Here is a 144,179-nt window from a genome sequence, read left to right as displayed (position 1 = left end):
TTATGTACTCTAAATTCACCTGGGAGACATCTTTAGATTTTTGAAACGAAGATGACCCTAATTCTACCCTCTACCTTTACATGGCAAGCAAAATGGGGTCAAGCTGTCCACCTAAGTACTGATGACGGGAGCACAGGCAAAACTCGTTTTAGCATCCAATTCCTCCTTGTTTTGTCCGCCTAAGACTGCCTCCTCAGTTGGAGGAAAAGTGGTTATCTCCACCAGGAAATAATACATTAAGAGTCGAGCTTTCCTAGTATAGTATCCTCTCTGTAGAGTGCTGGCTCTTAAGAATGCTGTAAAGAAATAAATAGGAAAGTGTTATTTTTCAGCTATAGAAGACTGGGATTCAGCCTGATAACGACAGAAGGCCTAGGTGTTATGCACAAAATAATACAGGAATCATTACTGAATTTTTGTTATCATTTAAGCTACGGTATACTCTAGACAACAGCACATAGAGCAGAAATGCAGATATCCTAAAGGGTCAGTGTAAAGGTCTCAGGCAAGGGGTTCTTTATTATTGTTTAATTTTCTTGAGTGTGATTTGTAGGTTTTCCCCCTATTTTTACGGGGCCTTCCCTAATTTATTCATAATGCATACAGTCATGAGGTAGCATCCCTTCGACACTCTGCAGAAAAGCATTTTACTTAAGTCTGAACCCATTAGCTAACAGTCCTGTAGCTTCTGGGCTTTGTAGTCTGTTCTCTGATTCACAAAATCCCTTGCTAGAATTGTACAACACTCAGAGCAAGGATCATGAATGAAAACAGATGCAGATTGTTAAAATGTTTGAATTTGTGTTTCAACACATCTGATACTGAAATTCTGATTTTTCACTTGCACAACTCATTTCAACTACATCCACCCTTGTTTAGGTCCAAAATCACTGTGGACCATGATTGCAGCCATGAAATTAAAAGACACTTGTTCCTTGGAAGAAAAACTATGACAAATCTAGACAGAGTTTTAATAAGCAGAGACAGCACTTTGCTGACAAAGGTCCATATAGCAAAGCTATGGTCTTGCCAGTAGTCATGTACAGATGTGAGAGTTAGACCATAAAGAAGGCTGAACACCAAAGAATCTATGCTTTCTAACTGTGATGCTGGAGAAGACTCTTGAGAGTCCCTTGGACTGCAAGGAGATCAAACCAGTCAATCCTAAAGGAAATCAGTCCTGAACATTCATTGGAAGGACTGATGCTGAAGTTGAGGCTCCAATACTTTGGCCACCTGATGTAAAGAGATGACTGTTTGGAAAAGACCCTGAGAAAGATTGAGGGCAGGAGGAAACGGGGGCAACGGAGAATAAGATGATTGGATGGCATCACCAACTCAATGGACATGAATTTGAGCAAACTCTAGGAGATAGTAAAGGACAGGGAAACCTGATGTGCTGCAGTCATAAAGAGTCAGACACGACTTGGCAACCAAACAACAACAACTTGCTTAGGTCATAGGTTGGAGGTGCAAAGTCAGGCTGGACTGGCACTACAGGTATCCTGAGTCTGAACTGCGTAGACTGACTTGAACAAAAAGAGTTTGGTTCAAACCCACATATATGGTAACTCCAATACAGGGTTTTCAAATGAATTGGACTCAAGAAATATAATAGTTTATTTTTGTCTTTCTTTTTTCAAGGTTAGTTTTCCAGGGATAGTAATTAAAGAATAACTATGTTGAAATTCTTTTGAATGAGCTAAAAGAAAGACAAGGGGTAGTATTCCTTCAGGCTCATAAATAATAATTCCTTGAAAAAATATATTGAGCCAATAAACCATATTCCCTTCCCTTGACATAGTCCCTAGTTTTTAAGTCACCTAACTTTTTTCTATTCAAACTAAGAAAATGTAGTGTATCTTTTTTGGTATAATTTGCTCATGAGAAATCCTGTTACATATAACCTTTCACAAACTCAGTGTTAAATGCCTCTTTTCTCTTCATTTCAATATCTCACAGTTGATTGTGTGTTAACTACAGTGCAGACACAGGCTGCTGTTACAAAGAGGTGACAAATATACAAAACAGGGTATTATTCAGCAGAGGCTATTTGGTAATATGTAACTTACAAGGTAATTTATTTGTTGCCCCCAACAAAGTTACATGATTATTGCAAACATCATAAACTACGTTCAATTCCAGTCATACAAGGAGGATTTATAGGATGTTTCCTGTTTCAGCTGAGATCTTATTATAGCTCCCACAGGTAGTCAAAATGCCAGAGAATTATAACTTCCTTCAGTAATTGCTCAAACTTGAATGTAGCCAATACGGAAGGAAATAGGAATGGGCCATAAGTCTATTGTATCCTCTGGGTGTTTGACAATCTCTGGTTTGTATTTCTAAATTGATATATAATCATTTTGGTTTTTTTTAAGATTAATTTTAAGTTTTTTCCCTAAGGAAATAAATCAACTAGCTTGTTAAATTTTACACAGTATACTGAACTATATCATCAAAGCTAGATTTAGGCCCTGTCCTCAGCAATCTACATTTGTTTCTTAAATAAATAATAATAAGAATCATTTTCCCAAGCACTTCAGTCTAATGTTACAGCTGTATCTGGTTACTCTTTGGATGGGAAATAGGCTGGTTGCTTTTCTTCTTGGCCTTCAAGCCTTGCTCCTGAATCTTTTCCACACACTCGACTCTTATTTCAAAGAGAAACCCCACTGGGAGGCTGGAAGACCTGACTGAGAGAAAAGGAAGTTATGCTAATCTCCTACCCCAAAGACACCAGAGAGCATTTCAAATACTTGCAGCTTAGGAGGAAAAAAAGTTTTCATTCTAGATCAATTCAGTGAGGTTATCACAATTGGAAGCTTTCAGCCTATGCCACCTCCTGTCCCCCCCTCCTCTAGCCTTCCTTCCTCACCAGTTCCTTCCTTAGACCAAGAAACAGAGCTGCTGGCTGAGGAGCAGAGCCAGACAGAATGAAGCTGAGGAGCTCAGAGTGGGCATGGGAAGATGCAGAAAAGAGGAACCAGCTGCTGCAGAGAGAAATGGAGGAGTTTTTTGTTTTGTTTTTTTTTTTTTTCAACCATGGGACGCTTGACTGTTGGGGCAAAAGGTGCCAGAGCACCGAAGTACAGGAGTGGGCAGAGTTTGCTTTTGCTGCGCGCTTGCCCTCCTCAACCTCCCACAGCCTCAGGAGGAGCCAGAGGCTCTGCAGCTGGACCTGGGCCTCAGTGGGGCTGGAGATCCAGCACAGGCTGGAGAGAGCAGTCCTGACACCCTATCAGAAGCCTGAGCTCCACAGGAGCTGGAGCTGCTCAGGATCTGGAGGCTGCCCCCACCATGCAGGGTGTGGTAGGCATCAGAGTGGACAGCCCCATGACCACCAAAACAGATGGCACCTGGGATCTGAGTAGCCCACCAGGAATTTTCTGTATCCTTTATTAAATTTGCTCTCAAAGCACTAAAAAATGAGAGAGAGTGCCCCACGAGAGTTGGGCCTGTGTGGACTGAAGACCCAGACGGCTGTGTCCCTGACTACAGCACAGCCAGGACTGCATATCTGGAGGGACAATGACCCTGAAGTGTTGGGGCCACAGCTTGTCTGTGTAGCCCCTGTGACATTCAGAAGTACTTTGCTTCTCAGATGTGAAAGATTCCAGAAAAGGGGAGCAGGGAGCTCTGGGTGTTGTAGCCACACGTTCCGGGAAACAAACTCACTCAGAAGGACAATGCAGATAGTGGAGTGCAGTTTATTACACCGGCGGGCCCAAGGCAGAGTCTCCTCTTAGCCAAGGACCCTGACCAGCATTTGTGAAAATCTTTTATACCCCATGTGTACGTGCTGAACCCACCACCCCAAATTCCTTGAGACTTACATAAACCAAGGAAAATACAACCCCAATAACCCCATCATTCACGTGCTATGTGCTCATGTGCTCAAACAGTCAAACAATTAGCCAATAATCAATAAATCCGAGGTTACACTCCGACAGATACAGAAAAATTTATGGCCTGTCTGGAGGAAGGGGTGATTAGCGTATGTTTTCTCTTAGGCAATGAGTCACCTAGATACGATCTTCAAGGTTCCCCTGTCTGGAGGGGGTCTTATCCTTCTGTTGTTGTTTTCATAGGCACTAAACACAGAGTTCAGAGTCCATTGGAAAGGTGGCCGAGCATGATCAGCATGAACAGGCCTAAGATGGAGTCCAGGCCCTATGAATTCCTTCTTCATGGGAAATAAAACTTTTTTTTTTTTTTTATGTTTAGTCATTTGCTGAGAGTGAAATAACAGACTTTCACCTTTGTTAGCTGAGGAGTTTCTAAAGGAGACATCTTTCTAGAAGAAATGGTGCATATTAAATCTTTCAAGAAGAAATAGAGTCCAATGCAAGTATTCATTTAAGAAATACTTTATATGTCATATGGTGTAATCATTCTTAACCTCTTCCCCAGCCTTTTTGAAAATCTGATGAACAATACGAATTAATTCTCTAGGAAAAAGCATACACACGTGTAAGTACAGGGCCTTTGTCACAAACTCTCTGAAGTGACGGCCAGAAAGATTTTACCAAAACAGTGATGCAGAAAGCCCCACCCTCCATTCCCCAATAAAGATCAGCAGTTGGCCAGCTCTCTGGGAACAGAAACAGCTCTGGAGAGCACTGGAGTCCATTCAGCAAGGTAGGAGAGCAAAAATTCGAGAATAACCTCACAAGGGAAGGAAGGAAGCTTCATTTTGCCTGCATTATCCCATTCCTCAAGATAACATTACTCAGAGCCAGAAGATAACTTCTAGAAAGAAAAGAGGACAACCAGAAACAGTTCCCCTCACCAGGAAAGGAAGAGTGGAGAGAGTGAGCCGCCACCTCCCCCAGCCTTCGGGGTACCTTATGAAGGTCCCATTTCAGTTTCACCCCCACCCAGAGACTGACAAAGCTGAGACACATACAGACAGTTAGGAACAAGGAAGAAAAGCAGTCATGGTTTAAAGTGACTGTACTGGTGGCCGGCCCAGGCCTCTGTGGCTACATGAGTGCAAGATGCCAGCCTAGACCCCACAGCTTACATCCTCTTCCTAGAGTGTACTTCATAAAGCCACTCCAGCTTTGTATTTGAACACCACTAGCCTGACACCTGTCACCAGTGTCCACCGGTATCCACGTCCAATGGGGGACAATACAGCCACTGATGGGCATGCTGACACCCAAGGTCCCCATAACAGCTTGTGGTCTTAGGTCAGGCCCTGTCTTCTAACCCTGGCCTGCACAACCGCACCACACTACCTGTACTTAATCCCTCTAGCTGTGCACCTGCATACTCCTGGCCTGACCTCCAGTACTGTCCTCCCTGCAGTGGGGAGACTGTGTAGTCACAGGAGAGCATACCAGCAGCCAGGGTCTCCTCCAGCCCTTGCTGCCCACCCTGGCCCCCACCACTAGGTGTGTGTCTGCAGCTGAACCAAGCTTTTCCACAGGCACCTGCAGCAGGCAGCTGTATGCACACTACTGGCTCTAGCCACCATCACTGTCTGGCCTGGTCACTAGCTTCTGGACCTAGAGGGATAACTGAGGAGCCCAACAGCTCGGGCAGCCACTGCAGACTCCCACAGTGTTCCCAAGGACCACAGAGCTGTTCATGTGGTGGACCTCAGCAGCATGAGCCAAAGAGACATCATGCAGCCCTGGACCCACTGCCACCATGTGTCCCCACACTCGGTACCACTAGACCCAGGGACACAGTACACCCTAACCCACAGGTGAGTCTTTCCTTGCTGAGATCAAGCCATGAAGTCTGGAAGAGGTGACTAGTTATTTAAATGTAGAGACATCTATGAAAGCCTATATGGGATCATAAAGAACCAGGGAGTCATGAGTCCACCAAAGGAACACAGTAGGCCATCAGTAACAAACCCCAATGTGATGGAGATACAAGAATTGCCCAATAAACAACTCAAAATAATCGTTCTAAAGATGCTCAGAGAACTATAAAGAACACAGATGTGTAATTCAACAAAATTAGGAAAACAACAGAAAAATAAAATGAGAAGTTCAACAGAAAGATAGAAAACATAAAAATGAACCAAACAGAAATTGTGGAGCTGGAGAATACACTGAGCAAACTGAAGAATCCAATAGACAAATACATAGAGAGGAAACCCCAAGAGACTAAGAGCAGATTTCTCAGTACAGATCTGAAAGACCCGGAGAGAATGAAATCCTGTATACGAAGTACTAGAAGAAAGAAACTGCCAATCGAGAATAACTGACCCAGCAAAACTGCCCTTCAGAAATGAAGTTTCTTCGCCACCATGCCTACTTTACAAAATATGCTGAAAGGAACTCTTCAAGCTGAAATGAAAGGGTGATAATTAGTGACATGAAACATATGAAAATATGTATATACCACATTGGTTAAATTACACATATAGTCAAATTCAGAATACTCTAATACTATAACAGTATGTTAACTACTTTAATCGAAAAGATACTGGACAAACATATTTTTAAAAAGCTATACTTACAGTAATTTCTTAATGGATATACAATATAAAAAGATGTAAGCTGTGACATCAAAAACATAAAAGGGGGGGTAAAAGGGTTTTTGTAGGTGATTGAAGTTAAACTGGTATCTCTGTAGACTATTATATGATGGTACAAGATGGTCTATGTCAGCCTCATGGTAGCCACAAAGCAAAAACCTACAGCATATTCATAAAAGATAAAGGGAGTGATTTTTCCTGGTAGCCTAGTGATTAGGATACTGAGCTTTCACTGCCATGGCCCAAGTTCAATCCCTAGCTGGGGAACTGAGATACTTTGAGCCACATGGCATGATAGGTGCATGACTACTGGTTCAATCTTCTTAGCCATTGTGGATCTGTTTAGTTTATCTTTTTTTTATAAGTCAGTCTTGATAGGCATATATTTCTAAAAATCTATGCATTTCTTCTAGGTTAGCCAATTTGTTGGCATATAACTATTCACAGTAATCTCTGGTGTATATGTATAAAGGAGTATTATTCAGCCACAAGAAAGAAGTGCTGCCATTTGTGACAACATGGATGAAGCTTGAGAGCATTATGCTAAGCAAAACACATCAGAAAAAGAAAGACAAATACTGTATGATATCACTTACATGTGGAATCTAACAAAGCTAAAGGCATAGACACAGAGATTAGAATAGTGATTACCAGGCAATGATGGGGACAGGGCAAAGGGGAGATATTGATCAAAGGGTACAAACTTCCACTTATAAGATGAACAAATTCTTAGAATCTAATGATTAATTATATTGTATTATGTAGTTGAAAGTTGCTAAGAGAGTAGATCTTAAATGTTCTCACCACAAAAAAAGAAATGATAATTATGGGACATGATGGTGGTGATAGCTAATATTCTGGTGGTAATCATTTTGCAGTATATACATTTGCAACATTTAAGTGTATCAAACCAATACTTCTTACACCTGAAACTTACATAATGTTATATGTCACTATACTCAATAAAGATGGGGGGAAAACACGTTATTGAATTAAAAAACATATTTCAGGGGAAACCTTCCCTCATGTACTCTTTTATTACTGCCTGGATAAATTTGAGACAGTTATACTTTTTTCAGTTTAAGTTTTCATAATTGTATTAGAAAGAAATAATTTGTACCCTTTCTGACAACCCACTTGAAGATGACTCTTGCATTATTTATGCATTTTTCACAACAAGACTTTTCATGTATTTGAATTCTAATAGCTGGAAAAGGAAATGAAAACAAATCAGCAAATGTACTTAGCCCTTGAAAGTTTGAGACATCTGAGTAGTTACAGTATCAACTATATCATGAACGATTCCTTTTATTAAAAAAAAACTGCTAAAACTCAAAGGGTTGAAGTATTCTCAACACAGAATCAACTGGAAAAGAAAATGTAGACCACTTTTAAATATCTTTGATGTTGCCAAACCAGGGGGATTTTTTGATATGAGAAAAATATGCATTTGCTTTTAAGGCAACATACTGCCTATTATGCATTAATGAACTGACTTCAGCAAAGACTATCTTATCTGTTGCTTAAAACTGACCACTATAAACAGCCACTAGAGTGCTCTTTGCTACTGCCAAAAAAGATGTCCAAATATTTTCAGCTAAAATGCCAGCAGAGATCAAAGAGGTTTCACACTAGTTCTCCACATGCCAATGAGATACAAATGCCATCTTTTAGCACATTATAACAATTCTGTCAGCAAATTTGCCAGCAAATTTGGAAAACTCAGCAGTGGCCACAGGACTGGAAAAAGTCAGTTCTTATTCCAATCCCAAAGAAAGGCAATGCCAAAGAATGCTCAAACTACCACACAATTGCACTCATCTCACACACTAGTAAAGTAATGCTCAAAATTCTCCAAGCCAGGCTTCAGCAATACGTGAACCGTGAACTTCCAGTTGTTCAAGCTGGTTTTAGAAAAGGCAGAGGAATCAGAGACCAAATTGCCAACATTTGCTGGATCATCGAAAATGCAAGAGAGTTCCAGAAAAACATCTATTTCTGCTTTATTGACTATGCCAAAGTGAAGAGGAACTAAAAAGCCTCTCGATGAAAGTGAAAGTGGAGAATGAAAAAGTTGGCTTAAAGCTCAACATTCAGAAAACGAAGATCATGGCATCTGGTCCCATCACTTCATGGGAAATAGATGGGGAAACAGTGGAAACAGTGTCAGACTTTATTTTTTGGGGCTCCAAAATCACTGCAGATGGTGACTGCAGCCATGAAATTAAAAGACGCTTACTCCTTGGAAGGAAAGTTATGACCAACCTAGATAGCATATTCAAAAGCAGAGACATTACTTTGTCAACAAAGGTCCATCTAGTCAAGGCTATGGTTTTTCCAGTGGTCATGTATGGATGTGAGAGTTGGACTGTGAAGAAGGCTGAGCACCGAAGAACTGATGCTTTTGAACTGTGGTGTTGGAGAAGACTCTAGAGAGTCCCTTGGACTGCAAGGAGATCCAACCAGTCCATTCTGAAGATCAGCCCTGGGATTTCTTTGGAGGAAATGATGCTGGATGAGATGGCTGGATGGCATCACTGACTCGATGGATGTGAGTCTGGGTGAACTCTGGGAGTTGGTGATGGACAGGGAGGCCTGGCGTGCTCAGATTCATGGGGTCGCAAAGAGTCCGACATAACTGAGCGACTGAGCTGAACTGAACAATTCTTTTGTACAATATTCTTTTTCAATGATCTGTAAAAAATTATGCATTTGTTGTTGTTTAGTTGCTAAGTTGTGTCCGACTTTGTGACTCCATGAACTGCAGCCTGCCAGACTTCCCTGTCCTTCAGTATCTCCCAGAGTTTGCTCAACTCAACCATCTCATCCTCTGTTGCTTGCTTCTGCTCCTGCCCTCAATCTTTTCCAGCCTCAGGGTCTTTTCCAATTAGTCAGCTCTTTTCATCAGGCAGCCAAAGTACTGGAGTTTCAGCTTCAGCATCAGTCCTTCCAATGAATATTCAGGACTGATTTCCTTTAGGATTGACTGGTTTGATCTCCTTGTAGTCCAAGCGACTCTCAAGAGTCTTCTCCAGGACCACAGTTCAAAAGCATCAATTCTTTGGCATTCAGCCTTCTTTATGGTCCAACTCTCACATCCATATATGACTACTGGAAAAACCACAGGTTTGATTATGTAGACCTTTGTCAGCAAAGTGCTGTCTCTGCTTTTTAAAATGCTGTCTAGGTTTTCACAGCTTTTTTTCCAAAGAGCAAGCATATTTTAATTTTGTGGATGCAGCTATCATACCTAGTGATTTTGGAACCCAAGGAAATAAAATCAGTCACTGTTTCCACTTTTTTCCCCATCTATTTCCCATGAAGTGATAGGACTGGATGCCATGATCTTAGTTCTTGAATGTTGAGTTTTTAGCCAGCTTTTTCACTCTCCTCTTTCACCTTCATCAAGAGACTCCTCTTCAGTTGCTCTTCACTTTCTGCCATAAGGGTGGTATCATTTGAATACTGAGATTGCTGATATTTCTTCTGGCAATCTTGATTCCAGCTTGAGCTTCACCCAGCCTGGCATTTCACATGATGTACTTGGCAAAGAAGTTAAATAAGCAAGGTGACAATATACAGCCTTCCATATTCCTTTCCCAATTTTGAACCAGGCCATTGTTCCATGTATGATTCTAATTGGTGCTTCTTGACTTGCATACAGATTTCTCAGGAGGCAGGTGGAGATGGTCTGGTATGCCCATATCTTTAAGAATTTTCCACAAATTGTTGTGATCCACAAAGCTTTGTGTAGTCAATGAAGCAGAAGTAGATGCTTTTTTCTGGAATTCCCTCACTTTCTTCATGATCCAATGAATGATGGCAATTTGATCTTTGCTTCCTCTGGCCTTTTCTAAATCCAGCTTGTACATCTAGTAGTTCTCAGTTCACGTAGGGCTGAAGCCTAGCTTGAAGGATTTTGAGCATTACCTTGCTTGTATGTGAATTGAGCACAATTGTGCACTAGTTTGAACATTCTTTGGCATTGCTCTTCTGTGAGATTGGAATGAAAACTGACCTTTTCCAGTTCTGTGGCCATTGCTGAGTTTTCCAAATTTTGAGTACAGCACTTTATCAGCACCATCTTTTAGGATTTGAAATAGCTCAGCTGGAATTCTGTCACCTCCCCTAGCTTTGTTGGTAGTAATGCTTTCTAAGGCCCATTTCACTTCACACTCCAGGATGTTTGGCTGTAGGTGAGTGACTACATCATAACAGTTCTCTTGGTCATTAAGACCTTTTTTGTGTAGTTCTTCCGTGTATTCTTGCCACCTCTTCTTAACCTTTTCTGCTTATGTTAGGTCCTTTCAGTTTCTGTCCTATATCATGCTCATTTTTGCATGAAATGTTCCCTTGGTATCTCAATCTTCTTGAAGAGATCTCTAGTCTTTCCCATTCATTTGTTTTCCTCTATTTCTTTGCATTGTTCACTTATGAAGGCTTTCTTATCTCTCATTGCTATTCTCTGGAACTCTGCCTTCAGTGGGGTATATCTTTCCCTTTGTCCTTTGCCTTTCTCTTCTCTTCTTTTCCTGGCTATTTGTAAGGACTCCTCAGACAATCACTTTGCCTTCCTGCTTTTTCTTGGGGATAGTTTTGGTCACTACCTCCTGTACAATGCTATGAACTTCCGTCCATAGTTCTTTAGGCACTCTATCAGATCTAGTCCCTTGAATCTATTCATCACCCCCACTGTATTATCATAAGAGCTTTGATTTAGGTTATACCTGTACCTGAATGACCTAGTGGTTTTCCCTATTTTTTTTTTTTTTTTCAATTTAAGCCTGAATTTTGCAATAAGGAGTTCATGATCTGAGCCACAGTTAGCTTCAGGTCTTGTTTTTGCTGACTGTATCAAGTTTCTCCATCTTCAGCTACAAAGAATATAATCAACCTGATTTTGGTATTGACCTTCTGGTGATGTCCATGTCTAGAGTTGTTTCTTGTGTTGTTGAGAGAGGATATTTGTTATGACCAGTGCATTCTTTTGGCAAAACTGTTAACCTTTGCCCTGCTTACTTTTATACTTCAGGCCAAACTTGCCTGTTACTCCAGATATCTCTTGACTTTTACATTCCAATCCTAAAATGTTCACTCTTGCCATCTCCTGTTTGACCATGTCCAGTTTACCTTGATTCATGCACTTAATATTACAGGTTCCTATGCAATAAATTTCTTTATAGCATTGGACATTTAATTTCACCACTAGACACATTCACAATTGGGCATTGTTTCCACTTTGGCCCAGTCTCTTCCTTCTTTCTGGAGCTATTTCTCTGTTCTTCCCCAGTAGCATATTGGACACCTATCGACCTGGGTGGCTCATCTTTCTGTGTCATATCTTTTTGCCTTTTCTACTGTTCATAGGGTTCTCGAGGCAAGAACACTGGAGTGGTTTGTCATTCCCTTCTCCATTTGTCAGAACTCCCCACTATGCTCTGTCCATCTTGGGTGGCCCTGCATGGCACGGCTCATGTATTTGAGGGAGATACTATTTTTTTGGCATAACACAGAAAATATGAATTAGGAAAGCTACATTTAGTAAGTTCAGTGATTTATTGTTACAAGTTAATACACTTTTTTCCCATTGTATGGAGTTACAAATTCTTGGCCAATTATCCAGAATACAGATGAAACCTGAATGTTACAGTGTAACTTGATAAAATACTTATCACTCCTTAGTCACTTGAATAAATAATATATATTCTAACAGTTATAGTGAAGGAGGAAACAGACAGAACAGGCTCCATCTTGAAAGCAGGACTCCATCTTGGGCTGGACTTGGGTGGACTTTGAGCTAGATGCCCAGTATCTATGGAAACAACATACCAACTGGAAAACCAGGCCTCCTGGATGGAAGAGCCCCAGGGCTCATACCTAGACTCTCTGTTAACTAAAAGAATACCCTAATTATCTGTGTAACTGAATAGAATCATAAAGTCTATTATGCTTATTGGGGTATGACCACAGGCCTATTGATAATTTTTCACTGTTGACTACCTAGGCTTAAGGCATATGAATCACGAGTTAACTTTGATTGTATCTTTCTTTTCCTTTGTTCAGACTAGTTTCAGGGAATTGGGGGAGGTGGGTTAGGGCATGTACACTTAGGGTATATAAGGTTTTCAGAAAGACTGGTCAGAGTCCTTGGCTAAGAGGAGACTCTGCCTTGGGCCCGCTGGTGTAATAAACTGCACTCTACTATCTGTACTGTTCTTCTGAGTTTGTTTCCCGGAACACGTGGCTACAACATTTGGTGCATGGGCCGGGAAACTCCTCACTTTGCGGAGACAAGTCCCATTTGGGACTACTCCGAGGCCTTGCAGCTCGAATCTTCTAGAGGGGGGAAGGCGCCTCGCCCTTCTGGAAGGATTCTGCTTCTCAATGCCTGGACCTTTCATGTTAGCAGGTAGTGGATGGCAGCAGGGAACTGAGCGCTCAGGTGAGGAGGCACCCACCCAGCAGGGTGGAAGAGGGGGCCTGATAACCCCCCTGGGAGGGATTAGAAGGGGCACAGACCCACAGGAGCCTGGAATAGGCAGGTGGCAATGATTGCTTGGTACACAGGTTGACGAGTGTGTTAGGGCTTAGGAAGGAAATTTGTGAAGGTCATTTAGGAGGTGGTGTCCACGCTGTCTTGGGGAAAATTATTACCAAGCAATTGCCAGAGGATTTTAGGAGAAGAAACTTGGTTTTAGTGTGCTCGTATTCTGTCCTCCCCAAGGAGGTGTTCCATCTGCTATGAAATTCTTGACCCCCTCGGAATTGTCAGGCTAGAAGGAGGGGGATACATAAGTGAATACGAATTGGCTTTTCCAGAGATGGCCTGGGACATGGGATATTTAACCCATCTGTATTTTCATTCACACCTGATCAAGCTCACCAAGGCAGAATGGACTTTAAATGTTAAAGGAGAAACAGTCTTGGATCACGTGTTCTGGTTCGGCTGTGCTGACCAGCAGGTGAAGACACACCGATCCCCCTTCTCCCTCTGGGATCTGGCAGGTAAGGCTCTTCTCACCCCAATTAGGAAGGAGGCAGAATGGCAATTCAAGTGTCATTGAGTGGAAATATCAGAAGTACATAGGGTACTGAGAACTTCGTAGACAGAACGAAAAGAAAAAGTAGAAGAAGGTCCGAGAAGGTAAGCAAGATGGGGGGAAGTGAATCTAAGGCAACTATATTGGAGTGCATGATTAAAAATTTAAAGAAGAGTGGATCACAATAGACTGTGGAAAATTCTGAAAGAGATGGGAATACCAGACCACCTGACCCGGCTCTTGAGAAATCTGTATACAGGTCAGGAAGCAACAGTTAGAACTGGACAATGAACAACAGACTGGTTCCAAATAGGAAAAGGAGTACGTCAAGGTTGAATATTGTCAGCCTGCTTATTTGACTTCTATGCAGAGTACATCATGAGAAACGCTGGACTGGAAGAAGCACAGGCTGGAATCAAGATTGCCAGGAGAAATATCAATAACCTCAGATATGCAGATGACACCACCCTTATGGCAGAAAGTGAACAGGAACTAAAAAGCCTCTTGATGAACGTGAAAGTGGAGAGTGAAAAAGTTGGCTTAAAGCTCAACATTCAGAAAACGAAGATCATGGCATCTGGTCCCATCACTTCATGGGAAATAGATGGGGAAACAGTGGAAACAGTGTCAGACTTTATTTTGGGGGGCTCCAAAATCACTGCAGATGGTGATTGCAGCCATGAAATTAAAAGATGCTTACTCCTTGGAAGGAAAGTTATGACCAACCTAGATAGCATATTGAAAAGCAGAGACATTACTTTGCCAACAAAGGTCCATCTAGTCAAGACTATGGTTTTTCCTGTGGTTATGTATGGATGTGAAAGTTGGACTGTGAAGAAGGCTGAGCACCAAAGAATTGATGCTTTTGAACTGTAGTGTTGGAGAAGATTCTTGAGAGTCCCTTGGACTGCAAGGAGATCCAACCAGTCCATTCTGAAGGAGATCAGCCCTGGGATTTCTTTGGAAGGAATGATGCTAAAGCTGAAACTCCAGTACTTTGGCCACCTCATGCAAAGAACTGACTCATTGGAAAAGACTCTGATGCTGGGAGGGATTGGGGGCAGGAGGAGAAGGGGACAACAGAGGATGAGATGGCTGGATGGCATCACTGACTCGATGGACATGAGTCTGGGTGAACTCCGGGAGTTGGTGATGGACAGGGAGGCCTGGTGTGCTGAGATTCATAGGGTCACAAGAGTCAGACACGATTGAGCGACTGAACTGAACTGAACTGAATCGAATGGGGTGAAGATGATGCCTAACCGCGTCCACATACTTTGTGAGGTCGAATGGCCCCCTGTGGGATTAGGATGGTGACCAGAGGACACCATGAACTTAAAAAGAGTGGAAGCAGTCTATACAGTAGTCACAGGAGAGCCAGGACACCTGGATCAATATCCATATATTCACTCAGGCTAGGGTTAGCTCAAGACCCTCCTACTTGGACAAGGTTCTGTATCCAGAAAGGAAAGGGGAAAATATTAATGGCAAAAAAATTGACTCATGATAAAACAGAAAATTCTATAGGATTTGGATGGGGATGACCTGACTCCTCCCCCATACTGGATAATGACACGCCTGCCTCTCAGTGCTCCACCAGGACCGGAGGCCGCCTTAATGCCCGATCCAGGGTAATGTGAAGTTCCTGCAGCAGCCACTGCTCTTCCACCAGCTCTCCCGGAGTTTGTAGAGCCGCCATTTCAGCAGGCTCCAATCCCAGCAATGGAGACCTCTGGTCAACGCCCCCAGAATTCCACCTCAGCTGGACTGCCTAGATTTTATCCACCTCTCCGGGTGAGTACTGATGGGAAGGGGGAAGAAATCACAGCAATTAGACAGAGGCTGCGCTCCGCCAAGGAACAGGGGGAAAGAACCCCACTACAGATGCCCCTCAGAGAGCTACAACAGCCTCCGGTTCAGGACGCATGGGGCACTACCGCCCGCCCCCTGTAGCCTATTATTATCAGCCATTTTTCTCTACGGATATTAAACTGGCAGAGACATGCTCCACCGTACTCGGGGGTGTTCCCCGCCCCACCCCCTAGGAATACAGGTAATTTTTAAGGTGTCTCCTCCTTCTCACATGCAGAGAGATTTAAACTCATTATGAAGGTTCATCCTGTGTAAACTTTTCATGAACTTTCACCTCAATGGAACAATAAGGTTAATATAGGAAGCAAAGCAAAATTCCTACCAGAGATTTACATAGCGTAGCCTGAGGGACTCAGAAGCTGTTCTTAAAACACCACAACTATCTTCCCACTGTCACATTGTGCAGAATCAATGTGCAGACTGTTTTTCCAGAAGAGAATATATTGAGTTGTGTGGTCTTTCAGATGGAAGTCATGGTATTGCCAGCAACCGTTGGACTTAGGCTCTGATATGACAAGAATAGCAGAACTCACTGGAGAGGTCAGCAGCTGCTTCCTCTAAACACTTTCTGGGTGCTGTGACCTCCGGCAGCAGAGGCATTTATTCTTCAAGGGTATTTGGCTGTCTTGGAAGCAAACGAGCCTGGTCGGTCCTCACTGTGTGATCAGATGCCAAGGGAATTAATTGCCAGTGCAATCTTGAGACTAGATGTGAAGTTATACCGATAGGATAACATTTCAAGGTCTACTAATCCTTGTGCATAGTGACATGAGAAGACCATCAGACCAGCTTGAGTATGGGAGGTATTTCTGAAAAGGGATAAGATTACAATTAAGTGTCTCAAAGCTCCTGCCTCTTTTATGAAGTACTGACTCCAGCTAGAGGTCAGTCACCACTTGAAAGGATCATGTCTCTATTTCAGGACAGTGACCTGAGCAGTCACTCTGTAATTTCTCTGATGGTCCCTCTTCTTTGTCCTTGGTGTGTGCGTGGTAAGTCACTTCAGTCATGTCCGACTTTGTATGACCCCAGGACTATAGCCCACCAGACTGCTCTGTCCATGGGATTCTCCAGGCCAGAATACTGGAGTGGGTTGCCATGCCCTCCTCTGGGGGATCTTCTGACCCAGGGATTGAACCCGTGTTTCTTACGTCTCCTGCACTGGCAGGAAGGTTCTCTACCACAAGCTCCACCTGGGTAACCCCTTTGTCCTTGGAATTTTACTTAATTTCTAAATTAAAAAAAATTTTTTTTTCCTATAACATGGAACACCTTTTTGATATTCTGCCAGTGCTCCCACTCTTATGCCTATTTATATAAGAAGCTCAGATTCCTTCTCCCCCAGATACTCTGGACAGGTGAATCACCTCATAAGGAGAAATCACAGAAACCACTTTATGTGTCACCATTGAGCTCTCTCTGCTCTGGGTGCTAGAAACCCCCACCTACTGTAACTAATAATGCTGTGCTCCTCCATAAGAATCAAGAGGAAGAGAACTACTTGCACCCATCATAAAGCAGAGTATCATTAGCAATGGAGTTCTGTAGTATCTGTCTAGCCATCAGTCTTTTCTATCTGACAGCATATTTTCTGAAGGCTAGGCATGGTTGGGGGTATGACTAAACTGAAAGATGAAATAAACATGGACCTGACCTTAAGGCTTTCCCAGAATTGAAGAAGACACAGGCATGCAACAAATACAATGTGATTCAGTAAGTAATAAAGTAAGTAAACAATAAAGGCACCTACAAGGTTAAAAAGAGAGGATGACATGCTAAGGAAAGGGAGGTGATGAATATAAGAGACAGACATAGGAAACAACATGAAGAAAAATAGAGGCTTTCAATGAGCAGTTGTTGAAATTGTTCTAGATGTTGCAATGATATTTGAAAATACAAGCTTTACATCTGTTGTGTGTAGTATGCAAAAATACAGTATAAAGTATTACAGTATAGAGCAGATTAAGAAAATTTTTTTTCGCATTTAAGACAATGTAGTGACTTTCAAACCGGAGCTAGAATTTAGCCTGACACAAAAACATCCATTCTCATGAATGGAAATTGTGACGTTATACTACTCCTAAAAAAGTGAACTCTCAGAAGGCAATTTCATAAGAAGCAAAACCAAATAGCCTAATAATATCAGAGAAATAACCACTATTAACTGAATTCCTGTGTGGCAGGCTCCAATGTCATTGATTTGTATACATAATCTTGTTTAACTCTCACAACAGCTCTTACAATAGTTACTAACCCCATTCTACATTTAAGGATACAAAATCAGAAGAGTCAAGCAATTCATCTATAAGTGAGAGTTGGATTCAAATCCCAGATTAATTTGATGACATGGTATCACACTTCACACATCAACCCCTAAAACCCTACCAAGAACCAGTGAATGCTCATTATGATTAAGACTACATGAAGCAGTATCACACAGCACAAAGAGCACAGTGCCAAGAATCAAGAAGACAGTATCCTAGTTCCAGTCTTTTTCTATGCAACTTTGGTATACTTAACCCTTGAGTAGTTTGAAGTAGCTAATTTCTAAGGCTTTATCTAGGTAAAAAGACTAAAATTCTCCTTTATTATAACCACTGCCATATTTTTCATTCAAGTATTATGTTAGCTATTATTTTGAAGATAAGGTCATCTTTCATACATGCAGAATCATTTAATCAGTCACGTTTACAGGGTTCCCTACACTAAGTGTAATACTACACTAAATGCTGACTATTCCGAGGTAGGATCTCATGTCAATAGCTGGGTTAGCATCACAAATTCACTAAAATATAATTTCTCTTAACATAGAAAGTATAAATACTACATGAGTTTGAGCCTCAAAATGAAAATGAGTATTTTCAAAATTGGTAAATATGACATACTATCTATTACATATTGGAGAGGCAGGGGAGCATGAAAACAGACTAGGAAAGAAATTAGGGTTGGTAGAGATTAAACTATGAAGGATCAGAGAGAAAGTGTAGAGGTAAACTCTGTCATGAAGGACAGAAAATGCCAGGAAGAACAAGCTCACTGTTCTTTACCCAGAAAAATGGTTTTCACTGTTTTGGCAAAGTGCACAATATAGCAGAAGTAGAGGCAAGAACTGATGCCTTTGATTGTGGTGCTGGAGAAGACTCTTGAGAGTCCCTTGGACAGCAAGTTAATCCTAAAGGAAATCAACCCTGAATATTCATTTGAAGCACTGATGCTGAAGCTGAAGCTCCGATACTCTGGCCACCTGATGTGAAGAGCTGACTCACTGAAAAAGATCCTGATGCTGGGAAAGACTGAAGGCAGGAAGAGAAGGCGACGACATAGGACGAGATGGTTGGATGGCATCACTGACTCAGTGGACAGGAGTTGGAGCAAACTCTGGGAGATGGTGAAGGACAGGGAAGCCTGGCGTGCTGCAGTCCATGGGGTTGCAGAGTCAGACAAGACTGAGCAACTGAGTAACAAATAGGAGAGAAATCCAATAGCCATCACTGAATAATTTTAATTATTAGTGCTGTCACCCAAATAATTTTGTGACACCGGGGCCAGGGATTTAAAGCTGTGAGACAGCTTTCCATTTGTTTATGAAAATTCAGAAAATAATCTCTACTGAGTAATTTGGTTTGGAGATCAAATGAGATAACTAAAGAACATGAAAACGCCTTGCATTGAGAGTGACACAATGTAAGCACTGAGTAAGGGTTATTCTTCTGCTCCTTGAGCTGCAGTTAAATTAGTGAAGCTTTAAATACTTTTGGATTAAAAAAAAAAAACAAAAGCCCACTCATATATCAGAGACAATGCAAAGATAAGAGTACAGCTCTGGGCCAGATTTAAATCCTGGCCGTGCTACTTCCTTGCAGTGTCAGTCGGTCAGGTTACTTACCTTCCCTGAGCTTCTGTATCCACACTGGTAAATGAGAATAATCATCACGTAGGGATACTGTGAAAACAAAATGAGTGATACTTAGAGGTTTAAATTAGATAAAACTTATACTGCAGTATCTGGTAAACAGGGATCTCTCAGCAAACATTAGCTCTCGATTACCCTAGCCAAAATTTTCAGTTTGGACAAAGCCCCTATTAACAGTTAAGGTCAAATTTTCTCTTGGCTCCCACCTCAAGTTTTGCCAGCTGGGCCTTGCTTCAGCTGCACACAAGGACCCTTGTACATTTATGATTGAAGGTAAGAACTAGGAATGAACTAAGTTCAGCTTCTGCCTCAGAACTTTTACCTTATCTGCTCCACATTCAGCCTTGGCAAGGTGTAACACCTGAACGCCTACTTCAGTGTGTGCTTTCTGGCACCCAGAGCTTGTGTACAATCAATGACTATGTAACTAATTACACAAGGTTATGGTCATACTTAATTAGCATGGCATCTCGATTTATAATTAATCATTGAATGTTCTCTTTCAAATAAAAACTTTAGATGTAACTTGGAGTGAAAATCTCCCCGTGTGCTTTACATGTTGAATTCTATCCATCAGTTTAAGCATGGATTTGCATTTAGAATGCAAGTATTTCTTACTTGATACTTGCTGTAAGGATCCTCTTTCTACTGCAGAGAAGATGCTGAAATTGGTATGAATGTGCATGCAACTAAAAATGATATGTAACTTGAAATTCCAAAGCCATATTTTTATCTTGACAGCCAGTCACATCGCTTCATTGCCACATTGCTAGAACCTACATTTACTGACAATTGTTTTCTCAATCAAATGTGTGATGCAAAAAAGCTATGCAAAAAACATTAGGAAAAATAAACATGGCACCATATTTCAGGTTTGCTTTTGAAAATGTTATCCAATAGTGCACAGTTTCAGTCTGTGAGAATAATAAAATTTTATCATCACCACTGATCCCCAAAACTTTAAATCCAGGAGATAAAGAGGAACTGTTGTTAACTAACTAATGGAGTTAATGATGTGATAGCAACTTAATCATGAGTTGGTCTCTGCTGTATACCTGACAGTAACTATTTAATACCTTAAATAATTAGTTTAACATGAGGCTGGGAGCAATTGGGCAGTTGACAAAACTGAGAAATAAATGATTCTGAACTACAATTTTTTTTCTTTAAAAAAAATTATTTCCAATTGAGAGATAATTACAATATTGTGTTGATTTCTGCCATACATGGATGGCATATCTATGGATCAGCCATAAGGTATACATCTGTCCCCTCTCTCTTGAGCCTTCCTCTCACCTCCACCCCATCCCACCCCTCCAGGTTGTCACAGAGCTCTGTGACACTTGCTCTGTAGTATTAAAAACTTTGCAATTTCCCCATGACATTTCCATTTTTATGAATCATATCATTAGGAGGGCTTCATTGTCCTATTAATTTCAGAGTGCAGGAGCTGCCTGGATTTTGAAGCTTTGGAAGCAAGAGCTGTGGTTAAACGTGTTTCTAGCAGGTTTCAGGATATAATAAAGAGTGATGACACAGATTCCAGCTGCCGGATCCTGGAGATGCTGTGGGACCCTTAGGGCCTGAGAAGAGGTAGGTGAGAAGCAAAGCATGCAGGAGAACGAGGAAGATATAAACATTGGACGGTAAAGCAAAGTAGATGGTTTAATTTTTTTTTTTTTTTCCTTTTCTTTAAGGGGCAAAGTGAAGCAATTAGGAGAGTCTGGAATATGCCCCTGAGTGCTAATCTTGACAAACTTATGAGATCAGGTCAGATTTATTGATGGTGCCCATCAGCTTTCCATAAGCCATTTAAAAAGTAATACATTGTCAAAATATGTTTAAAATCCTCAGGTTGTTGGTTCTGTAGCTTAAAGTGTGAAAGGAAGAAGCTGAGTAAATGGATAACTAATAATTGAAATAGCCTGAAGAAGAAAAAAGGCCCAGATTTTATATCTCTGAAATAGGATCCCATTAATGTGAATGCAATTTGCTTTTTCTCAATCTGATGATGACTTTGTTTCTATAGACCAGTTTCCAGAATGTACTGTCTGTAGCCTTGATTACCACCTAAGTTGCTACTCTGAATCTTTCCTATATAGAAATTTGATAGTCAAGAATGTTCAAAGTCATGGACTTCCCTGGTGATTCAGGGATTAAGACTCCTTGCTTCTCCTGCAGGGGACATGTGTTCCATTGCTGGTTAGGAAACTAAGATCCCACATGCAGCATGGCATGGCCAAAAAAAAAAAAAAAAGACAGTTCAAAATCAAATCTTTCTCTGTGACCATTGGATACTGCCCCCTGCAAACTACCTTGCATAGTTCTTCTGCTGGGCTCCCATAGCTATTGTGAATATAAATACAGTTGACCCTTGAACAACACGGGTCCACTTGTAAACTGATTTTTTTCAGTAAATGCATTACTGCAGTACTACATGATCCAAGGTACGTTGAACTGGTGGATGAGGAACCACTGCTTTGAAGGACAGATTATAATGCTGTATAGATTTTCAGTTGTGCAGGGGTTGGCATCCCTAATCCCTGCATTGTTCAAGGGTCGACTATAGACACATTTTTTAAAATATACATTTATTTAATTGGAGGTTAATTACAACATTGTATTGGTTTTGCCATAAATCAACATGAATCTGCCACGGTATACACGTGTTCCCCATCCTGAACCCCCCTCCCACCTCCCTCCCCGTACCATCCCCCTAGGTAATCTCAGTGCACCAGCCCTAAGCATCCAGTATCATGCATCGAACCTGGACTGGTGATTCGTTTCATATATGATATTATGAATGTTTCAATGCCATTCTCCCAAATCATCCCACCCTCTCCCTCTCCCACAGAGTCCAAAAGACTGTTCTATACATCTGTGTCTCTTTTGCTCTCTCGTATACAGGGTTGTCGTTACCATCTTTCTAAATTCCATATATATGCGTTAGTATACTGTATTGGTGTTTTTCTTTCTGGCTTACTTTGTATAATAGGCTCCAGTTTCATCCACCTCATTAGAACTGATTCAAATGGATTCTTTTTAATGGCTGAGTAAAATTCCATTGTGTATATGTACCCCAGCTTTCTTATCCATTCGTCTGCTGATGGGCATCTAGGTTGCTTCCATGTCCTGGCTATTATATACAGTGCTGCGATGAATATTGGGGTACACCTGTCTCTTTCAATTCTGGTTTCCTCAGTGTGTATGACTGACAGTGGGATTGCTAGGTCATAAGGCAGTTCTATTTCCAGTTTTTTCAGGAATCTCCAAACTGTTCTCCATAGTGGCTGTACTAGTTTGCATTCCCACCAACAGTGTAAGAGGGTTCCCTTTTCTCCACACCCTCTCCAGCATTTATTGCTTGTATACTTTTGGATCGCAGCCATTCTGACTGGCGTGAAATGGTACCTTATTGTGGTTTTGATTTGCATTTCTCTGATAATGAGTGATGTTGAGCATCTTTTCATGTGTTTGTTAGCCATCTGTATGTCTTCTTTGGAGAAATGTCTATTTAGTTCTTTGGCCCATTTTTTGATTGGGTTGTTTATTTTTCTGGAATTGAGCTGCAGGAGTTGCTTGTATATTTTTGAGATTAGTTGTTTGTCAGTTGCTTCATTTGCTATTATTTTCTCCCATTCTGAAGGCTGTCTTTTCACCTTGCTTATAGTTTGTTGTGCAAAAGCTTTTAATTTTAATTAGGTCCCATTTGTTTATTTTTGATTTCCAATATTCTGGGAGGTGGGTCATAGAGGATCCTGCTGTGATTTCTGTCGGGTTGCATTCCTATACACTAATAATGAGAAAATGGAAAGAGAAATTAAGGAAACAATTCCATTTACCATTGCAACGAGAAGAATAAAATACTTAGGAATATATCTACCTAAAGAAACTAAAGACCTATATATAGAAAACTATAAAACACTGGTGAAAGAAATCAAAGAGGACACTAACAGATGGAGAAATATACCATGTTCATGGGTCGGAAGAATCATTATAGTGAAAATCAGTATACTACCCAAAGCAATCTATAGATTCAGTGCAATCCCTATCAAGCTACCAATGGTATTTTTCACAGAGCTAGAACAAATACTTTCACAATTTGTATGGAAATACAAAAAACCTCGAATAGCCAAAGCAATCTTGAGAAAGAAGAATGGAACTGGAGGAATCTACCTGCCTGACTTCAGGCTCTACTACAAAGCCACAGTCATCAAGACAGTATGGTACTGACACAAAGACAGAAATATAGATCAATGGAACAAAATAGAAAGCCCAGAGATAAATCCATGCACCTATGGACACTGTATCTTTGACAAAGGAGGCAAGAATATACAATGGATTAAAGACAATCTCTTTTAACAAGTGGTGCTGGGAAAACCAGTCAACCACTTGTAAAAGAATGAAACTAGAACACTTTCTAACACCATACACAAAAATAAACTCAAAATGGATTAAAGATCTAAACATAAGACCAGGAACTATAAAACTCCTAAAGGTGAACTACAATTTTTAAATACAATTTATATAACAAAATATAATTTTGGAGTACAATTTAGTCATGTATTTTAGAACTTACACCCTATGATGGGTATTTTTTAACGTTCAGATCAGATCAAATCAGTCGCTCAGTCGTGTCTGACTCTTTGCGACCCCATGAATCGCAGCACGCCAGGCCTCCCTGTCCATCACCAACTCCCGGAGTTCACTCAGACTCAAGTCCATTGAGTCAGTGATGCCATCCAGCCATCTCATCCTTTGTCGTCCCCTTCTCCTATTGCCCCCAATCCCTCCTAGCATCAGAGTCTTTGCCAAATCAGAGGGCAGACACACTGAAACCATAATCACAGAAAACTAGTCAATCTAATCACACGGACCACAGCCTTGTCTAACTCAGTGAAACTAAGCCATGCCGTGTGGGTCCACCCAAGATGGGCGGGTCATGGTGGAGAGTTCTGACAGAACGTGGTCCACTGGAGAAGGGAATGGCAAACCACTTCAGTAGTGTTGCCTTGAGAACCCCATGAACAGTATGAAAAGGCAAAATGATAGGATACTGAAAGAGGAACTCCCCAGGTCGATAAGTGCCCAATATGCTACTGGAAATCAGTGGAGAAATAACTCTAGAAAGAATGAAGGGATGGAGCCAAAGCAAAAACAATACCTAGTTGTGGATGTAACTGGTGATAGAAGTAAGGTCTGATGCTGTAAAGAGCAATATTGCATAGGAACCTGGAATGTTAGGTCCATGAATCAAGGCAAATTGGAAGTGATCAAACAGGAGATGGCAAGAGTGAATGTCAATATTCTAGGAATCAGCAAACTCAAATGGACTGGAATGGGTGAATTTAACTCAGATGACCGTTATATCCACTACTGTGGGCAGGAATCCCTTAGAAGAAATGGAGTAGCCATCATGGTCAACAAGAGTCCAAAATGCAGTACTTGGATGCAATCTCAAAAATGCCAGAATGATCTCTGTTCGTTTCCAAGGCAAACCACTCAATATCACAGTAATCCAAGTCTATGTCCCAACCAGTAATGCTGAAGAAGCTGAAGTTGAACGGTTCTATGAAGACCTACAAGACCTTTTAGAACTAAGACCCCAAAAAGATGTCCTTTTCATTATAGGGGACTGGAATGCAAAAGTAGGAAGTCAAGACACACCTGGGTAAGAGGCAAATTTGGCCTTGGAATATGGGATGAAGCAGGGCAAAGTCTAATAGAATTTTGCCAAGAAAACGCACTGGTCATAGCAAACACCCTCTTCCAACAACACAAGAGAAGACTCTCCACATGGACATCACCAGATGGTCAACACCGAAATCAGATGGATTATATTCTTTGCAGCCAAAGATGGAGAAGCTCTATCAGTTCAGTCAGTTCAGTAGCTCAGTTGTGTCCGACTCTTTGTGACCCCATGAATCAAGCACGCCAGGCCTCCCTGCCCATCACCAACTCCCGGAGTTCACTCAGACTCACGTGCATCGAGTCAGTGATGCATGCCATCCAGCCATCTCATCCTCTGATGTCCCCTTCTCCTCCTGCCCCTAATCCCTCCCAGCATCAGAGTCTTTTCCAATGAGTCAACTCTTCACATGAGGTGGCCCAAGTACTGGAGTCTCAGCTCTAGCATAATTCCTTCCAAAGAAATCCCAGGGCTGATCTCCTTTAAAATGGACTGGTTGGATCTCCTTGCAATCCAAGGGACTCTCAAGAGTCTTCTCCAACACCACAGTTCAAAAGCATCAATTCTTCGGTGCTCAGCCTTCTTTACAGTCCAACTCTCACATCCATACATGACCACTGGAAAAACCATAGCCTTGACTAAACGGACCTTTGTTGGCAAAGTAATGTTTCTGCTTTTGAATATGCTATCTAGGTTGGTCATAACTTTCCTTCCAAGGAGTAAGCATATTTTAATTTCATGGCTGCAATCACCATCTGCAGTGATTTTGGAGCCCCCCCAAAATAAAGTCTGACACTGTTTCCCCATCTATTTCCCATGAAGTGATGGGACCAGATGCCATGATCTTCGTTTTCTGAGTGTTGGGCTTTAAGCCAACTTTTTCACTCTCCACTTTCACCTTCATCAAGAGGCTTTTTAGTTCCTCTTCGCTTTCTGCCATAAGGGTGGTGTCATCTGCGTATCAGAGGTTATTGATATTTCTCCCGGAAATCTTGATTCCAGCTAGTGTTTCTTCCAGTCCAGCGTTTCTCATTATGTACTCTGCATAGAAGTCAAATAAGCAGGCTGACAATATACAGCCTTGACATACTCCTTTTCCTATTTGGAACCAGCCTGTCGTTCCATGTCCAGTTCTAACTGTTCCTTCCTTATCTGCATACAGATTTCTCAAGAGGCAGGTCAGGTGGTCTGGTACAGTCAGCAAAAACAAGACCGGGAGCTGACTGTGGCTCAGATCATGAACTCCTCTTTGCCAAATTCAGACTTAAATTGAACGAAGTACGGAAAACCAGTAGACCATTCAGGTATGACCTAAATCAAATTCCTTATGATTATACAGTGGAAGTGAGAAATAGATTTAAAGGACTAGATCTGATAGAGTGCCTGATGAACTATGACGGAGGTTAGTGACACTGTACAGGAGACAGGGATCAAGACCATCCCCATGGAAAAGAAATGCAAAAAAGCAAAATGGCCATCTGAGGAGGCCTTACAAATAGCTGTGAAAAGAAGAGAAGCAAAAAGCAAAGGAGAAAAGGAAAGATATAAGCATCTGAATGCAGAGTTCCAAAGAATAGCAAGGAGTGATAAGAAAGCCTTCCTCAGTGATCAATGCAAAGAAATAGAGGAAAACAACAGAATGGGAAAGACTAGAGATCTCTTCAAGAAAATCAGAGATACCAAGGGAACAGTTCATGCAAAGATGGGCTCGATAAAGGACAGTAATGGTATGGACCTAACAGAAGCAGAAGATATTAAGAAGAGGTGGCAAGAATACACAGGAGAACTGTACAAAAAAGATCTTCACGACCCAGATAATCATGATGGTATGATCACTCAGCTAGAGCCAGACATCCTGGAATGTGAAGTCAAGAGGGCCTTAGAAAGCATCACTATGAACAAAGCTAGTAGAAGTGACTGAATTCCAGTTGAACTATTTCAAATCTTGAAGATGATGCTGTGAAAGTGCTACACTCTATATGCCAGCAAATTTGGAAAACTCAGCAGTGGCCACAGGACTCGAAAAGGTCAGTTTTTCATTCCAATCCCAAAGAAAGGCAATGCCAAAGAATGCTCAAACTACTGCACAATTGCACTCATCTCACACGCTAGTAAAGTAATGCTCAAAATTCTCCAAGCCAGGCTTTAGCAATACGTGAACCGTGAACTTCCAGATGTTCAAGCTGGATTTAGAAAAGGCAGAGGACCAGAGATCAAATTGCCAACATCCGCTGGATCATGGAAAAAGGAAGAGAGTTCCAGAAAAACATCTAATTCTGCTTTATTGACTATGCCAAAGCCTTTGACTGTGTGGATCACAATAAACTGTGGAAAATTCTGAAAGACATGGGAATCCCAGACCACCTGACCTGCCTCTTGAGAAACCTGTATGCAGGTCAGGAAGCAACAGTTAGAAGTGGACATGGAACAACAGACAGGTTGCAAATAGGAAAAGGAGGCTGTATAATGTCACCCTGCTTATTTAACTTATATGCAGAGTATATCATGAGAAATGCTGGGCTGGAAGAAGCACAAGCTGGAATCAAGATTGCCAGGAGAAATATCAATAACCTCGGATATGCAGATGACACCATCCTTATGGCAGAAAGTGAAGAGGAACTAAAAAGCCTCTTGATGAACGTGAAAGAGGAGAGTGAAAAATTTGGCTTAAAGCTCAACATTCAGAAAATGAAGATCATGGCATCTGGTCCCATCACTTCATGGGAAATAGATGGGGAAACAGTGGAAACAGTGTCAGACTTTTTTTGGGGGGGTGCTCCAAAATCACTGCAGATGGTGATTGCAGCCATGAAATTAAAATATGCTTACTCCTTGGAAGGAAAGTTATGACCAACCTAGATAGCATATTCAAAAGCAGAGACATTACTTTGCCAACAAAGGTCCTTCTAGTCAAGGCCATGGTTTTTCCAGTGGTTATATATGGGTGTGAGAGTTGGACTGTGAAAAAAGCTGAGTGCTGAAGAATTGATGCTTTTGAACTGTGCATATAAATAAGTCAGTAAATATTTTTCAATAGGACCAAATAACTCAAAAATCATTTCTCACTAAAGATTAAAACATTTAAGATTTCAAACTGATTCTTTTCCCCAAAGAGGGAGAAAGAGGTCATAGTGTACCTTTAGAAAAAAGAAAGCAAGGTGTCTGTTTTGAAATTCAGGGCAAGACAACAAATGAAATGATGGTTCATGCTCAAGTGACTATAAAAAAGGGATGAAGAACATACATGAGTTACACTACTTTAAGGATTATTCATTCACAAGTCTTTACAAATAACACAGGTGAAGTCTCCCAGAGGCAAGTCATTGTAATAGAAAGGTGTACATGATTTCATGCACATTAACTAGCAGATTATGGTTCACTGTCTGATAGAACTTGAGCCTGGCTTAGAAAACCTGATGGTATATAATAGACTTTATCATTCTCGTATCAATGACACAGCATTTAAAAGTTCAGTTCATTTCCTTCTTTATAACCTACTTGTCTTGATTGGATCTGTAAACTCTTAATATACAATCAAAGAACAAAGCAAGACAGGCAGACCAGAGAAAGGAAAAGCTCTAGCTAGCCAAATTAGGCTCTGTCAAGCTCTCCTTATGAAATACTAATTTGTATACTTCTACTTCTCATGTATGCCAAGTTTGTTTTTGCCTTCTGGGGCTTTACCTTCACTGTTCCGTCCATTTCTGGTTTCTTTTCATCCTTCAGGTCTTACAGAGGCCTTCCCAGATGACACTTTCCAAAGTGGTGCCCCCAAGCAGCTCTTTGATTCCTCAGCCCATCATCCCGTATATTTCCCTATCACCATCAGAAGTTTCCTCCTTTTCTGTCCATCATCGTTAAGATGAGAACTTAAGTGTAAAGTGGAAACTTCTTTATTTTGCTATTATACCCAGGAATCAATATATATTTGCTGAATGAATTAATTAGCAGAAAAGAAGAAAATGATTAGGAAGACTGCCAATGACTAACTGGAGAATCCAGGATGGAAGTCATGGGAAGCCTGTGTGTCAAGTTCCATGGTTACCTCTTGTAAAGAAAAGGAAGGGAAAATTAAGAGATAAGTTGAATAAACAAAAGGAATAGGAGTCTAACAGAAAGGAAGGAACACCTTATTTTAACTCTAAGGTACTGTTTTAATGTGAAAAGTGTTAGTTGCTCAGTCACATCCAACTTTCTGCAACCCAGGCCCGCCAAGCCCCTCAAGCCCCTCTTTCATTGAGTCACAAAGAGTCAGACATGACTGAGCAACTAACACTTTCACTTTTCACTGTTGTAATAACTGAGGAAACACAGGCTTGGTAAGGGATTGCTACTTGAAACTACACTGATCTCATCTGGCCAATACCTGGGCTTCCCTGGTAGTGCAGCTGGTAAAGAATCCGCCTGCAACGCAGGAGACCTTGGTTCGATTCCTGGGTCGAGAAGACCCCGTGGAGAAGGGATAGGCTACCCACTCCAGGATTCTTGGGCTTCTCTGGTGGTTCAGATGGTAAAGAATCCAACCCGCAATGAGGAGAGCCTGGTTTGATCCCTGAGTTGGGAACATCGCCTAGAGGAGGGCACGGCAATCCACTCCAGTATTCTTGCTTGGAGAATCCCCATTGACAGAGGAGCCTGGTGAGCTACAGTCCATGGGGCCGTAGAGTCAGACATGACTGAGCGACTAAGCACACCAAGCACAGCATCAGCCAATACTTACTCAACTGCATCAGACTCTCACAACTATCACCATAGCACTGTGCCAATTACAACCCATAAAGCCAGGTTCTGACTTAATTTTCTGGACTCAATCTTCCCTTAACTCTAAGTTCCCAACTGTTTTTTCTCCTGAATAAACACCAGAGCCCTAGTCCTATGGTAGTGAGAATCTACTATTTTGCTATTTGGGGTGGGGGAGGCGGTGGTTTAAGAAACTGGCGACACTAGCACAATAGAACAAACAGTTGATTAAATTATGACTTAAACCAGTACAAAGTTCACTCTAAGGTCCTGGAAGGCAGGGGTAATCTCTTTCATCGTCAACAGTTCAGACATGTGCTCTCAAACCGACTGAATAGAGGACACTTTGTGCTCAGAAATCCTGCATTAGCTCTATCTAAAAAATAGTAATTACAGTAAATAAAGAGAAGATGGATTAATGACAGCTAAGGAGTGATTTCCTTTCTTAATTACATTTAATATATGATGTAGATTTCTATTTCCTCTGAATATTTAATAACAAAATGGCCATTTTACCTAGGTTCCAAAGTATTCCATAAAAAGGGAACTTTCCAAAAAATGAAGTCTGTGCTGGAATGAATGATAGAAACACAAATTTAGCAAGCACATTAAAATATAAAGAGCTTTACAAGTTAACTTTACAGGATGTGATTTAATTGGCTATTTTATTGGTAATTTGAAAGGTCAGTATTAATTATATCTATTTAGGGGGAAAGTGTTTTTTCTTTAAAGTATGTATACCAGGCTATCAGTATGAAAGGCAAGGAAAGCCTTACAGCTTTTCACCTTTTGATTGGTAGATTTTTTTAACTTAATTGGAGGCTAATTACTTTACAATATTGCAGTGGTTTTTGCCATACACTGACATGAATCAGTCATTGATTGGTAGATGTTTTTACTTGAGAACATAAAGTTTTCAAAATGACATATCTGAGAAATGAGGTTAAAATTTTTAGATAGTTTCCTACATATAGAGTACCTTTTGGAATTAGCTTACTGCGTAACTTAAAATGCACCTGTTTAACAGTTTAAATTTAGAATTAAGGAATTAGTGTCCTAGCATAATTTCAATCTACTCTGTAGTTTATATACTTAAATTGGATATATTTTCATTTTTTAAAATGTATTTTTATTTATTTGGCTGTGCCAGGTCTGATCTTCAATCTTCACTGCAGCGTATGGTAGTTGCGTCATGTGGGATCTAGTTCTCTGACCAGGGTTTGAATCCCAGGCCTCCTGCATTGCAGCCTGGAGTCTTAACCACTGGACCACCAGGGAAGTCCCTTCATTCTTTAACAGGTATATACCCTTTTATAGCAATGTTGTTCGGATTTGAAAATAATGCTTTATACTCCTAAAGGTCAATTAAAATTCAGTAATCAGAGTAGCTGTATACTAACATTAATTATTATGCACTATATTTTAATAGTCATATCACTATACTTAATATTGTTTGGGGGGGTGTTTTCAATTCTAAATACATGCACATAAATAACACGCAAACGTGTCCCATTAGCATTTTTAAAAAATCTTTGGACCATTCCACTTGAAAATGAGTAATCCATTAAATAAAAACAACAAACTTAAAAAAGATATTCCACTTTACTAATAAGCAAAGATATGCAAATTAAAACATTTATGTTTCATCTTTTAAAGAGGCAAAGATGCATCAACAACAGTAAAATTGGTATATATCAACAGTTTACCACAGGAGGAAATTGTACTCAAATACACAACTGTAAGAGTAAAACTGATATAATCTCATTGGAGGGAAATTTAATATGTTTAAAATGTATACACCCTTCCACCAAGCAATTTTACTTGTAAGAAATTATGCTATTTTTAAGGAGATAAAAGCCCAAGTTCACCAAGATATTATTTATAATACAGGAATACTTCCTTTTATTGCGCTTTCCTTTATTGCACTTCGCGGATACTGCATTTTTTATAAATTGAATGTTGGTAGTAACTCTGCGTTATCAGATGATGGCTAGCATGATTTTAACAATGAAACATTTTAAATTAATGTATGTGTTTTTTTAGACATACTATTATTTCACAGTTAACACACTACAGTGTAGTGTAAACATAACTTTTATATGCACTGGAAAATAAAAAAATTCATGTGACTCGTTTTATTGTGATACCCACTTTACTACAGAGGCCTGGAACTGAATCAACAATATCTCCAAGGTATGCCTGTAATGAACAAGAAGAAATCTGCCTAAATGTTCATCCAAAAGAAACTTTTAAACTAGTTATGGTATACAAGGAGGCATTAAAAAGAATATCAAATAGCAGACTTTTTCTACTTGAGTGAAATAAATAGATTACAGGCAAGTATATATGTTATGATTACATTACTGTAGAGAAAACAACAAAAACAGTATGTTGCAGTATAAATTCAGAAGAAAATGAGAAAAGTTAAGACAAACAAGATGTTAAAAATAGGAGTTGTCAATCTACTTTTAACTTTATTTAAAAATTTGTTTGGGGGGAGGAGTAGAAAGACTCTCTGCAAAGAACAATCCCGTAGTACACCAGTTAGTCAGTCAGTTTAGGAATATGAGAAAAAAACTGGGGCAAGATAAACTTGACAGGACTATGAAAGAGTGACTTTTCTCTTCACCTGAAGAGGGGTAAATAATGTCTTCACCCTTCCACATACTACCCCAATGGAAGTGTATATATTCAAAATGCCTGCTTTACCTTCGAGGATATTACTACTGACAAGTTATTACCGCTCTAGGATCCTAGTATTTCAGAGCAAACAGCATTTAATCTTACTTTCAACTGTTTACTGTGTATTTAGGTTATTTCAAATCTAAAACTATGTCATTAAAAAATTCCTGACCACTGGAAATTTTCAACAGATAGTGACAACTATTCCCTGCTTTAAATATAAACTGGAGAAACCATACACAAAATAGAAATATAGTCTTGTGGCACTTCAATTTCATTCCAGTATCTGAACTACAAAAAAATTATAACTAAGTTCACAGTAGCTTTCTTTTATCTTAACACAAGTTACCAGTGTATATATAAGAAGCTGTGAACAACAGAAGCTCTATGATATCCAGATACACAGCTCATGAGAAAAAGTCTTTACAATGCTAGTCAAAGAGCAAAACATCCACTTAGTTTTCAAATTAAATGAGGTGCTCTGCCTTCCATGCCAGCTGCCAAGCAATAGTCTCTTTATGTGTTTCTCATTCATTACTGACTGATATAGCAGTTCTCAACATTTTCATTAGTTCTGTGATCATTCCGTGTTTTTCCCCTAATCTTTCAAATAAATCTGTCCATTTTCTTACTGATAAAAATTAGCAAGCTAATGGCACACAAGTTTCCTTTTAGCGCTTAACTTTTAAAAAATGTTATGCAACTTTGTTTTCTAATTTTAATATTTTTTCTAGTGGAATATGTTTCAAAACATTTAAGCAAATCTTATAATAGGTGACCTAGTATCAATGTGCTACTTAGATATACCTAAAATAAACTAAAGTTTATTTTAAACTAAGTTTAAACAAAAAAACTTCCATTTTACTGAATAAATTTCTGAGGATCCCAAAAAGAAATCATTCAAAATGTGATAGTCTAGTGTTTATTTTGTTACGGCAGGTACACTTGAATTTCAAAAATTTAAAACATATAAAAAGTGGTTAGGGACTAACATTTGTATCAACAGTTGATAAATGTCTAAGATTGTTTATTATACAGCAGGGTACAATGGTAGTGCTAACGCCAACAGGGCACTGTGGAAATTAGTCTAAAAATTATTATTAGGCTTTATACAAGCAACATCATTTGCTGCTGTTTTAGAATTTGGGGACACAGTCTGCTTCTAATGCTAAGCAGTCCATGAACACTTTTAATGTTATACAGTGTTATAGTAATTAGTTTGGCAAATGTTTCAAAATAAAGTAGAAATGTATTCATAACATCACAGAAATGCACATCCAGTTTTGTTTTCAATAAGAACCATAATAGGTACAGGTCAGAACTCTTCCCTATATGAAATAATTTACACACGATGAATGCTATAATATCACTATCTAAAATAATCACTAAATACAATTATTTTTCAGAAATAAACAAGCAAAGGTTTTTTTTCATTATCAAATATCAAAAACATAGAGAATGTATGTTTTTCAAACAAATGATATTCTAAAATTATTGGAATAATTTCAATGAATTCCGTAAATGTGCGACCTAAATCAACCAAGTATACTGAAGTACAACCATATTAAGAAATTGATGATCAGAAAATACAACCATATGAAATAAATTTATAATCCACAAAACTGTTTTTCAGGTCTTAAGGTCAAACAGTTCCACAGTTTACAGATAAAACAGAGGCAACAAAAATGCGTGCTTGTCTTCAATAAGTAGTTCTTTTATGCAGAGGATGTAACACTTTGCTTGTAGACAGCATGGTATGCATTTCTCAGCAAGACATAGGGAAAACAAGACTCCAAAAGATCCATTGTCAGGAATGGGGATTCCTGCACAATCTGAAAAATTCCAAAAATGTATTAATTCAAGTTATTTATAATGGAAACATTTACTGACAATGAGTAAGGAATAATTTTATATTGCTCTTACTGGGAACACATAAATTTTTACTTTTACTTTTAAAGTACTTTACTTTTACTTTAAAATCTGAAATGTAAATGTGCCATAGTGCATGCATTAAAACATTTTAAATCACTACTTCTCAATTAAATCAGTTAATCAACAGGAAATACCAAGCACTTGTATTGCCCTCAACAATATACCATTTATTTAAAATATGGTCCATATCATCAAGTCTAATTGGTAACACAACACTAAGCTAAAAAGCCAAATCAAACCTCAGACCATCTATGATTAAGTGGAAAGCTGTTAAATTCTAGAGTTTTCAAAAGACAAGAAAAATCAATGTAGGCTAAAGTAATCAAAGTCTATCTAAAAAAGGGATCTGAGCTACAAGTACGTGGAATCATTATTAGGCTGCTGTGGAACCACTGTTAAGCTAGACACAGACCTCTGCAGATAAAGGAAAGTATTCTAAGTGAGGAAACAATCACACTACAGAAACAAGCACAGCTGGCCTCATGGCAGTAACGAGAAGGAATTGACTAGGCACAGAAGGTTGTAAGAAATGTTATTAGATGGGTGACATGGAGTCAGAAAATAGAACATTCAGAAAACTAGGAAGAGATGAAACTAGGAAGACTTGGAAAATATAAAGCCTGAGTGTTTCCCAATAGGTTGAAAAACTATTTATAAAAGAACACTCTACAGGTAATGGTGATTCATTCTGTTGTTTTCTGAGATCCTTACCACATGGCAGTCTTTTCAGCGATTATTACAAAGTGTGTGGCTTGGGTGGAGTGACTATAAATTGTCAAAAAAGTACATCAACTCTTATTACTATTTAATGACTAAAATACCAAGAAAATACTATCAGGAGTGACTGGAACCTTTTTGTGATTAACAAAAATTAAAATAAGACTTACCATATCTAGCAGTAAATAAACAGATTCTCTATTTCGTGTAGTTGTTTTATCTGTCTCCTGGCCAATTTTCAGTAGACTGGAGGATGCAAGCTTAAAAGTATACATACATTTTAAGTAAATAAGTTTTTTTAAAATAAAACTTTCACTATATATTTATAGTGAAAACTTTCACAGTATATTTATCTTCAGTACGCTTCAACTTGCAACACATTTCAATAACAAGGTGAGCTTAGGTTCCATACTTTCAAGCAACAATTTAAGAGCTATTAAGGTATAAACAGACACAAAGATAATAAATGATACTGAAAAATTATTAGAATGATTTCCAATAATAATTATTGGAATAATAAATATTTGGTTAATCAAATATTTTTACTGGTCTTTAAAACTGATTTTTTTTTAGAACAAGTTAAAAAAAAAATAACCACAACAATTTAAATTCCTTTTTCTCTTCCCAACATCTGTATTAACTGTATTTCTTAATTTCTAAATAAGAAAATTTCACACTGAGTTTGAGTTAATACTACTACAGTGAGATTGACATTAGGTCTTGAATGAAGGAAATAAAATGAAAAAGAAAAATTTTAACTCTTAATACTGTTTTCTTTGAAATAGATGTTATTTTATTCTCCAATTAGTACTACATTTGCTTTAAAAATTAAAAAAAGAATTTTTAAAAGCTAACAGGATTTGTAACTTGAAAAGATGCAAATATTCTAGTGCTCTTATATCATAAGTGCGTCTTTTAAGTAAAATATGAAAAGGTATGCTGATACAGGAAAGAAAGAGCTACACTACCACAGAAACTAAGAGCAATACTTCATGAGGCTAGAGTCAGCATTACTACTTTCTTTTGGCAGTGAGTAGTATTCTTAGAGTTTGTCTCCATTCACAGACTTTCTCCAAATAAATGGAAATAAATAAAATATATCCTTTTAAAGGGAACATTCATCCTTTGCCTCTATCTTTCTTTGTTTTGTTTTGTTCTCTTTCAAACACTAGGCAAAATTCTAGAGCAGTCCAAACATCAGCTCAGAAAAAAAAGTCATATTGCAGAGCTCTAGAAACAAGAGACTGCTAAGCCAAAGGGGAAAAATGCTAAGCTAACTGCTCCTTGATTTTAATACCCTATTTTTACCTGTTTCTTCTTCCAAAAATAAATAAAGAGAATTTACTTTGTTACACCCCAAAGTTGTGATTTTTAATTTTCTCTATAAAAAAAAAAAAAAAAAAAAAGTCATGAATTTTGCTTGATTATACATACCGCCAAAAATTCTTTAAGCCGATCTTCAATGCTTCCTTTGTGAATTGTAAACAAAGCTGCAGCGATCTGGTTGATGGCTTTGGCCAAGCAATGTATGTTGTTGCAGTGCCCTGAGAAAGTGCATATAGGGTTTGTGGTTTCTGTGTGACTCCAAAATATCAAATCTCTAATGACTTTATAATCTACATAAATAGTGGCATGATTAAAAACAGTTGGAGCATAACCTGCCTTGCCCTCTCTTCACTTTCATGAGAACTAGTGCTTTTAAAAACAGTGTAGAAGAGAGCAACAACCATTGCTGTATTAAACAGGCACATTTTCAAAAACCCCTAAAAGAAACCATACATCAGTTTTACACTGTTTTGGAAACTTATTAAGTGCTTAGCTGCTTTAAGAACATTTCCCCATTCAATCCTTAAAATAATCCTAAGAGTTGGATAGTCCCTTCACTATCCCCTGCCACATACACATGCAGGCACCCATAGGCTCACATGTATACACTTCATATGTGTATGTGAAACTGGGCTTAGAAAAAGAAAAATTCAGTCTTTTAAGATCACACATCTAGTAAGTAGCAAAACTTAATCCACTTCTTATTGTGTTAAAAAAAATGCACAATTACTTGAAAAGTACCTACTATATCAAAACTCATAACTCTCCCAATGACAAAACAAACTACTATTACCTTCTATAGCAGGGCTATACTGAGACATCACATTACTGGCCAGTGTGGGCAAAGAAACGGCCACAAACACCATGAGGAGGCAGGCAATTTTATATTCTTCTTCTGGACTTATGTTTTCTAAGGCAGAAAAATTACAAATAACATCAAGGTATTTCTTTCAAGATTAGTTAAGAGTTGATGATCTAAATCAGAAAAAGCACATTTTAATTTTTATGTATTTTACTCTCTATAGAGCTGATTATGATTTTGTTACAAGAAATATAGAATGCATAGAAATAATACACAATAGTATCAGCCATTATCAAGCTGTTAAGCATATTTCAAGGACATCTAAAAAAACAGTAAGGCAAAATTTCCTTTTTCTTTTTTAAATTGTAAGGTTACAGGACTAAAAATATATTTAGAATAACTGGAATCCTAAAATCTTCTACTTGATAACTAATAATAAATTATTTAATAGGAAAACTCTATGTTTCAGTATAGAAAATTTATCTCCTAACTTACTGTGCCAAATCATCCAAAAAACTTCATTTTTTTTCTAAAAGATATACATGTGATCTGATATTTACTATTAAAAAGATATAAATGTGTAAAAAAAACTGGATTTCTAACTTCTTCATTTTAGAAGACAGGAGGAACCAGTCATACATGAATATAAGTAACACTGTCCTAACGTTTTAATTATTTATTGTAAAATAATTTATCTAAAACATTTATTGTATCCATATACTAAAATCTGTGTGTTATCCAGGTACTTCACTTATCTGGCACCTGAGAGTCACTCCACTAACTATATATAATTAAGAATTTAACATAAGACAAGAGTCAGAATATATTTGAAAAATCTAGCTGATTATGACTATTCACAATAGCCAAAACATGATATCGATCCAAATGTCCATCAACAGATGAGTGGATAAAGATATCCATCAATAGATGAAGGGAATACTACTCAGCCATAAAAAAGAACAAAACAATGCCAATTGCAGCAACATGGATGCAACTAGAAATTATCATACTAAATGAAGGAAGTCAGAAAGAGAAAGACAAACATCATATGATATCATGTGGAATATATACCATATAATATATGTGGAATCTAAAACATGGGATGGGCTTCCCTCGTGGCTCAATGGTAAAGAATCTGCCTGCAATGCAAGAAACCCAGGTTCGATCCTGGGGTCAGGAAGATCCCCTGGAGAAGGAAATGGCAACCCACTCCAGTATTCTTGCTGGAGAATTCCATGGACAGAGGAGCCTGACAGGCTACATACAGTTCATGGGGTCTCGAAAAATCAGACATGACTGAGCAACTAACACTTTCACTTTCAAACAACAAGGTCTTACCATAGCACAGGGAATTATATTCAATATCCTGTGATGAATCACAATGGAAAAGAATATTTATGTGTATAACTGAGTCAGCTTGCTGTACAGCAGACTGGCACAACACCGTAAATCAATTATATACACTTTAATAAAAATTTTTTTAAACCTGGATGATTATAAAAAATACAGCCCTGGTAAATCAAGCTAGTCTCAATAATTATCCATGTGACTATAATTAACATATTGCGTTAGTGATGAAACAAAACTAATGTCAAATCAAAAAAGAACTGATGAACTTAGTCAAACACCATGTTACATCCAAGGAAGTAGGGGAAGGCATTTTAGTACCAGAAACAGATGAAACATTTTACTTTGTGGAAAAAACTAGAATTCTGAGTAAGACATTTTAAAGGGCTGATCTTAAAATATTTTAAATATTTACATAATAATGCACAGACTTTCTATGGTAAGTAGCTCTAGTCCAATTAAAATAGGATATACTTTCATATTTTTTATACATTTAAAAAATTTACATATTACGGTTTCTTTTTTTGGCTATGCCACAGCTTGTAGGATCTTAGTTCCTAACCACTGGACTGTCAGGGAACTCCCAAGACACCCTTTTCTAGACAACAATGTTTCTATTAGATGATTTCCATCAGCAGACACTTATTTTCCCATCTGAAAAATATCCTTCCCTTGATTTTACTCTTGCCTCTAGCTACTACAGTTTTATTTCTTTGCTCCCCTTTATACAGTAAAACTCTGCAAGAGAGTTGTTTTATACTCATTATTTCTAATTTCTTTTCTCCTATTTTCTCTTCAGCCCTCTTTAGTGAACTTTTTGCCTTTAGGACTCCACTGACACTGCTCTTGTCACACCTATTAATTCTACACAGCTGGCCATTTCCTTTCCACTCAAATGGAAGTGATTCTTTCCTGGTTTGTCTTCTCCTTCACACGCCCTTCCTTCTCAGTTTTTCTTTTGGTAGTTCCTCCTCTTCTCCCTGAACTCTTAAACATGAAGATGGCCCAGGACTCAGACTCTGATCCTCTTCACCTCTGCATACTAAATAGGCTTAATAACCTTATCCAGTCTTAATACTTAAATATCTAATCTCTGTGATGACGGTGCTATAACATAAGCTCCAGTAGACAAGGATCTTGGTATTTTCTGCACTGATATATTCCAACTACCAAAAAAATACACAAAAAAACTCACTGATATAAAGCAGACACTTGAACAGATAAGTATTACATCTATATTTGTGTTGCCCAGGTTATTTAATAAGACCACTACATAATTACTAATGTATTTTACCTGATTTTTGTGAGGAAAGAGCTACCACCAAGGCAGGATCAATCTCACAAGGCAATCCAGCAGCTGATGATAATTCATACACATTCATTGCAACCTAAAAAATATAAAAACTAGAGTAAGAAACATACCAACAAATTTCTGAGAAATCTCACTTTAGTAAGAAAAAATACAGAATGTTTAAATTCGAGTTGCCTATAAGAACACTCAATTCAGTCAGTTCCGTCGCTCAGTCATGTCCAGCTCTTTGCTATCCCATGACTCCCAGCACGCCAGGCCTCCATGTCCATCACCAACTCCCAGAGTTCACTCAAACTCATGTCCATCGAGTCAGTGATGCCATCCAGCCATCTCATCCTCTGTCGTCTCCTTCTCCTCCTGACCCCAATCCCTCCCAGCATGAGTCTTTTCCAGTGAGTCAACTCTTCACATGAGGTGGCCAAAGTATTGGAGTTTCAGATTTAGCATCAGTCCTTTCAATGAACACCCAGGACTGATCTGCTTTAGAATAGACTGGTTGGATCTCCTTGCAGTCCAAGGGACTCTCAAGAGTCTTCTCCAACACCACAGTTCAAAAGCATCAATTCTTTGACACTCAGCTTTCTTCACAGTCCAACTCTCACATCCATACATGACCACTGGAAAAACCATAGCCTGACTGGATCTTTGTTGGCAAAGTAATGTTTCTGCTTTTGAATATGCTATCTAGGTTGGTCATAACCTTCCTTCCAAGGAGCAAGCGTCTTTCAATTTCATGGCTGCAAACACCATCTGTAGTGATTTTGGAGCCCCCCAAAATAAACTCTGACATTGCTTCCCCATCTATTTCCCATGAAGTGATGGGACCAGATGCCATGATCTTTCTTTTCTGAATGTTGAGCTTTAGGCCAACTTTTTCACTCTCCTCTTTCACTTTCATCAAGAGGCGCGTTAGTTCCTCTTCACTTTCTGCCATAAGGGTGGTGTCATCTGCATATCTGAGGTTATTGATATTTCTTCTGGCAATCTTGATTCCAGCTTGTGCTTCTTCCAGCCCAGTGTTTCTCATGATGTACTCTGCATAGAAGTTAAATAAGCAGGGTGACAATATACAGCCTTGACGTACTCCTTTTCCTATTTGGAACCAGTCTGTTGTTCCATGTCCAGTTCTAACTGTTGCTTCCTGACCTGCATACAGGTTTCTCAAGAGGCAGGTCAGGTGGTCTGGTATTCCCATCTCTTTCAGAATTTTCCACAGTTTATTGTGATCCACACAGTCAAAGGCTTTGGCATAGTCAATAAAGCGGAAATAGATGTTTTTCTGGAACTCTCTTCCTTTTTCCATAATCCAGCAGATGTTGGCAATTTGATCTCTGGTTCCTCTGCCTTTTCTAAAACCAGCTTGAACATCTGGAAGTTCACGGTTCACATACTGCTGAAGCCTGGCTTGGAGAATTACTTTACTAGCGTGTGAGATGAGTGCAATGGTGTGGTAGTTTGAGCGTTCTTTGGCATTGCCTTTCTTTGGGATTGGAATGAAAATTGACCTTTTCCAGTCCTGTGGCCACTGCTGAGTTTTCCAAATTTGCTGGCATATTGAGTGCAGCACTTTCACAGCATCATCTTCCAGGATTTGAAATAGTTCAACTGGAATTCAATCACCTCCACTAGCTTTGTTCATAGTGATGCTTTCTAAGGCCCACTTGACTTCACATTCCAGGATGTCTGGCTCTAGCTGAGTGATCACACCATCGTGATTATCTTGGTCATGAAGATCTTTTTTGTACAGTTCTCCTGTGTATTCTTGCCACCTCTTCTTAATATCTCCAGCTTCTGTTAAGTCCCTACCATTTCTGTCCTTTATTGAGCCCATCTTTGCATGAAATGTTCCCTTGGTATCTCTAATTTTCTTGAAGAGATCTCTAGTCTTTCCCATTCTGTTGTTTTCCTCTCTTTCTTTGCATTGATTGCTGAGGAAGGCTTTCTTATCTCTCCTTGCTATTCTTTGGAACTCTGCATTCAGATGCTTGTATCTTTCCTTTTCTCCTTTGCTTTTTGCTTCTCTTCTTTTCACAGCTATTTGTAAGGCCTCCTCAGACAGCCATTTTACTTTTTTGCATTTCTTTTCCATGGGGATGGTCTTGATCTCTGTCTCCTGTACAATGTTATGAACCTCTAGAGAATTTAAAAAACTTGGCTGAAGAAGGAACTATACAGTACAACGAACTACGGTGAACAGCTGACTTAGTACTGTGTATGTGTTGCTGATTATAACTTTATACTATCAGGCCAAACAAAACTTGTGTATTTGCAGTGACAAATTCCAATAGAATCATTCTAAACCTATTATTTTTCTTGGAAACATAGGTGTAAGAGCAAGATCAAGCCAAAAGGTATGAGAAAAAAAAATGAATCAAAATTAATGACCTTATGTTTATGTCCATACTTTAAAAATTACCATAGTTCAGTGCCTAATCATGTTGTATATCTAAATACAGTAAATTCTTTATTAAAATAATTTTTAAAGAAGTACTAATTTAAAACCGTATAAAGCAAGTTCTAATGACTAGTGTTTTTTGGTATCACATATGGATCTCAAGGATATTCTGACTGCTCAACATTTCAGTTCAGAAACTACCTAAACAGGATTGCTTTTGATATTACAACAGCTTTACAATCTAATATAAATTTAACTGTAAAAACCCAGCTATAATACAAGGTTGAATATATTTAATTTTACAATGAACAAACAAAAAGTTCTCTGATAATACTAAAAGGAAGAAAAGGAAGAAATGAATACTTGGGGATTCAGGAATATTTCTTAGGAGATGGCAATTGAATCAGGCTTTAAGATAAATAGATTTCAAAAGGCAGAAATATAAAAAGCCAGGATTTTCATGAAGAATAATTACAGAGCAAATCAGAAAATGTGAGAAGGTACACAGCAAAATTTGGTCATCTTACAGGATCCGGATGAGAAGAGGGGAAAAGTAACAAAGTGAGGCGAGCAAGAGAAGGATGGAACAAGTGATAAAAGCCTCAAAAATAAATTTGAGAAAACAGCTGAACACCAGACAAAAAGTTTAGAAATAACTTTTTAAAGTCAAGGCTTTTCAAACTACACAAAACAAAATAATCTTTCTGAAACATGAAGATAATAATCTTTAAGAAATAGTAATCTTTAAGAATAATAATCTTTAAGAAACATGAAAATTTAGAAAATATGGATAAAATAGCTCACTTACTAGATGTGTGTGCATGCATGCGTCCTGAGTCCCCTCAGTTGTGTCCAATTCTTTGTGACCCTATAGACCATAGCCCACCAGGGTTCTCTATCCATAGGCTTCTCCAAGCAAGAATACTAGAATGGGTTGTCATGCTCTAGTCCAGGGGATCTTCCCAACCCAGGACTGAACCTGCGTTTCTTAGGTGGATTCTTCACACTAGCGCCACCTGGGAAGCCTGTTCTAGATGTGTAACCACTGGTAAATACTTGCTGTGATTCAGTCAGTGGCTGTATTTCGCTGCCAATAAATCTTCAAAATGAAGACTCATAAGGTTACTAACCTTTCTATTTAAAACAGGATATTAATTTAAAAATTATAACCCATAATTAACATCCTTTTATAAGACTTTTTAACATCAATTTTAAAAAGCTGAACTTAGCTTTATTTAAAACACAACAACTCTCATTTCATTGGTTTTTTCATTCTGCTTATGACCATGTATTGGAAAAGGAAATGGCAACCTACTCCAGTACTCTTGTCTGGAAAATCCCACGGACTGAGGAGCCTGGTAGGCTACAGTCCGTGGGGTGGCAAAGAGTCAGACATGACTGAGTGACTTCACTTCACTATGACCATGTATAAATAGCTATCAGTTTAAGGAAAAGGTGACTGACCTGCATCACCAAGAACGGCCTGGAGAGCATCAACCTGGGCCTCTGGTAATGATGGACAGTGAGAAGGTCCGGTGAGGCCAGCAGCATCCGTCTGTCCCGCCTGCCCAGTTTGCCCTCCGGCCACGGACGTGGTGGGGCGATGACCGGAAGCCCCTGGCTCCCTTCCCCTCCCCACTTCTTGTGTGTGTGTGTGTGGGGTGGGGGGGGGGGGGTGTCCACCTCTGCAACCCCTGCCCCTCTCCTGGACAGTCTGCCAACCACCCACTCCTCCCGGAGGAGGGACTGAGCTACTGTGCACCTGGAAGTGGGGGTTGGGATGGGGGTGAGCAATCCCTCCAGCCCTGGGGAGCTCAGGAAAATGTGTGCCTTCACTTAAGCTTTCATTTGAATACTGTGATCTGGTTTTTATTTCAAAATATAAAAAAGCAAACCCAACTACAATAGCCTTTTCACCCTTCTTACACTTTGTAACCTATCCCAGTCTTGCCTCATCGCTCCTCTGACAGCACTCTGTTACTCATACTCATTTCATTCATATTGTCTGTTTTTGTTTTTTTTTTTAAGAAACTTGACATCAACTTGTCTATCTTTTTCTACTGAGTATATATATTATATAAATTATACATACACACACACACGTGTGTCAGGCTAACTCGTTTTAGTTTACTTTTTTCTCTGAAGCCCTGGAGTTCTACAAGAGAGATATTTTGAGACTGAAACACTTGTGTGCCTGGACTAGGAAGATGCCCATTGGGTTTGTATTTCTTTTTCATTTTGGCTTCTTCCCAAACCCCATCCATCCGGTGTTTCCCACTTCACATTTCTGGCTCTTATTTTTCTTTTTCTCCTTGTTTCTAAGCATTTGAAGACCCAACCGTGCTCCTAAATCTTGACTTAATTTATATAGTACAAATGTGTGGGAGACATGAGAGTTGGACTGTGGTTTTTGTTTTTTTTTTGGGGGGGGGGTCTGTCTTGAGATGCAGATTGTGTCCTGAAAATGATGATTATATATGCAAAGCCTCCGTCCGCCCTGCCCTCCCTCTCTTCCACACTTCCCCACGAAAAAGTCACAGTGAGGCTTCCTGTAGGGAGCAGAGGGGCTGGAGCTGGCTTATAGAGGCCTGGGGCCCTGGTGTGAAGAGGAGGAGACTGAAATTCATGTCTTATGGCTATTCTGTTAATAAAACAGGTGTTGGTGGGTTTTTTAAAATTCTGTTTCTAAATAGAGGATTATACGCCTTTCTTTATTTTGATGGGGGTTGGGACTTGTGGCTTTAAAAAAAAAAAAATCACTTCTGAGTAGGATGTATATTTTTCTGTTGGGGTTTTTTGTTTGTTTTATTTTTTTAGAATCCTCCACAGCAACATGTGAGACCATGGAGTTAAAGAAACCCAGAGACCTTAATCAATTAATTGTACTGTTTGTGAATTTGTATAAATAATAACAAAGATCCTCTTAAAACATTTACATTCTTATAGTAAAAGGTTAAACTGATATTTATATAATAAAAGAGGAAATATGACATATGTTTTTTGAAAAAAAAAAAAAGGTGACTGATATTAACCCATTTTACATTGCTAGAGGTGATCAAGGAAGACCGACTTTCAAAATGCCTATATAGTATTTTGGTGCTGAGCTTTCAAAGACACATTTTCAAAGGCAAAAATGTTAACACATTACTCTAAACTTTATAATAGCTTAGGATTTACTAAATTTCACTTCATATATAAGTTAAATATGCCATTTTAGAAACCGTAAAATACAAATAGAAGTTTTACTACCTTCATATCAGTTTCCCTTGGAATGTGATCCTTGAAATCTTCAATTGAACTGACAAGAAAAGGAATGTGGTAGGATAAGACCTAGGCAGGAAAACAAGCAATTATTTCTTAAAGGCAATCTCTAAATTTATGAAATGTTACCACTCAACTACTTTCAGCTTTCAAACAATTATTTTACTATTTTCAGATGATTTTCTAATGTACCCATTAATGGAATGCATTTGATGGCAAATTGAGTATAGTCAAAATGGAAAATGCGTTAATGAAGAAAAAGTTGGAAAAGTAGCATAATATCCAGGCAAGTTGGATCTCCTGAATTATATCACCAAAACAAAAAATAGTAACTACGATTTCTATATGCTTTATTTCACATAAACTATGAAAACTGGAATTTTAGTTATAATACTGCCAACTATAAATGGTAAAAGTTACTTTTAATTTCTGAGAAATTAAAAAGGACTATTTGGCTATAGAATATGTACTTAAAATGGCTTCTTACGTCTCTGAGTGCTTCCTGTGCCAGTGATCGGAAGGATAAAATTACACCAATTATTGTCATCCTCTTCAAGACACTGTCAACAGCTAAGTGTGAAGGAAGGAGAAAAGAGAAGAGAGTGAATTGGATTCTTTCTTAACCTTGGAAAAACTCTTTGTCATAAAAGCCCATGACAAAAGGCACAATTAAAAACAATTTGATTACAACAAATGATTAAAAAGGCAAAGGTATTGAAAGTTGATATTAAAACTAAGGAAATTACTGTTTACTTTCAGTGGAGTACACTGTTCTTTAAAATGGCTTAGATGGTTCATCAGAATCTTGAAATAATCCTGTAAGTAGCCTCCTGTATAATCCTATCACAGTAATCGTAGAGGTGGGAGGGAGGAGAAGAAAGACTAGGGAAAGAAAAAGCTGCTGATCAGAGTGGATCCTTAAAATCAAATGGCCCTGGAACTAGGAGATGCTACATGTTGAGGTCCCGAGTCCAGAAACAAAAAATAATTATGTAGATCATAAGCAATAAGACCAGGTTTCTGAAGACTATGAATGGATTTGATCATTTACATTTTGGTTAGAGAACATTATTCTGAAGTTTATTACCATTATATTCAAAATTAAAACTTGGTTAAATAAAATCAAGGGAAATTAGGATTAGAAGGATAAATACCTTCATTTTTAAAAAGCCAACATTTATTGAATTACTCCTCATACACAAGGCACTATACTATGTAATAAGAAAGCAGATACAAGTAGAACAATAACCTAGACCTTAAGTAACAATTTAAAGGCACTGTCAAGAAAACTAAGAAAACAGAATCCTATTTATATGAAACATATATACACACACACATATTTGTATATATATAACAAATTGCTAGACAGATGTATAGAGAAACTGTTAACTGCAGTTATACTTTTGAGCAGTAGGAATGAATTATTTTGTTTTGACTTCCTACCTCCTGTGGGGTTTGTTTAAATCTTTACCATAAGCATCTTTTATTACTACACATGAAAAAGCATAAAATAAACCAAAATGTGATGACAATCAAAATAGCAGTGTTAACAAAACAATGTAAGTCACAAATACAAATTCCACATGAGCAAAGTCCTATTAATCTTTTTATCTATAGGACTCAGCAGAGTGCCTAAGACCCAGAACACAAGAGGATGTTTAATGAAATAATTAGTCAAGAAATGAGACTAGGAAGTTGTTACTATCCAGAAAAGATGAAAGAAAGAGAGTAAAAGAAAAGATTCTCTAAGAATATGTCATCCAATTTATGGGCATTCAGGAGGAGTGAGAACAAAGGGGCATGCCAGTCTAAAAAAACAGGACAGGAAACCCAGAAAAAAGAATACAGAGAATAAGGCAAGCAATCAGAAAATAAGTAGTGTGATACAATCATATACTTCCCAAAGGATGTTACCCAGAATTTAACAAAGTTTGCAAAGACTGCATCTATAAATTCCTCTTAAATATGCACAATAACATATTAAAAGTTCTGAGAAACTTCACAGTAAGAAATCTTGTTTAATTTAGTTTCAATAAATAAAATAAATTTGTTCAAGTCACACAGAAATTCTGAAAAACTCAAAAGTTAATTGCAGACTGCCTCCCAATTCAGAGCTTTTTTGGTGGGGGGGGCCACAGTGTGTGGCTCGTGAGATCTTAGTTCCTCCACCAAGAACTGAACCAGGGCCACAGTGGTGAAAGGACCTAACCACTAGACCATCAGGGAACTTCCCAGAGCTACTTTTAATAAATTACATAGCTTTCTCTTTTTAAGGGTATTTAAAAGAATATGTTAGCTGACTATGAAAATCAAACTGCTACAAAAGTACATCAATTTAGCACAAAGGTAAAAACGAGATTAGAGACAGAAGAGTATTCTGGAAAATAGTTCAACTCAAAGAGTAGCTTTCTCTATCCCCTAAGTAGATCACTCTTTAGCAGGCCTTTTATTTTTCCAAATCACAAAAAATATTTTGTTTCATTTCAACAAATAGGAGAGTTAAAAGTAATAGTAAACATGAATTGGACCTGCAGTGGGTTAGTTGCCTCTAACCAGATGATATAGTCAGAATGTTGTTTATTAGTATGAAATTCAGGCCAGTAAGGCCAGTTGGGTAGTCAAATGAGTATTTAAAAAACAAAGAAACATGAAAAATAAAAATAATAAGGATAAAGTAAAGCATACTAGAAAATATAAGTATACAGTAGACCAATGAAGAAAAGAGATCAGATAGGGATTTAAATAATAGTATTCATTCACACTCCTCTTCTGTATAATGCTACCAAGTCAATCTTTTTTGTTTTAAAATTTTCATTTCCTAAAGTTCCCAAGAGTAAACCTGACTTTTCCTCCTTTCAGTGTACAGCTCTAGGAAAAACTTTTAACATGTGTAGATCTACTTATCATCATCACCACAGTGACAACGTTTCATCACCTCCAAAACTTCTTTTGCTGCTTTCCCTCTAAAGCTATGGCAAAGGCTGATCTGCTGTAAAAGGCAACCTGAAATGTAGTTTAGTGGGACGTTTTTTTGCTTTTATTTACTTTTGGCTGCTCTGGGTTTTCATTATCGTGCATGGACTTTATATCTAGTTGCGACGAGTGGTGGCAACTCTTTGCTGAGGTGCTTGGGCTTCTCATTGCCGTGGTTTCTTTTGTTGGGAAGCACTTGCTCCAGGCATGCGGGCTTCAGAAGTTACAGAGTGTGGGCTTAGGAGTTGTGGCTCACAGGCTCCAGCGCACTGGCTCAATAGCTGCAGTGTATGGGCCTAGTTGCTCTATGGTATGTGGGCCCTTCCTCCCAGACCAGGGATCAAACCATGTCCCTGCATTGGCAGGTAGATTCTTAAATCACTGGACCACCAGGGAAGTTCCTGTAGTTTAGTTTTATATTAATTTTAATTAAATAAGTTTGTATTTTTAAAAGCAAGATAAGCTAGCCTAAAAAAGTGATTCTCTAAGTCATTTTATAGTTTTATAAAATTTGATATAGCTGCAAAACACTTAAAAGAAAAATATCAAAGGGGAAGTACATAAACTCTATCCATGTCTTTAATTTACTTCAGGATTATCTTTTATTTGGGAAAATAAACTCTCTGGTTTTCTCAAATATAGAAAGTATTTTATTCAGGATTTCACTAAGTCTTTAAAGTTGGAAAGGCTTTTAAATTGAATCAATAGGAAGTGTGACTTTTAGTTTTTAATTATAACTCTGAGTTCAAGGACAAAAAGCAGATGAAATTAACTGAAGTGGATCTAAAATAGTTAACTGGATAAACATACTTTAATAAACACTTAAGATTCACTGTTATTTCACAATATATCTTGAACAAAGAATCAGTATCAGGAAGATATGTAAAAAAAATTTTTAAGTTGGAGGCTCAGGTTTTCATGCAATGAATCCTAGGTTAGCAATACAAAGGAACAAGTTACTGATTCACATAACAAAGAGAGGTGAATCTCAACAAAATACACAAAAGAGTATACACTGTTTATACAACAGAACAGGCAATCTTAATTTATCATTTCTATGGTGATAGAAATGAGATCAGTCATTGTCAAGGGGTATGAAACTGACTACAAGGAATCATGAGTTTTCTGAGGTGAAGAGACTGTTCTTCCATGGGGCTGCAAAGAGTTGGACATGACTCAGCGACTGAACTGACTGACTGACAGACTGACGTACATCTTGACTGTGGTAATGGTTATGTGGATGTATGGCGGTGGTGGTTTAGTTGCTAAGTCGTGTCCAACTCCTGCAACCTTATGGACTGTAGTCTGCCAGGCTCCACTGTCCATGTGGATTCTCTAGGCAAGAATACTGGAGTGGGTTGCCAGTTCCTTCTCCAGGGGATCTTCTCAATCCAGGAATTGAACCCAGATCTCCTGCATTGCAGGTAGATTCTTTACCAACTGAGCTATGAGGGAAGCCCATGTGGATGTATACATCTGTCAAAAACCATCACACTCGTTCACTAAAATGCACATTTTACTTATACAAGCTATATCTCAATAATGCTGATTTTTAGAAAGTTACAGACCCAAAAGTTCAATCTCCTTTGGTCTAAATTAATGTAGATTAACTTATTTAATGGGTTCATGAGTTAACTGATAATGATATCAAATATTTAATATGTGATACTAAGAGTATGGTAAAAAAAAATTATGAAACAGATAAGCCATTCACTTAAAAGATCCTTTCACTGCTAAAATGTTCTAGTGAAGAATGCTTTTCATAACTTACTACTTGTATTTACATCTGAGCAAAAACTAATAAAGACTGAGTTTCAAGATCTTCTTAATTCTTATAAAAAGCATGAGTTACCCACACGATAATCTTTTAAAGAGGGCAGCCATCTGGTCGGGTTTGTCAAAGCTGGTCCGCATTTGTGTTAGCACATCAACATTCTCCACCACAAGTTTCTGAGAAAAAAAAAAAAAAACAAGAAAAGAAAGATCTTAGGTCAGGCACAGACTTCCTTATGGTTGATGAGACAAGAACATGCTTGGTAATTACAACTGGCAAGTAGAAAAAACGATATAGAAAATCCAGATGCTCTATGCTTTGTTTTTGTTATTTTCATTAAAAGAATCTTAAAATTAAATAAAATTAATGTTTTCCTTCAGCTTGCAAATTCAAAAGGGAGGAGTTCAGGAAAAAGCAATAAAGATAAGGAGTAGGATAAAGGATTATCTTATGCTTAGACACAGTACAGCACCTACAATAAAAAGCAGACACCAAAGTGGATATAGAAAGCAATAAATTCCAACCAAAACAAAAAGAACTTGCTAAAGTTAAAGCTGGCTAAAGATAGCCTAGAGCTCATCACTGGATGATATACATAAAAACAGAGGGAGAAAACCATAGGGGTAGGGTACCACTTCATAAAAATTATAAACAGAGTAAAGTTTCCCAGCACTAAACAGAAATGTCAACATCTACCTCCTCTTCCAAGACCACTGAGAAACGGGAAGAGAGGGAAGGGAGTGAAGGATAGCTAATTAAGAAAAGTACAACTCTAATATTAAAGAATTCTTTTCTTAAAAGCAGTACTGGAAAAAGTAATTTCATTTAAAAATTATAACTAAAACAAATATAATTAACTTTATTCTGGCAGAAATAATGGATCTGTATATTTGGAAAGCCTGGATATGTCAACTCAGCAGGTCTAGGTTTGGAGATGTTGCAAGCATACTGTTAAAATGCCACAGGAATTGTGTTAAAAACCAATGGCCGATGATAAGAGATTTAAGGGAAGCATAAAAAGACTATATGGAAAATCTATAAAAATAATTTTTCTTATACCAGTATGAATTTTATGTTACACTTTGGATTATTTTTGCTTTTAACTCATATTCAGATGATCAGTTCCAGTCACAACTGTTTGCTAAATTCAACCTCTACAGTGTCTAATTAGAGACACTGCCTGCTCTCTCTGAGGCCAATTCAATACTTGTCTCATCAGTCAATACACACTCAAATATATGCCCAAGCTCGACAGTGTTCATACATCTTGAACATAATATCATGTATCAGTGAATCACAGACAGCATTGAGTTTTAAATGCACCATTATTTTATGTGTCATTAAGAAAAAAACTCTAATAATTAAACTGACACAATATTTTCTAATCATATAAGACACATATAATTTCAGAAATACTAATATAGGGTAATTTTGTTTCAGAATCAATAAAACAAAATAGTATATATTTAAATAGATACGGTGATCATTTTTAACTTCCTCTACTAGGCAATTTACAAACAATCCCATTTACCCTGATCCAAATGAGGGAGGTGACAGTCCACAATTTCACAACTGAGAAAACTAAGGCTCAGAGAGGTTAGGTAACTTGCCCAAAGTTACAGATATTAAACAGTGGAATTTGAATTCAGGTATGTCTGATTTTAAAATCCATGTTCTTAAACTCTAAAGAAATGGTTGTTGATCTTCAGCGTGCATCAGAATGATCTGGAGGACTTGCTGGGCTCCAACCCCACAGGTCCTAATTTAGCAGGTCTTAGGAAGAACCAAAAATTGTGCGTTTTTAATTAAGATTCAAAGCAAGGCTGCCTCTGCTGATCTGGATACCATACTTTAAAAACAATCAGCATAAAGTATTTAATTGCACATTACTCTTGAAAAGCTAATGATGTCTCTTCCTGACAAAGTATAGTTTATATAAATTTCTTCTCTCTCTCAATTGCATCCTGAAACAGAGTTTTCTATATATTTAAAGCCATGATGAATGATTATCTCTGACAAAGGGCCCCAAAGCTGGAAAACTAATACTAGGAATTGTAACTAAATGATATGGAACAACCTGAGATTAATCAAGTGAAACAAATCAAGACTACTAAAAAAAAAATGCTGGTTTTCTGTTCTAAAGTGTTGAATTCTTGGCACAATTCATATTTAAATTTCTTACTTCATTTGAAAAAAAACACCTTCTAGGACTCTGAAGAACTACAGAAGAAATGATCTGTAAAATGTCAAAACAATTCTTCTAGCAGGACTGGAAGAAGAAATTGACTTGATGGGCACAACTCCAAATACCCCAAGAATTTTAGTAGGAATGCAGACTGGTTTTCTTCTACAGAAAGTAATAAATGCGTTTTATCATTAGTACACATGCGTAGTGTTGACTATGTCTCTGACATGATTTATTCACAACCATTAAATATAGAGGGGCTTCCCTGGTGGCTCAGCTGGTAAAGAATCCACCTGCAATGTGGGAGCCCTGGGTTGGAAAGATCTCCTGGAGAAGGGAACGGCTACCCACGTTAGTATTCTAGCGAAGAATTCCATGGACTGTATAGTCCATGGGGTCGCAGAGTCAGACATGACTGAGCGACTTCCACATTAAATACAAAGAAACTTTTCCTTAAATTTATTTTATTGGCCCACAAACTTATTCTGAAACAAAAAGGTCCTCAGCTAAAACAGAAACTAAAAGTCAATTAATGTACACTTAAAGATAAAAAGAAGATGCAGCCACATAATATTTATGTCAGTTTAAATATAAAAAAAAAGAAAATGAAAGCTAAAAAGTTACAGAACTATCTTAAAAATATTACAATCTCCCAAAACAATGTACTCATTAATTTCAAAAAAGATTAAAATGCTATATTGGCACCAATATGCTTTAACGTGCAGAGTGTGAGTTAACAATCTTTTCCAAAGAATATCTGATAATATCAGAAAGTAATGTAAATATTCATACTCTTTGATTCACTATCTGTAATTTTTCCTATAAAAATGTTCAAACAAGTATGTAAACCTCATGAAATGCTGATTAAATGTAGAAAAATCTCTATATATGTCTAAACTCTGCTTCTTCCAAAAATCCACTGAAATGAGGAAAAAAATTAAAAAGGCATAAATCTACAATAACAAAGGAAACAATAGAGGAAACAAGACCTAATGAGACAGCCCAACAAATTTCTAGAAGACGAAACCTGGAGCAAAGAATATGTAGAGGTGAGAAATTTGAGTAGTTAAGTTCTTTTAAGGGAGATAAAGCACAGAAGGCAAGTTAATGGAAGCCTTGGAACCTAGGGAGGGCTCAGAAATTGTAGGCAGTGGCATAGAAAGGAAGACTTCGATTTGATAACAAGAGGGTCATTATATGCCTGTCTGGGGCATCTTCCACACCCAACTTCTCAAGTGATGCTGACAAGAGGACGCTACATTCAGGAATATCAGGTAAAGAAGGTGAAAGACAAATTAAGCAGGATTCCTTTCCACTCCCACTTTGGGTAGGCTTTGTCTTGGGTTTTGATTATAGAGCTCCTTGCTCCACAAGACCACCAAGACTACAGCTGGATCTTACAAATCTTACTTCTAAATTAGCAAATGTCTTCACATCAAAAGTGGCTTCCAGGGGCATTTCCCTGGTGGTGTAGTGATAAGGATTCCAGGTTCTACTGCAGGGGGCACAAGTTGGATCCCTAGTTGGGGAACTAAGGTCTAGAAATAAACACCTCACTGTCTTTTTAGCTCTTCTTTAGAAGATGTCTGTCTTCCTTCCTTGCTTCCTACCTCTATCTAGCTCCATTTTTTAAAAAAAGTTGTCCTTAAGGTAAGAACTGACCTAAATAATCTAGCCTACCCGTACTGGAAGCAAAAATCTGTGTTATTTCTATTAATATAATTTTATAAACTCAGTATTCTAAGCAAAGTAATTTTACAGGACACTGAAAATGCCAAAATAAAATTAGAATCAGCACTGATAAACAAGTACGAGGAGATTTATCTCAATAAAATACAACAGTGTAAAACAAACTGAACTTGTCTATATGAAACACCATTATATTATGACCATAATATTTCTTATAGAATAAAATATAAGAATACACACTAAGTAGGCCTCAGTACACCGAGGCTGAGAAAACAAAGTTATGAATAATACCTCCAGTTCTTAATAATACACAAGTGGTTACATTCACAGAAATCTGAATTACAATTTGGGATTGGTAAGAATGATCTCTAAGAAAACCACTGTAAAGTGCTGTGCAATTCCAGATAACTAAATCCTTAGGACTAGCTTTGTTTTGCAGAAATCTAAATGATAACGGGCACAATGCTGGAAATGTAAAGCTTTCATATTTATGGCTGACCACATTAAGAACGCTTCTGAAAAATGCTTAACTAAATCATGATTTAGTGCTGAGAAGCAAAAAAATAAAAATATAAAGCTCCTAAACAGCAAAACATAACCATGTAGTTTTTCTAAAAGTCTTACAATTAATAAAATATGCAAGGTTTTATGAAGGTAAACTGAAAACTTATGTCAAGTAAGGAAAATCACAAAGAAGATTACTAAAATCAGAAGTTTTAAAGAAAAAAAGTTTTAGTATTATAAACCATCTTGGTTTTGGGGTATATTACATTTAATGAGAAACCCAAGTTAACTCACACTGATATATCTCCAAAGATAATAAATCTAAACTCTTACCCAAAAAGTTTCTTTTGACTAGCTTTTAAACTCAGGTTTAATACTATCAAATATCTGAAAAAGAACCCAGCCAAGAAATAACACACGAGTCAGAAAACCCATAGTATTCAAAAAGAAGTCAACATTATTTATAGTATTATTACATGAACTTTAAATTTTAATATCTAAGAAAATACTGTCACTCCGAGATATAAAAGAGAAATGTTAAAACATCAGCTTTTACCATTTAAAGAATAAGAATATACTTGATAACATTAACAATTAAGGACATAGCTAAGACAGTTAAGTTTATAAAAAGATTACTAAGAGACCATGAGAAAAATCTGAACTCAAAAAAGATCCAAAAATAATGAACAATAACAAGAAAAATTATGAAAATAATAAAGGTCTAAAAAACAGTATCATACAAAATATAAGATGTGGAAAACCAAATAAACAAAAGGGACCTAATTAAACTTAAAAGCTTTTGCAGGGCAAAGGAAACTATTAATAAACAAGATTAAAAGACAACCCTCAGAATGGGCGGAAATGGGAGAAAAAACCCTGCAAATAAAACAACTGACAAAAGATTCATCTCCAAAATATATAAGCAGCTCATACAGCTCAATATCAGAAAAACAAACAGCCCAATCAAAAAATGGGCAGAAGACCTTAACAGACTTTTCTCTGACATACAGATGGCCAATAAACCATCTGTATGTCTTGTATATACTAAGATTAACAGATGCTCAACGTGACTCATTTTTAGAGAATACAAATCAAAACGACAATGAGGTATCACCTCACACCAGTCAGAATGGCCATCATCAAAAAATCTATGAATAATAAATGCTGGAGAGATGTGGAGAAAAGGGAACCCTCCTACACCATTGGTGGGAATGTTACACTGATACAGCCATTATGGAGAATAGCATGGAGATTCCTTAAAAACAAACAAACAGGAATAAATCTACTATGATCCAGCAATCCCACCACTGGGCATATACCCTGAGAAAATCACAATTCTGAAGACACATGTACTCCAATGTTCACTGCAGCACTATTTACAGAATAGTCAGGACATGGATGCAACCTAGATGTCCATCAACAGATGAATAGATAACGAGGTAGTACATACATCCAATGGAATATTACTCAGCCATAAAAAAGAATGCATTTGAGTCATATCCAGTGAGGCAGATGAACCTAGCATCTATTTTACAGAGTGAAGTAAGTAATAAAGAGAAAAACAAATATTGTATATTAATGCACAAATAGGGAATCTAGAAAAGTGGTTTTGATGAACCTATTTGCAGGTAAGGAATGGAGACTCAGATGTAGAGAAGGGACTTGCGGATGAGAGTCCGCAAGGAGAGAGTAGGATGAATGGAGAAAGTAGCGACATACATACACTGTCATTTACTAAACAGATAGCTGGTGAGAAGTTGCTAAGAACACTGGGAGCCCAGCCTGGCACTTTGTGATGACCCAGAGGATGGGATGGTAGGAGAAGAGGAAGGCTTAAAAGAGGGGGTGTATGTATAATTAAGGCTGATTTGTGTCCTTGTACAGCAGAAACCAACACAACATTATAAACCAATTTTCCTTCAAATAAAAAATAAATTTAAAAAAAAGTCAATCTGAAAGGACAACATACATTTGTTATGGCTTCCCTGGTAGCTCAGCTGGTTAACAATCTGCCTGGAATGCAGGAGACCCCAGTTTGATTTCTGGGTCAGGAAGATCCCCTGGAGAAGGGATCAGCTACCCACTCCAGTATTCCCGGGCTTTCCTGGTGGCTCAGATGGTCCCCTGCAAAGCGGGGGCCTGGGTTTGATCCTTGGGTCGGGAAGATCCCCTGGAGAAGGGAACAGCTACCCATTCCAGTATTCTTGCCTAGAGAATCCCATGGACAGAGGAGCCTGGTGGGCTATAGTCCATGGGGTTGCAAAGAGTTGGACACCAATGAGTGACTTTCATGTCATACATTTGTTAAAACCCACAAGATGCACAAATCAAGACAGAACCCTAATGTAAATTTGGGACTTCAGGTGATGATAGTATGTCAATGTAGGTTCACTGATGATGACAATATGTACCCACTCTGATAGAGGATGTTGATAACGGCGAAGGTTATGCACATGTGAAGCAGGGCATGTATGGAAAATCTCTGCACCTTCTGTTCAATTTTGCTGTGAACATAAAATGTTCTAAAAATAAAGTCTATCTTATAAAAGGTCCATCTAGTCAAAGCTATGGTTTTTCCAGGAGTTATGTATGGAAGTGAGAGTTGGACCATAAAGAAGGCTGAGCACTGAAGAACTGATGCTTTCGAACTGTGGTGCTGGAGAAGACTCTTGAGAGTCCCGCGGACTGCAAGGAGATCAAACCAGTCCATCCTAAAGGAGATCACCCTGAAAATATACACTGGAAGGACTGATGCTGAAGCTGAAGCTCCAAACTTTGGCCACCTGATATGAAGAATCGACTCACTGGAAAAGACCCTGATGCTGGGAAAGACTGAAGGCAGGAGGAGAAGGGGTGAGATGTTGAGATGGCATCACCGACACAATGGACATGAGTTTGCGTAAACTCTGGGAGATAGTGAAGGACAGCGAAGCCTGGCGTGCTGCAGTTCATGGGGTCGCAAGGAGATAGACACAACTTAGTGACTGAACAACAACCTTGTAAAAAAACACAGATGTGGAAGCCATGGTTCAAGTTACTGTAGGAAAACAAAAGAGGGGAGTGAAGGGGAGGGGGGAGGAAGGAGGAGGAAGAAGGGTTAAGAGAAAGGGAAAAAAAAAAGGTATCTGATTCCAAGTTGAAAACAGCATGGTATTATAGCTACATAAAGTGCTGATGCTACACATTATCTAGTAAGTACAGTGTCCAGGGTAAGTAAGTGCACTCTCACTAATCAGATCTGTAGTTGAAGTTGAAGTTTATTCTCAGTTCTAGGCATTATTCTCTATAAGCAACACCAACAAGAGAATTTGTGACAGAAGAGAGTGAGACTAGAAGAGAAATGCAATATATTAAAAACTGCTTTAAACATGTGAAGGGTCATCTTATTACAGGCAGTCTCTACCTCTTGAGGTAACAGTAAGGGCCAATCAAAAATTACTATTTAGATATGAAAGTGAAAGTGAAGTCGCTCAGTTTTGTCCAACTCTTTGCAACCCCATAGACTGTAGCCTACCAGGCTCCTCCGTCCATGGGATTTTCCAGACAAGAGTACTGGAGTGGGGTGCCACTGCCTTCTCCAGGGGATCTTCCCCACCCAGGGATTGAACCCAGGTCTCCCTCATTGTAGGCAGATGCTTTACCAGCTGAGCCACCAGGGAAGTTTAGATATAAACATAAATAGAAATATAGAGTAATTGATGAGATTGCCTCATTTTCAAGATCAACTCACCCACCTAGAAAAATGTATGTTTCTGCACTAGCTAAGAGTAGGTTAGGTGATTGCTAAGATCTCTTTCATGTTTTGAGACAGTGGAGCACAGTACTAGTATAAGCTCTGGAGTCAGGGCGACTCTATATATAGATCAAATATTAAGCGTGTCAGCTTGGACAAGTTAATCTTTCTTGGTTTTACTTTTCTAATCTATAAAATAGGGACAATACCAGTTTTAAGGATTTAAAGGAGTTAATAAAATACATGTAAAGAGCTTAGAAAAGTCCTAGAATACAGTAAAAAATCAGGAAAGCTATCTGTTTTTATTTTTGAACCCAACAAATATTTACCAAGCACCTCTATCTGCTGGACATTAATTTAGCACCAAGGTTTTAAGAGAGTTTTTAATTAAGTTTTTATTCTAGTGAAAGTGACATAAGATGCATGACATGAAAGGTCACAAATAAAGCTAGATTAAAAGAACAGAAAGTAATGGTTGCTATTTTTAAAAGTGTGGTCAAGAAAGGATATTCTGATAACTGAAAAATATATGAATGTTACATAGATACATAGATACATAAGACAGTATCTCAGGGAACAGTACTTTGAGATGACACAACAGCAAGTAGGCCAGCTGGGATGAAGAGTGAAAAAATGTGAGAAAAAGTGGAAGGCCAGATCCTCTTGGCACCTGACAACACTGTTAAGGACATCAGATGCCTTCAACTCTCACAGGTATGTATAGGCCAATTTTTATTATCACATCATACTGCTTAACCTGCCACATTAAATGGCAGAGAAACAATAAAAACACTAACAGTTCTGGAAGTGTCTGAAACAAACAACAGTTAGCAAAAGCTAAATAACTGGACCATAATTCTGCAATGATCTCATCCTGAGAGGAGCAGAAGAAAGTAGACTGGGATGACAGATGTGCTGCCAGAGAACAGGAGGATGGAAAAGAGATCATGAATTTACAGAGGGATTAGTCTAATAAGTAAGAATTACACTGTTTGTAAAGCAAGCAAAGCACCAAAACTAGAAGTGCAATGTTTGTGTATTTAAAACTATATAAGGTATGATATCTGTGCATTTAAAATCCACATTATAAAATAACTAAAGGCTGATTTCTAGCCAAGAATTGCAGATCTTTCTTTTAAAGAAGTGAGAGGATAATGACATGATGAATACTAAAATATTTACTCAGTTCTTATTGTAAGTCAGGGACTATGCTGAGTACCTAAGCAGCTGAAACTTATCACTTAAAGTGATTCTCAACCCAAAGTCAAAGCTCTTAAGTGACAGGACCAAAATCCATGATAGCCTGACTTGAAAGACTGCGTTCTTAACCACTGAGTAATACTGCCTCTCCTTTTAGTTATACTGAGTCTTGCTCTCTACTCACTCAGCAAAACATTAATCTTGCAGGAATTGACTTCACCTGTCTATTTGCCCAATTTTCAGTAAATCAGATGACCTCATTTAGACTTCTTGGGTGCTACACCTGAAATGCCAGCTACTTATTAATCCTATACACCATATTCTTAAGTAATTTAAAATAGAAGGCACAAGTAACCACCAAAAAACTTTCACAAAGAAAAAGCCGTATTTTTAAACGTGTCTTTCCTATTTTGTCTGTAAATTCAAAAATTTTGGTGGCACAAATTTAAATTCTTTAAAAAACTAGATAGCTGTTCCATAGACTCATTCAGTATAAACCACTTTAGCCCTGAGATCTTTTTACAAGACTTCTAGAATTACTTAAAACATTGCTTCAGCTCTTTCACATGTTTATTAAAATGCTATGCACATTTTTCATCCAGTTTAAAAGGCACAAGATAATTTAAAAGACTGGCTAATAATAATAATAAAAAAACAAACAAACAGTGGGAGGTGGGAGGGAAGTTCAAGAGGGAGGGGACAAAGGTATACCTATGAATGATTCATGTTGATGTGTGGCAGAAACCAACACAGTATTATAAAGCAATTATCCTCCAATTAAAAATAAATAAGTTTTTAAAAAGCAAAAAAAAAACAATAAACCTAACAATGTTTATATTGGAATCTGTGGAAAGTAATACATTCAAACTACAAATTTAAACAGATGACTGGCTGGAACTTTGAACATGGTTATTGGAAGAAAGGCATCACAATACAACAGAATGAAGACGACTAACAGTCAAGAAATTTGAGTTTCAGTCTCCTTTAGCCAGTCAATTCACCTCTCTAGGCTTTCTGCTTTATCATTTGTAAAACAGAAGCAAATGAAGATGCTACTGAAACAACTTGCTAGCTCTGTAATTTTGCATAATTTATAAATTTCATATAAATTCATATAGTTTCATTTCATGACAACTTTATGTCAGGTTAAAATAATTAACACTCTAGGTTTGTTTGTTCACATTTTTGAAATATTTTAAAGCTCAAATCAATAAAAACTGTATTACCTTAAGTTCAGCAACTTGTGATGAAATATGCCACATAAGACTTTCACTTAGGAACTTCATACCATATGGGCCAAGCAGCTCCGATAATGATCTCATTTCTGAAAGGAAATGGAATTAATTTTATACTTTGACCAAAAAAAAAAAAATTTAAGAAGCAAATTATTAATTGAAAACTCTAAGAAAAGTCTCTAGAATAAGAAAGAACATAAAGGCCTAGGTAAGTCTAAAATTAATTTTTGATTATCCATATAATTCAATGAAAATAGTCATAATGGAATCAAAACCCAAAAGAATCAAGGTTTCTTCATTCTCTAAAATATGCCAGAGTATTATTCACCTGATATGTCAGAATATTCCTCTGCATTAAATGTTAATTCATTTTCCGTAGGTAAGTTCACAAATGCTTTCATTGCAGGGAAATAAGCTATATGACCATTGCTGACTTGTCTTAACAAAGTTTCCAAATACCTAAGGAGAAGAGTAAATTTGCAACTGGAGAATTTAATTAAAAATTTATTAAGGTATACATTACTGCATATAATTTTAAAGTTAACTAATAACATGAACAAGCATTAATCCATTTAAAATACTTTTGTAAGTCATTCATTACAAAGAAACTTTTTATCATTCCAAATTTCTGAATATGTTTCTTACCAATTTGTGTACAGACTTGTAATGGTTGGTTCTCCATGACTGTCTAAATGTTGTGTTTGTTGAAGAAGAACATTATTAAATACTCTTGTAATATCAATTTGCACATAGTTTTCTATTGACTGGAGTACAGTCATGTATGCTCTTACACTTGTTAGAAGCTCTGATGGTTTTGCAATTTCCTGTGTGGCTTGATTATACATAGTCATTCCAACAATTGACCTGGAGCGGGGATGGTAGAAAAAATTAAAAAGCTCTAATTCTTGTATTTCTGTAAATAGGCCATTCAATCTACAATTCATGAAATTACTACTATCATTAACTTCCAAAGCAACAACTTTAAAAAAGAATATACCTAGTAGACATACAGGAATGAAATGGGGATGCAAGTGATTAAAAAAATACTAAGGGCATCAGCAATAAAAATGATTTAAGAAGAAAGAGGGTTTTAAATATTCCTTTAACATGATATGTGGTCTCCAGCAAGTAAATGGACTATTCAAGTCTACAGCTTGAATTCCTTTAGCACTGTTACACACCAGTAGTTTTTAGGTCTTACATATATTACCTACAGTCTTCATATTTAATAACCCTGCTATGCAGTTATCACCATCATTTCATAGAGGAAAGAACAAACCTGAGGTGCAGAACTCAAGTAAACTGATCAAGGTCACTTTGGAAGTGCATGCATGCGTGTGTGCCAAGTCGCTTCAGTTGTGTCTGCCTCTTTGCCACCCTATGGACAGCAGCCCGCCAGGCTCCTCTGTCCGTGGGATTCTCCAGGCAAGAATACTGGAAGTGGGTTGCCATGCTCTCCTCCAGGGGATCTTCCTGACCCCAGGGTCCGAACCTGTGTTTCCTGTGGTTCCTTCATTGCAGGTGGATTCTTTACTGCTGAGCTACCAGGGAAACCCTAAAATTCCCTAATCATTAGATTTATAAAGATCTTAGACTTGAATCTGTAAGGATAAATTCATAAAGACAACAGACAAACCCCATGACTAGTAACAGTCCCAGAAGAACAACTCAAGATGAAAACTGCTGTCCTTGTACACAGCCACTAAGTCTTTACGATTGTGTGCAAGTGATCAGCAAAAATCAATCAACTAATACTCACAAGCTATTTGTTCTGGCATAAAAATATTTCCCAGGTAAACAAGTATACAGCCTTGCCTTGAACCTGATCACTAAGTAGATGTTTGATAAAAAGAACATCTGCTTCTCTGTGGATTAACGGACCAACTGTTTACAGAAGGAAAACAAGGGAGCTGTAAACTGAACCCTACCTTCCATACAACACTGTACCAATCCACCGAGCCGAGAGTGCTAAGTATCAGAAGCGTAATGTCCTATGGTCTAAATGCTGAAGCAGTTTTGGTTTCACTGTCAGGATGCCTTCCTTACTAAAGAAGAGCAAGAGACTCTGCTCAACACCAGACTGATGCTCAACACCAAGCAACTGATGACTTGACACTCAATTTACTGCCTATTTACATATTCTATTTTCTTCTATAGTTGTTGCAGCTCTGAGTTTTATACAGTTTTATTATTACTCATATTTCTTCACACAATATTACACATAAGGCACAAATACTTGTTAGTGACCACAACCTTTAGCCAAACCTTTTGAAAGTCCTTTGGCAAAATTTCTTTCATAAATTGCTCTAAGGCCTTTAAGAAAAATGTATTGAATCAATCAATATTTTCTTTAATAAATAAATGTGTAACTTTAGAAAAAAGCTGAAGCAACATTTACAAAATTTCTGACTTGTTACATAAAATATCAAGAAACATAACTTATTAAACTAATTAGAATTGAGTGCCTCACGGGTCTAGAATTCTATTGGCATAACAGCATACTTTGGAGTTCACAAGAGTTTCGTGTTCATCCAACCCTGAGGTTTTCACACATTTGACTGTGACCTGCTATACGATATGTGTCTAACATCACCAACTCAGTACACACAAATATATACCTAACTGAAAAGTTCTGTGAAACAATATTTCTACTTACTACATGCAATGCACTGAGTTTTTCCCCTATTTCTGCTTCCTTCTTTCCTTTCCTCCCTTTTTTCTTTCTTTAAATGTTCACTACAACTTTCTAAACTGATTCCATGATCCTACTGGGCTGCCACCTGCCAGCTGACGTATACCAATTTGCTCCAATCTTCTCCTTTTTCTTAGCATATTAAAAAGCAGAGACACTGCTTTGCCAACAAAGGTCCACATAGTCAAAGATATGGTTTTTCCAGTAGTCATGTATGGATGTGAGAGTTGGACCATAAAGAAGGTTGAAAGTGAAAATCGCTCAGTCATGTCCGACTCTTTGCAATCCCATAGACTATACAGTCCATGGAATTCTCCAGGCCAGAATACTGGAGTGAGTAGCAGTTCCCTTCTCCAGGGGATCTTCCCCACCCAGGGATCGAACCCAGGTCTCCCGCACTGCAAGCGGATTCTTTACCAGCTGAGCCATAAAGGAAGCAAAGAGGGCTAAGCGCCAAAGAATTGATGCTTTTGAACTGCAGTGCTGGAGAAGACTCTTGAGAGTCCTTGGACTGCAAGGAGATCAAACCAGTCAATCCTGAAAGAAATCAACCCTGAATATTCACTGGAAGGACTGATGCTAGAGCTGAAGCTCAAGAAGCTCTAATACTTTGGCCACCTAATGTGAAGAGCTGACTCATTAGACAAGACCTTGACACTGGTAAAGACTGAAGGCAGGAGGAGAAGGGGACGACAAAGGATGAGATGGTTGGATGACATCACCGTCTCAATGGATGAGAGTTTGAGCAAGCTCAGAGAGTTTGGTGATGGACAGGGAAGCCTGGTGTGCTACATTCCATGGGGTCGCAAAGATTTGGACACGACTGAGCGACTGAACTGAACTGAACTGAACTGTCCTTTTTCTTACAGGGAAGTTAAGGCTCACAAAGATTAACTAGCCTCTCCGGTGTTACAACGAGTTAATAAGTGTGGGATAAGACTGGGTAATTTAAGTAATTCCCAGTTCACTATTCTTCATACTTACCAGTTATTTTTTTCATACTACAATTTTACTAATTTATATACCATTTCTACTAATGCTTTCCCTCATAAAAGTAAAGACTGCATAGATATGAAGAATAAATTAAAAAAACTCATTAATCTAATCAACAAACAAAAAACAGTTTATATTCTTTCTTACTTAGTAAAGCGGATTTCCAGATGAGAAGTCAAATATTCTCGTGGGGTAAAGGTATGTTCCCAAACCACCATGTTTGGTACATAATTTATAGAGAAACACAACTCGGAAAGTGCAGTGTGCAACTTATCAAGGCTGAAAAACATTAATAAACAGTAAAGAAAAAAATTAACATCTCATAATAGCAATATGAAATTAATTTCATATCAGAATAGTAATGGCAAAATTCAACTTTTCCTCTCTTAAACTGACATGTTCAATATATAACAAGATGCCAAAATAGTGTCAGACATCTAATTTCAAATAAACTGAAAATTACAGATTGCTTATAGTATACCCCCTCCAAATTTTTAGACAGATTCTTGGCCTTCAATATTCAACATATTAAAAAAATGACATCTATTACATGTATTTTCTTCAAAAATCCAAAATAAGTACTTTTGGATTAAATAAGCACTAACTGGCTAATCAAGTTCACAAATGTCAAAAAACATTAACAACTGGGAAATGAAGAATTTACAATTACTAGCATTTCCTCAGTACTAATGCCATACAAAAATGGAAAAACAAAAACCAAAAAACCTCTTCTACCTGTAACAAAAAGATACAGTAATAGTGGATGGCTTACTTGGTCACGACCAGCCTGTTTTTCCTCATGCTTTCAACTCCTGGTTTTTCCCTTTCAGGTTCCCCTTTCTTACCAGTCTGTTTCTTTGACTTCTTATTCACTGCTTGACTGATGGTTTTGGCACAATGCTTGGGCAATAACTAAATTTAAAAATAAATGAAATCATACATAACAATTACTCCGAAAACATTAACTACTGAAACAAACCTTAGCTAAACCCAGACTATGCGGCAAATATACTAGCACTAAGAACAGAGGTAATAAGTGAGACGCAGCATTTACCTAGCCAGCTTGGAGAGCTCATTCAGCTTGGAAAACACAGAAACAGGGAAATCTTGTGTGAAGAGACATTTCATAGAGGTAGTTATATCAAAGCTACAGTTCAAGGACAAATTAAAAAAATACCAGGCAGCGAGGAATAACATTTTACTGAAAGGAAAATGGCCTATGAAGACCAAAACTATGATAGAACACAATGTGCTCTGAACCTCATCAGAATGACTCAGTAGTGGAGCATAAAATGCTGGGGAGAGATGTTCGAGCTACCTTGGGAAGGGACTTGAATGCCAAGCTAGAGGCTGGATTTTAAACCATAACCCTAAAGACAGTGGGACATTTCTTAAAAACCTAACAACAGAGCTTCATAATAAGAGGTAATGAGATTTACTGAGAATTTGAGGATAAGATTAAAAACGGGAAAAAAAAAAAAAAAAAAAACCCAGCTAAGAGATGGTTTTCTTGCCTTCAAGACAATTTTCCCATCTGTAAGGAAACATTTAAATTATTACCTGGTCACTAAGAGTACACTGTTCTGTGCAAATATCAGTGATGAGATTTCGAGCTTGTTTGGCCATTTCATCAAGGAACATATTACATAAGGAAAGACTGCGATCTCCAATATGATGTCTCTGTTAAAGAAAAATAGTAACAAAAACAATAAAAATTATAACAAAGTAATTTGAATTAACAAATCTAGACAAACCTAGAAAGCATATTAAAAAGCAGAGACATTACTTTGCCAACAAAGGTCCATCTAGTCAAAGCTATGGTTTTTCCAGCAGGCATGTATGGATGTGAGAGTTGGACCATAAAAAAAGCTGAGTGCCAAAGAACTGATGCTTTTGAACTGTGGTGTTGGAAAAGACCTTGAGTGTCCAGTCAGTCCTAAAGGAAATCAGTCCTGAATATTCACTGGAAGGACTGATGCTGAAGCTGAAACTCCAATCCTTTGGCCACCTGATGCAAAGACCTGACTCACTGGAAAAGATCCTGATGCTGCGTAAGACTGAAGGCAGGAGAAGGGGACAACAGAGGATGAGATGGTTGGATGGCATCATGGACTCGATGGACATGAGTTTGAGCAAGCTCCGGGAGTTGGTGATGGATAGGGAAGCCTGACGTGCTGCAGTCCATGCAGTCACAAAGAGTCGGACACAACTGAGCGACTGAACTAATTTGAATTAAAAGTTTTTAAATAAACATAGAAAATAAGGTTCAAGTCTATCCTACATAAGAAGTGAAGATGGGAGATGTTATAGATCTCTTTTATCTCTTATAAAAACTAACCTACCATAGACATTTGGATTTTGTTTAACCAAATTCCGACTCCTGAAAGATAAGACATCCCTTCTTCCTGAAAAAAAGGACTTGAACTAGCATTGCTTCAAACTTACTAATTTATTTAAAATGCAGATCTGACTTCACTACTTCTCTTCAATGGCTCAAAAATGCTGAGACTGGAAAGCAAAACAACTAGAGTATAACTCGGGCTCTGTGCTGCGAACAGGATAATGGCAGATGCAGAGACCACATAGGAGGCAGTAACAATCATCCAGGCAAAAGATAATGGGGCTTCTTCAAAGGTAAGAAGAGGCAGGAGTCTGAATACTTATGTAAGAGTAGAGCCAAAAACAGAAAAGGTTTCAAGTTGGGGTAGATGTGGAAAAATTAATGATTCTATTCTGGACATGTTACACTTCAGATGGCTAAAAATACCTAGGTTGCAGTACAGAGAAAATCTAACTTGAAAGGAAAGATCTGGGCTGCAGATATAGATTTAGGAGCCACTAGCATAAACAAGGGAGAAGGCAATGGCACCCCACTCCAGTGCTCTTGCCTGGAAAATCCCATGGACGGAGCAGCCTGGTAGGCTGCAGTCCATGGGGTCGCTGAGGGTCAGACACGACTGAGCGACTTCCCTTTCACTTTTCACTTTCATGCATTGGAGAAGGAAATGGCAACCCACTCCAGTACTCTTGCCTGGAGAATCCCAGGGACGGGGGAGCCTGGTGGGCTGCCGTCTATAGGGTCGCACAGAGTCGGACACGACTGAAGCAACTTAGCAGTAACAATTCGTAAAGATAATAATAATGCTACTGCTCTTTGTAAGTTTCTTTTCTATAAGTTCTGTAGTTCTAAGTAAAAGGATTCAACACTAAGCTATTTTTTTTTTGAGGGGTGCAGAAATTTATTAGAAGCCAAGACATGTCCTTTGGGGTTTATACATGTCATAATCATTTTTTTTTCATTTCTTATATGATATTATACATGTTTCAATGCCATTCTCCCAAATCATCCCACCCTCTCCCTCCTGCAGAGTCCAAAAGACTGTTCTATACATCTGTCTCTCTTTTGCTCTCTCACATACAGGGTTATCGTTACCGTCTTTCTAAATTCCATATATATGCATTAGTATACTGTATTGGTGTTTTTCTTTCTGGCTTACTTCACTCTGTATAATAGGCTCCAGTTTCATCCACCTCATTAATACTACTTAATTTTAATATATACTTACTATACTCACTAAGAGTTATTTTTCTTCTTGGACGATTAGAAGAAATACTGAGAGTACATTTTTGATAGATACTTGGTATGTGCAAAACTACAGAGTACTTTAATTACTCAGTAACTGTGTGTGCCAGTATGTGTGCCACCGGCAAATCTCAATTTTACTTACTGTATCTATTATATTAACAAGTCAGTGAAATTCTTCTTTGAAATGCTTATATTTAGCCAGCAATGTCTCCATTCAATTTGCAAGTATTTTCAATGAGCATTTCAGAGAAAACTAAGCATATAAAAATCACTCATTATACGTAACTTTACCATAATATTAATGCCTGACTCACTATTTATTTTAATAAAGGTTAATTTCAAGTGGCTTTATGCCTGGGAAATCCCATGGACAGAGAAGCCTGACGGGCCACAGTCAATGGGGTATCAAAAGAATCAGACACGACTGAATGACTAAATAACAAGTGATTTTGTGATGTGTTCTTAGAAACATGTATCTGTATTTATCCAATCATTTAAATAAATATTACATCATATGCCTAATCAAGCATTCTTCTGACTCTGCACAGAGATACATTAGGTGGGCAAGTAGGTTAGGTAATTATGACTTTGTGAGTCTTTGTGAAATTTGGTCAGCTGTATGCTTGGAGTAGCTTATTCTGCATACTATATTAATCCCAATACTACTCTGAAATTACCTCTTCTGGACACAGTTCATGTGTGCAACTCATAAAATGAGTGCAAAGTAGTGGAAATGCAATTGAGTATCTTGATTGAGAGGGTAACTCCAAACACTGCTGAAACATCTTCTCAAAAGCACGACTATAAAAACTATAAGGAAACAAATTAAAAATCAGAATCATAATTTTTATAGTTAGTTTAATTTGATTCAAGTAAATGAAAATTACCAACTGTAGCATTTATTCTCGTAGGAAAAGTTATTTTTCCAAAGAGTTCTCTTACATATTAATAACCATTTCAGAGTTATAAAATATTATTTCTATAACATTAACGCATTTAAAAATAAAAGTTAAAGAGAAAATAAACCATATCTATGGCATTTGAATATATACCACTCGAACCTTACAGCATCAAAAGTCATCAAAGCTGAGTCACTATCAATTGTAAGAAATACCATTATTTTATGTACCACTAAGAAAAATATTGTCAATTAAACAATAATACACCATCAACTTTAAATTATTACCAGATTGAAGAGATGTTAAATCTAAAAGAGTATGAGGTGATAAAATATAGATTTAATACACTTCGAATAATAAAACAAACAGAAGTAGTAAACATGTCTTTATTTTGGATGTGACAAAGTAAGAATGTGGTTAAGACCAAGTATGAATATAAATTAATTAAATGACTGAAAATTTGCAAGTTTTAAACATTATTCAAAGTGCCTTATTTCCAGGAAAGAGAAGAGGAATTTATTTTTTTCTTTTTGAAGTTAATTTATTTGGCTGTACTGGTTCTTAGCTGCAGCACGCAGGATCTCTGGTCTTCAATGCAGTATGTGGGATCTAGTTCCCTGGCCAGGGATAGAACCTGGGTCCCCTGCACTGGGGGTACGCAGTCCTAACCAATTGACAACCAAAGAAGTCCCCAGAAGAGGAATTTCTAATTGCTGTATCCTTCTTTTACAATATACAGCTCAAAAATACCTAAACATAAAATGTTACATTTTCTTTTCAAGGTAGCCTCTGGGTCAGACAATAGGATAGGGTTCCAAATCTTAAAACTCTTACAAACTTGTTACATAATAACTATATTTCCTGAGTTCCTTTAAGAGATCCTTATGTCTTCCCTGCCAAGTAATTTGGATTTTTTCTGCAAAACTGCTAATTAAAGCCCCACTACAAACTGCAAAAATCAGGGTTTTTTTTTTTTTTTTTTTTTTGGTTTTCTCCCCAAAACAAAATTATTCACAAGCTTTTCATAATGACATCTATTCAATACAGAGAAACTACTACCACTATCCACTGAGAGTATTTCAGCATTTTAGAATTAAAGGAACCTACCTACCACGCTATTCTCATCAGCTTCCCTAAAGGAAAAAAGATCAAGAAGCAGAAACAGAGTGGACACTGTACAGCTTTGAAATCAGAATACTTAAGTTTGAGTCCTGACACCACTGTTTATTAATTTTATCACAATCAAGTTCACTTATTCATTGAAATACTTATTAAGCACTTACTCTGTTAAGACACTAAGGAAACAAAAACTTGACCTCCTTCAAGAACCACATAATGTGGGGAGAAAAGGAGGAGCTGCAGACTACTAAGAATAACAAAAGAACTTATAACAGAAGCAAAGGAGAGTGGAGCACAGTGGAGGGGACTGTCACCACATTATCACAATATTAATATCTAACAATACTACAGAGGGAAACCACGTGGTATTTAATTGCCAACATTTGCTCTAGTTGACCCCAGTCCAAATTTTTTTTCCTTTAATGACACAATTTGAAGCGATTGTTTTTCACTTCTTCAAAGAAAGCATAAAAAACAAATTCACATCAGTAAAAGGTGCTCCTATAGAGAATTAAAAACAGACATAAAACCCCAACATAGTAAACTTCACTACTGGCAGGTTGTTCTCTATTCCCTTGATTCTTAGAATCTCTTAGTAAACTGTCTTAAGCACCACACTAACGTAATCAAGAAACACATCTTTGGATAATAAAAATTTCAAATTCTAATTTAAAGAAAATTACAACATACCAAAATATGGACAGATCTGATGTTTCCACCAACATTTCCACCAAGGAATCTACCATTTTTGTGTGAAAAATTATTGTATTCATCATCTTTCCAAGTTCTCTGTGATCTGAAAGGCTAAGTGAAGCCTTAGAGACACTAGTATATGCCTGAAAAAGTAAAGAAAGAAACAAATGTAGTTTAGGTAATGACTTCAGGTATAGACCAAGTCTATAGGAAAAAAGAAAAAATACCCACTATTGAAGAATATTTAAAGTTTATTAAGAACATCATCTTTTAAAAACTGTCTACCGTGATTCAAACTTAAAATTCCTATCAAGAATTTCTTTATTACAGTAAACTGAAATACTATTCTTAAAACAGAATCTAATACATGGGTCATTCAGCTTGAACTCCTAAAGCAAGTGAAGCTACATATCAAAGATACAAAACAATGAATTGTCACATGGTGTCCCTACCAAGAGAAGTTTTCGACTTAGTTCAAGATAAAACACATATTCAAAACAGTAAGATGAAACTTAAGTACTGCACATGTTGACTCAGGAAGGTTTTTGATTATACTGAATCATTAAAAACTGGAGAGCATAACACACCGTACTAATTGACGAACTCTAGAGAAGCATTCTGAAGGTGGTAAAATTAGTGTTAAGTTGATAAAAAAGGCGACAGGTCTTAACCAAAACCATCAGGACAGGTTGTGAGGGAAAGAAATTCCACTAAGAGGTACCAACGCACTGAAAACAAAACCTGCCCTTGGGTGGTGGACATTTCACAAGCAAGGAAAACAATACGAGGGATGCCTACAGAATAAACATCATATATCATGCTGAAGAATTTGAACTTTTTGATAAATCACCAAAGAGTCTGTGTGATGGATAATAACTGCTTAGAAAGATTGTTCTATGCTGAGGTGGAAACAGAGAGGAGTGGAGAGGGAACAGGAGGCAGAGCTTCTTAGGAGGCAGTGGTGGTAACAATCCGGACAGGATAATGAGATGGTCCAGGGTGGTAAAGCTCAAAAGTGTTTAATCAGGGGAATGACTAGACATGGTAGGCAACACAAGAATTATGGTTGATGACCACGGTCCTGGCTTTTGGGAGGCATTCTTTCATGAATCTCACGTGTACTTACACACCTTGCTGGATACGCCAAGAAAGCACAGCCCAGACCACTCACTATCTCAGCCATTTCTCCAGGCCTTACAGCTACCAAACTTGAGAAAGAAAGTAATGTGTCCCTCTGGAACAAAGAGCAAATATGCTTCCTGTTGATGATGAAACAGAGGGTTCCTCAAACTCAGTCCTCCTTAGCTTAAGACGTGCCCAATGCATACACAGCATTCATCTGGGTCTCTCTGCACTACCCCCAAAAGACATGAAAGCAAGGGAAAAATAATGTATATATCTGGATGCTCATGGCACTTCCTGTGCAGTGAATTAAGTTCTCTGTCTCTAATCCAGGAGCCCCATGTCTTCTGCTAGCACCCATGAAACAGTAAAAGACTAAACAATTATTGCCTTTTAAGTAAGATAAAAATCAAATCTCAGTCTCTCCAGTGGGAAAAGGTCACTACACAGATGAGGTTACCATTCACTAAGGCAGGCGCATCACAAAGCAGAGCTCTATAATTTGATGTTTGTGTCTTCTACCAGAAAAAGGGAGAAAATGAAGAATGTGATGGCAATACAGTAATGGCAAGATGTATTCTGGACATTCATCACAAACTAAGTCTAACGGAAGTATAATTTACCTTTCATCAGTTTTAAAGTACAAAGAGGAACCAGTAGTGGCCATGAGTTCAATAAAGACTTCCACTAGCTGAGAATAATTTTAAAAATTCTGAATTAAAGTACTGTGAAAATAAATTCAGATGAAATGGATGGTGACAAAATGAGACAATTTAATTAAAAACTCATTTGAAATGCTTGACAACAGTGGAAGAAGAAACACACGTCATTTAAAAAAAAAACAAAAAACTGGTTTAAATAAAAGTCTAAAATATGAACTACCCAAGTAAATTAGAAGGCAAAGAGAATCAGTGACTGAAGATACTTAAGAGACTAATGGAACAAACAGCAGAATGAGATCCTAATTTAGGAAGAGAAAAAATGGCAGAGAATACATGTAGAGAGGGAGAACTCTTCTTTTAAGACTCCAAAGACCCCAGTGACGGTAACAAAGCGTACTATCACATTCCCTTAAAGGCTTATTCTTCTAGCCCTGCCCTACTCAAGAAGTGATACAGAGCTCTACATCTCTCTCTGGCCATACACTTACACCTAGTAACTCTTATCCTTCTACCAGATCACTGATCAAACTCAGATCATTCATATCTTTTGTGAAGATATTTTTCTTCCTGTAGTAATATTTTACATTAAGAAGGCTCTTTTCTTGCCCTTTCCTGTGTAAATGATTCTCCTACTCCAACTTGACCCATCTTTCAATGCGTGGGTAACAAGCTGTTTTCTCTACGAAGCCATTACTAGTAATTCCACTTGAAAAAACAACTTTCTCCTTCCTAAGAAAACTGTAATTAATTGATAATCATACTCTGTCACTGTACTGATAATCATACTCTGTCATTCTAACTTAAGCTTTTAAACCATTTAATTTTCCCTATCTTTTATGCCTTGTCTCCAAAGCCAGATGTATAAAATATCCAAATGAGGATTATACTCAACTATGTAAGTTGTCAGTATTTTATCTCCCACATCCTGTAGCCTAGTCTGTGATCTTGAAACCCTAACAGTTGACTTGCTGTTAGTCATCTATGCAAACATCCTAGTTTCTGGACACTGCCTTCTACCTTGCATTTGTGTCCTCTTTTCCTAGTTAAGGCTTAGTTTTATGTCCCATTACTTTCATCCTTGGTATGTTTTGACCTATTCTCACTATAAAGTGAGAGTCTAATACACAACAGAAAGGAGTTGAGTGACTATTTGTCCTAATCATGGTTGAGAGCAATGCTATGCATTGAACTGTCATTCCCAAAAAGATATGTTGAAAGCATAATCCTTAATACTTCAGAATGTAACTTTATTTGGAAGTAGGGTCTTAACAGACATAAGTTAAAATTAGATCATTAAAATGGACTCTAATCCAGTATGAACAGTGTCTTTATAAAAAGAAGACATTTGGACAAAGAGATAAACAAAGAAGGAAGATGATGTGAAGAGAGAGAGCGATGTCATTAGAGCATTCTATCTATAGGCCACGGGAAAACAAAACATTCTCACAAAGGGATATATCAACTCTATACCCCTAATGCTCACTCTAAAGCTTCAAACATTGCTGTATGACTGCAATAGACAACGGTAAAATTCTCAAGTGAATTTTTCAAATGAGTAAGTCTAATAATTCTGGAAGTATTCAATAAGGGTTATTTGAAAGTCATCTAAATCTGTAAAATTCTCTGAACATAAATGTTGGTTTAGGAACTCCCACAAACTGAGAGTAAGAGGCTGAAAACAGTTCAAACTTTGTGACGATGACTTTCAAATTTTTTAATGTGTATGTATCCTTTGGCACAGTAATTCTATTTTCAGTCATTTAATAAGCATGACTTACATACTGTTTCGTGTTTTTTTTTGAACAAGAAAATGTTAATTTCTAAACTTTATTTTTAACTAGAAGAAAATAATGTATAATATATCTCAAGTATCTCAAGTATTCTTCCCTGATCTCCCACTAATCAGCTCTGCGATTTCAGGGAAGTTACTTAAAACATTACTAATTATCAACTCATATCTGTTACAATGGCTATTATAAAAAAGGTAATATATAAAGACAGTTGGTGAAGATGTGGAGAAAAGGAAATCTTGTTTATCAATGGTGGGAACGGAAATGGGTGCAGCCACTGTGGAAAACAGTACAGAGGTTCCTCAAAAACTATGAACAGAACTACCATATGCTCCAGCAATTCCACATCTGGTATTCATCTGAAGAAAAGGAAAACACTAACGCAAAAAGACATCTATATCCCTTTGTTCATTGCAGCATTATTTACAATAGTCACAACATGGAAACTACCCAAGCGTCCACTGATGGATGAATGAATAAAAAAATTATGGGGTACACACACACACACACACACACACACACACACACACACACATAACTAGAAATATTATTCAGCCATGAAAAGAGAAAGGAAATCTTGCTATTTGTGACAATATAGATGGGCCTTGAAGGTATTGTGCCTAATGAAAGAAGTCAGAGAAAGGCAAATATCATATGATCTCTCACTTACATGTGGAATCTAAAATGACAAAAACAAACCAAAATGAACAGAAGAAAAATCCAAACTCACATATACAGACAACAGATTGGTGTTTCCCAGAGGCAGGGAGTCAGGGGTAGATGAAATGGGTACAGCAGTCGTAAGATACAAACCTCCAGTTACAAAATAAATATATGCATCCTGAAGAGCAAAGTCAAATGGGCCTTAGGAAGCATTACTATGAACAAAGCTAGTGGACCTGATGGAATTCCAGCTGAGCTATTTCAAATCCTAAAAGATGATGCTGTGAAAGTGCTGCACTCAATATGCCAGCAAATTTGGAATACTCAGCAATGGCCACAGGACTGGAAAAGGTCAGTTTTCATTCCAATACCAAAGAATGTTCAAACTACTGCATAATTGTACTCATTTCACACACTAGCAAGGTCATGCTCAAAATCCTCCAAGCTAGGCTTCAACAGTACTTAAATCAATGTACAAGCTCAATTTAGAAAAGGCGGAGGAGCCAGAGATCAAAGTGCCAACATCTGCTGGATCACAGAAAAAGCAAGAGAATTCCAGGAAAACATCCACTTCTGCTTTATTGACTATGCCAAAGCCTTTGACTGTGTGGATCACAACAAACTGTGGAAAATTCTTCAAGAGATGGGACTACCAAACCACCTTACCTGCCACCTGAGAAACCTGTATGTAGGTCAAGAAGCAACAGTTAGACCCAGACATGGAACAACAGACTGGTTCCAAATTGGGAAAGGAGTACCTCAAGGCTATACATTGTCACCCTGCTTATTTAACTTATATGCAGACTACATCATGCGAAATGCTAGGCTGGATTGAACCACAAGCTGGAATCAGGATTGCGGGGAGAAATATCAATAACCTCAGAAATGCAGATAACACCAACCTTATGGCAAAAAGCAAAAATGAACTAAAGAGCTTCTTCATGAACGTGAATGAGGACAGTGAAAAACCTGGCTTAAAATTTAACATTCAATAAACTAAGATCATGGTATCCAGTCCCATCACTTCATGGCAAATAGACAGGGAAACAATGGAAGCAGTGAGGGACTTTATTATTTTGGGCTCCAAAATCACTGCAGATGGTGACTGAAGCCATGAAATTAAAAGATGCTTACTCCTTGGAAGAAAAGCTAGACAGCCTATTAAAAAGAAGAGACATTACTTTGTTGACAAAAATCCATCTAGTCAAAGCTATGGTTTTTCCAGTAGTCATGTACAGATGTGATGAGTTGGACCAGAAAGAAGGCTGAGAACTGAAGAATTGACGCTTACAATCTGTGCTATTGGAGAAGATTCTTGACAGTCCCTTGGACTGCAAGGAAATCGAACCCAGTCAATGCTAAAGGAAATCAACCCTGAATATTCATTTGAAGGACTTACGCTGAAGCTTCAATACTTTGGCCACCGGATGCAAAGAGCTGACACACTGGAAAAGATCCTGATGCTGGGAAAGATTGAAGGCAGGAGGAAAAGGGGATGACAGAGGATGAGACGGTGGGATGGCATCACCGATTCAATGGACATGAGTTTGAGCAAGCTTTAGGAGATGGTGAAGGACAGGGAAGCCCGGTTTGCTGCAACAGCAAAGTGTTGGACACAACTGAGCAACTGAACAACATGGGCTTCCCTGTTATGATAAAGACACTACCTGCAATGCAGGAGACTGGGGTTCAATTCTTGGGTCAGGAAAATCCCTTGGAAAAGACAATGGCTATCCACTCCAATATTCTTGCCTGGAAAATCCCACGGACAGAGGAGCCTGTTGGACTGCAGTCCATGTCGGGCATAACTGAGTGACTAACACTTTCATTGTCTTTCATGTGATATATAGGATGGTGACTATAATTATAATTAATAACACTGTATTATATATTTGAAAATTGTAAAGCGAGTAAATCTTAAAAATTCTCATCACAAGAAAAAAATAAACTTGTAACTACATATGGTGATGAATATTTACTAGATTTATTGTTGATCATTTCAAAATACACATATATACTGAAATCATTGCTGCATACCTGAAACTAACATAATGTTAAATGTCAATAATATCTCCATTAAAAAAAGGTTTTTCCTTGACGTAAAGACTATGTTAGTTATAACAATACAAAAGAAGTCTTTTCAATAGGTATACAAGGAATATTTTTTCATATTAAGTTATGCTCTCATGTTAACTGAGGTATTCAATAACAGAACGACAATGAAAATTAATGTTATTCTTACCTGTAATCGAAACCAATCTAATCTCATTCCTCTGAAATCAAATACTTCCCCATCTTCAACTACAGTAACAGAAAAAAGATTACAAAGCTAATTAATATTTTCCAATAACTTAAATCACACTTTAAAATTTAAGGGCTAGGACAATTCCACTTCTGGATGTATATACAAAAGAATACACCCATGTTCTTGTGTACACCAATATTTACAGCAGCATTATTCACAACAGCCAAAAAGTAGAAGTAACTAAAAAGTCCATAAACAGTGGATAAACAAAATATCATATATACACACAATGGTATATTATTCAGCCTGAAAAAGGGAGCAAATATTGTAGCATGGATGTCATGTCATGGATGACATGTTGAGGGAATGCTAAGTGAAATAAGGTAGTGATAGAAAGACAAATATTGTACAATTCACTTATGTGCAGTATCTAGAATAGTCGAACTCATAGAAACAAAGTAGAATAGTGGTTCCAGGGGCTGGGTGAAAGGAAAACGGGGAGTTGTTACTCTATAGCTACATTTTCAATTTCGCGGGATGAGAAGTTCTGAATATTTATTGCACAACTATGTCAATACACTTAACTCTACTGAACTGTACACTTTTAAGTACTTAAACGTAGTTAGAAATGGTAATGTGGTAAATTCTATTTTACGACAATTTAAAAATGATAGCTAAGAGTGAAATAATTCTCATATCCTATAAAGGTGATGAGGCAGCTGTGCTAAGAGAAGGGTAGTGTACAGATTTCTCTCTAAACCCCGTGATTCTCATTTTGCTTACATGTCAACTCAAAAGTACCTAAAACAGAGCATGAGGAATCCTGTGAATAGAAACTTTGGAAAGCATGCTGAAGTCCCACAAAGTAACTTTATTTTAACCAAATATCATCAGGCACGTTTATAGCAGATTCATTATATAAGTATGTTTAACTTAATTTATCAATTTATAAGTTTATCAAGTTATCAATTTATCAAGTTATAAGTTTATCAATATTAAGTTTGATAAAACAAATTTATTACTCAGAAATTTTGAAGGTTTCTGATAGTTTTTATTTAAAGAATATAAAACTAAAATATCCAGTCTACTGGAATGGAGGAGTATTCAACTAATGGAAAGGCAGTCTATGATATGACACCAACTTTTGAGATTGACAGATCTGAACTTAAGTTCCTATTCTAGAACTTAGTATCTGTTAAAAAGTGTGGGCAAACCATGTTGAATTAAGGTTAACCTTAAGCCTTAAGGCTTAAGTTTCCAAATGTGTTAAAAGTAATTAACAACTTTTTAACATTGATGAAGATTGAATAAGATAATATATATAAAGTGCTTGCCCAGATTAATCATTTCATTGATTACTGTCATAGGTAATGCCTGGACCGTAATATAAACTTTATTATGATATAGGGTGCTCATTTTTCTTTTTTATAATTACAAAATACCTTTTGCCTCAAAAATACCATTTTGCCTCCAGCTGAATATGAAGAAATGTCAAGCTATACTTCTTGTAAATATCACCACACATCCATCTTCGAAACCTTTGCTTCAGAGCAAAGTTAAAACAAAAGAGAAGAGATTAAATATGCTCCAAAGTAGGATAAGTAATACTATAAAAACTAACTGCTAAGTCCTCTCCTCGTTAACAGAATTTGAAAACCTAATGGCAAGAAAATACATTTCAATTTAAAAGACTTATTACCTTGTTTTACACTTAGAGAAGTCATAGTGTTAACAAAAGAGGACATGATGATTGATTCATCTTCAGGGCAAACAGAAAGATTCTGGAAAAAAAAAAGTGATAAAAATAATGATTAAAAACATCTAGTTGGGAAAAAATTCACAGGTCCATCAACTAGTAGGTGGATAAACTGATACATCCATAGTTAGAATTTTTTTAAGCAATAAATAAAACTGGAATGTTTATACATACAGTAACATGGATGAACTCAAAAACATGCTAACTAAAACAAATGAAAAACAAGGATGATTTCATTCACATGAAAAAAAAATTTTTTTTCAAGGCAAAAGTGACAAAAAAGCAGACAACGGGTTGTTGAGGATCTAGAGAGGGAATCAACTGCAAACGTGCACAAGAAAATTTTTAAATGTTGGAAATGTTCTTTATCTTGACTGGTGGTGGTGACATGAATGTATACAGCTGTCCAAATTAAAACAGTACACTTAGAACAAGTGATTTTTATCATGTATAAATTTTACCTCAACAAAAGTAGCACCAAAAAAAGCCCTCTGAAAATTGCTTAAAAAGTGAGTATTTAATAAACTATATCTGAAGTAGATGCTAAATGATAAACTTTTTAAAAAAGTATATGCTTATTAGCTCACAAAAACCATAGTTTTCACAACATTAAGACCTGTACAACCATGTAAATGCACACAGAGTTCTATACTGTACAATTAAAAATAGTTAAAGTGACAACTTTAATGTTACATACATCTTTACCACAATTTTAAAATTTAAATTTAAGTTACCATTTTAGCCAATATTACAATGAACTATTTTCACAAGTTATCTTAGTTTTAAATTTAAATCCTAGCAAATGGTTAAAAAACTATGCATGTAAATACTGTACTTGCGGGTGGTAAAAAGCTCAGGCATTTAACACATTTAAACAGTGTTATTTGAATGTGTTATTACACATGTACTCATGAACGGTGCGATACTGATCAAGTCACATAGGGTCTTTTTTCTTCACTATACCTACCCTCAGAGCTGGTAATATACTATGGATAAATGTCCATTATTAATACTAGTATCAGTATTGCTGTTGCTACTATTACTGTATCAGAAAAATAAGAAATTAATTTTCTCAGTTCAGTTCACTCAGTCTTGTCCGACTCTTTGCGACCCCATGAATCACAGCACGCCAGGCCTCCCTGTCCATCACCAACTCCCAGAGTTCACTCAGACTCATGTCCATCGAGTTGGTGATCCCATCCAGCCATCTCATCCTCTGTCGTCTCCTTCTCCTCCTGACCCCAATCCCTGCCAGCATCAGGGTCTTTTCCAATGAGTCAACTCTTCGCATGAGGTGGCCAAAGTATTGGAGTTTCAGATTTAGCATCAGTCCTTCCAATGAACACCCAGGACTGATCTCCTTTACAATGAACTGGTTGGACCTCCTTGCAGTCCAAGAGACTCTCAAGAGTGTTCTCCAACACCACAGTTCAAAACCATCAATTCTTTGGCGCTCAGCTTTCTTCACAGTCCAACTCTCACATCCATACATGACCACTGGAAAAACCATAGCCTTGACTAGACGGACCTTTGTTGGCAAAGTAATATCTCTGCTTTTTAATATAACTAGGTTGGTCATAACTTTCCTTCCAAGGAGTAAGCATCTTTTAATTTCATGGCTGCAATCACCATCTGCAGTGATTTCGGAGCCCAGAAAAATAAAGTCTGATGCTGTTTCCACTGTTTCCCCATCTATTTCCCATGAAGTGATGGGACCAGATGCCATGATCTTAGTTTTCTGAATGTTGAGCTTTAAGCCAACTTTTTCACTCTCTACTTTCACTTTCATCAAGAGGCTTTTTTTTTCAGTTCCTCTTCACTTTCTGCCATAAGGGTGGTATCATCTGCATAGCTGAGGTTATTGATATTTCTCCTGGCAATCTTGATTCCAGCTTGTGCTTCTTCCAGTCCAGCATTTCTCATGATGTACTCTGCATATAAGTTAAATAAGTAGGGTGACAATATACAGCCTTGACGTACTCCTTTTCCTATTTGGAACCAGTCTGTTGTTCCACATCCAGTTCGAACTGTTGCTTTCTGACCTGCATACAGGTTTCTCAAGAGGCAGGTCAGGTGGTCTGGTATTCCTATCTCTTTCAGAATTTTCCACAGTTTATTCTGATCCACACAGTCAAAGGCTTTGGCATAGTCAATAAAGCAGAAATAGATGTTTTTCTGGAACTCTCTTGCTTTTTCCATGACCCAGCAGATGTTGGCATCTCTGGTTCCTCTGCCTTTTCTAAAATTTTCTAAAATTTTCTCAGTATTGCTAAAATAATATAAGACACAAAAAGACATGGAGTAGCTTAAAATTTTTAATACTTTAACACAATCTATAAAATTAATAAATATCCAGTTAGTCATAGCAAACTTCAAATGCCACAAAGCCAGGAGTTGACTTACTTTTTAGACTGTGACAGCACAGTAGCCTTTGATTTATCTGGTATGTATGCTATGCTAAGTCACTTCAGTTGTGTCTGACTCTGTGCGACTCCATGGACAGCAGCCCACCAGGCTTCCCCGTCCCCAGGGTTCTCCAGGCAAGAACACTGGAGTGGGTTGCCATTTCCTTCTCCAATGCATGAAAGTGAAAAGTGAAAGTGAAGTCGCTCAGTCGTGTCCGACTCTTAGCGACCCCATGGACTGCAGCCTACCAGGCTCCTCCGTCCATGGGATTTTCCAAGCAAGAGTACTGGAGTGGGGTGCCACTGCCTTAATAACAATTTTTAAAAAATTAAAAACTGCATTGCTGTCCACCTGAAACTACCACATGTTAACTGGCTATACTGTGATATAAAATAAAAAGTTTTTTAAAAACAACTGCAGCAAAGCAGTAACACTTTGCTTTGGATAAAAGCAGCTTTTCTATTCCTTCTTTTAACAGACATTCTAGAAAGGAAGCGTATGAGCTCCATCTAGTGGATAAAAGAAGAAATAAACTAGGATAGTAAACTGTAAGCTGTTTATAACTGAGGGTAAACAATTACATGAACAGTTTTCTTCCTATTTGCATTTTTAGGTAGGTTTGAAAGAAAATGAGGATTTCAAAGTATGGTTATTTCTGGGGAAAATCAATAGTTTTAGATTCAGTTCACTCATTCAGTTGTTTCTGACACTTTGCGACCCCATGGACTGCAGCACGCCAGGCGTTCCTGTCCATCACCAACTCATGGAGCTTACTCAAATTCATGTCCATTGAGTCGGTGATGCCACCCAACCATCTCATCCTCTGTCGTCCCCTTCTCCTCCTGCCTTCAATTTTTCCCAGCATCAGGGTCTTTTCCAATGAGTCAGTTCTTCGCATCAGGTGGCCAAAGGATTGGAGTTTCAGCTTCAGCATTAGTCCTTCCAATGAATATCAGGACTGATTTCCTTTAGGATGGACTGGTTTGATCTCCTTGCTGTCCAAGGGACTCTCAAGAGTCTTTTGCTCTTTTGCTGTCTCTGACTTTTCATGTGGCCCCCAGTAATTTCTCATCCACACTAAGCCATGGTGATTTTCCTAAATATTAAATCTGATTTATGACTAACCTTCTCTTTTGAAGATCCTCTATAGTTTGGTTACTGTACACCTCCACCCACCAAGGTAAAGAATTATTCCCTGCATGTGTTCACTTTAAGCTTTATACACCCTTAAGCATAATGCCCATCACACTGGAATACAACTAAATGTTTTCTTTGCTCTAGATAATGATCCCCTTGGCAAAATATGACCGTGACTTATTTACAGTTGTGACTTCACCATAGACACAAGATTACTTTTGTAAATGTTTACTGAGCAAATAAATCAATTATTGGAAAGGAGGGAAATAAGAAACAAAAGGGAGAATGCTTTCAGTTTTTTACCTGCACAAGCTCATTGAGGACAACAGCATCAAAGCCAGAAAGGTACTGCACGTAATATCTCTGCATTACAGGTCCGTATTTCCTTACATGTGCTCTAAGCTCTTCCATATAAAATATTAATTCAGCAATGTGCCTTTTTTATTTAAGAAAAAACATTTCAAAAATTAAATTCACTTACTATCAAGGAAAATATGAATTGCCTTTGATATTGCTACATCAAGTTTTTTCCTTATAAAAAGCATTGTTAAATATTTAGTGTCAACTACTTTCTTTTTTATATTATCTCATATACAAAAAGAAACTATGGAAAGCAAAAAAGCAAGAATAAAAAACTGATAAAGGAAAATACAAAATAAAAATAAAATTAAGACATTTCATAAATGTATCATTAAAAAGTCATAAATAAAAGAAGGTTAGAGTATTAGGAAAAAGTAAGATTTTTGTGTATGCTATTATTTCTCTGATTCATTTAACTTCTGTTGAGGGACTGTGGACTAAAATAAGAAAAAATATATTACAAATGACACAGCTGTAACTCCGTTAGGATTATTATTCAAATTTTTGTGTAATAAATAATTCTGAAACATGAATCCTATAGGAAATACTATAGCACAAAAACACACCTCTGCAACAACCTAGAGTTCTAGTGATAAAACATTTCAGCTTTAATTCAAAGCTAAAGTTGACTTTGCATTCTAATTCATATCACCTAACAATGTATTTTAAATATTCCCTCCATTATGACAAACATGAAAAGCCTTCAAGTTTTTCAAAATAATTTTACTTTAGTCCCTAAATTCCATAGCCCATAAAGCAAATATACAAAACATATATTTTTTTAATGTTGCTAACTTACTTATCTATAAAGTCATCTGCACTCTTCTTTGGCATGTTATCTGCATGACGAAGTAGCCAGATAATTTCATCACGGGCAAAGGATAATGCCATAAAAACAAAAAGTGCCTGATAAGAAAAAAAAAATTTTTAATTTTAATGTGGCACATTTGTTGTAGCCGAAACAAGAATTAAATCAATTACCTTAGGACCCAGCAAGCCAGGCTGATCAGAGAGGACAGTAGCCAATTCTTTCAGTGCAGACCTTAAAAACTTGCGTCTTTCTCTGTGCATTGAACCACTATAGGAAAAGACAACCACCATTAGAGTTTATCTGTTTCTACTAAACTTATTACTGGCAATTAATTAACATCATTTCAGAGTCAACTTCCAAACTTTTCTTAGGAAACAGAAACCCTTAAAAATATCTTCTATGTGTTTGTCATTAAATGACTCTTCAATCTCGTCTTTATCCTTGCCTTTCTTGTGCTGCTATGGTAACTTTTTTCACTTCTACCTCTTAATTAAGATCCTATCAAACTTCAAGACCAACTCTTCAAAAAGTATTTCCCAATATAGAGATGTCTAATCCTGAAGAATTTCTGCCAGTTAAGTACCATATAGCCTAGAACTCTATAAAATGGACTGTGAAATCCTTAAAAATAAGCACTTTTTTTATTGTATACATTTTTGTCACTCCCATGTAGAATCAATAAATATACCTTAATAAATAAGTGATTATCTATATCCTCCTTTATTAAGTATATTGCTATTAAATATATCATTGTTTAGTCACTTAGGCATGTCTGACTCCTTTTGCAACCCTATGGACTTAAAACTGACTAAATCAAAGCTATATTCATTAAGGTACTGGGATGAAATCTATTTGGTGCTATTGTTCAAAAAGAAAGATGAGGAAAGGATAATCATAAATATTCATGTAATGGGTATCTTAAAAATAAAATACAAATTAGAAAAAATTTATTCTCACAAATTAACAACAACAACAAAAATCAAAGAATATTCCAAATATTCCAACTCCTCATACTGTTCAAAATATAAATCATTCCAAAAAAGTTTTAAACTTTAGATAGTTGCAAAAAAATGACACCCCACAAACAGATGGGGAAAAAATGGAAACAGTGACAGACTTTATTTTCTTGGGCTCCAAAATCACTGCAGTTTGTGAATGAAGCCATGGAATTAAAAGACGCTTGCTCCTTCCAAGAAAAGCTATGACCACCCTAGACAGCATATTATAAAAGCACAGCCATCACTTTGCCAACAAATGTCCGTATAGTCAAACGTAGTCAAACGTATGGCTTTTTCAGGAATCACGTACGGATATGAGAGTTGGACCATAAAGAAGGCAAAGTGCCGAAGTATCGATGCTTTCAAACTGTGGTGCTGGAGAAGACTCTTGAGAACCCCTTGGACTACAAGGAGATCCAACCAGTCCATCCTAAAGGAAATCAACCCTGAACAGTCATTGGAAGGACTGATGCTGAAGCTCCTATAGTACTTTGACCACTGGATGCTAAGAGCCGACTCAGTGGAAAAGACCCTGGTGTTGGCAAAGATTGAGGGCAGGAGCAGAAGAGAGTGACAGAGGATGAGATGGTTGGAAGTCATCATCAACTCAATGGACATGAGTCTGAGCCAACTCCAGGAGATAGTGAAGGACAGGGAAGCCTGGCTGTGCTGCAGTCCACGGGGTAAAAAAAGAGTTGGACACGACCGAGAGACTGAACAACACATCTATTATATGCCAAAATTCTAAGGAAAAGAAATATGCAACACGAGAAATTTAACTCTGACACCACAGATTAATTTTGAAGACACACTAAAATCCAACCTTTACCTATGTGACCTTAGGTTCTAGTTCTCTTAAGCTCCAGACTCTCATCAAGAAACAGGGATGAGGACACCTGACTCAAGATGTATCTTTCATGATATCTAACATACAGTACTTTCACAATGTTAGCATAATTCTAACGACAAGCTTTCTACTTACTGAAAATAATAAGCTCATCTGGTGTAGTATCTAAATAGTAAGTGGGTAATGTTTTGATTATTTTACTATACAGGGTTGCTGCAAGGAGTATTACCATCAAGAGAAGATAGAAACACTATGTTAATGAATGATAAGAATTACTACTATATAAGCACTTTATTTGGGTGAAAAACATGCATGAGGAAATAATAAACTATCAGTTCAGTTCAGTTAGCAATAAATAAAGATGATTTAAATTCCTAATATCTATGTTATAGCCTAAGCCTAAATTCTAAAATTTCTTGTAGTTTTATATTTTCACCTATGACTGTGGTGTTATCTTTTCTCTGCCTTGTAGAAATACTGATGGATCAGACAGTGTTATCTCTACTGTACCTAGACTTACTAAAGAAGATATTCTATACAAGTATACCATGTAACAATTAAATAAATTACCAAATTATTTCTTGAGAAAATTGAAAAGTTGTTCAAACATTCTAAATACACTAATATCTAGTTTAAGTTATCTACATTTTCTAATAAAATATATTTACTAATATTTGGGAAAGGTATGGGATTACATACTTTGAAAAATAAACACCATTGGGGGGAGTGCACATGAAGTAGTACAAAAATCATCATAACTTGCCAAGTATTGGTACCAGAGCATAGGAGCAATAAGAGAAGGAATGACACCAAAATAAATCCCTCTGTATGGTATTCCTTAAGAGCATGTTAACACTTAAAAAATATTAAAAATCTGTCCATACTAATACCAAGATGACTATATACAGTTATAAACATGTTTCTCATTGATTGAAAGTCCTCTACTTCTACTGCCACATCTCACACACCATTAATCTGCACTCACTTCAGCAAAATAATGCTTTAAGAAAGGAATTCTTGATCAAAAGTTTCACAGATAAGTTAAAACCACTTACGCATGTGACACAGCTGCCTCTTTGCATTCTCTTATGTCATTAATACGCTTATTATACCTATGAGCCAAAAAAAAAAAAAAAATTGGAAGTTTTGGTCAATAACAGTAAAAACAAGTTAGTCAAATACTAGTCAACTAAAAATGTCTTATTATCAACAAGAAAAACTGGCTCTCAAACTGGAAATACATGGAAGAAGTCTACCCACATCATTTTGAGCACCTTAAGTACCCCATTGGCTCTTCCTAAAATAATACATCTTGTATTACATTAAAATTCAGTAATAAAATTAAATTCACAAAGCAGACTTTTATTTTCTTAAATCTCCAATAGGGACACTAAATTATACTTCTAAAATAATGAACAGTGATTTCCAAAAACTGCAAGTGCTGAAAAAGCTATTACTTCTGGCTTTTTACGCTACCTCATAAGCATAAAAAAATTTCTCAAGGCACATATACTAGGAACAGAAATTTTGTGGTGGTCCAGAAAACTGGAGCAGGGAAGCATTTGATTACTTTAAATTATTTTAAGGGATAGACCTACAGATGATTATTACTCACCATTTTTTTTAAAAAGCACATTTTTTTCAAATTAAAAAAACATTTAAAATAGAAGACATTGAATACAAGCATCAAATAGTCTAAAGGTGCCATCTATAAAATAAACTCTAATAAATATATGCTAATTTCCTGGCTACTAAATACATAAAAATTCAAAATTCCTAAAATGTTAAAGAAAAATTATCTTCCTAACCACTTATACCAAGAACTTCAATTTCTAAATTAAGTATGCTAAGATTTGTGTATTCTTTAAGCAAATGCCGTAATTCTGTAACCACTGACCTGTATAAATTATGAGTTTTCATACTTATGGTCTGACTTGTTAATTACTATAATCCACATTTTAAATTGGATCACTCATTCACGATTTAAAAAAAAATTAAAACTTTTCAACTTTAAATACAGAAATTCTTAAATGGTAAATTTAACACAGAAAAAGCACAGCAAAGGAATTTCAAGAGGTCCAGTGGTTAGTACTTGGTGCTTTCACTGTGGTGGGTCTCAGTTCAATCCCCGGTCTAGGAACTAAGATCCCACAAGTCATGTGGAGTGGCCAGGAAAAAAAAAAAAAAAAGGTATAATGAAAAGACAATTGGTTTCATGAAGCCATTAAACTTATCTGTACCATATATACCTTAGGCTCACTCAATATTCAGAAACTCTCTGGTTCTAAGTGTTTACATATATTTAAATATAATTCCCCAGAGAGGATGTCAATATGCTAAGACATAAGTTTCAGGATTTTTGTTCTGAATCACTTTGAAAATGACAAAGCTCACAACTAGGATATTTCCAGGTACTCCACCATCTAAAATAAAAAGTAAACTGAGAGCTGAAAAATACAGAGGGTACCGTTTCTCACACTATGGCTGAGAGCCTACCTGCATGAGAATGTCAGAATCCCTTATGGCGACAGAAATCAAAACAGAGACCACCTGTGTAGGCTAGGGGAAAATGGACCAGGGGCAGCAGTACTGACCAGAAAGAGGCACAGGAGAATTTTCTGGGGACAATGGAAATATTCTGTATCTTGATCTAAGGGGTCACCAGCAGTATTCGTACACAAAATTATTGAGTTGTTCATTTAAAATTTATGCATTTTTCTGTCTGTAAATTTACCTCAATAAACTACTGGGGGGAGGCGGTGGGAGAAAAGGGCAGATTTCTTTACCTCTCCAAAATATAGATACAGGGGATTTAGGAGGTTAGGGGTGATGCCCAGGAACCTGGATTTTAATTCACATCCCAGGGTACTTCATATGCATACTAAAATCTGAGATGGTATACTGGCTTACACTGTCAGTACTAGACATATCTTTACATTTTAATAACTAATAGATTTTTTAAAATCTGAATTTCATTTAGGACATTATTGAATCGGATATGAAATAAATGTAGGGGAATTTCACTTCCATGAAGCTGACAAACCCAACCCAATTATTCAATATTTTTAGGTCCAATAGATCCCAAGATATTTTAGATACTCCTAATTTCAAAAGATTTTATAAAGGCTACCAAGTGTGAGTTCAACTTGTTTTTATATACTGGCTACAGAACCAAAAGTGGAAAAAAAAGCAAGCATTAAAAATTCCAAGGGAACAAATTTAAGAATTATTTGTGTTACAAGGAATGAGTATAAATGAGTCAGTTGGAATACTTCCTCATTATAAGGAAACATGATTTCCTTTTTGCAGTGGTCTGACTTCTGCAATGGCTATAAATAATTAATGAAGTATTTTTGATTGATTCATACACTTTTTTAAATGCACTGCATTCTAAAATACATTTCTAAAAACTTCATAATTCCTAAAATGTACATTGTGCTTTCAGTCATATTTATGTCTAAAACCATATAATGATACACAAAAGAGATCATATCTTCTTTCTCCTAGAATACAAATTTTGAAACAGCAGAAACACCAGATACTTCAGTCTGTGAAGTAACCTGTAAAAAACATCAGGATCATTGTTAAAAAATACTTGGTTTGACTGACAAGTTGGTACAGATTGTATTTTCTCACATAATGTGAGTCTTCTCTACCCTAGAACATCAACACATATTCCACTCACTACTTTTCTCCAAAAAAGACAAAATAATTGAAAATGACATACCCTCGAATGTTTACAAATAAGTCTTCTGCAGCTTTATGAATGTGGAAAACTTCATCTCGAAAAAGAGAGAGGCAAGAGCTACTTTGAAGAGCTAGCTTCCAAAGGTTCAGTGCTGTTGCATCAGTATTTAGGATCCCATGGCACAAAATAAAGCCAACTTGAAACAAAAGGAAAAGAAATAGAAAATAAAAAGTTTTCCTAAGTTAGGTTATTTGAGTTTACAGGGTAGCTTTTTAAAAATAAGAAACATAAATACAGTCACTTAAACTGAGGCTTTTAAGTGACAGGTAATAATACATATACATACAAGATGGCAACAATATTTCTCTTTTTCAATAATTTTCTGTTCTTTGTGGCACCCCACTCCAGTACTCTTGCCTGGAAAATCCCATGGACGAAGGAGCCTGGTGCGCTGCAGTCCATGGGGTCGCTAGCAGTCGGACACGACTGAGCGACTTCATTTTCACTTTTCACTTTCATGCATTGGAGAAGGAAATGGCAACCCACTCCAGTGTTCTTGTCTGGAGAATCCCAGGGACGGGGGAGCCTGGTGGGCTGCCGTCTACGGGGTCCCACGGAGTCGGACACGACTGTAGTGACTTAGTAGTAGTAGTACTTTGCAAAACCAGTGCTTTTAACTGACTTTAACAAATGAGTAAAAGGTATTTTAAGCTAGAGATCAGAAGCTACCAATTTACATATATACAATTATCCTTACAGTTGTTACAGTAACTGAAAAAAAAAGCTACTCTTCTAAGTCATTACAGGAAATGAAATAGCATGTCACAATTTCACAGCAAATTATAGTTTGTACTAATTTAGTCTTCTGACATATATTATCTGATAAGATTACCACATAGAGTGGAAAGACCAGTGGTATCCTTCTTTTACAACTGAAGAAATGAGGGTCAGTGACTTGCCTACAGTCACACTAATAAAGTACTAGAACCAGACTTTTCCTCAAGTAGTTACCCTTAAAGGCCAATATTCTTTCAGTATGTTCCATGGCTCTCTATTCTATAAATTTAAGTACCTTACCTTCGGTCATCTGATTTAGAAATTCTTCAAAAATGTGTAATCCTGTATGTTTACTGAGGTCTTCCCTGACCCTCTATTAGAGGCCATAAAACCTCATCTTTCATTCCTAGAAAGTGAAAGTCGCTCAGTCCTGTCCGACTCTTTGTAACCCCATGGACTGTCCATGGAATTCTCCAGGCCAGAATACCAGAGTGGGTAGATTCTACCCACTAGAGTGAGTAGAAGATTCCCTTCTCCAGGGGATCTTCCCAACCCAGGGAGCAAACCCACGTCTCCTGCATAGCAGGCAGATTCTTCACCAGCTTAGCCACAAGAGAAGCCCAAGAATACTGGAGTGGGTAGCCTATCCCTTCTCCAGCAGATCTTCCCGACCCAGAAATTGAACCGGGGTCTCCTGCCTTGCAGGCAGATTCTTTACCAACTGAGCTATGAGGAAAGCCATAAAACCTCATCTTTCATTCCTAGAACATGTACTCAATGCTTATTATAAACTAGGTATCATGCTGGGCCAGTTAAGAACAATTCTATTTTCTGTAAGATTTCCCTCTGATTCTCAACAGTCATTTCAATCTTTAAACTTCTCAATCACTAACATTTAACTTGCCCTGCATCTTTTATTCTTAAATATTCCTTTCAAAGGGCCACTACACAGGCAAACTAACTCTTTAGGTAGGCATATATTGTAGGATTATACATACAGAAGTACATTTATTAATAACTTCCTTAAAAATCCCTGAAATATATTAAGATGTTTTTTATACTTAGGGTCCCTAAATGCAAATCTAATTATTTGATCTGGTACATAACCAAAGAAACAAAACACCTTTATGGAAATTTTTACAATCCTCAAGAGAAGTTCTGTGAAAATTTTTGCCTCATGCACTGATACATGATACTCTAATCCCTTTACTAAAATGAGATTTCACTTAGTGTCTTGTACCTCAATTTATACTTAGACTCATAACACTTCTGTTGATAATAAAAGTTTCTCTGAGAATATTATCAGTGTCATTATGGGTCATTGTAAACTTTACTTACATAAGACATGGGTTATATTATAAAGTATATTCATTTATTATAAGGTCAATAAAAGGTAAATTAAAATAGCCCAAGATTAGGAAGATAGTCTATTAACTAAACCACACATTAACCTCCTTTCCCCACTAAGTTCTTGGCAAAAGGACGGAAAAAAAAATTTTTTTTCAGTCATAAAAATGTAGGAAATAAGACAAAATCAATACTAAACAAGAAAGTTGGAGAAAATCTTTGAAGAGAGAAAGACTGTACTATTAATTTAAAAAGAGATCTTCCATAAGGAGTCATCTGGGTACAGTCAATAAAGTAAGAACAAATCCTGAAAAGAGTACCAGGATAAGTTACTGTATAAAGTTACTGTGTTAGTCACTCAGTCATGTCTGACTGTTTATGATCCCATGAACTCCAGCCCGCAAGACTCCTCTGTCCATGGAATTCTCCAGGCAAGAACACTGGAATGAGTAGCCATTCCCTTGTTCAGGGCATCTTCCTAACCCAGGAATCGAACCCAGGTTTCCTGCACTGTAGGCAGATTTTTTACTGTCTGAGCCACCAGGGAAGCCCCAAGTTACTGTGAAATCGCATTCAAAGGAGCTGGATCCTCAACATTCCAGACCCTCAACATCCCTCATGCTACGTGCTAAGTCACTTTAGTAGTGTTTGACTCTGTGACTCTGAGGACTGTAGCCCGCCAGGCTCCTCTGTCCAAGGGATTCTCCAGGCAATAATACTGGAGTGGATTGCCATGCTCTCCAGGGGATTTTCCCAATCCAGGGATTAAACCTCTTATGTCCCCTGCATTAGCAGACAGGTTCTTTACCACTAGCACCACCTGGGAACCCCCAACAACCCTTAGCCCCAGGCTAGAATCTAGACCAGTGATTCTCAAACTTTGGCTTCCTATCAGAATCACTGGGAAGGCTTATTAAATCACAGGTTGCTGGGATCCATTCAGAGTTTTTCATCAGAAGTCCTAGGATGGAAATCAATATTCCGCATATCTAATAAGTTTCAAGGTGATACTACTACTCTTTCAACTAACCTACAGCAAAGCTGTAAAGAAAATAGACTATCTTTTATAGAAAGTTCTAGTGCAGGAATTGGTGTCAAAAACAGAAAAGTAAAAAAAAGTGGGAGGGAGAGAGAAGTGCAAAGTTTGATGTAACTCTATTAAATTCTACTCAAGGCTCAAATAAATGAAAGCAGCAAAACTGAGCAAACTGTCTTGACTTTTGGCAGTTGCAGCTCTCCCGAATTAATTTGCCTTTTCCATGCCCAGGCATCCTCCATTAGGGTATTCTGCCTTCTGACTTCACCTCACTGCTCATTACACAAAGCCTTGCATTCATTACTCCCATTTAAGTAGTGGGACTGGGCTTCCCTGGTGGTTCTGATGGTAAAGAATCTGCTTGCAGTGCAGGAGACCTGGATTCAATCCCGGGTCGGGAAGATCCCTTGGAGAAGGAATGGCTACCCACTCCAGTATTCTTGCCTGGAGAATTCCATAGACAGAAGAGCCTGATGGGCTACAGTCCATGGGGTTGCAAAGACTCAGACAAGACTAAGCGACTAACACTTTGAACACTTTCAAGGTAGAGACTGGATAGAAATAGTTCTATATAACATCAGAGGTCACTCAAGCCACCTAACTACTAATCACATGGGTTCTTCATCCATATATCCATAAACATAAAACAATCAAGGATCACCATGCTTTTGAGCAAAATTAATACTCCGAAAGCTGTCTTTTTAAATCCACAAAAGCATAAAAACCTTAACAATCATTACAGAAAAAAATATAAGGATCACAAACCTGATCAATGTAAAAGTTATAATTAATAAAAATGGCTAAGGACAGGCAACGTGTGTTAAATTCTTCCTCTTTCTTACTAGTAACAGCATTACTCAAACCGCCAGTGCATGAGATTAAGTATAGAACTCAGAGTATTTAGAAACTTTCATTTAGAAAAATTTTCACTGATAGCAACTTAGGGGTAGAAACCTAGTAACAATCAAATTGTTAGATTAAATATTTAATTGTTAGATTAACACTTAAATATTGAATCTAATAATTAAAATGTAGGCTTTTATTTCATCTTTGCTTATTATTTTATTTCTGATAATTCCACTAATTCAGTTTCAATGTATTTTATAAAAAAGTACCAGTCCAAAAATCACTAAAAAAGAAAAATTGGTCATTCACCAGTTTTAGAAACAGTATAATAAAAAGTCATCAAATAATACCTAAATGTTAATAAATTAAGAAACAAGAACTATAAGAACTAAAAAGTACAAACTGCTCAAAATTATTCCCCTCTGCAAGTGGACCTGGGGGTGGTAGAAAAAATTATATTATAGCAGTTTTCATTTATACGGTATCTGTGTGTCTATTTCTCTCATAGTTTGTGAACTCTGTAGGCATGCAAACAAGTAATTTTATTTCCCATGCAAACATATGAGATGTCTATTATATGTACTAAAATAATTTAAAAACCAAAACAACTGAATAAATGCAGTACCAAGAAAATGATTAAAAATAAAAATTTACTTTTGATGGCCTTGTTGAGAGGCAATATAATGTAGACCACGAGCCTTGAAGGTCCTCTGTCTTTGTCACTTACTTGTCATGTGGACTAAACTTTAATTCCTCATCTATCAACTAGACTAACCTACTCTAACCAGATCAATATAAGGACTGGATGATGCACACAGAAGGCTTAGCACAGTGCTTGGTATTAAAGCAATCCATGTACTGTTATTTCTCTCTAAAACTTAAATCTGAGGAACAGTCATAAAACTAACCAATTTTACTTACAGATAATCCATTTTTCCATGGCATCCAAAGAGAGATATTCACAAGGCATCTTAAAAAAGAAAATATAAATTTGTGATTTAACGGAAAAAATTCTGCACTGAGTCACTCCTCCTCTTCCTTCTAAGAAGTCTGACTACTCAATTCTTGGTTCAAATACCACCACAACATAGTTGAAAAACTGGATGCAAGTTTTATAACCTATATTTATACCCGCAGTCCATAAAAGACAATGAAAGCGGTGCCTCTTTCTCAGATGTATAGAACAGTCTTTTGGAAGAGTTTAAGTTTGAATGAAAAACACAGGGTTTCTATCAATTCGAGAAGATCATAGCTACTTGGAGAAGGGAGTGTGTGCCTTGGGGTGCGGGCAGGGGGACTGTAATTAAAGACAAGGGCCAGACAGATACATGGGTAAGTTGGAATAAACATAATTTGGAAGCTTCCAAACCAGAAAAAAAAAAAGAAAGCTGTGCCTCTTTCAAATTCACACACACTGAAACTTCTCTTTAAAAAACACGGTTGCTAAATTGTTTTCAATTTAGTAAATAACTACTTCCAAATTTCCCAAGTTTACTGCAGAGTTTGCAGTATTTCAAAGGATAAAATTTTATTAAAAAAAAAAAAAGTATGTGCCTGGATGCTCACTATATCACCCAAGTCAGTAATTATGTGTGTTTATTCTCCATATGCATAACATCTCTGTTTATATACACAGAAAAAAGACTGAAAAGAAACTTAACAGAATACAATAGTGACTTTCTCTAGTAAGTCTGTAAGATTTGGGGTGATTTTTGTTTTCTTCTAATTTTCTGAATCTTCCAAATTTTCTACCATAAGAAAACAAAGCAAATTTTTAAGCCTTAAAAGAACTCATACTGCTAACTGTACTCGGCATCAGCATTTAGAAATTAAAAAACTGTGAATAGTACAATGTAAACAATGAGCGTTTTACAATAAACTTCACTGACAGGCTAATACTAATTAGAAGAAAAAGTGCAACAGCATTGCTTGATTTAAAAAAAAAAAAATTTTACTCTTTTCATTCAAAAAAGAAAGTACAGAACCATACAGTGTCAGACTGTGCGGGATTAAGCATTGTGCTGGGGGCACTGATGAGACTCAGCAACTGGGCATTTCTCCACTGGTCAGCTGAAAGGTTCCTTCGAGGATACACCATCTGAAGAGAAATTAGTGCATCTGAAAGAGACTAATTAAAACAGAAAAACAGAAAGTTGAAGAATGAGTTGGTTTTTTTACTTTCCATTTAATTTCCAGCTACAAGTGCTGTGTGTTTCTAACTGTACCATCATAAAAAGAGCCTCATTATAAGTATGCCCCATGTGACACTTGAGGTGGGTTCCAGTTATGCTCTAGATTTTTGGTTTTAATTTCATGAAAGTTACATAGATTCTGCATTCCTCAGCTAAAGCTTAGCTCAGCAAATCACGTTACTTTCTTAAAGGTGAAAATGTAGGGCAATCGTGTGATCTTTACTTGAAAAATGACACAGAGTCTAGCGTCACCCTTTTGTGTATCACTTTCTACTCCAATAGTGCTCACTGCAAGAAAAAGTGGTACTTAAGGTTATATGACTAAGTGTTAACAGAGCTCCACATGTTTCATATTTCTTCAAAGAATGCCTTCTAAAAATGATCCACTGTACTTTATCTCAATAAATTATTTCTATTTGCCATTTAGTTTATTAATGATTTCATCTCATTTGCTTCTTGCTTGCTTTTAACTCTTTTGCTAGTCACTCCTGGTTCCTAAAAATTCTGTACAGAGTGGTCCTTTAATCTGGCTATGCATAAATTGCCAGGAGAGTTTGTTCAGAAAAAGAAAATCCAGGGCTCTGCCTGAGCCAGAACGTCTGGGAGTAAAACCTAGGAACTGTTTTTATCACTGCACCAAGTGATTTTGAATAATTTTTAAAATTAATTTGAACAAATCCTAGTAAATATATGGTGGTCTTTCTTGGGCTTCCCTGGTAGCTCAGTTGGTAAAGAATCCGCCTGCAATGCAGGAGACCTGGGTTCAATTCCTGGGTTGGGAAGATGCCCTGGAGAAGGGATAGGCTACTCACTCCAGTATTCTAGCCTGGAGAATTCCATGGACCAAGGAGCCTGAAAGGCTACAGTCCATGGGGTCGCAAAGAGTCAGACACAACTGAGTGACTTTCTATTAACATCAAAGCCCTGAGATATCATAGAATATTGGAAAAATCAAGATTAGGAAAATACTGATCTAATCCAAATAGACAATTCTCCTCAAGTAATTATTAACAGTCTAGTATGTGCTAATGGCTATGGAGAACTTAGAGATATATGAGGTGAAAGTGAAAGTGTTGCTCAGTTGTGCCTGACGCTTTGTGATCCTGTGGACTGTAGCCCACCAGGCTCCTCGGTCCATGGAATTCTCTTGGCAAGAATAATGGAGAGGGTATCCATTCCCTTCTCCAGGAGATATTCCAGATCCAGGGATTGAACCTGGGTCTCCTGCATTGCATGCAGATTCTTTACCATCTGAGCCACCAGGGAAGCCCTAAATAAAGATATAACAGCCTTTAAAATAAATGTTTATCATTTAACTGGGAAAAGAGCCAAATTTGAAGTGGGTAACTAAAAGCAAAGCTATATCTGATTGGCAGAAAGTTAGAAACAGATCCAGAGAAAAAACAAGAGATGAGTAGCTGAGGTAAAAGCACTAACAAAATCAAAGAGACAGGTAGTGATGATCTGTTTAGCACTTTGAAAAGTGCTAACACCCTGACACTTCCATCTACAATGCTGATTTTTACTTCAAAATTGGTATCATCTACTAGACTCTTCCAAGCTAATGGTACAACTAACTCTAAAACATTAAATCTACATAAATTTGTGGGTATAATATAGCTCTGCAGAGAAATTAAACTGGAAATGCATCTTTAGAATTTTCATGGGAGTAAGAAAACTGAAGGAAAATTCTTGCTGCTAACTGTATGTCAAAAAAATAAAGCACAGATTCATATAAAACACTGTATTATTAAAACCTAACTCCCATCATTCAAAGGGAACAATGAACCAAGATTCTAATACCCCAGCCCTCGTTTTGCCACAACTGCTGCCAAATGGCTTACTTCATCACACCACTTCCAGTCCTCAATTTCCTTATCTTTATGAGGATACCTATAAACTTCCTTGACATGCTAAGGAACTAGCCCTCCCTCAGAGAAGCCATTATAATGGCATGACCCTAAACCAAAATTATTTCATTAAGAACTATTTTTTAATATATCATAAAAGACAGACATTTCAAATTATCACAAACTCCTGCAATTTTTTCTCATTACGAGGCTATATTCTAATAACATAACTAAGATTTATCAAATACTATGTGTGGAAACACTTTGCACAAAATAACTCATTTAGTACTCATAACAGCCATATAGAGTAGGACTACTATTACTGCATTTTTATAGATAAGAAAACTGAGATACAGTGAAGTTGGTTAAGTAATCTGCCCAATAATACACAGTAACTGTCAGAGTTGGGATTAGAACGAAGCAGTCTGATATGAGTCTAGTAGACATTCTCAGGTACTAAACTTCACTAACTCTATATCCTATAGAGAACCTAAAAACTACAATGGATCAATATATTCCAGACTTTCCATTCATGATTCTGGATATAATTAAGGAGTTCTCTGGTTCACAATTAGATAAAACCATACATAACTATAAATCATATCTCACTAAGATTTTCTTTCTTAGAAGCAGTTTATCACTCTATCCACCCTAAAGCTCTCATATGCCTATTGAAGCACACCTAAAACCCAGCTCTTACCTTGCTATGGGGCACAAATTCTTCCATCATTTTCTTTAAAGGGTTTTCATAATCCACAATCATCTGACCAAGGCGTGGGTATTCTCGGTCACTTAAAACAGACACATAAATATCACTGAATTGTAAGCCATCAAATTGAGAACTTCACACAGATTTCTTTAATGCAGGTATACCTTGCCCCATGGGTCATCTCATGAGCATAGTTGTATAATCCAATGATTGCCTTCCTTTCTTCAATTCGAGACAGCAGTATCATTAGTGTTGTATATGTTATGATCAAATCTAAGTAGTTCTTTGTTAAATCAAAGTTTACAGTCTAAGAGAAAAAAACATTAAATTCAACTTTTTATTTCACAAACTTTTAAGCACACACAAAAGAATCTTCATGGCAGCTACTGGAAGCTAATAATTTTCTGTAGTTATTTATTTTATCCCCATTTCTGAAATTCTACCTAATTCCTTTCACCAAAAACATGTCTAAAATTTGGGAGTTACAGATAATAGTTTTGTGCTTGTAACACAATTTTACAGATGAAAAAGAGTTGGTGATCACCCTATTCAAACTGCTAACAATTTAAAAGAATAGCCAAAACCAGAATAATAAGCATGGAAGCAATTCTCACTAAGTAAGAAAAAAGGAGTATTAAGTTAATGAATAGGTTCACCATTAACTCAGTGATGTTTTTCACTGATTTCTTATATCTAGAAACTGTCTTATTAAGAAAGATTTTATCAAGTATGCCTTTTATGGAGAAAAAATTATTTGTGTAACCTTTTAAAATTGAGCCTATTAAAATAAAATACTAAAATTAACAACTATTTCCCAATATGTACAAGATTTATATTCAATGACAATCAAATAAGTAAAAAGAGAGATACAGTATAACTCCTTACCTTAAAAAATAAAGCCAAATTCAATGCTGAAATTTTATATACTAATTATATAAATTATCTCTAAAGAAAAGCATTTGATCCCCTTAGTTCTACTACTATAAGCAGAGAGAAGAATTAGAAATTTTTCTGAAAATTATACGTACAATGTCAAAGAAGACTTGGCAAACATCAATAGTATTCAGCAATTCACAAACATGGTCCTGAAAACAAAAGTTTATTTTAATCTTTTACTTATATGACTACTACTAAATTCAGAAAAAACATACTTTATTATCCACAAGTGACAGAACATTTTATACAATTAACAAATACCAATTTATCTCTGAAATATTAAACTGTATGTATTAAAATACGTACCTTAAATTCCATAACATCTACAAATGTGAAGTAATATAATGCCAGATTTTTCAGAATCTCTGATTTTTCTTTCTGCAGTTGTGCAAGCTGTTGCTGTGAAAACAAAATTAGAATGCACTGTTTACTGTGAACAAAATTATTACGTTTAATACAAACTATCTTCTTTTATGATTGCTATATGAAAGCACAAGCTTTTAGAAGAATATTTCTAGATGATTAAGGCTCTTTTAAAAAACCAAAATACTTGAAACAGCAACTTCTAAATAGTGGCCAGCAACTGACAGTGTGAGGCTATAAAACGAATCAAAGCGGATTAGTACCAAACTGCACTACTATTAAGAAAAACTGGAAAGTGTTAGGAAAAAAATAACTATCAAATGAACTCTTAAAAAAAAACTGAAAGCAACTCATAAGCGTGATCACATTACTAAAAGTGGGAGAAAAGAAGGTGAAAAATATTATAACTTACACTACAAAAAACAATATGCTTTATAAATTCGGAACTTACCAAAAAGAACATCCAGGCAAAGCCACGTTACGCATGCAAAATAAAATGTAGATACAAACATAAAATACAGTAACGGTTCCCTGACCAGATCCACAAAACACAATAATACATTAAAGAAAAGCAAAAATCACAACAACAAAAAAGAAATGACAAAGAAGCAAAACTAGAGTTAAGACGCATAAACATATGAAGAGGGAAATGTGAATGCAAAAGACAAACATTATTTCAATCAACTGTATTATTAAATTTACAAAAGTCCTAAGTTTTCTTTTAAAACAACTATTAATATAACTTCTGATAGAATCCAGCCATACTGGACATGTATGCAGTAAACCATAAGTCTGCCAAACTTCAACACAATCATCTAGAACTATCTGATATTCTGAATGTAGCCTACAGAATAGAAATGTCCACATCATGTAGAAACTTGTTAGAAGAGGAGGATCTCAGCCTCACCGCAAATCAGAATCTGCCATTTAACAATATACCCAGGTGATCTGAATGCATGTTAAATATAATTTACCTAGGACATGAGAAAACCAGAAAATATGAGAAAATGGCTCAAAATATCAAACTGGCTATCAAAGGCCATCCAGTTTTAAGACCCTCCTGCAGTTCTTACTGACACCTAACACAGGAGAGTTGGGGGTAGGGGTGCCTCTACACATTATGATAAGTCAGAAAATTCTTAACAGTAAGCATAACATCAAAGGATTAAAAATACACCTATTAAAAGGCTATTTACAGTAGCAAGCACAGCGTTCTGGTAGACTCTACTACTATAGAGTACCCTAAATACTGCAGTCCCTGCTGCTGCTGCTGCTAAGTCGCTGCAGTCGTGTCCGACTCTGTGAGGACATTTTTAAAAAAGTATAAACAAAGTTTATACTTCGTTATACTCTACTTCCCCTTAAAACCAGGCAAACTGAGGTATATACTTACAGTGATGTGTGTAACTGTTCTAGCTTTAGCTGTGTTACTAGTTGATTTTATTTTGAACAATATATCTGTTTCAAAACAATTCTATATTTACATGCACACTTTTGGAGACGGCAATGGCACCCTACTCCAGTACTCTTGCCTGGAAAATCCCATGGACGGAGGAGCCTGGTAGGCTGCAGACCATGGGGTCTCGAAGAGTCGGACACGACTGAGCGACTTCACTTTCACTTTTCCCTTTCATGCATTGGAGAAGGAAATGGCAACCCACTCCAGTGTTCTTGCCTGGAGAATCCCAGGGACTGGGGAGCCTGGTGGGCCGCCGTCTATGGGGTCCCACAGAGTCGGACATGACTGAAGCGACTTAGCACCAGTGGCAGCATGCACACTTTTAATCATTACCACTCACAACATCAAGCAGATACTTATTTTAAAATGATTCTATTCCCTCAGATGATACTACCTTTACCTTGTTCAACAACATTTAACATTTATAATTGATATCAATCCTTTTCCCTGCTTTTCAGTACTTTAAATTTTAATTTTGAAATGTAACAGGTGAAAGTAAACTCCTAACAGGATAAAAAGCAAAAATACAACTTGGTTGCCGCTGGGTTTATATTTATAGTGCCTCCTTTCAATTTTGGTGTGTAGTTTGAACAAAAAATGACAGATTACCATCTTATTATGGGCCCTAATGATCTTTTATACAAATTCTCATTTCGCATATTAAGAAGCTAATGCCCACAGAACTTAAAAGAGTCTTCCCCAAAGTTTTATACCTAGTTAACATGAATGGGCCAGGATTAAAATTTCACATCCATACTCCTAATAAAGTGTTCTTCCTACCATTTCACACGGAGGTGGGGGGATTTCATCCCCACTCCCATCTTCTTTTTTAACAGTAAAATCTCATCATGGTCTCAATTTCTCATTACAATGTATTTCCCCAAAATTGTATATAACTACCCTCTACTGTATATTGTCACCCTGTTTATTTAACTTATATGCAGAGTACATCATGTGAAATGCCAGGCTGGATGAATCACAAGCTGGAATCAAGATTATGGGGGAAATACCAACCTCAGAAATGCAGATACTTACTCTAATGGCAGAAAGAGAAGAACTAAAGAGCCTCTTGATGAGGGAGAAAGAGGAGAGTGAAAAAGCTGGCTTAAAACTCAACATTCAAAAAGCTAAGATCACGGCACTCAGTGCCATCATTTCATGGCAAATAGAAGGGGAAAAAGTAGAAACAGTGACAGAATTTCTCTCCTTGCACTCCAAAATCAATGCAGATGGTGACTGCAGCCATGAAATTAAAAGATGCTTGCTTCTCAGAAGGAAAGCTATGACAAACTTAGGCAGAATATTAAAAAGCAAAGACATCACATTGCTGACAAAGGTCCATACAGTCAAAGCTATGGTTTTTCTAGTAGTCTGACAATGGTCCGTATAGTCAAAGCTATGGTCCAATGTCTGTATGGACATGAGAGGTGGACCATTAACGAAGGCTGAGTGCCGAAGAACTGATGTTTTCCAATTGTGGTGCTGGAGAAGACTCTTGAGAGTCCTTGGACTCCAAGGAGATCAAACCAGTCCATCCTAAGGGAAACCAACCCTGAATATTCATTGGAAGGACTGATGCTGAAGTTGAAGCTCCAATACTTTGGCCATCTGATGTGATGAGCCAACTCAGTGGAAAAGACCCTGACACTGGGAAAGACTGAGGGAAGGAGAAGAAGGGGGCGACAGAGGATGAGATGGTTGGATGGCATCACTGATTCAATGGATGAGTCTGAGCAAACTCAGAGATTCTGAAGGACAAGGAAGCCTGGGATGCTGCAGTTGATGGGTAGCAAAGAGTTGGACATGACTTAGGGACTGAACAACATCAACAAAGCCTCTACACTGGTTAAAACAAATTTACTGAACTAATTATATATGAATTCAAAATAATTATTCAAGTTTTTAAAGCTCTACATACCTTTGTCTAAATATACCTTCCAATCTAAATTTCCCCTACATCTATTCACAGACTATACTAAGTAGCTAAAACAAACTATCCACTATTGTATATAAACATTTCACATTTTCTCTACTGTTTCCTCTATGGATATGTCCAAATTCCTCTACTTATACATGTCCAAATCTCACTACTCCTAAATTACTCAATTCAAATGTTAACCCCATTTTCAAGAAACCATCCCTGACTGAACTGCTTCCCTTGATGCAAATAACACCTCCCTCTTCTAAATGTGTACAGTTTCTAATAATTATCACTTTCTACCTTGTATCATAGTTCTCTCCAGCACTGTGAGGCAGTGTGCCAAACTCCACAGCCTGTATCATACAGCTGTGCACAAAAATATCCAATATAAAATCTATCAAATGAGTGATTAGAACAAACTGAAAAGACCATTATTTGCTGTATAACTCAGGGAACTCAAAGCAGGCCTCTGTATCAACCTACAAGGGTGGGATGCAGAGGGAGATAGAAGTGAGGGTCAAGAGGGAGGGGACATATGTATACCCATGGCTGATTCATGTTGCTGTTTGACAGAAACCAACACAATTCTATAAAGTAATTATCCTTCAATTAAAAAAATAAATTAAAAATTAAAAAGAAAAAGACCTTTATATGGCAGTGTCAGATAACATTTTAGTAAGTTAACACCAGCCAGCCCACCTCTTATTGTGAAATCATGGCTAAATAACTTAACCTCTCACAGTCTAATACCCTCAATATTAAAATGGGAGCTGATGTGGGCAGTTTAGCCAAGACAATGTACAGGGCACCCAGAAGCTGCTCATTAATTCATAAGTGAATAACAGAAGACACTCACAAACCACTTCTTCAAAATGAGCAAAAAATAAAGCTATTTAAAATAATCTCAATACTACTCATAGTATCCTAAAAAGAGCTGATATTAACTGAGCATGCTCTCTTTCGCAGGTAGTTCCAAAAAGTGTGCAAGTATTTTACATGATCCTCTCAACATCTCTATAAAAAGTTACAATTATGTTCCCTATTTATCAAAAATAAATTCCATAAAGTTCTATGTGAAAAATCAACTATAACAACAAAGAATAAAAGTGTCTACAACTCTTGAGCTTCAACTGCAAAAAATATTCCATTTTCATTTTTAAAGTGAAAGAGAGCAGACACTACCAAAAAGTATTTAACTTCTAGGTTCAACATCCAGAACAAGTCCTCTACCTCCCATCTCATTATTTCATAGTAAATAAAAAGTAGGAAATGGTTTAAGAATATAATCAGTAATAGACCATAGAAAAGTACAATTTTGAGAAGGTAAGATTCTATTTGCTAACACTTTAAAAGCATATCATGGATACATGGGTTAAATATATTACCAAAATATCTGTACAGTGCTTTCATTAAAGTTTTTAACTGTGGACCATTATTCTTAAAATTCAAAGTAAAAACAAAATAAACAGGATAAACAGCCATGCAGATCACAAAATAAGATCATATCTCTTCAATGAAAAATACTGGTAATTAATCTTTGTACAATGAAAAAGCATTTTCTACACAAAATATAAGTATCTTAAAAACTGATAGAGGGACTCCCCTGGTGGCGCAGAATCTACCTGTCAATGCAAGTAGATCCCTGGTCTGCAGATTCCACATGCCACAGACCAACAAGGCCCATGCACGTAGAGCTGGTGCTCGCAACAAGAGAAGCCCTGAGAGAAGAGGCCTGTGCACCGCAACGAAGACCCAGTGCAACCACAAATAAATAATTTTTTAAACTGATTGAAATTTAGTATTTACTAACTTTTATTCTTTCAGAGAAAAGATACTAACAAATTACGATAAGGAACCAATGACAAAGAGAGCTAACTCACAGACTTTCAATATAAAGGAAAGTGACTCAAGTTCTTTATTCACCTATGTCAATTATTCTTTCATCATCTAAACTGCTTATGCATAATAAACAGCTTTTCTTGACCTAAAATATACTAAAGTATTTTATTCTTCTTAAAAAAACAACCAAGTACAGAAGTTTGGTTGTTCAATTTCTTAGTAGATATTCTAAACCAGGTTTTTTAAAATAAGAGTGCAGAGAGACTATTTGGTAAACCTCCTTTAAGGAACGGTCCTGCCACCACTCTGTAATCAACACTCATAGCACAGCAGCCTCCTGCCTGGTCTCTGTATTCTGTTCTTGCCTCTTCAGTCTTCTCCACATAGCAACAGGAGAGTGGACATTTCAAGGCAACACACTACCCTGAAGAGAGGATCCCAATGAAGGAGAAGGGGACGACAGAGGATGAGATGTTTGGATGGCATCACTGACTCAACGGACATTAGTTTGAGCAACTAATGGAGTCCGTGGGGTCGCAAAGAGCTGGACACGACATAGCAACTGAACAACAGCAATACAAGATATTAACAATGGGTAAAGAGTATAACGTGAATTCATTATACTATTTTTGTTCAAGTCTAATATTATTTCAAAATAAAGAGCTTTAAAAAAATTCTAATAGTCTCTCATCATACTTAAAATACAAAGTCCTTATCAATGTCTCAATAAAATCTAAATAGGACCCCTGCCAGTCTCCACAACTTCATCTCCCCTCACACTCCTCCAGATTCTCTCAGTAGCTGTCATACCAGTCCACATGCTGTGCTCATCAAATAAATTCACCAAGGCTGGCCCCACCCCACACCTTTGCACTTGCTCGTTACCATGTCTGGAATGCTCTTCACTTCTCATAGCTCAATCTTTCACTTCAGAGAAGCCATTGTGGAGCACTTATCTAAGATAATCTTCTCACTCACGTTACTCTCTTAATTCCTTATCCTGCTTTCTATTTCTTCCTACTACTTATCTCCAAATACAAGTACCTATTTATTCACTTTAGTTCTTTGTCATCTCACATCCCAACTTGAATTGAAATTCCACAGAGGCAAGGTTTGTTTTATTTCATGCTGTTATCTCCAAGGTCTAGAGTATTAGAACGTAGCAGATATCCTTTAAATAAATAAATAAATGATCAAGTTTCTCCACAGAAAAATCACGAAATCAATTTTTACACTGCAGTGCTAACTATAAATGAATGCAATATCAGTATCAATTCACGTCTCATGAGTTCATGTATCCTAATACAGAGTGGTGATTTAATCCCCTGAATAAATCTCTGTTGGGTAAAATACTTCATTATGTCCTTACAGGATAAAAAATGAGAAACATCTAAAGAGAATTACATACTCATATCAAATATACATAAATCTCCTAAGAGTACATGAAAATCCAAATTAACACAAAGATTAGTCATTTCTTAAAAAGGTTCATGGGACCTTATCAAACTTTCCTTTTATCATATACAAATAATTCTACTGGCATTCACTATTTCAGAAATGCATTTTTCTGAGCAAAAGGTAATAAGTAAATTCTAGGGAAAGTTTTCCTAACACACCTAATAAAAATGCATGATTGAGTGTTTAATATTTGTTACTAAACAATCTTCATAACTGCTTTTCAAGGTTCAATTTTTTTAAATTATGGTAAAACACAGCATGAAATATATCACTAAGGTCATATTTGATAAGTGTGTAGTTCATTTGCATCGTTGTGCAGCCATCACCCTCATCTACCTCCAGAATTTTTGTCATCTTCCCAATCAAGGCACATTCTTACCATTTTCCAGATATAGAAACAGACTAGAAAAGGGTAATACGTTAATATAGATAATCAAATTTCAAAGTTCAACATACCTCTTCAATACACTTCAAAATTCAAGTTGCCATACAATGACAAAAGGAGTATAGGAATAAGTAAAGCTAATGCTATTTTCTTCTCAGAAAATACTTCTATTTAATTGTAGTTTCATCAATCTCACAGATTGAACTTCTAAGAGCTCTAATTCAACCTGTTCATTTTATACATTAAAGCAACATTTTTCAAGTATATATTGGCATCTGTTCAATTCTGAAAAGCAGAGTTTTGTTTTTTAAACAACCGAAACACCAAAAAACTTAAAGGTTGTATCCATGCCTCTTTGCAATAGAACTTTCCTGTTCCTCTCATCATGAGTCTATTTTCCCACCCTTACCATCTCAGGGAGCCTTGAGACTTGCTTTGACGAATGGAAAACAAGGAAAATGATACTCTTATAACTTACAAAGCCTTATAGCTTCATATTTTGTTCTTTTTTAGGACACTGTCCTGAAGTGTCATGAGCAAGCTTGAAATATCGTATCCCACCGAAAGACAGGTTCAACATGCTGCTATCCCAACAGGCCCCATGCCTCAGCCACCCACCAGATGAATTCAGCTGTGACCTAAGACTGGTGAGACCTGCAGAGGAACTGCCTGACCAACCTCAGAATAAGAAATAAGTTGTTGCTGTTTTAAGTCTATTAAGATTTCAGGTGGTCTGTTACATAGCACTAGGTAGGAAAACAAGACTAATATAAAGTTTAATAAAAGAAATTAAAATAGTCTTTATTTCACTACCTGAGCACGATAACTTGCACCAGGAAAAATCTTGGAAATCTAAGATTTCTGGTTACAAGATGGTTGAAATAACGCAAACTGATGAAACTAATTTTAAGTATTAGAAAAGCACTAATTATATACCCCAGTATAGTGTGGTCAGTCAGGTCTAACATCTTTATAAAAGATATCACACTGTGTTAAGGACAATACAATTCACCTCAATTCAGTTCAGTTTCTCCGTCGTACCCGACTCTTTGCAACCCCATGAACCACAGCACCCCAGGCCTCCCTGTCCATCACCAACTCCTGGAATTTACCCAAACTCATGTCTATTGAGTCGGTGATGCCATCCAACCATCTCATCCTCTGTCGTCCCCTTCTCCTCCTGCCTTCAATCTTTTGCAACATCAGGGTCTTTTCAAATGAGTCAGTTCTTCACATTAGGTGGCCAAAGTATTGGAGTTTCAGCCTCAGCATCAGTCCTTCCAGTGAACAGCCAGGACTGATCTCCTTTAGGATGGACTGGTTGGATCTCCTTGCAGTCTAAGGGACTCTCAAGAGTCTTCACCCAGTTCAAAAGCATCAATTCTTCTGCGCTCAGCCCTCTTTATAGTCCAACTCTCACATCCATACATGGCCACTGGAAAAAAACACAGCCTTGACTAGACGGACCTTTGATGACAAGATAATGTCTCTGCTTTTGAATATGCTGTCTAGGTTGGTCATAACTTTCCTTCCAAGGAGTAACCGTCTTTTAATTTCATGGCTGCAATCACCATCTGCAGTGATTTTGGAGCCCAGAAAAATAAAGTCTGACACTGTTTCCACTGTTTCCCCATCTAACTGCCACGAAGTGATGGGACCAGATGCCATGATCTTCGTTTTCTGAATGTTGAGCTTTAAGCCAACTTTTTCACACTCCTCTTTCATGTTCATCAAGAGGCCCTTTAGTTCTTCTTCACTTTCTGCCATAATGGTGGTGTCATCTGCATATCTGAGGTTTTGATATTTCTCCCGGCAATCTTGATTCCAGCTTGTGCTTCATCCAGGCCAGCATGTCTCATGATGTACTCTGCACAGAAGTTAAATAAGCAGGGTGACAATATACAGCCTCAATGGATGTACTCCTTTTCCTATTTGGAACCAGTCTGTTGGTCCATGTCCAGTTCTAACTGTTGCTTCCTGACCTGCATACAGGTTTCTCAAGAGGCAGATCAGGTGGTCTGGTATTCCCATGTCTTTCAGAATTTTCCACAATTTATAGTGATCCACACAAAGGTTTTGGCATAGTCAATAAAGGAGAAATAGATATTTTTCTGGAACTCTCTTGCTTTTTCCATGATCCAGTGGATGTTGGCAATTTGATCTCTGGTTCCTCTGCCTTTTCTAAAACAAGCTCAAACATCTGGAAGTTCACGGTTCACGTACTGCTGAAGCTTGGCTTGGAAAATTTTGAGGATTACTTCACTAGCATGTGAGATGAGTGCAACTGTACGGTAGTTTGAGCATTCTTTGGCATTTCATTTCTTTGGGACTGGAATGAAAACTGACCTTTTCCAGTCCTGTGGCCACTGCTGAGTTTTCCAAATTTGCTGGCATATTGAGTGTAGCACTTTCATAGCATCATCTTTTAGGATTTGAAATAGCTCAACTGGAATTCCATCACCTCCACTAGCTTTGTTCATAGTGATGCTTCCTAAGGCCCACTTGACTTCACATTCCAGGATGTCTGGCTCTAGCTGAGTGATCACACCATCATGATTATCTGGGTTGTGAAGATCTTTTTTGTATAGTTCTTTTGTGTATTCTTGCCACCTCTTCTTAATTCTTCTGCTTCTATTAGGTCTATACCATTTCTGTCCTTTATTGAGCCCATCTTTGCATGAAATGTTCCCTTGGTACCTCTAATTTTCTTGAAGAGATTTCTAGTCTTTCCTATTCTAAAGGCACCATTTTCCATTATGAATGAAAATGTAAATGAAGCTAATCCCTTTACACTCAATTTTAATAAGTCTTTAAAAGTTTTTCAAATATGTGATTAGCTTGTTTTCATAACCTAGGTATAGAGAAATAAGTTAGGCTTTTCTTACTCGTTAGACGTCATAATTGTAACGGATAATTATACTGCACTTTTATGTCAAGACAGCCTCATGTGCTGTTGACATATGCAAGGCAGCATGACCACATTACAGAGTCCTCGCCAGCCATACTTTTCACCTTTTAAAGTTTTTATTTCTTTTCCTATCAATTATCATTTACTCCTGATGAAAGTACCTTCTAACATCAATGCTTTGGAAAATATATTTTTCACAACTTTACCTAGGTAAACTCAACAAGCTTGGGCACAGGGAGAACCGAAAAGCTTATTTCTGAATAAACTTCACTTTTTATAAACTACTATTTCTGGTTACTCAAAATAATTTTTTTTTACAGGTTTACTGAGGTATAATTTATATATCATAAATTCATCTACCAATTAAATAACTGAAAATTAAATAATTGTAGTAAATTCATAAAGAGTTGTACAACCACCAACCCTACCCAGTTTTAGAACATTTACATTATCCCAAAAAATTCTCTTGTGCCCATTTTCAGTTAATACCATTCTCGCCTCCAGTCCTAATACTGATCTGCTTTCTGCCTCAATAAACTTGCTTTTTCCAGACACACCCTATAAAATGAAATCATATATAAACTTTTTACAACCAGCTTCTTTCATTTAGCCTAATGTTTCTGCAGTTCATCCATGCTATAACATGTGTTGGTAGCTTGTTCCTTTTAATTGCTAAATAGTGATCCATTAAATGCATATACCAATTTAGTTTATTCATCAATTGTTGGGCATTTGAATTACTTTCATTTTTAAGCTATTTTGAACAATGAATGCCGCTATAAACATAGCCATGTGTGGACATGTAAAGTACTTTCATTTTTCTTGACAGATTCCTAGAAGTGGTATTGCTTCCTTCTGAGTTCTCAAGTGCAACTCAGAGAGGCATGTGATAAGAAAAGTAACCTCTAGATAAGAGTCAAGTTGCTGCAATTATATACTATGTATTTATTCAGCAAATACCCCAACCTGATACTGTATTGTCAGACACTGTTGGAGGAGCTGGGGATAAAACTATGAATAAAATGCTGACCCTGGCCCTAAATGAACATACAATCTAGTGAGGAATATTTATGTAGGTTTACAGGTAACTCTTCCTTTTTTTAAGGTATATACAGTTTTAAAATCTGGTTATACCACAACTAACTTACAGGTGCAAGGTTCAAAGCTGGTGAAAATTTGTGATGATTAATTCCCACTTTCCCTTCAAGACAGAGACTCTCATCAACTTGTAATAACGTAAAAGAAGTTTAAAGGAAAAAACAACCCATACACAAAATGCTATGAGAAAGACTACAACAAGAAAGGTCAGAGCTTCAAAGGGTAGTAAAGATGATGAGCAAGATGGAGAAAATTAAAGAGGGCCTTACCCTCAAGGATTATTTTTGTTACTTGATTACATGATGACGGAGAGTGGAGGCTCATATTAGACTGCCTCAATCAGGAGGCCTGTAAAGAGGAATAAAGTTGATGCTTAAGCTGCCTTGCATTCTTTCTGACCTTCCTGGACATCTGATGTTCTTGGGAGATTTTGGAGTTAGCGTGAAGTGGTGTCAATGAGAGAATAATTCCCACTTGATACCTGATCTTTTAATACCCACTTTCTAATACCACCCTAATACCCACTTAATACCCTGAAAGTGAAAGTCACTCAGTGGTGTCTGACTCTTTGTGACCCCGTGGACTATACAGTCCATGGAATTCTCTAGGCCAGAATACTGGAGTGGATAGCCTTTCTCTTCTCCAGGGGATCTTCCCAACCCAGGGATTGAACCAGGTCTCGCACATTGCAGGAAGATGTTTTACCAACTGAGCCACAAGGAAAGCCCAGGCAGGGTAGGGTACCCTACCTTCATCAATTCTTTGAACTCAGAGGGAGCTCCTACCCACACACTCTACTACTCTTTCTTGAAAACATACCATCTCATGTTCAGTCTCCCCTTTTATCCATCTTAAGATCAACCGGCCCATCATTATATTACTCCCTTGTAACTCTCTGCCTCTGTCATACTTGCCAGATAAAACCCACAATAGGAGAAAGCCTATACCTATGCTCTGACTCCATCTCAACCTGAATTCACTATCACCAACCCTAAATGAGTTGCAACATTATGCCATTTTCACCATTAATTCCCTCTCCCAACTCTCCTCAGTGATTATGCGACTCCTCCTCTCTCTCAATAATGCCTCTTCATCTTGATTCTTAGGTTAATGCTTGCCTAGATGGCAATCCACTCCAGTACTCTTGCCTGGAAAATCCCATGGATGGAGGAGTCTGGTTGGCTGCAGTCCATGGGGTCGCTAAGAATTGGATACGACTAAGTGTCTTCACTTTCACTTTTCACTTTCATGCACTGGAGAAGGAAATGGCAATCCACTCCAGTATTCTTGCCTGGAGAATCCCAGGGAAGGGGGAGCCTGGTGGGCTGCCATCTACGGGGTCGCACAGAGTTGGACACAACTAAAGCAACTCAGCAGCAGCAGCAAGCCGGACCTTATATATATAGCTGGCTACTCAACATCTCCATTCAGACTTCTAGTAGGTCTCTCAAACTTAACATATCTAATTTTGAGCTACTGAGTACTATCCCTTCTATAATCGAACCCTACATAATCTTATTTCATCATCCCAGTAAATCCTGATATTTCCTAATCGAAAAACTTTAGGTCTTAAATTTCTCACTGTTTTATATACCCCATACCAAATCCATCAGCAAATACTGTAGGCTCTGTCTTCAAAACATCCAGAATATGAACATTTCTCACCTTTACCACCCTAGGCCATGCCACACTCAGCTCTTTCAATGACTACAAATTGCCTAATCAGCTTCTCTGTTTCTACCTCTGTTTTTTCTCCAGACTATTTCTCAATCCAGCAACCACAGTGACCATAGGTATATCACTTCATTCCTCTATTACTCTTCTACAATAATATCTCAACTCAAGAGTAACTAACCAAAGTCCTTACTATGTTTGAGAAAGCCCTTTATGATCTGCCTACCCCTTCAACCATCGTCTTTATCTCCTACCACCATCTCCCAGCTCCTTCCCCAGGGGGCACTCTGGCTTACCTCCCGTTCCCTGAACAAGCCAGGTATGCTTCCACCAGAGCTTCTGCCAGTGCTGCTCGCTAAACACAGAAGGCTCCTCCCCCAGCTCACCTCACATCCTCCTAACTTTAAATCTCCGCCCTGCTGTCTCCTCAGTAAGGCCTTTCTCAGGTCAAGTCAATTAGCATATCCCCATTATCACTCTGGAGAACACAATGGCACCCCACTCCAGTACTCTTGCCTGGAAGATCCCATGGACGGAGGAGCCTGGTTACAGTCCATGGGGTCGCTAAGAGTTGGACACAACTGAGCGACTTCACTTTGACTTTTCACTTTCATGCACTGGAGAAGGAAATGGCAACCCACTCCAGTATTCTTGCCTAGAGAATCCCAGGGACGGGGGAGCCTGGTGAGTTGCCAGCTATGGGGTCGCACAGAGTCAGACACGACTGAAGCGACTTAGCAGCAGCAGCAGCAGCAGCACTGTCACTCTTCGTTCTTTTTAGAACGCATCTCTACCTGGCAATATATTCCTATTCTAACCGATCTCTGTCCAGAAGAGTATAACCTACAAGACCAGTGATATGATTTATTTGCTGCTGGATTCCCTCTCCCAGAATAGGACTCAGCTAATAGAAGGCACCCAGTAAATGTTTTAAATAAATAAAACTATGGGAACACATACAAGCGGTACTTAACCTAATTAGAAAGGGTTAGAAAAAGCTTCTCCGAAATGGTGACATTTAAGGATAGACCTGAAAGACAAGTAGAATTAGCCTAGTCAAAGAATATGGTAGAGAAAGATTTTTCTAGATAATAAAAATAACAAAAGGCTAGAGGCAAGAGAAAGAATGACCATTTGTGCCATCAAAGTGTACAAATACCTCTCCCCAAATAAAATACTGCTTTAAAAATAGTCTATTCCCCCAATGAGGAAAATGAGGGCTAACACAGTATACTATCCCATATATTCCTGGCCAAAGACCACTAGGGTATGTATTTAAAACAGTATTAGCCAAGATGAGTGCTAAGAAGAACAAAAGTAAAACAAATATTTTGCAACATCTGTTATTTATTTCCTTATAGTTCCTTTTGCTATCTTTGATTTTAGAGCTTGGCAAATAATTTGATTTGACAAAAGGTAAAACTGGACTGGCCGTGAAAAACAATAATCAGATACCATGTCAAAGGTACTCAAAGGATACCAGGTTAAAAGTGGCCAAAGGCCCCTTCAAAGAAATGACTCAAGAAAACAAAACTAAAGATCAACAATACCACTAGGTTTGGTAACATACTTTGCTGTTTGAAGGAAATCATAATCATCATTGCAGTCAAAGGGATTAGCTAACAACATCTGGAAGATGGCTGAAAAACTGACAAGATATAACTTTAGGAAATTTTAAGGAAATGAATAAATAATTGCAAATGGCAGGAATGCATCTCCTTGGGGACTATGCTATGAAACCCCAAGACAAGGCTCACTGGCCCTTTTATCTGCCGAATAACTGACAGCATCCTTATTATTGTAGTTTAGTATAATTAGAACATACAATGCACAAGACACAAAATAAGGTGATTTTAAAACATATGTGTTTTTGGATCACAAGAACCACCCTTGGGAATATGACAAAAGCTGAAAAATACACTGACACATCAACTCTGTACACAATTTCAGGGGATTCCCAAACTCTATCAAATTCAGTGTGAAAGTTCAATCAGTCAGTCAGCTCAGTTGCTCAGTCGTCTCTGACTCTTTGCGACCCCATGGACTGCAGCACGCCAGGCTTCCCAGTCCATCACCAACTCCCCAGAGCTTGCTCAAACTCATGTCCATCGAGTCAGTAATGCCATTCAACCATCTCATCCTCTGTCGTCCCCTTCTCCTCCCACCTTCAATCTTTCCCAGATTCAGGGTCTTTTTCAAGAGTCAGTTCTTCGCATCAGGTGGCCAAAATACTTGGAATTTCAGCTTCAACATCAGTCCTTCCAATGAATATTCAGGACTGACTGCCTTTAGGACTGACTGGTTGGATCTCCTTGCAGTCCAAGAGACTCTCAAGAGCCTTCTCCCACACCACAGTTCAAAACCATCAATTCCTTGGCGCTCAGCTTTCTTTATAGTCCATCTCTCACATCCACACATGACTACTGGAAAAACCATAGCTCTGACTAGACAGACCTTTGTCAGCAAAGTAATGTCTCTGCTTTTTAATACACTGTCTAGGTTGGTCATAGCTTTTCTTCCAAGGAGCAAGCATCTTTTAATTTCGTGGCAGCAGTCACCATCTGCAGTGATTTTGGAGCCCCGCAAAAATAACGTCTCTCACTGTTTTGTTTCCCTATCTACTTGCCATGAAGTGATGGGACCGGGTTCCATGATCTTCATTTTCTGAATGTTGAGTTTTAAGCCAGCTTTTTCACTCTCCTCTTTCACTTTCATCAAGAGGTTCTTTAGTTCTTCTTCACTTTCTGCCATAAGGGTAATGTCATCTGCATATCTGAGGTTGTTGATATTTCTCCCCACAACCTTGATTGCAGCTTGTGCTTCATCCAGCCCAGCATTTCTCATGATGTACTCTGCATATAAGTTAAATAAGCAGGGTGACAATATACAGCCTTGACGTACTCCTTTCCCAATTTGGAACCAGTCTGTCATTCCACGTCCGGTTCTAACTGTTGCTTCTTGACCTGCACACAGATTTCTCAGGAGGCAGGTAAGGTGGTTTGGTATTCCCATCTCTTGAAGACTTTTCCGAAGTTTGTTGTGATCTACACAGTCAAAGGCTCTGTGAGAACCAATACACTTGGGATAATAAAGAGAAATATATCCCGGGATGAAAGCTATGCAGCAGGCTTATGAAAATTGTCCAGAGGAAAGTTGGAAGGCAGAGGGTTATAGGAGAGTGGGCTCCAGAAAAAAAGGAAAGCTTATAGAAAGGTGGCATGAATTTTAGACTGGATAAATTTTAATATTCTATAAAGAAAACTAATTCAGGAAAGTAATAATATTTATTTATGGAACAAATTTAACTGTGAAATAGTTCTGGAAGACAGAATCCATTTCATTTTGATAATAAATATATATATAAATACATGTCATATAAACATATTATATTATTTGGACTTCTAAGAAAGTCCAAAGTGTGATAATGGAGTGAAGCAACGCAAATCAAACATTCAGGTCTTTGCCAATTATTTTAACTTTTAGAATCAGCATATAATTTAATCTCAGAACACTATATGATTACAGGACCAAAGGACAGCATTAACAATTCTGGAAACATGAAAGTAAAAATGACCAAGGTTGATGTTATAAATATAGAGAAATACACTATTTAAAGTTTAAAAAGGAAGTAACCAACAAAATAAAAATATTAACCAAAAAAAAAAAAAAAAAAAACATCAAACATCAGGAAGAGGGGAGAGGATAGAGGAGGGGAGGAAACAATGAGCTAAACCCTCATATTTTATAGCAAAGAATTAACAGATGCTATCTAAAGTTGGCAAATAAATATATAAAAGAATGAGCATATTTCTTATAGTTCTGGAGGTAACCTCCAGATATACTAAAAATATAGGTTCCCCTGAGAAATATGAGCAGGATAGGAAAGACTGGAATAGGATTACATACCCTCACATTTCATCCTAAATTCTTCTAGACTATTTAATTATGATATATTCATGTTAGCGTGGTAAAAATTAAAAGAAAAAAAAAAAGCCAGTTTAGGTAGGTCTTTAGTGCTGATGCAATTCCTGCCAGCACTTGACCTATTTCAAATAGTTTTTAAATATATCAAAGCAAGGTTTACTTGTTTTTTCTATTGAGGGGTTCACTCTTTTATTAATTTTCTTTCTTATTTAAGCTAGAAATTACATGTGGAAGAGATATTAATTGAACGTTGATCACACTTTTAAAAAAGAATATAGACACAAGTTAGTTCTCACTGTATTAAAATTTCTTGAATTTTAGTCAAAATCAAGCATTTCTTTTAAGTTTCCATGAGGATACACACATACTTCTTTAAAAAAGTATACATCATCAAAACTGTTACATTACTTTTACTGTAAGATGATTCCTTCTATAATCAAAGTATTATTTGCTAGCCTACTACATCCAAGTCGACAGAGATTGAAAGATAGGTGCACGGAAAACAGGAGTGAGGTTTCACAAATAAAGAGATTACTTTTGTTTTGCTTCCCCTAGTGGAGGCTGGAAGAAAGGAAGGAGGGGAGTAACAGGAGGGACTGGGAGGCGTGAAAAGCCTTGATGGGATCATTACAGCACTTCACTTGTCAGAGCAGGATTCACAGATCTGAAAGGATACATTCAGAAGACATTAAAAGACAGTATTAAAAGTGACAAACCCTCAACGACCAGTGTAACATTTTATAAAAGTTAGAGGGGTTTCTGAAGGTTCTAGGTTTAGGTAACCAAGTGAATTGTAATGATTCAAAACAAAGAATACAGAAAAGACACAGAATGCAGGATAACCATGTGTTCAACACTGGACACAAAGTGTGATGTTCAGGTTGTGAAGCTGTCCAAAGTGTAACTATACACAGTATATTACTAGATAGTATAGTATCTAGCGTATTATTTAGTTGATGATATACTATTTAGATGAAGCCATGGAAGTAAAATGTTTTCTTACATACATATATTGCAGGAAGTGAAAAAAAAGGTCATTGAGAAATATCTACATGAAAACAGCTGGTAGAAAAAAAAGTGAAGCAGACCTAAAAGTTAGAGACGTAATATAAATAAAAGCTTCCATTTTTCAAAAGCAATGTGTTACACAAGTCTGCTGAGTGGTAAAACCAAAACTCAAATTTTGGTTTGTTGTCCATCCCTTTAACCAATATAGTATCACCATGATGGCAGCCATGACAAGACAAGTAATGCCCATTTTAGAGACTAACTAGGAATAAGCAAGTTTCCTTACCCTTTCCTTCTAACTCCGGACTAAACCACAGTGCATGTGTCAAGAGCCTCCCCATACCCCCAAAACACATTTATGCTTTTAAGAAGCTGGGGCTTCACTAAAAAGTACAATTATTTTTATAGCTAATAATATAAAGTGTTTTAAAGTGCTGGTAAATTTGGATCTTGACATAGTTATAGACAATATTTGAATAAATGAAAGCTAGCTAAGTTAAAGCTTATCAATCAGGTTCATTTACTCATCGTTATTTACTGTCTCTCATGAGTCAAGCACTAGGGATAAAATGGTGTCTAAAAACAGGCTTTAACGCTGTGCCTCTGAACAAACTGTGATGAAATTATGACACTTTTAGAGTTGCTCTGTCTTGTCTTGAGTGACTTTGTAAGCTACTTAATTAAAAATGTTTGTTACATATAATAGCATCTTGTAATACTGTGCTCCAAGAAAGAGGAAATAAACAATAAGTATAACACAAATATTCCTCTAAGTTTGAAAGCTTAACTTCAAATTATTTCAATAATGGCCTATACCTAAGTCCAGAATCCCTGTATTATTGTACCACCCCACTCACTAATAATGTCTTCATTCTTAGGGAGTTAAGACCTCACTGAACATACATAAGACAGTAATTTATATCATTTTCTCCTGAATTTGGGAATCAAATCCAAAGTTTTATACTAAATGTACAATAAATAAGAAAATTCCTTAATGATACTTTTGAGCCAGATATTTTTACAGTTTTAAACTAGCTTTTAGATGTAAATACAGCATAGGAAAAAAGGGGGGAATTGTTTTTAGAAGTTTAGGAAAAAAATTTCTTAAAAGTTTTAATATACACCTGAACATTAGCTTTAAGAATTTCTTGGGCAAAACAACTTTTACCTATTGATAAAATAAGGAGTTTCTACTCTTTTCTTCATCCAGGGAAATAACAGATTTCCCTCTATATGTTCATAAGAAATCTATGAGAAACAAACCATAAATCCATTTGACAGTTATACTTTCAAAATAATGGAAGATATGATATAGACAAATAACCTCTCAGCTCAGAAATGTTTTCCTTATCTAAATTAAATAAGAAAATCTATAAAGCCTATTAAAATATATAGCCAGGGGCTTCCCTGGTGGTCAAGTGGTTATGAATCTGCCTGCCAATGAAGGGCACATGGGTTTGATCCCTGGTCCGGGAAGATTCCACATGCGAAGGAGCAAGTAAGCCCATGCGTTCCAACTACTGAGTCCACTTGCCCTAGAACCCATGCACCACAACAGAAGAAATCACCAGGTGAGAGGCCCGCCTGCTGCAGCTAGAGAGTGGCCTCTGCTCGCAGCAACCACAGAAAGCTCACTCACAGTAGCCAAGGCCTGGCTCAGCCAAAAATAAATAAATAAATCTTAATTAAACACACACACACACACACACACTGTTCAGTCGTAAGTCGTGTCTGACTCTTTGTGACCCCATGGGCCCTCCAGGATCCTCTGTCCATGAGGTTCTCCAGGCAAGAATACTGGAGTGGGTTGCCATGTCCTTCTCCACACATATATATTTTATATATATAGCCCGGCATATATTAGACACTCAATTAAGTAGCTGCTATAATAAAACTGGCTTTTATTTATATGAATTTTATTTAATTGACTGCTTTGAAGCATATAGGGCATTTAATTCAACACCACGATCCAGGAAAAAAAATCACATTCCTTGGTATGGACTCTCCCTACGTCCAAAATTGGGGGTGGGATAGAATTTGTAAATTTACAACTGGTCACAACTACACAAGACAGTAAAAGTGACTCAACAGATTCAACATCATCACTACTGAAGCCATGTTAGGAACCAATCCTATTAGTTGGCACTGCCCTCCTTCACTGTATACGAGATATCTGTGTGCTCTCAGTTTCTACTGGATTTAAAAGTATGGGAGCTGGCACAAGAGCAGATACCTGAGAAACAATAAAAAAAAAATCAACAATTTTTCGCTGCAAAATAAGACTGGCTTTTTTGTAAGGATCATTTTAGAAACTTGAAAGCAAAAACTTTGCTGAATTTTCTACTGAAACAATCTTTCTGTGACTGCCTTTTCTGAAATTGAGGACAAGTGGTGCTTGTGTAACATGCATGAAAACAGAAATACTGCTCATCAGTAATTCTCCTTGATCCCTGAGATAATACAAGCATGTTCTATAGCACATATCTCTACAATGGCCCAAAGACCAGGAATAAGAAGAGAAAAAAGGCAACTGTGATGTCAATACCATTTCTTCAGTGTATTTAGCCAGAAATCGGTAAGCTCCGATCATCCCAGACACTACTGTCATTCCCTGTCCTTATACTTCTATTAACCACTTCTCTAGAATTAAAAAATTACAAGATGAAACCCCTCATTTCCTAACCCAAACTCACTAGGAACTTAAGAGGATTTTAGCTCTTAAAACTAAGATCACCAAACTTCACAAACAGTACACACAGTACTTCAGCGTGTAAAAAACAGCAGAAGGGCATTACACAGAATAGCTGTAAAGGCCGTAGGACAAAATTCAGACTTTGCAAACAACACAACCAGAGTACCTTCTACAGGTAGAGATAACATTTAACAATGGTGTATAATTGATATTATAGGTTAAACATAGAATTATCACATGACCCAGCAATTCTACTCCTAGGTATATATTTCCAAGAGAAATAAAAAACATATGTCCATATAACTTTTACACAAGCATTCATAGTAGTAGTATCCGTAATAGCCCAAAGAGCACAAACAACTCAAGCATCCATCAATTGATGAATGGATAAATAAAAGGTGATATATCCACACAGTGGAGTATTTTTTGGCAATAAAAAGAAGTACTGATATATGCTACAACCTGAATAAACCTTGAAAACATTATACTAAGTGAAAGAAGCCAGTCAAAAAAGACACATTATTTATTTTATCTATATAAAATCTACAGGACAGGCAAGCATACAGAAGGAGATTCATGTTTGCCCAGAGTTGGGGTGGTGGGGATACTGGCAGGAGTGACTGCTAATGGGTCTTGGGTTTCTTGTGGGGATGACAAAGATGATCTAAAATTGACTGTGGCACTGGGACACACAACTCTGTGGGTGAACTAAAAACCACTGAATTGTACATTTTAAACAGGTGAACTGTATGCTATGTGAATCATATCTGACTAGTTATTTTAAAAATCAATTTTGTGCTACAAAAGTTGAAAAATAAACTATTAAAAAACAAACAACAATAACAAAAACCTAGTATTATTGTAAACAGCATGCCCAGCAAATCAAGAACAAAGATTATCAACTTATTCAACAAAAAATTTTACTGATATGAAATATGTTTAATCAGATCTTGCTAATTTTCTAATAAAAGGTCTTGTATCAAGGAACTATGCTTATTCTCATACAGAAATTTTCACACACATATAAATTAAACTGAAAAGATTCTCTGAAGAGCTCATATCACAGATTTCATAAGCCATGAGAAAGAGAAGCATAAAATTAAATGTAAAACAGATTTCATTATAAAATCTTTTAGAGTGAATATATAACCTCTCAGATGAGTTAGCGAACTAATATCAACAATTGAAGAAAGAGTTTTCCACACAATAATAGTGTTCTGAAGACATGTTCATTGTCAGTTATTCATATCTAATCAGGAACTAACTGTGATATCTTAATATACCAATGATAAAACAAAATCTTCTGTGAAACGAAAAGAAAGACTTCTATTAACCTATATTCACAAAAACAGAAAACTTTTAAAATAAAACTTTAAAAAATTATTTAAAAAGCACTTCAGACTTATTTTGTTAGTTCTGACTGGTATTTTTCCTTCACATTAGAATATTTTTAAGTGAAAGCTGAATAACAGGCTAAATACAAATCTTCAATGAACATACACATGATCTGAAGAAACCACAAGATGACAAAATATCTTTTAAGCAGAGCTTCTCAAAAGTAGGGAGATTGTATGTAAGAGGAAATTTCTAGACTAAGTTTGTACATTAAGAAAAAGAGAAAAGAATTATAAGGCCACCAGAGAAAAAAGGAAAAAGAGAAGACACGCAGAAAGAGTCCAAGTCAACAAAATTTAAATGAAAAGACCACAGTAAGGTGAAAAATAACCCTAATTTCCTAAAGTGAGTTATTCACAGCAGTTGTTATAAAGAATTACCAAAAGATATGTGAAGGAATTGGCAAGACTCTAAATGTTACCATCTTTCAATATAATACTATGAAAAACTTTACCGTCTGAGGAAATGTAATATGGAATAATAAAGATCCTAACACCATCAACTTGTTATCTTATTTAATGTAACAAGTTTTTCTCAATTATAAAAAGAAATACATTTTAAAGTTAAACAGCTAATTATGAAAAACAATACAAGCTCTATGAAGACATTTTCTAACTTCAAGACAAAGTTAAACCTATGACTGTAAGAAAAAAGTCCCTAACTGGTCATGCAAATACTAATATTTGAAAATATATACATATCTATTACCTTACTCTTTGTTGCAACTTGAAAGGGAATAAGTATATATAAGAAATTAAGATCCTATTTTTCTATAATAAAATGGCAATGTAGCTCAATTGTTTTTTCCACCAATTTCTGAGATAAGAATATTATCTCTAAAAGCCTTTAATGTATATAGTTTATATATTCAGAATACAAAGAATTAGATAAATAAGAGCTACTTCAAGTACTGACCATTACTTCCACTACAGATGGCTAAAATCAAGTAATATATAAATTTAAATGACTTACATTGTTGTTGCGAGTTTCTACAGCAGGGAATTTTCTGACTATGAATTTCACAGCAGATTCCAGGTTTTTGTCAATAAGGTAGGATGGTTTTGCCTTGGGGTCTCCACAAGCCTATAAAACAACAGTAATAAAAAAAAAGTGAAATGCATCGTTTTTCTAAAACCAAAAAATAATAGCAAATCTGTAATCAGAAATTAGAGAGATACTTGTTTTTGGTGAGCAGGTGATAAAATGAATAGGCAAAGTGCAGGGATTGTCACAGCTGAAATATGCAATGGGAGACAGTACAGAGATGTTCTTCTACTGAAAAAAAATGCATGGAAAGTTTCAAAGCAGTTAGCGCAGAACAGCAGTGAAGGAAAAAGCTCAAACCTAAAAAAAAAAAAGAAAAGAAAAAGAAAAAAAAATTCTTGGTTTGAGGTAGGATTGTATTCATCTGAAGCTAATAAAGTATGACAAAATTAAATATTCAATAAGAGTACTAGAAATGTTTCTATGTGTTATATAATAAAAGCTTATGTTTAAATGTCTTTTCCAAAATGTTCTCCTCATTCAATCTAAACATTTTAAATACAAGAGCCCTAGTTCAAAAGAACTGGAAGGCGCTAAAACTGGCCTTATAGTATTAACTTGTGTTGCCGAAAATCTGAGTTACAACATTGTTTTCCATCATACCAGCAGCACTTCAAACAATGAAATCTACATCTATTCTATATCTCATAAGCACAGAACAAATGGAAATGTTTACATTTTGACCACATCAGCAGTACAGCCTTCTCTGTATTAAACTGTAAAGCATTGTACAAATGTAAGGCATTTTTATTAGAAAGAACTTTTTATCTGAACTATTAGCAATACAGAATAATCTTCAATACTGTTCAGTTTCATTCTGTGACATTATTAACTGCTTCCTAGTGAATTACTAAAATGGTAACATTTCTACTTAACTTCATTGTATTTTAAAGAGGGTATGTCCTTTGAAAAGTTATCTATTATGTGTGAGGAAATACAATACTGTAATTTAATGATTTTTCACTGTTTACTATAGCTATGTTGTGGATTGCAGAAAGAGAAGTTATGAAACATGAAACTGATCTGAAAGCGGGCAAGCGGGCAAAGGGAAGGTGAAAAGCTTTGCAAACCTTCCAAACTTGTCCTTGCTGGGGAAGCATTGTAATAAAAAGAGAGAAAATTACTTGTAAACAATGACTGTCAAACTCTGACATACGTTTCAGTAGAGAACTTATGCACTGCAGACTATGAATAACAAAACAAGATGGAAACTATATGGTGCTACAATTTTAAAGGTATTCTAAGCAGCAAGTTTTAGTACACAGTAAGTTTATAGAGTTTATATTATTCATATATATTTAAATACTACTGTGAGGTGTACAACCATGTCAGTTTCTTGGTGCTCTTTCTAAATAACTTAAAAATAATACTAGAAGGAAAAATAAAGACTACATGCAAGTATAAAAACAGGAGCAAAACCATCAGTGAAATTTTACATACCTTAAAAAGAAACGGTAGCCAAGAATAAAAATAAGTCGTTATTGGATGACTTCTGCACTTTAGCTCAAATTCCAACTGTTTTTCAAATATCAACTAACTCCTTACCAAGCCCAAGTATAAAAATCAATGCAAAAATTCCTATATTTTCCAAAAGGAAATAGGAATGGAGTAAGAATTATCTTAATTCTCAAACATAATTAGATAAAACAAAACTAACTATAAGAAATTTAGGACTTCATAATCTTTAACCAGACTGACACAAAGCTATTGTATAAATTTCATTTCAATATCATAAATACTAATATATCTGACTTTTCCTCAGAGTCAGCTTTTTAAACTAGCTTAAAATACTATTTCTCATAAATTAATCTTCCAATTAACCCACATCCCCCAAAATATTATATATAGGAATAACTGAGAGCCACATAACTAAGAATTTGTACCAATGGAAATAGCTACATATTAGCAATTCCTTGTATCAATGATAAAATGAAAACCAAGTTTCAAGAACATGCCTGAGGTAGTACAGAATACTAAAGTGATTCCAAATTCTTTTTAAATATTATGTATCATCTTTCATACTCTAATTATTTTAAAATTCAGTTATTCGTTCTAACAATATAAGTGAAATAACTAATAAAATATAATAGACTACCATACCCATTCCCAGAGATCACGAATTTTATTGTGTAAGAATTTAATCAAGTAACTAATAAGATATATCTGTATATAAACAGCTCTTCCTTACTGCCCAGAAAATAAAAAGAATGGAATTTCATTTCAGTGGAAAAATAAGTGGTTATATGGTCTTTCCTTGGAATTAATTTAACCTTTTCCCACACTCCTCACTGAGCCATATTTAAACAAACTACGCTGGGAGACAGTATGCCATAAAGATGAAGAACACAGACCCCGGAAGAGAAGACTAAATTTCAGTCTTCACCACTTACTATCCATGGGACGATCCATACTTGAATATATTACGACACATCTCCTAATCTCAATTTCTTCATGTGTAAATGGGGAAATCAGTATTTACCTAATAGCTACAATTATAATTACCTAAGTAAAAGTCTTATGTGAATAGTAACCACTGAATAGTCTTTATCATAGTAAACAGAATTAGAAATAATGACTAAGATTCTTTCCTCCAATCATTTATTCTTTATATACCCCAAGTCTAAACATAACCAAATTTGCTTTACTCATAGAAAACGAGTAGCCTAGTAGTTAAGAACATGAGTTATAAGATAGGCTGTCCATGTTCAAATCCTGGCTCCTAGCTATAACCATAAACGAGTAATTTTCTGTGCCTCAGTTTCTTCATCTGTTAAATAAATCATAATTGCAATCTACCCTAAAAAGTTTTTGCCCATTAGATTAGTATCTGTGGGTGCTTATGGGTGTGTGTGTGCATATGAGCAGAATTTTTAAGGGTATCTGGCATACTACATTCACTCAAAAAATGCCAATAAAAAAACAAGATTCACAGACACTATACAAGAGTACTAGGCACCATTTTATTTTTTTCTGAAATCAACCTACTCGAGATACCAATAGAGACATTTGCAAATACTCAGGCAAAAAAAAAAAGTGCAAGAAAAAAAACAAAACTTGACTAAAAGCTAGTATTTAGGTAACTACATCTTGGCAAAAAGCCATTCTTAATAATTAACTGAAGAATAATGTCCTACCATACTGAAAGAATGCAAATATCCCAATACAAATATCCCAACTAACCAGATGTCTCAGTTTATAGAGATTAAATCTTCTTCACTCTAAGATTTTCATTTTAATGACACCAACACAAAGAAATCATAAGATAATAACCTGTATTTTAAAAACACGGCCTGCAGTTGGTACACCTAAAACTCTTACCTCTTCCTCCTACAGTAACATTACACAAAACTCATCTTTCACTCTTAAAAGTATTACCCTTTGAAATAACATATTTAATAAAATGATAGGGGATTCCTTGGCAATCCAGTGGTTATAACTCTGAGCTTTTACTGCTGAAGACCCAGGTTCAATCCCTGGTTGGGGAACTAGGATCCCACAAGCCACAAGTTGCAGCCAAAAAAGAAAAAAGAAAGGAAAAAAAAAAAAAAATTGAATATACTACTATACTTAGTTATCAGTATATTTTAAACTAATATATTCCAGAAAGGCTTGCCACAAAGACTGAATCAAAAGGTTTGATATATTCAATTAAACTAGAGTACATCTAACCTGTCCATCACCCCACCCTCCAAAAAAAACAAAAGGGGAGTAAAGGACAAAATTTTGTCTAAACCCCTGAATCTCATAGCTCTACAAAAGGAGGGAAAAAAAAAAAAAGCTTTTGCATAATTGGTTAAGGGGTTGCCCAAATGGCTCAGTGGTAAAGAATCCGCCTCCCAATGCAGGAGACTCAGGTTTAGTCTTTGGGTTGGGAAAATCCCCCAAAGGAGGAAATAGGAACCCACCCCAGTATTCTTGCCTGGGAAATCACATGGAACAGAGGAGCCTGGAGAGCTACAGTCCATGGGGTCACAAAAGAGTCAGACAAACTTAGCAACTAAAACAACAACAATAACTGGCTAAAAGGGATATTTCATCAAGAAGCAAACAGGAAACTAAACTATATCTGTAATTTTAGAATTGTAAAAAGCACCACTCTAAATCCTTATTTTATCTTTACTCAGCATGATTTCATAATGCATAAATGCATAATGCATAAATATCAGAATTTAAAATTCCAGAAGATCTAAAGCAAATTTAAATATTTATACACTTAAATTTCCAGTTTTCAGAACTGAAACTTTATTTCCCATGAATATTCTAATTATCTTTAAATTTAACAAAGCTAAGACTAATCTGGCAGATAAAATTATACTAGTGTTAAAGGACGTACTTAAATGTAATAATCAATAACTATCTCTAAGTGGATCACAGCCCATACAGCCTTAGGCAAGTTGCTTCCCTGAGCCTTAGTACTTTAACCCATAAATTAAGGATACTATTATTACCTACTTAATAAGGTAGGTTGTTCAGATTTTTAAAAGACAAAATACACAAAAAGTGCTTATTCCAGGTGCCTGACACACAAATTCTTATAAGTTTTAATTATCTTCTATTTTTTTTAAATAGAACTTTTCACAACAGATGGATATCTATAATGAGTTCCTAATTATCAAAAAAGATCATGCATTTAACCAAATTAATGTTAGTGTTGTCAATTTAGTATTCCTTAGTTCATTTTTTTCACAAAACACAAATATAATGTTATTATCCAAAATAAACAACAAAGACGTTTCAGAAAACCACATATTATTTTATTCAGGCCACAAAATAAACATCTTTGATTAAAAACCTCAAAATCAGACTTAATATAGTTTTAAAGTATGACTTTTCAACAAATTTTCCTGCCAAATCTACCACTGAAATCCCTTCCAAGGTCTTTCCTTGGGTTGTCACAATACAGATTATGTACCACAGCTTAACTTTGCATGGTTAATGCTACATATTTTTCCAAGAACTTCCTTACCACGATGTTTAAAAAATAAAAATTAAAAGTATAGAAACAGTCCTCTATGCATAAGAGATTAAGCAACAATCAAGAGAAAACAAAACAGTAAGGATTATAAGAGTCAAGAGTAAAAGGAACATTTACTAGGCATCTGTTGCATGTAAAACATCTTGGTTTAGAAATTATCTCAATCTTTACTCAACAGAGAGAAAAGGAGCATCAGAAATTAAGTGACTTGCTCAGGGCTTTATGATTACTAACTTTGAGTACTCAAGTATTTCAAAACACTAAAAACAAAACAAACAAAAAAACACTAAAAACATTTACTGAAAAATATATACACCAAAAAAAATAAGTAAAAATTGTTCCATTTCCTCAGCTGCTCAAAATTTTTATTGAAGTAATCATTATTAAAGGAAAAAAAATCTGATTACTTCAATCAATTTTATTTTTTAATTTCCACTCTACCTTAAAATACATTCCTTTGCCAAAATATTATAGAACAAAATAATTTATTTTAATACAGTAACTTAATTGGAAAAAAACATGAACAAAGTCCCAGGGATCAGAATGAGAAGGCTATTTGTGAGAGTATAGGAAAGAAATCAGCCTCACCTGAATTGTATTAGGAAAGGGAAAAATACAAAATGTGATCAAGATGAAAGATGATTTTAACTTTTACTCCACAAATAAGAAATAATAAACCTGTGTTAAAACAGGTTTTGCAAAATTGAAGGTACAAGGGGACTAAAATTCTCCCTTGAGTCTTCAACAAATTGATACTAACGCCTAGAGGAAAAATGGACATCACTTAAGACCATGGATTGTAAAAGCAACTTGCCTATAACTCTTTTATTTTCTAATTTTAAAAATAATGAATTTCAGTGTGCAACTTTCCAGTAAGTATTAAAAAAAAATCTAAAAAAAAAAACAACCTATCAAGACCAAAACAAGCCTCAAATTCTAATAATACTGATTAAATTTTTCATTTTTTTTTCATGCATATCACCCACATTTTGGCCAATCAATCTGCTTGCAACTTCCCCCTTGAGATTGGGTAGGTGAAAAAAAAAGGGGGCAGGAAAAGAAAAAAAGTAACCCACTTCTATAGTTTGGATTAAAAAACTTGATAGGAAAGTAACGGAAATTACTGGAAATGCTTTAAAATTAATGTAATTTTATAAATCATCTCTTATAGAGTCAATAATAGCTGATTTAAAGGTATATAAATATTATGATTATTGTTTCCTAAGGACAAGTTCTCAGAAAGTAATAAATATTTTGACTCATTATATATTTCAAAATTCTTTATTAAAAATTTTAATAAATCAAAGTTTCTAATTACCATTCAATACTCAAAAAGATGTCTATGTTACTGTTTTCAAACATTTCTCAGCTTCTCATATACAGAAACATTTCAGTTTATATCCAACAAAGAGTAAAGGTTATATGTGGTTACACTGTTAATATTCTAAAAGAAGTTGGTCTTTAAAAGACTGCTGGGAAACATACTTCTGAAGAACAAATACTTATTTTATATTAGCAGTAAGTAGATATCAAACTATAATACCAGGCAGTAAACAGGAATAACTAAGTAATGTTCCTAAAGATGGTATAGACCTCGATTTATTAGGAAAAAGTGAACACTTAGTAATTGCCCACTATGTTTCAAGCTCCAGAAATACCCAACATCTATTCACGTCTTACTCGTGCCAGGCACTATATTAGCACTTTGTGAATTAACCCATTTAATTCTCAACTTTATAATGCTAATTAAAGAGTATTCCACATGTGGGAAAACAGGAATATCTAAGATTGCAAGAATTAGAGTCAGTAAGACTAACATGGCTTAGAAAACCAAAAAATGTAACTTGAAGTGTACGAGAAGCTGAGAGCAAATAAGCACCCTGTAGATGGTTTTGCTAGTACAGAGTCTATGTGCAGCCGAGCATTCCAGGAATTTAGTTATCCCTCAAAATCAAAATTAATCATTGCAATTATCAGAAAAAGAAATCAGAAGTATTAAAAAGTTAATTTTACTTATTTCAGTGGTTTTTCAGAACAACTTCAGGGGCTTTTGCTTATTCAGTAGATTTGGGTCATGATCCAGATGTACTTTTAAAAACCTTTTAAAATGATTATGTTATGTATTTCTGACCAAGAACCAAGGGGCTCCTCAATTTATAAATAAAGGAACTCTAACTCAGAAAGATTAAACAACTTGTCCGAAGTTAAAAAAAAAAAAAAACAAAGTACCAAGGTTTTATCCAGAATCTAGCCCTCTCAACCCACAGAATGCTACAAGTATGGGGGAAAAAAAAACAGAAGTTTAGAGTCTATATGCCAGCAAAAAGGATTAATACAGGATTTTAAAACTTTATATATTTTATATCTTTATATATTCTACTGAACAAAAGTTTGGAATCTTGAATGACTGACTATTCCTTGTCATTGCCTAGCTGAAGTTTCTATTCATACTTCAAAACCAAGCACTAAAGTCACTATCTCTTCTTCCCATCTTCCCCAGACAGGAATCTTTAACTCCATTCTCAAGACACCCACAACAACACTTAATCACTGCATTTTAGTTAATTATCTACACATCTGTCTCACCCATTACAATATGAATTTCTTGGCACTGGAGACTGTATCGTAACTTGTTTTCCCAGTGTCCAGGAAGCCTTTCAACAAATGAATGAAAACTCCCAATATTTGCTACTAACTGAAAGAACAGCTCATCATATGACTTCCAAAGTTTTATTAAAGATATAATTTTATTACTGTCAAGTATCTAAAATAATCAAGTATGCAATAAGAAGATATTTTCCAATACTTAAAACAAGATATTCCTTCAAAAACTTTAACCCGTTATATATTTCAAAATTATTAAAAATGTTAATGATTCAAATAAAAGTTACTGTCATTCAGTTCTCAAGATGTATATGCCATTTTCTGCTGTTCAATTCTCCTTATAAACTTGCAATTTAAGAGACTGTTAAGTTTAACTTATTGAAGTAAAACATTTCAGTACAATAGTATTTAAAGACATGATTTAGAAGATTCTCTGTCATATTAAGTGAGTCAAAATTAATAATTACAATACTGCAAATTCCTAATAGGATCAAAATTAAGAAGATCTTACTACATTTACTAAAATGACAACATTAAAACCCGTCAACAAAAAAACACATCTTGGGAACAGAAAAGAATAGTACTAATTTTGTAAAGTTCAAGACAGACAGAAACACACTTATTGGTTGTACTTCCTTAATGGCATTTCTTTTATTTCATGCAGGTTTTTCAATGGAAAAAAAAAGTTGCCATCTGACTTTAAAAATCCAAATGTAGAATGTATATTTGAAATCTCAAGAGACAAAGCCTCTTCAGTGAAGAGAGGCCTGTACACATCCTTACAATGAAGGAGGGTAAGCGCTGTCTCACTGTCTGAGCTCACACCTTCTTCCTGTCTTATACGTGCTCTTCCCTCAAGCAAGGGTTTCTCTTAGTTTTCAGTTTTCTTAGTGTTATTCCTATGGTTAGTCTTCTCAGTTTGTGCTTTTAATATGTCATGGGCTAATTTTAGAAATAATCACAAAGAAAAAAATCCATATAATATAAAAAGTAAATATAAAATATTTACAAGTTCCCCAAAATGTCAATAAATTGAATTTTAAATTTCCCAATTCTAAACTATTTCTCATTTCAATATACTACAAAGCTAAATAGAAGTCTTTAATAATCACTGGTGGACTGTTAATTATAACCTCAATGACTTTTCATAACAAACCCATACAAAGTTCATATAAAAGTAGTCTACAGTAAATAAGAAAATTATTTCTATAATTGCCTATTTCTTTTAGGTTAAGATTATTGTGTGTTCAAAATTATATGTGCCAGAAAAATTTCACTAATGATTATAATCTAATGACAAAAATAAATTAAGAGCCCAGACTTAGCAGTTAAGAAAGAAAGGAGTCAATCCAAACTTTCATTTTTCAGAGTAAGACTTGGACAAGTTAACCAAATTCAACCGCTTTATCTAGAGAATAAATCACAGACTTAGAGAATAAATCACAGATCTGTAGACAACTAAAAGAAAAAAAATTTTTAATTTAGGATATAATAGAGATTCAATAAATAGCCAGCATTACTTTTACTTTTATTACATGTTCTTTTTGCTAAAGAAAGACATAAAAGGGAAGCCTGGCATGCTGCAGTTCACGGAGTTGCAGTCAGACATGACTTAGCAACTGAACAACAACAAAGAGAGAAAACTATTTTTAACATATAAATGTACACCTACTGAACATGATCTGAAATTACTGTTGGAATTTACTTAACACTAACACTGCAAGTAAATTATCAAACAAGAATACAAATTAAATTTTCAATCACCCTTGCCAGTAAAGACAAAAATTTTCAATACCAATACTTTCTCATCTGAGCCTCCTCAATTTCCACATATTGCATGTAGCTAACTAAATATGTCCATCCTTTTAATTTTCTTAAAATATAAATATACAAGCAACAGATTAAGAATCCTAATTTCATTTATATGTAAACTGTACCATGCTGCTTCTTCATTTTTGGAAATAATCTATTTTAGTCATAATACAATAAAATATACATGCACATATGTTAGCATCTGTACAAAAAATTGTATATGTATACCCTTGTGGCTCAGACGGTAAAGCGTCTGCCTACAATGTGGGAGACCCGGGTTCAATCCCTGGGTCGGGAAGATCTCCTGGAGAAGGAAATGGCAACCCACTCCAGTATTCTTGCCTGGAAAATTCCATGGACAGAGAAGCCTGGTAGTCTAGAGTCCATGGGGTGGCAAAGAGTCGAACACAACTGAGCAACTTCACTTCACTTCACATACACAGCTTATTTTTTAAAAGTGGGAGATGAACAGGCAAAGAATTTCTGAAGTCATATGAGTTTTTGACAATAACAAGTATTCCTTCTGTAATCATTTAAAAAATTTATTATTTAAGTTATTTAACAATTCCACAAAGGAAACAAAAGGTGGACAATTTACCACTGCCACTTAAAAATAATAAAAATAAGCCTCTTTCCCAAGTATTTTTCAGTGATCTTTATCTCCTCAGCCTACCAACCAGTATAACAAGAAACAGAATTATTAAATCCTCATTTTTACAAGCAGCTTCCTTGAAAAGTAAGGAAGTAGGATTTGTTTACATAAATATATACGTTTTATATATATATATATATATATATATATATATATATAGAACTTAAATACAGATGATGGAGAGACAATGCTTTCTTAACATGTTTAAAGGTTTTGATACTAAAAATCTCCCTGAGGAAAAAATCTTATAGGTACTAACAGTACTTCTACAACTTGCCAGAATCCAATCTTTGAACATGCTTTCTTCTCCTGATTAACCCACACAGAAAGTAAGGCCCTTAAATGAAGAGAAATGTAACACTGAAAGGGAAGACTAAAGCTGATTCCCCTTTCTTTACCCTGATTGCATACTTCACATACATTTTTTTTTACCTCCATTAGATAAGCAGATATCAGGTAAAGACTTTCAATTTTACACTGCTATTAACTTCTTTACTCATAAAATAAATTTATCCAAAATCACGGGCAAAAGCCTGTAATAAAAATACTCCATTAAAAAGAAGTTTGCAATAGCTGGATAGGTATTTTCACCTTTCTGTCCTTTAGAATTGAGGCAGTAATTTAACAAGATGAAAAATACGAAAAGTATTAACTGAGACCTTTTTGGTATAGAATTATCAAGTTCATGTTGGTGATGGTGTAGGAAAAAATAGAAAAAAGTAAGAAGGAATAAACATACACACACACACAAAATTAAGCTCAGCTAAAAAATGTTTCCTTTTTGGAATTTTGGTCTATGTGTTTGCTAAACAGCAGTAAAATTTCAGAAAAAAACAAATGTTGCTCCCAAAAGTTACTGAGAGTCCTAAACAAATACCATCTTACATTCATAGAAGTTTTAAACTATTTTCACATTGTTATAATTTTTTATCTTCACAATCTTGTGCAGTAGACAGATCATGTATTACCATCCCTGTATTAAGAAAAACTAAACTGAGCTCAGTTAAACTGTTTAAAATGGGTCTTAACTTCTACTTTGTAAAGATAACATAATCAGAGTTGGAACAGACTTGAGTGCTCCTTTCAGTTAATTTTCCTCCATCTCACAGATGAAAAACAACGAAGCTCAAGGAAGTCAAGACACCCACCCAATATTATAAAACTCTCAGTGACATACTGAAGACTGGAAGGCAGGTCTCCTAACTTCTGGCTTGATACTCTCTACTTCACCACACTGCCCTGCCATATCACAATGAGTGATATACAAGTAGCCTAAAATGTTAAAAGTCACTATATAAGTGGGTAGTAGTATTAGCTCCAAAAAAGGGAAGACATTTTTAATTTTTAAAAAATTATGACATTATGAAATAAACAAATTTAAATGTAAACTACCTACCACCTTTACCTTTTTCCCCTAAAATCCTCCTTCACATCTTCTTAAATCTCTGATTTGATTACAAATTCTTAAAATTTTCATAACCTGTACATATTTGTTCGTTGTTGTTTAATCACTCAGTGGTGTCCGACTCCTTTGAGACCCCATGGACTATAATCACAAGGCCCCTTTCTTGGTGGGATTTCCCAGCCAAGAATACTGGAGTGGGCTGCTATTTCCTTCTCCAGCCTGTACATATTAAGATATCAAAAATTACTCAATTGATAAAATTTTATTTCAAAAAGCAAAATATTTTTCAGGGGCCATGCTACATTCCCCTAAGTATTAAAGCCTCTTATTCTTGGTTATAGTAACTCAAAGTTATTTTATTGATGCCTAAGTCACTGAAATATTTTTCACTCTATATGCTCACTAAAATATTGCCATTGCAGACTTTTAGTTGAAACAGTAATCAGATCTGATAGACAATCTAATGCAAACACGAATTAATGAAAATGTGGTAAATGACTGGCAGACATGTATTATGCGGTAGAAGGGTTTTTTGTTTGTTTGTTTGTTTTTTTGAGGACTATAAGAGATTGAGATTGAAAAGATTACGTGGGTTTATACTGCCATAAAAATGTAGACAGCACGAACCTTATAAACACATGGTAAACAGATCTTATTCACTTTTGGGGGCAAGATTTTTGAACAAATGTTTCAATCCCAGTCAGCCAGGAAGACACGCCAGCCTTTATACACAGCTCTATACAGGCTGAAAGACTCAAAATCCATCTGATGTATTTGTATATAAAATCACATGAGGAGGGCAGATCAAAAGCTATTATTATTAAAATTAGAGCAAGATTACACACACACACTCATATATATGTTGCATATACATACATACATAATATGCATAATGTATTCATCCTTTTCAACAAGTCCTAACTGAAAGCTTCATGGACCACATAAGACCTCAAGTGGTAGTAATTAAAAAATGAGTAACACAGTCCCCACTGAGCGGGAACTCACAATCACTCAGACAAGGTAGAAGTATTTCTCAAGAAATTATAAATGTGTTAAGTGCTGAAATATAACATTTCAATAATTCAAAATATTAGACACTTGGATATAATGATCAACTCACTTTAAATTGTACTAGTTCAATAATGCAAGAGCCTAAAGTTTCTCAAAAGAGGAAGTGAAAAAAAAGGCTTTTGAGAAAAGGCAGTGAACTGAAGCATTTGAACGCTTAGAATTTAGTCTAATCTTAGATGATTTATGAAGATGAAATTTGTAAAATCCGACTATTTTCATGCCATAAAAATGTATAACGAATGCTTTAAAAAGAGGAATTTTGCCTAAATACCCGAATCACTTTTGATGTTACTCTCACTTCCTCTTTTGGAAACCATCATAACCATTTCCTTTAACCACAATACCACACGTCTAGTAACTTTTAGCGACGTTTGTCTTGCTTGTTTCTTTGCACAAAGATCGTATAGGAACGAATTTCCAAGTTAAAGAGCATCTCACAAAAAAGTTCAGGTCAATGAACCTGTAAGTAATACTATCTAAAATTATTACAAACTTACATAAACTTATAACCAAGTCTCTTCTCGGTAAATGCAGAGGGTTTCACTGGAATGACCCTGAGCTCCTGTCACATAAAATATTAAGTGTGAAGAGGCATTTTACTCTCCAGAGTGCACTAGGTTTAAAGTCAACCAATCCTCATATTCAGGGATGCCAATGGAACACAGCCATCGCTGCACAAAATTTATCCCTATTAAACCAGGTCAGACTTCTCCTCTAGAATTTCAGTGTCTTACATCAAATTGCTGAAATAGGTCAGTTTTATATTGAACCCCATCATACGAATTTTTAAGTATTTTTTTCTTCAGGGGCCCTAATTTACAAGGGCTACAACTCTACTGCTACGATTAAACTAAAAGGAAATATTCAGAATGCATTAAAAAGCCAAAAAAAAAATAATTATTAAGATATAACATCAAATACACACTGGAAACTGTCAGGATCTAACTTGCATCAAAAAATCTTAAGTTTTCTCTTTATCAAATTACTAAAAACTTACTAACTTTGCTTTAAAAGGAATAGAATTCTGGTCTTTCTTTTCTAAAGTAAATTAATGTAATATTTGCTCTTTTAACCTATTTTTCTTAACTCCAACTCAGCCTTCCATTCCTTAATCTTGCGAAAGCCATGTAAAGACGTTCAATGGGCCTATTAGCTAGAGCTACTCAAATGATCAGACTACACCATAAAATCAGCATAACAGCAACACGATCACAGCTTTTATTTTGTATAGACACCGAACGTAAAGAAATTTAAGAAACGATGTTTCGGTATTATCGACATGGTTGGAAAAACTAAGATGAGGAGGAGTAAAGAGAAGAGAGAGAAGAAGGCTGTTATTCCTGTCCTAGTGACTCACAACCCAAAAGTATTTCAGGAGAAAACTGGTTCCACCCTCACTACCACCTCCTTTCCACCTTCAAAATGAAATACTTCTAAATCGTCAACACACTCTTAAATGGCTTTTATTTGGCAATCCAGAATAAAATGGCCAAGTGGTGGAGATGCAGGGCTCATCCAAATGAGCCATTCCCTTCTTACATTCCCACTTACATCCAAAAGAACTGAGGGGGGGGGGGGGGGAAACTGCTACCATCTCCGCCAGATTTCTACCATTCGATCTCAGTTATGGAACACCCAAGTTTTCCTATCCCCCTCCTAGGATCTCATCCATCCTCCTCCCTTTCGTGCAGACCCAGTTCCGGGGGCCCGGGGGCCAGGGCGCCGAGGAGGGGGCGGCAGCGGCGCCGGCGCCCCTCACCCCGCGCCGGGCCGGCCAGTTCCCAGTGCTGGGAGCGGGCAAATGGCTGCTCTCCGCCCCTGGCCGGCCCGCGAGCCGGCGGGAGAGACGCCAGGGCTCCGCATTAGGCCGCGGCGCATCCCGGCAACCCCGGTGGGGCCTGCGGCCGCGAGGCCGTGCTTTCTGCCCCGGGCGCCGCCCGCCGCCCCCGTTGCCCAGGCCTCCCCTGCCCTCCATCCCGCCTCCGCCTGCCCGCCGGCCCCGCCGAGGCCTCGCCGGCCCGTGCGCACCTTCTTGATGTTGTAGAGGCGGGTGAGCATGCCGACGCCCCGGTCGTTGAGGATGGTGAGCTTCTCCGCCAGCTTCTGCTGACTAGGCTGCAGCACGGAGCGCGACATGGTGGCGGCGGTGGTGGTGGTGGTGGTGGCGACGGCGGCGGTGGCGATGGTGGGGCCGGCGCCGCCGGCCTCGCACCCAGTCACCGGCCCACGGCCTCCGCAGCTACCTCGGTCGGGCCTCCTCCCCTCCCGCCCGTGACCTCCGCCTCAGGGGAGCGCGCCCATGGCCCTCGCGCCCCAATCCCGTGCGGGAGGACAGAGCGAGCCGCGGCGGACGCCTCGTCGTCCCTTTCCCCGCCGCAGCCCGTGCCCCGGCAGCGTCCTGCCTTCGGTCCGCCGCCCTTCCGTCCCCACCCCCGGCGCTCTCCGCCCCAGCCCCCACCACCGAGCCGCCTTCCCCGGCTCCTCCACTAGGTGTGGCGGAGGCGGCGGCGTCTCGGGCGGCTGAGAACGAGGCCGCTTCCCCGCAGCCCCGGACGAGCGGTCGGTCACCTGATCTGCCGCGCCGGCGCCCTCGCGAGGCCGGACGGGGAACTGCGCCTAGTTGGGGCGGGTGGGGGCCTCGGCCCGCCTCGCGCGGCCTCGCTGCAGCCGCCGCTCGGGACGCGGCTCCGGCTCCACGCGCGACCCAACCCGGCCTGGCCCGCCCACTGTCCGGGAAGCCTAAGCCCGACCTGATGAGGTTACGTTTTTTTGTCCGCCACACACCCCTCCGCTTTCAAGTTTCCAAAAGTTGCCTTTCCACCGCCTCCCTAAAGAAACCAGCAGAAGCCCGCGGGGAGGGGGCGGGGGCAGGGCGGGTTTTTTTTTCTGGCGAGTTTCGCCCGAGTGGGCTGGTGGCTTCATGCGCTTTTCCCTCCCACTGCTTGACAGACGCTCCGGCTGAACACAGCAGATGTGCTCTGCGAGGCGGCCTTCGCCTCTCCCTTCCTCCCCTTTCCAGCCTATCTCCCCCGCTTCAAGGCAGTTCAGGGGAGAGAGGGTCGGAAGCGAGGGCGACTCAAGTTCCTCAGATAATCAGAATCTGACATTTGTCGACGGGATTACCCCTCCGGAGAAGACGTCAATAGAAGAGGCCCTGGCCTGAGGGAGGCAGAAATAAATGTTTCTTCAAGTGCATGAAGGAACTTTCCTATTTTTTTTCTGGCCTCCACCCCAAATCCCACCCCTTCTTGGCAACATTCTGCTTTTCCATATTTTTTTTTTTCCTTTTTTTCCTGATCAAACACCTCCCAGTCACACCCGAAGGCTGCCCCCTCTGATTCCAAAAGTGAGCAAAACCAAGGACTTATGTCATTGACTTGGGTGAGGAACTCCAGCAAAGAGGAGTCAAGCTGTTTTGATGGATTTTTTCGCCTTAATTTCGTTTGATGTATTAATTTTTAAGTAAGTGACAAAATATTCTGCCACCTTCAATAAACGACATTACAAAAGTAAGTGTCATTGGATTGATCAAAACACTTTATGGAAAGGAAATTGTGAGGAATATATTCTGAAACTTTTTAAAAATCTAGTGTATGTAGAGTTCCTTCAGAAATTTTCGTTTTAATATTACAAGATCAAGGCAGTAGACTGAACTTGATTTAAGGAGCTTTGAAAAGAGTCCTACATTCAGCGAAAAATCCTACCTGCCATTATACTTGGAATCCTATACACAAAATTAACTTGAATGAAGGTTTTTTAATACAAACACCTCAGAGAGATCACCTATTGAGCTAGTATTAGTTATTAGCATATTGGGGGGATTTAATTTATCTGGTTGCATTCCAACTTCATAGTTTAAATATTAATTTAGAGAAGGTAAGAGTCTGGAACCTGAGATAGTGAGGGCAGACCTGGGAAGGAGAGGGTGTAGGGAGAGGGGTGGGGAATAAAGATGTGCTTTTTTCAGGGACCAAAGGCAAATTTAACCAGACAGAATTAGAGTCCTACATAGAAAGGTTATATCATTTTCTAGTTTTTCAAACGGAGAAGGCGATGGCACCCCACTCCAGTACTCTTGCCTGGAAAATCCCATGGACGGAGGAGCCTGGTGGGCTGCAGTCCATGGGGTCGCTAAGAGTCGGACACGACTGAGCGACTTCACTTTCACTTTTCACTTTCATGCATTGGAGAAGGAAATGGCAACCCACTCCAGTGTTCTTGCCTGGAGAATCCCAGGGATGGCAGAGCCTGGTGGGCTGCCCTCTGTGGGGTCGCACAGAGTCAGACACGACTGAAGCGACGCAGCAGCAGCAGTTTTTCAAAAGTGCTGTCTAGAGAGAACAATAAAATGGTGCCACATTAAAATTTGAACACAGCTGTCATTTAGAAAAGCCACTATCATGATTCCATATGAACTTGAACACTTGAAGCTGCTTATAACTCAGAAGCACCGGATAGAGGGAGAGCTCTGTAGATTCTAGTCTCATTGTTGAAGTTTTATTATAACTAACTTTTAGACATACTGGTCCTAGATTGAATAGAATATTTATATTAGGTGTAAGTGAAGTATTCATAATTCTTGCATTTCTCTACATTTTGCATCAAAAAGGATTTTGTTACTGAGCCAACCCTTTTGAAGTTTACCCATATGTGTAGTGTGAGTGGGCTTCCCCAGTGGCTCAGCAGTGAAGAATCTGCCTCCAATGCAAGAAACCTGGGTTTGATGCCTGGGTGAGGAATATCCCCTGGAGGAGGACCCCACAACTCACTCCAGTATTCTTGCCTGGAGAAACCCATGGACAGAGGAGCCTGGCGGGCTACAGTCCATAGGATCACAAAGAGTCAAACACCACAGACGTGACTGAGCTCACGCATAATATAAAGTTTATTGGAAGTGCTAAGGTAATAATCATGTATTTTCCTATGCATATATGATTTTATGGCAAGTATAATTAGTATATGTCCTTTTATATTTCCTCTCAGTATTTCAGTCTTTGAAAACACGTCATACCATGTGAATCAGCCTATAAAGTTATTATAAAAATTGCCCATCTTGTAGATTTTTTTCTTCCTACTATTTTCTGGAAAAGCAGAAACTTTTAAAAATGATTAGGAAACTTAGAAAAGATTAGATAAATTTTAAAAAGCTTGATTGACAATTTTATTTCCCTCATCATATAAAGCATAGTTTTCACAATTCCTTTGGTCCTAAAGATTTTCAAATTGTTTCACTTCAGTTAAGAGATTTCTGCTGTTTGTCCCTAGAACATAAGGCTTCAGAGAGATTTAGAAAGTAGATGATAGCTTTTTATTTGCAGTAATCATAGAAATTTAGCTAGCATAGACCAATAGGCCTTAAAAAGTGTGAATTTTACTGTATGTAAAGTATATCAATAAATCTGACTAGAAGTTACAAAACTGTGTTTTGAAAAATTATTTTTTCTTGAGAGAAGTATAAAAGTACCCACTGTAAGGAAAGTAAACATTTGAAAACCCAAACTGGAAAATATATAAATTGGAAGAAGAATAAGTTTGGCTTTATAGAAGAATTCATAATAGAATTATATTTTGTGACCCACAAATATATTTTACAATGATTCAGTTATAAAATCCTACTTATAAAATTTCAGAAACAAATCATGGATATGACATATAGCTTTTTATATATGTGTTATAAAATATTTGATCATTCATAGTAACAATTCTGGATGGATTTAAATGTAAATGTTTGAACAATAAACACTTAAAATGTACAAAATAATGTTATTCTGAGAGGAGATATGAAGCTGTGTAAGGTATAGATTTTAATCTCCCTGGCTCACATTCTGGGCTTCCCTGGTAGCTCATCTGGTAAAGAATCCACGTGCAATGTGGGAGACCTGGATTTGGTCCCTGATTTGGGAAGATCCCCTGAAGAAGGGAATGGCTATCCACTCCAGTATTCTGGTCTGAAGAATTCTGTGAACTATAGTCCATGGGGTTGCAAAGAGTAGGACACAACTGAGTAACTTTCACTTTCACTTGGGCTTCCCTAGTGGCTCAGTTGATGAAGAATCTGCCTGCAGTGCAGCAGACCCGGTTCGATCCCCTGGTCAGGAAATTTCCTGGAGAAGGAAATGGTAACCCACTCCAGTATTCTTGCCTGGAGAATCCCATGGACAAAGGAGCAGGAAAGGCTGCAGCCCATGGAATCACAAAGTCGGACACAACTGTGCAACTAACTCACTTTTTTTTTCAGCTCACATACTGGGTAAGCATAGAACTGTACATACACGAGGAAGTCTGATATAAAGCAGCCTGAGCTACAGGGCTACGAGAGAAGTCTAGAGAGAAGAGCCCCAAATTGAAGTTCCTAAAGTTCCTAAGCGTGTGTGTATGTATTGTTCACATGACTTAGTTGCTCAGGCATGTCCAGCTCTTTGCCAGGCTCCTCGGTCCATGGAATTCTCTAGGCAGGAATACTGGAGTAGGTTGCCATTCCCATCTTTCAAGGGATCTTCCCAATGTAGAGATCGAGCCCAGGTTTCCTGCACTGCAGGCGGATTCTTCACTGTCTGAACCACCAGTGAAGCCCAAAGTTCCTAAGGATTATTCTAAAACTTAGGTTTGTTCAACTTTAATAAGTGCAAAATAATTTTAAGTGCAGGCAAATAATAGGAATGCCCATCACATACATGAAAGAACAAATAAAGTTGAAGGTAGAACAGAAAATATGTAGGCCTGTGATTGCTAAAGCAGGAGAAAAAAAAATTCAATGCGGAAGAAGTATAGAAAAAAATGGGAAAACTAAAGGTAACTTTTGAGGACTTGAGGATAATAAAGATAATTTGAAATAGTTGTTGACTTTATTAATTATCCTTCAATGTCTCCTTCTTCCTTAGAATAAAGTCTACATCTCTCAGTCTCCCTTGCAGGCTAGTTCTTGCCACTAGGACATAAGTTTCAAGAACCTTAAGAGACTGCTGTGTTCTCTTTTTGCCAGTCTTCCCCTCTTATTTCATTCTGCCACATGAAACAGGACACAGAGACCACTATCTCAATCCCTGAAGACAATGGCCACTCTGAGATGACAGAACATAGAAATGGAAGCTGTAAGTGGGCTTCTTAGAGCAGAACTATCATACCAAACCTCCCCGTTCGATTTCTGGATTTTGTGTGAAACAGGAAGTTTTATTTAAGCTTCTTTTAGCTGGGATTTTTTTTTAATTATTCACAACCAAACTTGATCCTAAATAATATTTCTTGTGGTCAACATTATAGTATCATTACTAAGAGTAAAATAAGGACTGCTGCTGCTGCTGCTAAGTCGCTTCGGTCGTGTCCTACAGTGTGCGACCCTATGGACGGCAGCCCACCAGGCTCCCCCTTCCCTGGGATTCTCCAGGCAAGAACACTGGACTGGGTTGCCATTTCCTTCTCCAATGCATGAAAGTGAAAAGTGAAAGTGAAGTTGCTCAGCCGTGTCCCATGTCCGACTCTTACCAGGCTCCTCTGTCCATGGGAGTTTTCAGGCAAGAGTACTGGAGTCGGGTGCCATTGCCTTCTCCAAAATAAGGACTAGTAATCCAATTTAGTATTTATGTGTTTTTCACACTATGTGTCAGGTGCTACTAGTTGAGTTACATTTTCTCATCTGCCTCTCTCAATTTAATGTGCTCAGTCGTGTTTGACTCTTTGCAACCCCATGGACTGTAGCCCTCCAGACTCTTCTGTCCATGGGGATTCTCCAGGTATTCTTTAAATATTTTCAGAGGATAATATTCCTTTTGAGATATTATCATCCTCATTTTACAGGTGAGGAAACTAAAATACAGATAGTTTTTTATTTTTAATTACAGAAGGTCATACCCATAGAAAGTGATAAAGCTGGTATTAGATTCTGTCAGTCTGACTCCAAAGTTCATGCATCTTCTTAACCACTGTGCTCTAACCGGCAAACTGGATGGCATAAATTTGTCATGCATCCGATGAATAGATTCTGTGGTTTCTGGAGAGTTCCTTAACTCTGCCCAAACCTTCCTAAACAGTCCCTTGGTTAAATTTTCTTCAATTAACTGCTAGACTCGGCTATATTTTTCCCACACCAATATATCAGTTTTTTATGTGTTTTTCTTTAGCTTTTGCCTCCTCCAGAAGCTAGAATGGTAATTTTTTTTCTTTTTTTTTTTTCAGTTTGTCTTTTTTTTTTCCTTCTTTTTTTTTCACTTTTTAAATTTTTTTGTTTCTTTTTATTTTTTTAATTTTTCTGGTAATTTTTTTCTGTGACACTTTTTCCTAATTCTGAAGTATATTTCAGTTTGCCTTTTTTTTTTTTTTTTTTTTTTAGTCACCCAGCCTTCTGTTGCTTCCCTATTTAGAGCAGAAAGAGAGACAGATTGACAAAGATCTTCTTTCAAGGTTCTTAGGGTAAAGATCTTCGATTAGGATATCTCCTGTCAAAATTAATGTTCCCCTAATTCTTAAAGACAAATGCAACATTTTTCCTCACATACAAACCAGGTAGCTATATATGACTAGAAATGTATGACCAAATTTCTCTGAGAAGCCTAGAAATAAAGCAGTAGACATAGAGTGTTTTTTTTGCCGGTTCCCCATCCCTTCCTTTTGTGAAACCAACTGCTACCTTTGACCAAAGTGAAAGTGAAGTCTCTCAGTCGTGTCCGACTCTGCGACCCCGTGGACTGTAGCCCACCAAGCTCCTCCGTCCATGGGATTCTCCAGGCAAGAGTACTGGAGTGGGTTGCCATTTCCTTCTCCAGCGGATCTTCCCAACCCAGGGATAGAACCCAGGTCTCCCACATTGCAGGCAGATGCTTTAACCTTTGAGCCACCAGGGAAGCCCCTACTTTGAACAAAACTGAGCGCAGAAAGTGAAAAATGGGTCAGGCTGTGGGGAAGATTAGGCATATGTAAACAAGAAACAAATGGAGTTTTGCAAGGAAATTTTACTTTTTTAAGCTGTTCTAAAGATTGCATATAGTTGGACCATACCATAGACAGAAGAATCAACTTTGGGTGAAGAACTTTGAAAAGGACAGTAGAAGATCTCACTGTAGTTTAACTATGGTCATAAAAAGGATAGACAATAAGATACATGCTAAATCAATACTTCAAGTTGTGTTCTACATATTCAAAGACCATAAGGTATGAAAATTACACAACTGAAAATGATTAAGAAAGTGAACAGGGAAAGATGCAGCAACAGTATCCCAGTATCTATAGTAAGTGAATAAGGAGTTAGGACTTAGTCAGAGATTGCAACTTGGTATTGCAAAGGAGTAACCAAGAGAAGTTTAAATGAAACAGAAGATGTCTCCAGTAGTTAGCAGAAGACATGCCTAAAACAGAACTGATCTGAAAAGTTCAAAAAGAAAACAATGAGAAATTAATTACAGCCTTGATCTTTACCATTCACATCCGATTAAATTCATCTTATAGCCTGCGAGATATTGATAATGCACTTTACACATGTTTGTTTGCTTCTGCTCTGCAAACTAAATTTCCTTTTAAAA

General features: G+C 37.1%; 1 protein-coding gene across 2 annotated transcripts; it reads right to left on the bottom strand.

Moving 5' to 3' along the window:
* Nucleotides 1-31,336: 31,336 nt before the first annotated feature.
* On the bottom strand, nt 31,337-137,242 carry NCKAP1 (NCK associated protein 1). Of its 2 annotated transcripts, XM_027555966.1 has the most exons (32): nt 136,696-137,201; nt 123,219-123,236; nt 122,077-122,187; nt 99,287-99,379; nt 99,073-99,129; nt 98,209-98,351; nt 98,036-98,126; nt 95,284-95,421; nt 94,215-94,263; nt 89,327-89,483; nt 86,655-86,711; nt 83,925-84,021; nt 83,743-83,849; nt 82,887-83,019; nt 78,984-79,065; nt 77,282-77,340; nt 70,800-70,945; nt 68,769-68,901; nt 66,066-66,185; nt 65,278-65,417; nt 64,653-64,784; nt 61,466-61,684; nt 61,149-61,279; nt 60,812-60,909; nt 50,357-50,450; nt 46,015-46,097; nt 45,516-45,596; nt 39,854-39,947; nt 37,204-37,320; nt 36,519-36,628; nt 35,255-35,344; nt 31,337-34,267 (listed from the first exon to the last, which is right to left on the bottom strand). In XM_027555966.1, the coding sequence occupies exons 1-32, from the start codon at nt 136,801-136,803 to the stop codon at nt 34,151-34,153; spliced, it is 3,405 nt and encodes a 1,134-aa protein (XP_027411767.1). In that variant the 5' UTR covers nt 136,804-137,201; the 3' UTR covers nt 31,337-34,150. The 2 variants fall into 2 exon arrangements, with proteins under 2 accessions (XP_027411767.1, XP_027411777.1); XM_027555976.1 differs by lacking the exon at nt 123,219-123,236 and having other exon boundaries at nt 32,202-34,267; nt 136,696-137,242.
* Nucleotides 137,243-144,179: the final 6,937 nt, after the last annotated feature.

This window comes from Bos indicus x Bos taurus, chromosome 2, assembly GCF_003369695.1.
Source record: "Bos indicus x Bos taurus breed Angus x Brahman F1 hybrid chromosome 2, Bos_hybrid_MaternalHap_v2.0, whole genome shotgun sequence".
NCBI lineage: Eukaryota > Metazoa > Chordata > Mammalia > Artiodactyla > Bovidae > Bos > Bos indicus x Bos taurus.
Note: the sequence above shows the minus strand (reverse complement) of the source record. Positions and strands in the feature narration are given on the sequence as shown.

Coding starts and splice junctions, on each gene's coding strand:
- NCKAP1 (XM_027555966.1), bottom strand. CDS start 136,803: ATGTCGCGCTCCGTGCTGCAGCCTAGTCAGCAGAAGCTGGCGGAGAAG. Junction 95,422..98,035: donor AATTTGTGCCCCATAGCAAG/GTAAGAGCTGGG, acceptor TGTTTTAATTAG/TCTCTTTCAGATGCACTAAT. Junction 61,280..61,465: donor ACAAGTCTGTACACAAATTG/GTAAGAAACATA, acceptor TCTTCTCCTTAG/GTATTTGGAAACTTTGTTAA.